At 43.4% G+C, this 144,179-nt stretch overlaps 3 protein-coding genes across 5 annotated transcripts in view; 2 read left to right on the top strand and 1 right to left on the bottom strand.

The window, feature by feature from the left end:
- Nucleotides 1-21,428: 21,428 nt before the first annotated feature.
- LOC311142658 (janus kinase and microtubule-interacting protein 2-like) lies at nt 21,429-45,665 on the top strand (the record flags this gene model as incomplete). Of its 2 annotated transcripts, XM_084178312.1 has the most annotated exons (20): nt 21,429-21,557; nt 22,368-22,865; nt 23,694-23,903; nt 28,347-28,445; nt 29,898-30,044; nt 30,437-30,583; nt 31,205-31,261; nt 31,375-31,497; nt 31,718-31,846; nt 32,648-32,731; nt 35,553-35,615; nt 35,873-35,971; nt 36,746-36,847; nt 37,145-37,198; nt 37,330-37,395; nt 37,526-37,594; nt 39,869-39,946; nt 40,189-40,392; nt 44,464-44,529; nt 45,615-45,665. In XM_084178312.1, the coding sequence occupies 20 exons, from the start codon at nt 21,429-21,431 to the stop codon at nt 45,663-45,665; spliced, it is 2,475 nt and encodes an 824-aa protein (XP_084034438.1). The 2 variants fall into 2 exon arrangements, with proteins under 2 accessions (XP_084034438.1, XP_084034439.1); XM_084178313.1 differs by lacking the exon at nt 35,553-35,615.
- A 34,192-nt stretch (nt 45,666-79,857) lies between these two features.
- On the top strand, nt 79,858-129,742 carry dpysl3 (dihydropyrimidinase like 3). Of its 2 annotated transcripts, none has more exons than XM_084178001.1 (14): nt 79,858-80,041; nt 88,387-88,475; nt 89,601-89,785; nt 91,873-92,037; nt 95,976-96,037; nt 96,608-96,688; nt 98,987-99,055; nt 112,337-112,457; nt 113,575-113,731; nt 115,487-115,628; nt 116,983-117,153; nt 123,709-123,888; nt 126,124-126,298; nt 128,063-129,742. In XM_084178001.1, the coding sequence occupies exons 1-14, from the start codon at nt 79,994-79,996 to the stop codon at nt 128,149-128,151; spliced, it is 1,734 nt and encodes a 577-aa protein (XP_084034127.1). In that variant the 5' UTR covers nt 79,858-79,993; the 3' UTR covers nt 128,152-129,742. The 2 variants fall into 2 exon arrangements, with proteins under 2 accessions (XP_084034127.1, XP_084034128.1); XM_084178002.1 differs by having other exon boundaries at nt 79,989-80,041; nt 126,124-126,280; nt 128,063-129,118.
- An 8,545-nt stretch (nt 129,743-138,287) lies between these two features.
- Nucleotides 138,288-144,179, bottom strand: part of LOC311142183 (serine/threonine-protein kinase 32A-like) — an 87,922-nt gene continuing 82,030 nt past the window's right edge. The window contains exons 11-12 of the mRNA XM_084177777.1: nt 139,959-140,023; nt 138,288-139,118 (exon numbers count right to left, since the gene is read on the bottom strand). Of these exons, the coding sequence (XP_084033903.1) occupies nt 139,001-139,118; nt 139,959-140,023 (183 nt within the window). The 3' untranslated portion in view covers nt 138,288-139,000. The remainder of the gene's footprint in view (nt 139,119-139,958; nt 140,024-144,179) is intronic.

Raw genomic sequence — 144,179 nt, 5'->3', positions numbered from 1 at the left:
TATCCAGAGCGACTTACAGGAGCAATTAGGGTTAAGTGCCTTGCTCAAGGGCACATTTACGTCATTTAGCAGACACTCTTATCCAGGGCGACTTACAAATTGGTGCAATCACCCTATAGCCAGTGGGATAACCACTTTACACTTTTTTTTTTTTGGGGGGGGGGGGGGTAGAAGGATTACTTTATCCTATCCCAGGTATTCCTTAAAGAGGTGGGGTTTCAAATGTCTCCGGAAGGTGGTGAGTGACTCCGCTGTCCTGGCGTCGTGAGGGAGCTTGTTCCACCATTGGGGTGCCAGAGCAGCGAACAGTTTTGACTGGGCTGAGCGGGAACTATGCTTCCGCAGAGGAAGGGGAGCCAGCAGGCCAGAGGTGGATGAACGCAATGCCCTCGTTTGGGTGTAGGGACTGATCAGAGCCCGAAGGTACGGAGGTGCCGTTCCCCTCACTGCTCCATAGGCAAGCACCATGGTCTTGTAACGGATGCGAGCTTCAACTGGAAGCCAGTGGAGTGTGCGGAGGAGGGGGGTGACGTGAGAGAACTTGGGAAGGTTGAACACCAGACGGGCTGCGGCATTCTGGATGAGTTGTAGGGGTTTAATGGCACAGGCAGGGAGGCCAGCCAACAGCGAGTTGCAGTAATCCAGACGGGAGATGACAAGTGCCTGGATTAGGACCTGTGCCGCTTCCTGTGTAAGGCAGGGTCGTACTCTCCGAATGTTGTAGAGCATGAACCTGCAGGATCGGGTCACCGCCTTGATGTTAGCGGAGAACGACAGGGTGTTGTCCAGGGTCACGCCAAGGCTCTTCGCACTCTGGGAGGAGGACACAACGGAGTTGTCAACCGTGATGGCGAGATCATGGAACGGGCAGTCCTTCCCCGGGAGGAAGAGCAGCTCCGTCTTGCCAGGGTTCAGCTTGAGGTGGTGATCCGTCATCCATACTGATATGTCTGCCAGACATGCAGAGATGCGATTCGCCACCTGGTTATCAGAAGGGGGAAAGGAGAAGATTAGTTGTGTATCGTCAGCGTAGCAATGATAGGAGAGGCCATGTGAGGATATGACAGAGCCAAGTGACTTGGTGTATAGGGAGAATAGGAGAGGGCCTAGAACTGAGCCCTGGGGGACACCAGTGGTGAGAGCACGTGGTGCGGAGACAGCTTCTCGCCACGCCACTTGGTAGGAGCGACCGGTCAGGTAGGACGCAATCCAGGAGTGAGCCGCGCCAGAGATGCCCAGCTCGGAGAGGGTGGAGAGGAGGATCTGATGGTTCACAGTATCAAAGGCAGCAGACAGGTCTAGAAGGACAAGAGCAGAGGAGAGAGAGTTAGCTTTAGCAGTGCGGAGAGCCTCCGTGACACAGAGAAGAGCAGTCTCAGTTGAATGACCAGTCCTGAAGCCTGACTGGTTTGGATCAAGAAGGTCATTCTGAGAGAGATAGCAAGAGAGTTGGCTAAAGACGGCACGCTCAATAGTTTTGGAAAGAAAAGAAAGAAGGGATACTGGTCTGTAGTTGTTGACATCAGTGGGATCGAGTGTTGGTTTTTTGAGAAGGGGTGCAACTCTCGCTCTCTTGAAGACGGAAGGGACATGGCCAGCGGTCAAGGATGAGTTGATCAGCGAGGTGAGGTAGGGGAGAAGGTCACCGGAGATGGTCTGGAGAAGAGAGGAGGGGATGGGGTCAAGCGGGCAGGTTGTTGGGTGGCCTGCAGTCACAAGTCGCAGGATTTTATCTGGAGAGAGAGGGGAGAAAGAAGTCAAAGCATAGGGTAGGGCAGTGTGAGTAGGACCAGCAGTGTCATTAGACTTAACAAACGAGGATCGGATGTCGTCAACCTTCTTTTCAAAGTGGTTGACGTAGTCATCCACAGAGAGAGAGGGGGGGGTGGGGGGGGGGGGGGGGGGGGGAGGATTCAGCAGGGAGGAAAATGTGGCAAAGAGCTTCCTAGGGTTAGAGGCAGATGCTTGGAATTTAGAGTGGTAGAAAGTGGCCTTAGCAGCAGAAACGGATGAAGAAAATGTAGAGAGGAGGGAGTGAAAAGATGCCAGGTCGGCAGGGAGTTTAGTTTTCTTCCATTTCCGCTCCGCTGCCCGGAGCTCTGTTCTGTGAGCTCGCAATGAGTCATCAAGCCACGGAGCTGGTGGGGAGGACCGAGCCGGCCGGGAGGATAGGGGACACAGAGAGTCAAAGGATGCAGAAAGGGAGGAGAGGAGGGTTGAGGAGGCAGAATCAGGAGATTGGAGGGAGAAGGATTGAGCAGAGGGAAGAGATGATAGGATGGAAGAGGAGAGAGTAGTGGGAGAGAGAAAGCGAAGGTTGCGGCGGCGCATTACCATCTGTGTAGGGGCAGAGTGAGTAGTGTTGGAGGAGAGCGAGAGAGAAAAGGAAACAAAGTAGTGGTCGGAGATATGGAGGGGAGTTGCAGTGAGATTAGTAGAAGAGCAGCATCTAGTAAAGATGAGGTCAAGCGTATTGCCTGCCTTGTGAGTAGGGGGGGACGGTGAGAGGGTGAGGTCAAAAGAGGAGAGGAGTGGAAAGAAGGAGGCAGAGAGAAATGAGTCAAATGTGGACGTAGGGAGGTTGAAATCCCCCAAAACTGTGAGGGGTGAGCCATCCTCAGGAAAGGAACTTATCAAGGCGTCAAGCTCATTGATGAACTCTCCAAGGGAACCTGGAGGGCGATAGATGACAAGGATATTAAGCTTAAATGGGCTAGTGACTGTGACAGCATGGAATTCAAATGAGGAGATAGACAGATGGGTTAGGGGAAAAATTGAGAATGTCCACTTGGGAGAGATGAGGATTCCTGTGCCACCACCCCTCTGACCAGATGCTCTCGGGGTATGCGAGAACACATGGTCAGACGAGGAGAGAGCAGTAGGAGTATCAGTGTTTTCAGTGGTAATCCATGTTTCCGTCAGCGCCAGGAAGTCGAGGGACTGGAGGTTAGCATAGGCTGGGATGAAGTCAGCTTTGTTGGCAGCAGAACGGCAGTTCCAGAGACTGCCTGAGACCTGGAACTCCAGGTGTGGGGTGCGTGCAGGGACCACCAGGTTAGAGAGGCAGCAGCCACGCGGTGTGAGGCGTTTGTGTAGCCTGTGCAGAGAGGAGAGAACAGGGATAGGCAGAGGCATAGTTGACAGGCTGTAGCAAATGGCTACAATAATGCAGAGGAGATCGGAATGAAATGAACTAAACATCTGGGAGAGGAGAGAGCAGGGCCTCCCTCACCAAAACTTCCACCTCAGAAACTATAATTGTTTCACTGAACCACCCGAACAAAAACTCTCCCAACTTCCACCTTTAGAAATCAGAATTGTTGTGAACCACAGCGGTTCAATGTTTCAAGGAATGGACTCAACCCACTTTATTCAGCTAGCTAACTATGACACCATAGCTAACTAGCATGCTAGCATCCAATAACACACAGTTTAGCACCAACACTTGGTCACAACAAACCACCAATAGTGTGTTAACACACTAAACGGATAATTCGTGTCCGTGTCTAGTTCCTTTCATAACGCAGCAATAATTAAACGTTGGCTAGCTAGCACAAATATATTGTATTTAGCTGCCACAGTACAGCACACAATGGCTACTGTGTTGGCTCTGTTCGAAAAACGGCTAGCTAGCTAGCTTCGTGCTACACCCAGCACCGCCGAAAACAATGCTAACCTACAATAACTACCCACAACAGCCCACGATGCCTAACTATGACACCATAGCTAACTAGCATGCTAGCATCCAATAACACACAGTTTAGCACCAATACTTGGTTACAACAAACTACCAATAGTGTGTTAACACACTAAACAGATAATTCGTGTCCGTGTCTAGTTCCTTTCATAACGCAGCAATAATTAAACGTTGGCTAGCTAGCACAAGTACATTGTATTTAGCTACTACAGTACAGTTAGCTGGTCGTGTTGGCTAGCTAGCAATGGCTACTGTGTTGACTTTGTTTGAAAAACGGCTAGCTAGCTAGCTTCGTGCTACACCCGGCACCGCCGAAAACAATGCTAACCTACAATAACTACCCACAACAGCCCACGATGCCTAACTATGACGCCATAGCTAACTAGCATGCTAGCATCCAATAACACACAGTTTAGCACCAATACTTGGGTACAACAAACTACCAATAGTGTGTTAACACACTAAACAGATAATTCGTGTCCGTGTCTAGTTCCTTTCATAACGCAGCAAAAATTCACCGGGCTAACTCGAATACAATACTTACCTACAATAATTACCTACAATAACTACCTAAATAAACTACCTACAATACCTAACTACAATCTAAATACATGGTTTAAGCTTTACTACAGTTGCTAAAAGTTACCAGTAGCTACCCGCTAGGTTAGCTAGCCTCGTGCTTCACCGGGCTCACTCGAATACAATACTTACCTACAATAATTACCTATAATTACCTACAATAACTACCTAAATAAACTACCTACAATACCTAACTACAATACCTACCTACAATCTAAATACATGGTTTAAGCTTTACTCAACACCATATAAGAAGCCAAGCTTACCTCCTGCTAGAGAAAACACAACCTCACCCGACGTGATCCATCATCAAACCAACCAGTAAGAATTCCGGCTCTCACAGACCTGTTCGTTTTTCTTTAAGAAGCCCTCCTGTTCTCCACTCATTACCTGTATTAACTGCACCTGTTTGAACTCATTACCTGTATAAAAGACACCTGTCCACACACTCAATCAAACAGACCCCAACCTCTCCACAATGGCCAAGACCAGAGAGCTGTGTAAGGACATCAGGGATAAAATTGTAGACCTGCACAAGGCTGGGATGGGCTACAGGACAATAGGCAAGCAGCTTGGTGAGAAGGCAACAACTGTTGGCGCAATTATTAGAAAATGGAAGAAGTTCAAGATGACGGTCAATCACCCTCGGTCTGGGGCTCCATGCAAGATCTCACCTCGTGGGGCATCAATGATCATGAGGAAGGTGAGGGATCAGCCCAGAACTACACGGCAGGACCTGGTCAATGACCTGAAGAGAGCTGGGACCACAGTCTCAAAGAAAACCATTAGTAACACCCTACGCCGTCATGGATTGAAATCCTGCAGCGCACGCAAGGTCCCCCTGCTCAAGCCAGCGCATGTCCAGGCCCATCTGAAGTTTGCCAATGACCATCTGGATGATCCAGAGGAGGAATGGGAGAAGGTAATGTGGTCTGATGGGACAAAAATAGAGCTTTTTGGTCTAAACTCCACTCGCCGTGTTTGGAGGAAGAAGAAGGATGAGTACAACCCCAAGAACACCATCCCAACCGTGAAGCATGGAGGTGGAAACATCATTCTTTGGTGATGCTTTTCTGCAAAGGGGACAGGACGACTGCACCGTATTGAGGGGAGGATGGATGGGGCCATGTATTGCGAGATCTTGGCCAACAACCTCCTTCCCTCAGTAAGAGCATTGAAGATGGGTCGTGGCTGGGTCTTCCAGCATGACAACGACCCGAAATACACAGCCAGGGCAACTAAGGAGTGGCTCCGTAAGAAGCATCTCAAGGTCCTGGAGTGGCCTAGCCAGTCTCCAGACCTGAACCCAATAGAAAATCTTTGGAGGGAGCTAAAAGTCTGTATTGCCCAGCGACAGCCCCGAAACCTGAAGGATCTGGAGAAGGTCTGTATGGAGGAGTGGGCCAAAATCCCTGCTGCAGTGTGTGCAAACCTGGTCACGACCAACAGGAAACGTATGATCTCTGTAATTGCAAACAAAGGTTTCTGTACCAAATATTAAGTTCTGCTTTTCTGATGTACCAAATACTTATGTCATGCAATAAAATGCATATTAATTACTTAAAAATCATACAATGTGATTTTCTGGATTTTTGTTTTAGATTCCGTCTCTCACAGTTGAAGTGTACCTATGCTAAAAATTACAGACCTCTACATGCTTTGTAAGTAGGAAAACCTGCAAAATCGGCAGTGTATCAAATACTTGTTCTCCCCACTGTATATACTTATTATGGACACAGTATGCTTACATTATTAGTTATCTTGTTATTATTTGTTGTTATTTGTTGTTAGTCCCATCCTTCAACTCCATTCAATACCTCCCATCTATCTCTTAACACCATCCATATAGGATTTCTATTTGCCATATATATTTCAACCGTACTGTGATGTTTTACAAAAGTTCTGAACTGTTCTATTCTCATTGCTTCTACTGATTGTGAATTAAAAATAAACATTTTTGCTAAAAGTATTATTATATTATTGATCGATTGACTATGACTTTTCAGATCACCCAGTAATGCTATCTGCAAGGTTAACTCCAGGTAAATATTGCAATCCTTTAGCCATTCCTGGACCTGTGTCCAAAAACAAGCTACAAATGGACAGAACCAAAACAAATGATCTAATGATTCTGTCTCTTCACAGCAAAATCTGCAGAGCTGGGAAGATTGTATCCCCCATATAAATAACATTATATTGGTAGCAAGAATTTTATATAATAATTTAAATTGAAAGATTCACATTTTTGAATCCGGTGTCGTTTTGCGTGTCAATTCATAAACACTATGCCATGGGATCGGTACGTCAAAAATCTCTTCCCAACTATTTTGCAATTTATATGGGACGGCTGTCAATCCTTTGGTCCTTAAGTGAAACTGATATACTTTTTTATTTATCACAGTTTTCCTTAACCAATTATGTTCTTTAATGCAAGGCCGACAGACAAGTTCCTTACTTTCTCCCCCTTCCACTTTCCTCTTCCACTTTTGCGGTAAGGCTGCAATTATTTGGTTGTAATTCTGGGTAGAGCAGACATTTCCATATGTTTTTGTTAGCTGCATGTGCGACATAACTCCACCAGTCCTACCGATGATATCATTTACGAAGATTATACTTTTTTAAAACATTCTGTCAAAAAATAAAGTTTTTTTGTCAATTAGTATATTTGAATTTAACCACAATATTTGGTGCATTATTTGTTCTGTCGTTTCTGGAGGATTAAATTGAAATTGCAACCAACTTTATATGGCTTGTTTTAGAAATAGTGATATTTTGGAGATTATTTCCTTTTCAAATAACTGAAAATGAGTGGTTGTAAGCTGAATAAAGGGGAAAAGGCCATTCTTGAACATTGGGTGAGACAATCTTACTAATTTGCTTGAGAACCAGTTCGGATTTAAGTATAACTTTTGTATGACTGAAGCTTTTAGTGATAGGTCTAATGCTTTAATATTTAATAATTTATGTCCTCCGAATTCATATTCATTATATAAATAGGCCCTTTTAATTTTGTCTGGCTTGCCGTTCCAAATAAAATTGAATATTTTTTACTCATATAATTTAAAAAACTGTTCGCTAGGCGTAGGCAAGACCATAAGCAAATAGGTAAACTGGGATAATACTAAAGAGTTAATCAGGGTGATTTTTCCACAAATTGACAGGTATTTACCTTTCCGTGGTAGCAAGATCTTATCTATTTTTGCTAACTTTCTATTAAAATGTATTGAAGTGAGATCATTTATTTCCTTTGGGATATGTATTCCGAGTATATCCACATCACCATCAGACCATTTAATTGGTAAACTACATGGTAATGTACATTTTTTATTTTTTAGTGATCCAATACGTAATATAGTACATTTGTCATAATTTGGTTGTAATCCAGAGAGGTTAGAAAATGTATCTAGATCCTCTATGAGGCTGTGGAGGGATTCTAGTTGTGGATTTAAAAGAATGAATCATGAATCATCAGCGTACAATGACACACTTGTATCCTGTTTCAGTAATAATGAGATCAGACCTTCTTCTTGAGTGCCAGATAATCTACCATTTACATAGCAGTGGTTAAAACATGCTAATGACGGTCCTCTTAGTATATCAAAAAAGGTTTGGTATACCTCGACTGGTATGCCATCCAACCCTGGAGTTTTCCCAGCCTTAAAGTCTTTAATTGCATGCAGAAGTTCCCCCTCTGTAATTTCACCTTCACATGAGTCTTTCTGTATGGCTGTTCATTTTACATTATCAATAGAAAGAAAATCTCTACAATTAGCTTCAGTTAGAGGAGATGGAGGCGACTGAAAATAAAACATATGCTTAAAGTACTTTGTTTCCTCCTTCAAAATATAATTTGGTGAATCATGGGTGACTCCGTCAATTGTAACCAGTTTCATTAAGTTCTTTTTGGTATGTTGAAGATTAAAAAATAATTTTGTGAATTTTTCCCCATATTCTTCAGCACGCCAGCCATTTTCCAATACCATAAAGGAAATCTTAGTACAATTGTATTTTGACACCTAAGGCAAAGTAGGGCGAAGGCCTTATTAACCTGTCTCATCCTCAGTTAATCCATAGTGAAGAGCGCTGCCACTGTGGCGTATTTAACAGTGGTACAGCTCACTGTTGTGTTGGTGAATAATGCATGTATGGTGTGCAGCAGAACAGGACAACTCTGATGCCATAATTCCTCCTTCCAGATTAATTATTAAGGCTATCCTCCACACAACTGGGTTTGTAAGGCAGGCAGGGAGGGAGGGAGGGAGGGAGGTAGGAGGACGGAGGCAGGGAGGGAGGGAGGGAGGGAGGTAGGTAGGAGGACGGAGGACGGAGGCAGGGAGGGAGGGAGGGAGGGAGGAGGACTGGGAGGCAGGGAAGAAGGGAGGTAGGAGGACTGGGAGGCAAGGAGGGATGGAGAAGCACTGAGAGGCAGGGAGAGGTAGGAGGACTGGGAGGTAAGGAGAGGTAGGAGGACTGGGAGGCAGGGAGAGGTAGGAGGACTGGGAGGCAGGGAGAGGTAGGAGGACTGGGAGGCAGGGAGAGGTAGGAGGACTGGGAGGCAGGGAGAGGTAGGAGGACTGGGAGGCAGGGAGGAAGGGAGAAGGACTGAGAGGCAGGGAGAGGTAGGAGGACTGGGAGGCAGGGAGGAAGGGAGAAGGACTGAGAGGCAGGGAGAGGTAGGAGGACTGGGAGGCAGGGAGGAAGGGAGAAGGACTGAGAGGCAGGGAGAGGTAGGAGGACTGGGAGGCAGGGAGAGGTAGGAGGACTGGGAGGTAAGGAGAGAAGGACATGTTGAGCAGCAGACAGGCTGAAGGATATACTGTACCTGCTCAGAGTGTACAGTATGTACTAAAAGTTAAAAACTCAGTGTTTTGACATAAGGGTTATTTTTTACCCAGGATTTTGGGCACATATGAGGGATGGTTTGCTGTTATGTTTGAGTTGGTTTGTTGAAGGTTTCTGTATTCCCTGACCTTCTGTAGACCTGTCATTACACAGTGCTGCCTGTTGAAACATAGCTCGGTATTGTTACCAAAGAGCCTGGATGTTATCCAAGCAAAACAACACAGCTAAACAAAACACTCTAATAACTAATGATGTTACACAAAACACTGTAATAACGAATGATGTTATTCAATACACTTTAATAACTAACGATGTTACACAAATCACTGTAATAATGAATGATGTTACACAAAACACTGTAATAACGAATGATGTTACACAAAACACTGTAATAACGAATGATGTTACACAAAACACTGTAATAACTCATGATGTTGCGCAAAACACTGTAATAACTAATGATGTCACGCAAAACACTGTAATAACGAATGATGTTACACAAAACACTGTAATAACTAATGATGTTACGCAAAACACTGTAATAACGAATGATGTTACACAAAACACTGTAATAACGAATGATGTTTCGCAAATACACAGTAGGTATTATCAGCTCTAGCTATATTTATATGGAAATAAAATGCTTTAACATTTGTGACACTACCAACGCCACAATGACATAATAGGAATTTATGTCACTTTGTTACCATCAATCTGCCAAGTAGGCCTAAACAAATTAGACTTTGGCACTGTACTGTATAACATTTAGGTCTGTCAAAAGATAAAAACGTGTTAATTGCAGGATTTGCCACGATTAATCACGATTAATCGCAAATTCAGAATTTGCTCAAATTGAGCTGTAATTTTTTTTTAAATACAAAAAGCAACAAGAATATTGACGTCTTGATTTTGTCCAAAGTAATGGATAGCAAAATCAGGTAAAGCAAACTTTCTTTAACCTCAATGTCAACTTGTTTTCACATGGCATTGTTGTTTTTATCTGTATAGATTATTTATTTTGAACGCTTTCAGACAATGCAATTAATCACGCATAAAACATTTTTTGCACAAACATTTTAAAAAGTTAACTTGAGTTAACTGATTAACTCTGACAGCCCTTACAAAATGATATTCCATTCTATTCTTCAAACCAGCGCTTATCAAATTGAATTGGTGCTTGATGTGTCTATTTGTAGTAAACACATTAGTGTTGATCCTTCTAGAGAGGTTCCAACCGAGGATACGGCAGACACCCAACATCTTTTAGTAAGGCCTGGTTGCCCTGTGCTACTGTGATCTGAGGGTCCTTTGAGTGGATTTAGCCCCTCTACCCTCCCGTCCAATCCTAATGAGCTTTCCTTATCAAAGACTGCCATGAAAGCACTCCCCCCACCCCCTGCATGGGTTAATTTGGCTATTTGAGGAAGGGCGAGGAGGACGAGGAGGAGGGTATTGGGATGGGGTGAAGGGGGGAGTGTCTGCCTGCGCCATGCTCCATGGCCTCCGGGCACTGCCTTAAAAGCCTGGCCCTTACATCTCAATTGGCGTGACGACACGAGGGGGTACTTGTGCAAGCGCCAGAGGAGTATTACAGGATTTAGAGCATTTAGAAACACCCATGATCAAACCTCATGCTACTCCCACCACCACTGTTCCCATGACCACTTCACCATATCACACACACGTGCAGGCGTACACGCGAACACAAGCACACAAACCATGACCACCATCACCATCATCACAACACATAACACCACAGGACCTGCTACACTGAAGGAATCTGTCAGATTCAGAGACGACGAGTCCCAAGAGTTGAGCAGGCCTTTGAATTGCGCAAAATACTGTCTCAAGGATTTATATCCTCTTTCCTTAGTTTTTAGTGTTTGATTGTTCATAGCCTGGTTCCTCTCTAGGTTTCTTCCTAGGTTTTCGCCTTTCTAGGGAGTTTTTCCTAGCCACCGTGCTTCTACACCTGCATTACTAGCTGTTTGGGGTTTTAGGCTGGGTTTCTGTACAGCACTTCGAGATATTAGCTGATGTAAGAAGGGCTATATAAAATAAAATTGATTGATTGATTGATTGTGGATTACCTTAGGCTAACATATTTTCACACATTGTTGTGATATTGATTGTTACTGTTGTGGAAAATAATCACTATACTTTATTAAAAATCAAAGTTCTTTCAGAGTTTTTGTAGAATCAAGAATGACTTTATTACAATTTCAACAAAGCCAGGCTAATCTGCAGATTAAGCCCCCCCTCTCTCTCTCTTCCCTAGCTATATAGTCTCCTTCACACACACCCTATCTTAAAATCCCTCCCTCTTCAGTTTCCCGCTCTTTATCGCTCCGCCCACTTCCTTTGTCTATGATGGCGGCTAAATTCAACTTTCAGTTCAGAATCAATAGTAATACAATCAATCAGTCCCTTATCTTTCAAAAACACTAATGTTTAGTTTAAACTCTGTTCAACCCCGGCTCTCCTGGGCTTGACCTGAAGACTGATTGTTGGACATGACAGGTCCATACTTAAATCTTTCAAACATACACAAAACCCCACCCCATCATGCTGTAATCAATCAAGAAGATAGCCAAGGAGAGACAAAGGTTTAGCCTGAACTCTGCTCAACCCTGGCCACTTATTCCACTCTGTTTGAGGAGAGAAGCAAAAGGCCACAGTCTGCTTTCAGTCACTGATAATGTAGGACAGCCATGGATTTAAGTAAGAGCGAGCAATTCGACCCTAGGTCAGATTCCCACTTTACCCACACACACACAGTGAAATGACCTAAATAAGTTCCTGGCCCAGCAACAAAGAATTCTAACTCGATGTTCGTGATTAACCCAGTTTTATCTCATAGTCCACTAAAAAATATCCATCATTACCTGAAAACATATAAATTGTTTTTCAATTCAGTAGTCAATGTGACCAAAACCATGTTATTTAATTATACAAAATGTTAATACCGTATTGGTCCGAATATAAGACGGCCTTTTTTCCCCTCGAAATAGGTCCAAAAAAGTCGGGTCGTCTTATATTCGGGGTCTAGTATTCAGAGCGCAGTTTCTCTTCTTCGGCGCTCCCTTTAAATGTCAATACACATTCGCGGGCACAGATGGCGCCAAAAATTCGTTCCGGACGGAGGGAAGAGGCGTCCTTAACAACCAGCCCGTTACCGGTGTTTAAAGATGGAAAGACAGGCTGACCATTTAGAGACAAGTGGCTCAAAAGTGGGCCAGGTCAATAAACAACAGCGGAGGAGCTATGATGCCAATTTCAAAATAATGGTTGTCAATAAGGCAGAGTCATCTAACAACTGCCAAGCTGCCAAGACATTCGGGGTCACTGAGTGTAATGTAAGAAGATGGCGAGCAGAAAAACAACGTCTAAAAGATGCTAACAGTCAGCGAAAATCCTTCCGTGGTCCTCAAAGTGGTCGTTTCATTGAGGTTGACCGGAGGGTTTTTGAATATGTCAGGGAAAAAAGAAGTGAGGGAATGCCCATTACCAGAGCTGTCATCCAGGTTAAGGCCCTGGAAATCGCCAGAGAGCTCAACATCACTGGATTTAAAGCCAGCCTCGGCTGGTGTCGTAGGATGATGCGGCGTAATGGACTGTCACTTAGACGGAGAACGAGTTTGGCCCAACGCCTGCCGTCAGACTTCGGAGAGAAGCTGCTTTCGTTTCAGCGCTTTGTTATCAACCTGAGGAAGAAGCACTCCTACCCGCTGGATCAGATCGGCAATGCTGATCAGACACCCGTTTATTTCGACATGCCAACATCGGTGACTGTCAATAGAAAGGGAGAAAAGTCTGTGTTGGTGAAATCAACGGGCAACGAGAAGAGCCGCGTCACTGTCATGTTGACATGTCTCGCTGGTGGCAGCAAACTCCCCCCGTATGTCATTCTTAAGCGTAAGACTGTGCCAAAGGACCCAATGCCAGCTGGCATTATTGTGCGCGCCCAGGAGAAGGGCTGGATGGAGTCGGGGCTTGTAGTGGACTGGCTAAAGGTTGTGTGGGGCGCACGCTACGGGGGACTGAGGAAGAGGAGGAACATGCTCGTTCTGGATGCGTTCCGCGGACATCTGACTGAGCCCGTGAAAAGTCAGGTGCGAGCAATGAACGGGGATCTTGTGATCATACCAGGGGGAATGACAAGCCAGCTACAGGTGTTGGACGTAGTTGTGAACAAGCCTTTCAAGGATAACCTGCGAAAAAAATACACAGAGTGGCTCCTGTCTGGCAACCACGCACTCACACCGACCGGGAAAATACAGAAGCCGTCAGTCCGTCTACTGTGTGAATGGATCCTGCATGCATGGGATGCTATTCCCTCACAGAGCATCATCGATGGCTTTAAAAAATGTTGCATCTCAAATGCATTGGACGGCAGCGAGGACGACGTGCTTTGGGAGGAGCCGGTGGAAGCGGAGCAGCTGGGGAGCGATGACAGCGAGAGCGAACACAGCGGGGCAGAGGACGTGTGTGAGGGATAGAGAGACATCGGAGGAGAAGTTTGGCGAATTTTTGTTAAGTTTAGTTAAATGTGTGGCCTGTATTTTCTCTGTTATTTAAAAATGTTGCTTTATTATTGCTTGATATTAATTTTGAATCATACTGTACATAGTTTGCCTTTGTGTTTAATTCACTGTGTTTTTAATATTGTTATTTTAAAATAAAATGAAGTTCTTTGTTCGGCAAATCTAGTCTGCAAATCTGTTTTTCTAAATGTTTGTGTTGAAAAACGGGGGGTCGTCTTATAATCAGGGTCGTCTTATATTCGGACCAATACGGTAATACAAATGTTAAAAATGTTCATTTAAATCTGGAGTTTGTATAAGAGTGTTGTTGATGGCATTGAAGCCAGACAGCCCTTCACAACAGTGTTGCCAACTCCTCAGTAAGGAAAGTAGCTATTGGCTGTCCTAAAAGTCGCTAGAAGTCGCTAAATGAAGTCATCGCCTAATTTGCATAATTGGCCATGTGCATGTAATTGTGATGGACGCTGTAGGAGAGAGGAATAACGTCGTGGGAGAGACAGAAAGTGAGTTAAAAGCTTTGGGACGTGGGTGGGGCCCAGGGGTGGGGGCAGCACCCGCTGCTCGTTGAGAAGAGTAACAATACGTGCTTTCACGTCAGAGTCTCCAATAACACCAGAAAAAGTCGCTAGATTTGTCGCTAGTCGCTTTTTTGAAAATGTGTTGCTAGAGGGGTCTGAATATTCGCTAAATATAGTGACAAAGTCGCTAAGTTGGCAACACTGCAGACAGACTGTCTGTATGTATTTATCCAGCCACAGTACAAGTGGACCTTGTAGTGTCTGTCAGCATTCATTTCAATACCATTTCGTTGAGCGTCATTGCATTAGTTTTGCATTTCAGTACTGAATGAGACCAGTTCTCTGTGATTTTCCACTATCATGAATTTGTTAGGTAGGAGAGGTCCGTTCAGTGTCACTACGCTCTGTGAGTAGCCTAGCACTAATGCTCATCACTCATGTCCATTGCTTTCCTGCCCTCATCCAGAAGTGCTTTGAAGAAACACAGTGCCCTTGAATCTATGGGTGCGTTCATAAATTCACTCTGGCTATCTACTCCGATTTCAGTATTCTCGTCTGAGTGTGCCAGAGCGCAGAATAACTGATGGATTTACAAACGGGCAACACCTGTTGAATATGACCGGTGTCTGTAAACGTCGGCAAAAAAACGTAATTAAATCGTTGCCAGCAGCACAGTTACAATCACCAACGCTCTAGACAACATGAAAACAGCCTAACCAGCTCTGCTAGGGCGAGTAAAATGGTCAGAGTGAGGTGTTCTCTCGTGTGCGTCTGGAAGTAGCTAGCAAGCTAGACAACTTTAGCCAGTTAGCTTGGGTGCTTGACTGCCATTGTGAGGTCAGAACGCTCGGATCAACCCTACTCGTCGGCCAGAGTGTCCAGTGTGCGCTCTAAACACTCCGAGAGCGAAACGATCTGAATTTACGAACGGACTATCTGACAGCGCTCTGAATGTACGAACAATGTATGTTTTTGCGCGATATTCCAAATGCCTGTATCGCAGAATCAAGGTTTTTTGTATTTTTCATTTTTATGAGCGTTGATGTCCGCTGGTTCTCATGTTGTCTTTTTGGTCTTGTCTCGTGCTCTCCTTCTGTGCTGTGCACCTTCCCATTTACACCAGAGATTTGTATTTAAAGACGAGATGCTCATGTCTCCGCTCTAACAATGGAAGTCGTTGTCCCAAAGGCGGGAAGGCAGGCGACAAGCTTAGGTTCAAAATAAGTGCATAGAAACGCATTGGGCTTATTTTGGATAGATTTTGGTGAGAGTGAAACCTCTCGCTTCGCTTCTTTGTCCCAAGCCCTTCCCCCTAACACTCACAACAACTAAGATGAGAGGTCACGTCTTCCTCTCTGACAAACGGTTTCAACTCGCTATTTGCATTTGAGGTTTGGTCTAACAGAATCGGTCATATAGACATCGAAACACATGGAGACATTATTTTACTGTAATAGAGGAGAAGTTAACCTTTCAAACCATACCCTGTTTATGTTTCAACTCCTCAAATTTATTGCAGAGCAGACACTACTAAAATGGATGTACCAATGAACATCAATTCTGGAAAGTTAATGCTCAGTTTGTCAAGCGCATTACGGTACCACGTATCGCTAGCAGCATTTTAGTCAAATACAGATTGTTATACTAGCTGTTTAGTCTGTGTTTTATAAATGTGCAATAAGCATAAAACAATTATATAAGAAATTGGCAAATCGTTCTCATTCTGCGAAATAAGGTAGGCCACTTGATTTCAGCATCTGAACAAAGTGGACAGGCTAGCATGCTCTTCAAACAGTTGTAGACAGACAGAAGGTTGTGTTCATAGCAATTCAACTGTTTTGCCTCGTTAGCTGAATTCAGAGCTTGTGAAATTATACCTAGATCCAAGTTGGCTAAACTTGAAATATAAATATTAGCTGCTACTCACCAGCACATGGCCTTGTGCTTGAGAGATTGTTTATGAGACCGGTGTTAATTTTCTGTTTCTGGTTAAATTTGTTACAGAAAGGACATTTTTATAGACAGACCTAAAAGCCAGATCAGTGATTATTGCAAAAAAAGCAGGTACAACTATTTTGATAAAATAATACATTATTAGTGAGTCTTATTGTTGTGGAAGACAAGTACAAGCTTGGCACACCTGTATTTGGGGAGTTTCTCCCATTCTTCTCTGCAGATCCTCTCAAGCTCTGTCAGGTTGGATGGGGAGCGTCGCTGCACAGCTATTTTCAGGTCTCTCCAGAGATGTTTGATTGGGTTCAAGTCCGGGCTCTGGCTGGGCCACTCAAGGACATTCAGAGACTTGTCCCGAAGCCACTTTTGCGTTGTCTTGGTTGTGTGCTTAGGGTTGTTGTCCTGTTGGAAGGTGAACCTTGTCAAATTGCGTCAATTCAAATCTGGTATAGGAACAAAAAGAGGTCAATACACGTCTTCTAAGATAGACTAGTATTTTAATTAATGCAAACACTTGAATGGTAAATATGATGTTCGTATATACGGGCCCACTGAAACACCACACAGGGCAGTCAGAGAACTGAGCTATTGTTATAAGTTCTTCTTTAAATACTCTGACAGAGATAGTTCCTGCTCCCTGCTGGGCCTGTCAGAATAGAGGCTGGGTTTGGTTTAAACTTACCCAACCTATCGTTGGCGCTCAGGCTGGTCCCAGCCCCTTGGCGCTTCACTGTTGCCGGGCATTAGTTGTTATCTTTACAACTTGTCTCGAGTCAGCAACCTCAGACACAGTTTGTTATTCTTCATTGTAGCAGTACACATGTCCTTGAGCAGTTTAACAAAGAGGCAGTGTGTGTGTGTGTGAGACACAAGTCTATCTCAGCCTACCCCCTAACGGTTCCTCACATTAATCACAGCTTGTTATGTTAAACAATCTATATCAGTACAGCACAAACCTATTATGTTTAATCATTAATGTATTCTTTCTAAGCTAGGCATCACATCTAGTTGTAAGAGAATAGATCCCAACAACCTTCACCCCAGTCTGAGGTCCTGAGCACTATGGAGCAGGCTTTCATCAAGGATCTCTCTGTACTTTGCTCCGTTCATCTTTCCCTCAATTCTGACTAGTCTCCCAGTCCCTGCCACTGAAAAACATCCCCACAGCATGATGCTGCAACCACAACGCTTCACTGTAGGGATGGTGCCAGGTTGCCTCCAGAAGTGACGCTTGGCATTCAGGCCAAAGAGTTAAATCTAGGTTTCATCAGACCAGAGAATCTTGTTTCTCATGGTCTGAGAGTCTTTAAGTGCCTTTTGGCAAACTCCAAGCGTGCTGTCATGTGCCTTTTACTGAGGAGTGGCTTCCATCTGGCCACTCTACCATAAAGGCCTGATTGGAGGAGTGCTGCAGAGATGGTTGTCTTTCTGGAAGGTTCTCCCATCTCCACAGAGGAACTCTAGAGCTCTGTCAGAGTGACCATCGGGTTCTTGGTCACCTCCCTGACCAGGGCCCTTCTGCCCCGATTGCTCAGTTTGGCCGGGCGGCCAGCTCTAGGAAGAGTCTTGGTGGTTCCAAACTTCTTCCATTTAAGAATGTGGAGGCCACTGTGTTCTTGGGGACCTTCAATGCTTCAGAAATTTTTTGGTACCCTTCCCCAGATCTGGGCCTCGACACAATCCTGTCTAGGAGCTCTACGGACAATTCCTTCGACCTCATGGCTTGGTTTTTGCTCTGACATGCACTGTCAACTGTGGGACCTTATATAGACAGATTTACCACAGGTGGACTCCAATCAAGTTGTAGATACATCTCAAGGATGATCAATGGAAACAGGATGCACCTGAGCTCAATTTCGAGTCTCATAGCAAAGGGTCTGAATACTTATGTAAATAAGGTATTTCTGTTTTTTTGCAAAAATTTAAACAAAACTGTTTTCGCTTTGTCATTATGGGGTATTGTGTGTAGATTGATGAGGAAAAAACATAATTTAATCAATTTTAGAATAAGGCTGTAACGTAACAAAATGTGGAAAAAGTCAATGGGTCTGAATACTTTCCGAATGCACTGTATATCGTGAATCGCCCATACATTTGAAAAAATCGAGATATGAGTTTTAGGCCATATCGCCCAGCCTACCACATTGTATTCAGAATTAAGATTTCATAATGTTTTCAGACACAACAGCTAGGATGACTTCCGTCATGTAATTAGGTTGCATTAGGCCTTTTGCCATTCTGATGTGGCATGGAACCCCAGTTATCCCAGCCATGTCTTCCTTTTTCTTTTAAATGGTCCAGACCAGAAAGAGCCATACCAGATTAACTTGCTATAAAAAGGTCATAAAGACTCCAGAGAATAGTTTAGATTGCTTTGATTTTGAATGGTGGATGAGACATATTCTCTTGCGGTTTCGTCTGCATATTCACACTCTGCGAAAACATGATATGAACAGTAGCCTATTTCAACAAAGCAGCCATGGTCCACAAGCAACACTTAACTGAGTGAAAGCACTTAAAAAGCCTAGCGACTGATAAGCACAGGTGGAAGGAACATGACGCTACAATCTTCATCTTCATCTTAAAGTGTAATGTTTTAATCATCGTTATATGTCACCCAGCCTCTGATAATGAGGATATTTTATTCAAGGGGGTTATTGCAGTGTGTGTGAACAGTGGCTGAAATGACAGCGCATGGGTTCAACAGTCTTCATAAGAGACTGCTGCTATGTGCCGAGCCTGGTCTAGTGGTAACACTTGCGACTCCCTCTTGGAGAGTGGGATTCAATCCCTGTGTCTCTTCACCTCTCTCCCACTATTTCTAATATGTCAAAAAAGTGTCAAAAAATATGAGAGTGATTCTCCACTTCCTTAAAAAAGAGAGACTGTTGCTAGTGAGTCAGACGCTAGTCTTTAATATTTCTCCTGACGTGGGGGAGGTTCGTCTGTCTCCTCTCCTTGGCTTTGATGTGCGTAGGAGATTGCTGTAGTTCACAAACATGTTGCTAGGTTACTCCTGGCCATTCTGTCAATGGATCGCCAGGACTGCCTCCAAACTCCAACATCTCCCTCCGTCACGGTCTTTAGCCTCAGCCAATCATATCAGACCACTGTCATATCTCCTTATGCAAACACACAGCAGCACCATGCTGTGCTCCACTGTATACTACCCCTCCCCCTATAACTGCGGGAAGATGTTTGGGGGTGGTGGTGCTGCGATTCTTTTGTTGTTGCCCGTGCTACAGACAGCTATATCGGTCCGCTAATACAGGACTAGTAAAGGCCCACTGCACTACTTTTGTGAAGAAAAAAACAACAACTTTATACTTTATTTTATTATATTTTGTCCGATTTTTCAGGGGATGCCGTGGCTATGTCTACTCTAATACACACCACCAACACGCTTTCTCTTCTACAACATGTATAGAGTAACATGTGCACAGTGTCATACTTCAAATTGGTCAAATTGGGATGAGTAGGACATTAGTACAGTTAGAAAAACAGTTTGTTTCAACAGTGATTGTTCATAACATTACCCTCTAAAGCTGATGAAACACTGTTCATTTTTTTACGCAATATTGCAGAGCAATTTTGTTGGCAACAGAGTGGGGTTTGAGACACTGGAGCAATGAGCAACATGGACATGAGTAATATATTTCATATGAAGCGAAGTGTGGGGGAGTACTGAGTTACATGTAGTTGAACTGGTAATTTAACTACATTTTGCAGTAGCTTTTTTGGTCGTGGTTAAACTAAATTCTAATCTACGTAGTGTTTTCAGTAGTTAATTACTTTCTTGCCATGTGGGGGTGTAGCTAACTACTGGAACTACACAAGTAGGCAATAATGTAATTATTTTTTCGACATCAGACCTGCCTAATTCTCACTTGAACCATCATTTTTGTGTTTAATAGTCTAAATAACACTTTCTGTTAATACATGACCCCAAAGTGTGATCTGTTCTTGCAATTAGTCGTCTATGATATTTCAGATTTACATATGATAATTTTTCACAAAGTAGTTAGGATGTATTGATCTACTTTTTCAAAGTGACTTGAGTTAAGTGAACAATATTTTTTTCTTAAAGGTAGCTTTAGTGTAGCTTAACTTCTTCCAATGTGAAGTTATTGGTAGCTTAGTAAACTATGTTTTCACAGCTTCCCCAACAATGATGAAGCATATATCAACTTAAAACTCAATTTTCCCACTGATTTACTCATCTCTTATAGCTTGTTGTTGCCTGTTGACTGCCACATCTGTAGACTACTAGAATTTATCAGCTAACAAACAATCAACAAAGAGATGTTGCCCCTGCCCTGGGCATACACTCAACCTTACTGCAAGTCAAGTCAATGCAGACATAAGGATAACTAGATTCAGCAAACTTTTCACTTCACAACTCTAAGCTAGGAAGTTTAAATCGTATTCATCCAGCTAGCCAGCTAATTAAGCATTCAAAAAACTATCTAAATCAAAAAAACGGAATGTAAAATATACATTGCTAGCTAGCGAATTAGCCTGTTTGTCCCATTTAACTCCAACATGGGAGTCGATTTTCTCTTGCTTCAGCTCAAAACGGTCGCCATGTTTTCCTAAATATTTTTGGAACAGCAGACTGATCACATGACCAATGTCGGTGCTCTGATTGGAGGATTCCCAAAAATTGTTGTTGCTCAAGATCCCCAAGATAATAAAAAGTTGCTCATTTTCAATGTAAAATAGTTGCAGCAACCATTGCTGGCAACATTGCCTCAAATAATTGCCTGTGTATCGTGGCCTTAAGACTGTATACTTCTTTGATATTGTGAATTTAATGGATATTTCATATCATGATGTTCAATGATGTGTCCACTGGTCTGCATCTGTGAAATGGGTTGTAACGTTTGGCATTTGGAAAACCACTGGCTTACGCTGTGTCCTGTCTGTAGTCAGCATCTGTGAGGATGAAAACCTGGTCAATTGAAAGACGGGTCAATTTGTACATTTAGGTTTACACACTATGCAGCTGCCTGACTTGTCTAACTCAATGAGCCACTCCTGAACCGTAGCTACTGTCAATACTGGCTCTGCTAGCACCATGCAATTATTTGCTTTACTATCAGACTTGAATAATCAATGTATGTAAACACTTAAGTTGAGATGATCTTCATGATCCTTCAATGACAGTTGTCTAAAATGTTTCCTATTCCTCCCCACACACAGCTCTTCTGTCTACTAAGATCATGAGGAAGAGGAAGAACTGGAAACCACGGAAACCTCAATGAAAGCATTGGAGGAGCTGTAATATTTGACTCAATGGCGAAGAAGGGGCGCACCAAGGGCGAGAAGCCCGAAGCGCTCATCTCTGCTTTACAGGCAGCTAATGAAGATCTCAGGTCCAAACTGACTGACATTCAAATAGAACTGCATCAAGAGAAATGCAAGGTAGGCCACGTTGGAACACTAGATTGCATGTAAATCTTCCCTTCTCAAATACACCTACACTGAGTGTACAAAACATTATGAACACCTGCTCTTTCCATGACATAAACTGACCAGGTGAATCCAGGTGAAAGATATGATCCCTTATTGATGTCACTTGTTAAATACACTTCAATCAGTGTAGATGAAGGGGAGGAGACAGGTTAAAGAAGGATTTTTAAGCCTTGAGACAATTGAGACATGGATTGTGTATGTGTGCCATTCAGAGGGTTAATGGGCAAGACAAAATATTTAAGTGCCTTTGAACGGGGGATGGTAGTAGGTGCCAGGCGCACCAGTTTGTGTCAAGAACTGCAACGCTGCTGGGTTTTTCACACTCAACAGTTTCCCCTGTATATCAGGAATGGTCCACCATCCAAAGAATATACAGCCAACTTGACGCAACTGTGGGAAGCATTAGAGTCAGCATGGGCCAGCATCCCTGTGGAATGCTTTCGACACCTTGTGCAATCAGTATTAATGTTTTGCACACTCAGTGTATAACAGTGTCTTTAACTGCAGATGGCAGGTGTTTTTATGTTGGTAATGAGTTGATTGACAAAGTCCTACAATTTCAGAAGGATCTCATTGAAATTATGACATTTCTTTACTCCTTGGGTCAAAATTGACCCCTGTTGGTGATTTTAGGGTCAATCACTTTATCTACTAAACAGGTGCTAGATCAAGAGATTCGCCTCCGGGCTATATGTAGTCCTCTCTCTGTAGTGTAACCCAGTTATTTTTGTCTCCTCTGCCTCAATCCCCGGGGGCTAGGTGAGTAAGTTGGAGCGTGAGAAGGTGCAGGAGTGCAAGCGCATCCGGGAGCAGGAGCAGCACCGGCACACGGCCACGCTGACAGAGCAGCGGGCCAAATGGCACGAGGAGAAGCAGAAGGAGCTCCAGGCGCTCAGGGAGAACCTGGTCCGCCAGCACGAGCAGGAGCAGGCCCGCACCGCCAAGATCAAGGACCAGGAGAACCAGCGGCTCAAGGCGGCGCTGAGCGCCATGCGGGACGGCAGCGGAGAGAAGGTGCGCACAGCGCTGACCCTGGAGGCCAAGGAGGAGGCGCGGCGCTTCTTCGACGTGGAGAGGGTCAAGCTGCTGCAGGAGATCTCCGAGCTCAAGCAGACCAAGAAACAGACGGACGAGGCGCTCAGCACCATGATCCAAGCGGATAAGATGAAGGCTGGGGACCTGCGCTCCGAGCACCAGATTCACCAGGAACAGATTTCCAAGATCAAGTGGGACAGCGAAAAGGACATCCGCAGACTGGTGAATACTAGCTGAGGGTCTGATTGCGGAATGCATGTCTCGCTAAACACTAGATTTGGCCATAGCTGTTCTTTCTCATTGCTCCATACCGGCAGTTGGGCCAGGAAACATATCTGTCAGAGAGGTTGTGAGCTTCATATAGAGTAGTTTAGTAGGTGTCCTCTGCATTGAAACAAGAGCACTAGGTCTACTGTGATGGAGTCATCTCCATGGATTACGTCATACGAATTATGCAAGTCTGCACATAATAGTGCAGAGCATTGACTCTTGCTAGGATTTTCATTTGAGACAGTTTGGTACAGCAGGAAAATAATCCTGCACTAAAAGGAAATGTGAATGATTATATGCATTATAATTAATGGACATTTTTGTAGGGGTTGATACATTTTTCGTAAGGAAAAGCTAAGTGTGAAATTTCAAAGTGGAAATTACAAACTTCAGAAGCCTTTTTAAATCTACACTACAAGTTTAAAATGTTCTGCGTTGCATGAAGATTCCCCTGCAACAGGGTGATCAAATGAAGATCCTACATTTGTAGCTAATTGTCATGATCCTTATCAAAGCTAGTTGGTATGACTTAGAAGCTTTGTTCCAAAGCAATTAATAAGCAAGGAGTGGCCCTTTTACTTTGGCAAAAGTCAGACTGTGTCACGTTCTTTCCAGGCAGACTTTCACATGATACAATTTTATATATACGGTACATCATACCTTCACATGATACTCTTTTGATTTGATTTTTGAATGGAACTGTGCGCATGTCTGTCATTCCGTCTGTCCCGTCCGTCTCTCTGTGTCTCTGAGTTTCCTGTTTCCTATTCCCTCCTTCAGGTGGATGAGATCAAGTCTAAGGAGCGCACCATCTTCTCTCTGGAGAAGGAGTTGGAGAATGCCATTGGCTTGCTGCAGAAGCTGCAGATGCAGAAGGATGCCCTGGACGACCAGCTGTTCCTGGTCAAGGAGGCAGAGTGTAATCTGGGCAGCCCCAAGAGAGAGATCCCCGGACGGGCTGGGGACGGGGCAGAGCACTGTGGCAGCCCGGTACGACATAGAAAGGCAGAGGGGAACTTGGAAATGGTACAAATGCAGCCTGTAGATTTATAGAAATGTAATAATGAAGCCAGTCCAAAATACATTTGAAATTAATCGGACAATTAACCCATAATGAGAGGTAAAATAGGCCTACACTAGTTTATGTATAGCCAATTGCCACACTCCAATTACCTATTGCCTACTGTATAGGCTATGTATAGAAACAGCCTATGTAGTTTATGCGGAAAAAGCCTGAGACAAATGACATAAACAGAAAAAATATTAAATAAGTCTGTAATTATAATACCATAACTCCTCTCCTCATCCACACGTAGAAACATATTCTTTGCACATTGCAGGACAATTATCAAACTGCTTTCACACAGTGTCAAAAAAACACAGTTTGGGTTTGGCCATTCTCTATACAGTATGAAGGTTTTATGAATCAGATAATACCACAATTTTAATACCAAAAAAGTCCAAACGTTTTTAAAGCCACACTCTATAGTGCCTCACCAACAAAACTTTATCAACAGGGCAAATGCATTCCATCATACAGAATCTTCATATGCAAATATCACCTTTTATGCTCAATGAATTACTTGAAATTATGGTACTATTACTTTTTAAAACATGACAAAAACAGTACTACTAGATATTATGTCAAATAAAATAAAAAATAAAAAAAGTATTTAGGTAAATACGCCTACCTGCTAAAAAGTGCCTGTCATTTTACTACACAATAAAACAAGCTCCTACCTGGTACTGAACTGAGAACTGAAGGGATCTGAAGGGCGTTTTATCTGAAGACGGCTGGTCAGTCAAGAAGACTGCTGGTCAGTCAAGACTGCTAGTCAGTCAAGAAGTCTGTGAGGTTTTAATGCAGTCTCACATTCTGGGTTAGTCATGGTCTGCTTGAAAATCACCTCATGACAGAAAACGATTTGTCTTTGGCTTCTTTTTCTAAAGAGATGTGTCAGTGATATACAGTGGGGAGAACAAGTATTTGATACACTGCCGATTTTGCAGGTTTTCCTACTTACAAAGCATGTAGAGGTCTGTAATTTTTATCATAGGTACACTTCAACTGTGAGAGACGGAATCTAAAACAAAAATCCAGAAAATCACATTGTATGATTTTTAAGTAATTAATATGCATTTTATTGCATGACATAAGTATTTGATCACCTACCAACCAGTAAGAATTCCGGCTCTCACAGACCTGTTTGTTTTTCTTTAAGAAGCCCTCCTGTTCTCCACTCATTACCTGTATTAACTGCACCTGTTTGAACTCGTTACCTGTATAAAAGACACCTGTCCACACACTCAATCAAACAGACTCCAACCTCTCCACAATGGCCAAGACCAGAGAGCTGTGTAAGGACATCAGGGATAAAATTGTAGACCTGCACAAGGCTGGGATGGGCTACAGGACAATAGGCAAGCAGCTTGGTGAGAAGGCAACAACTGTTGGTGCAATTATTAGAAAATGGAAGAAGTTCAAGATGACGGTCAATCACCCTCGGTCTGGGGCTCCATGCAAGATCTCACCTCGTGGGGCATCAATGATCATGAGGAAGGTGAGGGATCAGCCCAGAACTACACGGCAGGACCTGGTCAATGACCTGAAGAGAGCTGGGACCACAGTCTCAAAGAAAACCATTAGTAACACACTACGCCGTCATGGATTAAAATCCTGCAGCGCACGCAAGGTCCCCCTGCTCAAGCCAGCGCATGTCCAGGCCCGTCTGAAGTTTGCCAATGACCATCTGGATGATCCAGAGGAGGAATGGGAGAAGGTCATGTGGTCTGACAAAAATAGAGCTTTTTGGTCTAAACTCCACTCGCCGTGTTTGGAGGAAGAAGAAGGATGAGTACAACCCCAAGAACACCATCCCAACCGTGAAGCATGGAGGTGGAAACATCATTCTTTGGGGATGCTTTTCTACAAAGGGGACAGGACGACTGCACCGTATTGAGGGGAGGATGGATGGGGCCATGTATCGCGAGATCTTGGCCAACAACCTCCTTCCCTCAGTAAGAGCATTGAAGATGGGTCGTGGCTGGGTCTTCCAGCATGACAACGACCCGAAATACACAGCCAGGGCAACTAAGGAGTGGCTCCGTAAGAAGCATCTCAAGGTCCTGGAGTGGCCTAGCCAGTCTCCAGACCTGAACCCAATAGAAAATCTTTGGAGGGAGCTGAAAGTCCGTATTGCCCAGCGACAGCCCCGAAACCTGAAGGATCTGGAGAAGGTCTGTATGGAGGAGTGGGCCAAAATCCCTGCTGCAGTGTGTGCAAACCTGGTCAAGACCTACAGGAAACGTATGATCTCTGTAATTGCAAACAAAGGTTTCTGTACCAAATATTAAGTTCTGCTTTTCTGATGTATCAAATACTTATGTCATGCAATAAAATGCAAATGAATTACTTAAAAATCATACAATGTGATTTTCTGGATTTCTGTTTTAGATTCCGTCTCTCACAGTTGAAGTGTACCTATGATAAAAATTACAGACCTCTATATGCTTTGTAAGTAGGAAAACGTGCAAAATCGGCAGTGTTTCAAATACTTGTTCTCCCCACTGTATATAAATAACTCCAGAAATAAATGTCCTATAAATGTGTAAAATGATACAACTTTATTTTCCTGACAAATCTGTCCCCAACATATTATTTAATTTATAATGTACAGTGGGGAAAAAAAGTATTTGGTCAGCCACCAATTGTGCAAGTTCTCCCACTTAAAAAGATGAGAGAGGCCTGTAATTTTCATCATAGTTACACGTCAACTATGACAGACAAATTGAGAAAAAAAATCCAGAAAATCACATTGTAGGATTTTTAATGAATTTATTTGCAAATTATGGTGGAAAATAAGTATTTGGTCACCTACAAACAAGCAAGATTTCTGGCTCTCACAGACCTGTAACTTCTTCTTTAAGAGGCTCCTCTGTCCTCCACTCGTTACCTGTATTAATGGCACCTGTTTGAACTTGTTATCAGTATAAAAGACACCTGTCCACAACCTCAAACAGTCACACTCCAAACTCCACTATGGCCAAGACCAAAGAGCTGTCAAAGGACACCAGAAACAAAATTGTAGACCTGCACCAGGCTGGGAAGACTGAATCTGCAATAGGTAAGCAGCTTGGTTTGAAGAAATCAACTGTGGGAGCAATTATTAGGAAATGGAAGACATACAAGACCACTGATAATCTCCCTCGATCTGGGGCTCCATGCAAGATCTCACCCCGTGGGGTCAAAATGATCACAAGAACGGTGAGCAAAAATCCCAGAACCACACGGGGGGACCTAGTGAATGACCTGCAGAGAGCTGGGACCAAAGTAACAAAGCCTACCATCAGTAACACACTACGCCGCCAGGGACTCAAATCCTGCAGTGCCAGACGTGTCCCCCTGCTTAAGCCAGTACATGGCCAGGCCCGTCTGAAGTTTGCTAGAGTGCATTTGGATGATCCAGAAGAGGATTGGGAGAATGTCATATGGTCAGATGAAACCAAAATAGAACTTTTTGGTAAAAACTCAACTCGTCGTGTTTGGAGGACAAAGAATGCTGAGTTGCATCCAAAGAACACCATACCTACTGTGAAGCATGGGGGTGGAAACATCACGCTTTGGGGCTGTTTTTCTGCAAAGGGACCAGGTCGACTGATCCGTGTAAAGGAAAGAATGAATGGGGCCATGTATCGTGAAATTTTGAGTGAAAACCTCCTTCCATCAGCAAGGGCATTGAAGATGAAACGTGGCTGGGTCTTTCAGCATGACAATGATCCCAAACACACCGCCCGGGCAACGAAGGAGTGGCTTCGTAAGAAGCATTTCAAGGTCCTGGAGTGGCCTAGCCAGTCTCCAGATCTCAACCCCATAGAAAATCTTTGGAGGGAGTTGAAAGTCTGTGTTGCCCAGCGACAGCCCCAAAACATCACTGCTCTAGAGGAGATCTGCATGGAGGAATGGGCCAAAATACCAGCAACAGTGTGTGAAAACCTTGTGAAGACTTACAGAAAACGTTTGACCTGTGTCATTGCCAACAAAGGGTATATAACAAAGTATTGAGAAACTTTTGTTATTGACCAAATACATATTTTCCACCATAATTTGCAAATAAATTAATTAAAAATCCTACAATGTGATTTTCTGGATTTTTTTTTCTCATTTTGTCTGTCATAGTTGACGTGTACCTATGATGAAAATTACAGGCCTCTCTCATCTTTTTAAGTGGGAGAACTTGCACAATTGGTGGCTGACTAAATACTTTTTTTCCCCACTGTATGTCATTGAAATAATTGATATTATACAACTATTCACAATAATGCATTTGTGTATAATTCACAATAATCCATATAATTCACCCTAATGCATTTTTGTCTTATAGTAGTGAATGTAGTGTGTCGTAACACACCATGCGTTCTGTTTGAACAACCCAGGACATGCGCAGGAACCAGAGGCGCATGGCTGACCTGAACTCCACCATCCGCAAGCTGGAGGACCGAAACTCACTGCTGGTGGACGAGAGGAATGAACTGGTATGATCTGGTCACTCTGAACTCTCCCTACCTTGCAGAGAGCCTGCCAATGAATCACATATTGGGTGCGTCCCAAATGGCTCCCTATTTAGTTTTGACAAGGGCCCAGAGGTTGTAGGCAATAGGGTTCCATTTGGGATGTAACCTTGATCCTCTATCACTGAAGGATAACAATCCTCCTTAATCTGGATTCATTAAACATCCAATGAATGCACCCAGCAAAACACCTGCAAACAATTTACAATTACAGTACCTAGTCTAGACCCCTGCCAAGTTGACACACTGGACTGAGCTGAACTCTATATCCCTCCATCTCCCTCCATATCCCTCCATCTCCCTCCATATCCCTCCATATCCCTCCATCTCCCTCCATCTCCCTCCATATCCCTCCATCTCCCTCCATATCCCTCCATCTCCCTCCATCTCCCTCCATATCCCTCCATCTCCCTCCATATCACTCCATCTCCCTCCATATCCCTCCATCTCACTCCATCTCCCTCCATCTCACTCCATCTCACTCCATCTCCCTCCATATCCCTCCATCTCATTCCATCTCCCTCCATATCCCTCCATCTCCCTCCATCTCCCTACATCTCACTCCATCTCCCTCCATATCCCTCCATCTCCCTCCATCTCACTCCATCTCCCTCTATCTCCCTCCATATCCCTCCATCTCCCTCCATATCCCTCCATCTCCCTCCATATCCCTCCATATCCCTCCATCTCCCTCCATATCCCTCCATATCCCTCCATATCCCTCCATCTCCCTCCATCTCCCTCCATATCCCTCCATATCCCTCCATCTCCCTCCATATCCCTCCATCTCCCTCCATATCACTCCATCTCCCTCCATATCCCTCCATCTCACTCCATCTCCCTCCATCTCACTCCATCTCACTCCATCTCCCTCCATATCCCTCCATCTCACTCCATCTCACTCCATCTCCCTCCATCTCCCTCCATATCCCTCCATCTCACTCCATCTCCCTCCATATCCCGCCATCTCCCTCCATCTCCCTCCATATCCCTCCATCTCCCTCCATCTCACTCCATCTCACTCCATCTCCCTCCATCTCCCTCCATATCCCTCCATAATCCTCCATCTCCCTCCATCTCACTCCATCTCCCTCCATATCCCTCCATCTCCCTCCATCTCACTCCATCTCCCTCCATCTCACTCCATCTCACTCCATCTCACTCCATCTCCCTTTTCCCCCTTCTATTCTATCTTCATTGCCATCTATCGCTCCATGTCGCTATCTCACTCTGTCTCTCTCTCTGTATGTCCCTCCTCTCTCTCCCTCTCGCGCTCTCTTTTCTCTCTCTGTCTGTCTGTCTGTCTCTCTGTCTCCTCTCTCTCTCCCTCTCCCTCTCACTCTCTCTTTTCTCTCTCTCTTTTTCACTCTCTCTCTCTCTTTCTCTCTCTCTTTTCTCTCTCTCTCACCCTCTCAGCTGAAGCGTGTGCGGGAGTCGGAGAAGCAGTGCAAGCCCATGTTGGAAAAGAACAAGGTGCTGAATAAGAGGAACGATGACCTCAGCCAGACCCTGCAGCGCATGGAAGAGAAACTCAAAGGCCTGGCCAAGGAGAACCTGGAGATGGTGAGTGGCATAGAAATAGAACTACAGACCATTGATTTAAATGGAAAATTCCCATTCTAGTAATTATATTTCTATGGTGAGTGGCATCATTGCACAGATCTCAACACAATTAGGGCTCCAATAGTTTAGTACAATAACAATAATAATAATACAAGCATGCCTCAATAGCTCAGTGTTTATGAAGACTGTCTGCAACACATTGGCTACAATTACAGTCCTTATCAAAGTACAGTCTGCATTAGTCTTGTGGATTTAGAAGTCCACGATCTTGCAGCTTTGTCAACCACCACAAATCTACGTTATTAATGATGAGCCCATACTGAGCGATATAGAGGGTTGTTTAACTCCACTACAACTCGTTCCACTCACAAACGTCTTTTCTGTTTCTGTAGAAGGAGAAGATCAGCTCCCACCCGCCGCTGAAGAAAGCCAACTGTAAGTCTCTGAATGATCTGGACCAGGCGCATGATGACCAGGAGATTGAGTTCCTCAAGCTGCAGGTGCTGGAGCAACAAAGCATGATCGACGAGCTGACAAGAGTGAGTTCTCCTTTTACAAATTTGAATTCCCCACTTCTTTTTTTTAAACAAAGTTTATTTTGGGATATTCAAGGTATTATTTACAATGTAAAGAACATACAAATACATTTTGTAAAATAGTACATTTTACAAATAGACATTCACTTCTAAAATGAATCAAGGTGTTGATTTACTTACTAATCTCTGTGGAACCCACAACCAAATCTTGCGTACACTGACCATCTAGCATTTACTGTATGTTAACAGTCTGTCACAAGAGACAATTGATTTACTAACTAAACTTAACACAAGAGAACTGGTGGACACAGTATCTGACTCTTTTGCTCTTTGCCAGATACAATTGGCTGATCTCATGAAATGTATCCATTGTTGCTGAAGTTGTATGTTTGTTTGTTGGTAGTTCTTAAATGGAAAAGTCTTAACGGTATCTTTGGGATGTCCCAACTCTGACATCACCCCATTGAAGTTGAAATTTAAAAAGGTTAAGGTAAGGGTTAAGGTTAGGGTTAAGGTTAGTTAAGGGTTATGGTTAGGGTAGGGATTAAAGTTAGGGTTTATGGTAGGAACGTCCCAAGGATGCCGGATAGCACTAACCGTTCTTACATGCTCTATATATTTCAGGATAGGGAAAAACTCTTGCGGAAGAAGAGGCATAAACGAAGCAACAGACCAATAAAGGTAGAGTTTTTTCTTCCCATGACAACACAAAGAAAAGATCTGTACAATAATACAGTTATCTGCCTTGAGAAATATCTGATTTCCCAACAATCCTGTGATCTCTCCCTACACAGAGGCACATTGTAGTGGACACCTTCTTTGGATACGATGAGGAATCCATGGACTCAGAGACATCCTCCGTGGCTTCGTTTCGCATGGACCGCACTCCAGCCACCCCTGATGAAGACCTGGATGAGGTGAGACCTGTTCACATCACAGGAAATAGACACAGCCCCTGGGTGGGGAAGGAACTTTATTTACAATAAGTGATCAATAACCTTTGCACAAGCAACAGCAGCACATCAGCATCTACTTTCACTGAACCAATGAGTTTCTAATCTCTCTATCCATAATTCCTCTTCCTGGCTTTCCTCCCAATGTCTTCTCTCTAACCCTGGGGTCCGTTCATGGTCACAGGGACTGGCCAACGAGGAGTCGGAGCTGCGCTTCAGGCAGCTGACCAGAGAGTACCAGGCCTTACAGAGGGCATACGCCCTTCTACAGGAACATCAAGGGGGCCTTCTAGACGCTGAGATTGAAGCTAAGGTACAGTGCCACTGCCATTAATGTTAACTTAAATATGACTGCCATTAATGTTAACTTAAATATCACTGCCATTAATGTTAACTTAAATATCACTGCCATTAATGTTCAGTTAAATATCACTGCCATTAATGTTCAGTTACATATTACTGCCATTCATGTTCAGTTAAAAATCACTGCCATTAATATTAACTTAAATATCACTGCCATTAATGTTCAGTTAAATATCACTGCCATTAATGTTCAGTTAAATATCACTGCCATTAATGTTCAGTTAAATATCACTCCCATTAATGTTCAGTTAAATATCACTGCCATTAAAGGTGGAATCTGTACTTGGTGAAACTGCCTCATCCATTTGCAATATTACAACAACAAAGTATTTACTTCAAACAGCAAACACTGTTTTTTTCCCTCAGACATAATTGCACGAGCGACGGAACAGTAGAGTATGTACAGCGGATGCTCCTCTCCTCCGTTTCATCAACAAAGACAATAAAACATGCGCTGGGGCAAACAGTGGCACTGTTTCACCTCATGCTGATATACGCTTTAATGTTCAGTGAAATATCACCCACATAAGATTGTATTTTGCCATCATCTGGGGCAATAGGGATGGGGTCATACCAGATTGGTTTCTGTATTCAGTAAAATGTTGATACAACTGCATAAGCAGTCTAGACTGAGTGTACATATACCCCACTACAACTACAACACTGTTCATGCGTTCTAAAACAACACCACCCGTCACAATCAGCTGTATCCAGTGGTTGATGTTAATGTGGAAAATGTTGTGTGTCCCAGGCTCAGGAGCAGCTACATGCAGACATTCTCAGGTACAAGGCCAAGATAGAAGACCTGGAGAAGGAGCTCGCCCACAAAGGACAGGTAAATGACATTATCCCCAATACAGACAGACCAACACTAAGACATGGGCTGCATCCCAAATGGCACCGTGAGGGAAAAAAGTCTTTGATCCCCTGCTGATTTTGTACGTTTTCCCACTGACAAAGAAATGATCAGTCTATAATTTTAATGGTAGGTTTATTTGAACTGTGAGAGACAGAATAAAAACAAAAAAATCCAGAAAAACGCATGTCAAAAATGTTATAAATTGATTTGCATTTTAATGAGGGAAATAAGTATTTGACCCCCTCTCAATTAGAAAGATTTCTGGCTCCCAGGTGTCTTTTATACAGGTAACGAGCTGAGATTAGGAGCACACTCTTAAAGGGAGTGCTCCTAATCTCAGTCTGTAACCTGTATAAAAGACACCTGTCCACAGAAGCAATCAATCAATCAGATTCCAAACTCTCCACCATGGCAAAGACCAAAGAGCTCTCCAAGGATGTCAGGGACAAGATTGTAGACCTACACAAGGCTGGAATGGGCTACAAGACCATCGCCAAGCAGCTTGGTGAGAAGGTGACAACAGTTGGTGCGATTATTCGCAAATGGAAGAAACACAAAATAACTGTCAATCTCCCTCGGCCTGGGGCGCCATGCAAGATCTCACCTCGTGGAGTTGCAATGATCATGAGAACGGTGAGGAATCAGCCCAGAACTACACAGGAGGATCTTGTCAATGATCTCAAGGCAGCTGGGACCATAGTCACCAAGAAAACAATTGGTAACACACTACGCCGTGAAGGACTGAAATCCTGCAGCGCCCGCAAAGTCCCCCTGCTCAAGAAAGCACATATACAGGCCCGTCTGAAGTTTGCCAATGAACATCTGAATGATTCAGAGGAGAACTGGGTGAAAGTGTTGTGGTCAGATGAGACCAAAATGGAGCTCTTTGGCATCAACTCAACTCGCCGTGTTTGGAGGAGGAGGAATGCTGCCTATGACCCCAAGAACACCATCCCCACCGTCAAACATGGAGGTGGAAACATTACGCTTTGGGGGTGTTTTTCTGCTAAGGGGACAGGACAACTTCACCGCATCAAAGGGACGATGGACGGGGCCATGTACTGTCAAATCTTGGGTGAGAACCTCCTTCCCTCAGCCAGGGCATTGAAAATGGGTCGTGGATGGGTATTCTAGCATGACAATGACCCAAAACACATGGCCAAGGCAACAAAGGAGTGGTTCAAGAAGAAGCACATTAAGGCCCTGGAGTGGCCTAGCCAGTCTCCAGAACTTAATCCCATAGAAAATCTGTGGAGGGAGCTGAAGGTTTGAGTTGCCAAACGTCAGCCTAAAAACCTTAATGACTTGGAGAAGATCTGCAAAGAGGAGTGGGACAAAATCCCTCCTGAGATGTGTGCAAACCTGGTGGCCAACTACAAGAAACGTCTGACCTCTGTGATTGCCAACAAGGGTTTTGCCACCAAGTACTAAGTCATGTTTTGCAGAGGGGTCAAATACTTATTTCCCTCATTAAAATGCAAATCAATTTATAACATTTTTGACATGCGTTTTTCTGGATTTTTTTGTTGTTATTCTGTCTCTCACTGTTCAAATAAACCTACCATTAAAATTATAGACTGATCATGTCTTTGTCAGTGGGCAAACGTACAAAATCAGCAGGGGATCAAATACTTTTTTCCCTCACTGTATATAATGTACTACTTTTGACCAGGGTCCAGGGCTCTGTTTGGCGAAAGTAGTTCACTATAAAGGGAATGGGGTGCCATTTGAGATGGATCCTACGACATGTCCCAGTCGCATGGATGGCTTGTACTGTACGTGACCATAGTTATTATGCAATTATTTACGTACTAGGAGTACCAAATGAAACAGGGCTGTGAAAATGTAATTATAACTCCAAAGAGTGTTGGACTGTTAATAATGATTAGTCTTGGTGACCAAGAGGAAAAGTCAATTAATGGTATTGATTCGGTTGCCCCACAACAGAGAACAATTTTGAATAGGGTTCTGATTGACGCTAGTGTTTCATACACTGTGGGTCAGATCAGTTAACAAACTCAAATGCTATCCATAATGGAATAGCTACACTGAGTGGACAGAACATTAAGAACACCTGCTTTTCCCATGACATAGACTGACCAGGTGAATCCAGGTGAAGGCTATGATCCCTTATTGATGTCACTTGTTAACTCTTAAGATGAAGGGGAGGAGACGGGGAGGAGACATTTTTAAGCCTTGAGGCAATTGAGACATGGATTGTGTGTGTGTGCCATTCCGAGGGTAAATGGGCAAGACAAAAGTTTTAAGTGCCTTTGAACGGGGTATGGTAGTAGGTCCCAGGCGCACCGGTTTGTGTCAAGAACTGCAACGCTGCTGGGTTTTTCACGCTCAACAGTTTCCTGTGTGTATGAAGGATGGTCCATCACCCAAAGGACATCCAGCCAACTTGACACAACCGTGGGAAGCATTGGAGTCAACATTGGCCAGCATCCCTGTGGAACGCTTTCAACACCTTGTAGAGTCCATGCCCCGACAAATTGAGGCTGTTCTGAGGGCAAAACGGGGTGCAACTCAATAGTAGGAAGGTGTTCCTAATGTTTTGTACACTCAGTGTATGATATCGATCTACGGGAGCATATATATTATTATATTATATTATGTTATAATATATTGTTATTATATATAGATGTTAGATATTTCATAAGACAAGCCTCATCAGTATGGTGCAACCAGAGAAATAGACTGGTAAACTCATTGGTACACTCATTCTAATTCCATGGTTATAAGTAACAAAAGACAATGTTTCCCTCATTGAAACTGGTTTCCCCTCTCGCAGGACTCCAAGTGGGTAGGGGAGAAACAGCTGTTCTTCAGGAGGAATCAGGAGCTGCTGGAAAAGGTCTGTCCTGCTATGATATCATTTATATAATAATAATATTGCATTACACCATTCATCATCACATGGAAGCACTTTACTTTCTGCAGTAAAGTCAACTCACCTCGCCCTCCACTAACGTCCACTTCCGAGAAGGGTGATGCATGGTAGCCATTTTGGATCTGAACATTCACTATGCACCACTTGATATTGCAGAGGGTATGGAAGTCCATGCTACTGGCAGGCTCTGACCTTCATGCTATCCCTCTGGTCTTCTGCAGGTGGAGAAGTTAGATGCAAAATGTGGTCGACAGCAACAGGAGCTGCAAGATTCCAAGGACCAGAATGAGCTCCTAGAATTCAGAATACTGGAACTAGAGGTGGGCATGGTTTTGACATGTTAATGAAGCATACTGTACATTTGAATGGAATCACAGCTGTTTACTTAAATAAAAATGTTTAAGATCAGTGGTGGACTAGGTAAATATATAATGAGTTTGTAATATTCCCATCAATAGAACAGAGAGACACATGATGCACATTACTTCAGGCTTGTTTGGGGAACCTCTGTATTCAGTGTTACAGTTGCTCAGCTCAGTGTTTCTCAGCCCCAACAGACACACACACACACACACACAAACACTGTGTAGGCTATTTTCTCTGTCCCGAGCACATCTAGGCCCTGGCCGTGCGGAGCATGATAATTCCTGCCCCGAGACTTACAGCCCAGCACTGCTTGCTGCTTCTGCCAAAATGCTAATCAATTGCAGTTTTTTTCATGGCCAGGCTCAGACACAGGCCTTTGTACATTCTGTGCTGCAGTGCAGATACTGCAATAAGCCCCCAAAAGGATGGTGCTTCCATCTACTGGATGAAGAATAGAAAAGCAGAAAATACCCCTGCACTGAATCCCTCCAGTCTTTTTTGTCCAATCATTAAAAAATAATTATATATGTTTTATTGTCACATACAACGGATAGGTGCAGTGAAATGTATTGTTTTACAAGGTCAGCCATAGTAGTAAGGCACCCCTGGAGCAAATTAGGGTTAAGTGCCTTGCTCAAGGGCACATCGACAGATTTTTCACCTTGTCGGTTCCATCCTTTTAACCGATGCTTTTAACTGATTAAATAAATGTCCTTTTCGTCCTGTAGGAGCGTGAGCGGAAGTCCCCTCCGTTTAATCATCTCCGCATGCATCCGTTCTCCGAGGGTGTCAGCGCCCTACAGATCTACTGTATGAAGGAAGGAGTGAAGGTATAACCCATCTCAATAATATCTAATAGCGTTGTAACATTTTACATTTTAGTCATTTAGCAGACGCTCTTATTAGCGACTTACAATTAGTGCATTCATCTTAAGATAGCTAGGTGAGACAACAACACATCACAATCATATCAAGTACATTTTCCATCAACAAAGTATTTATCAGTAAAGTCAGTGCTTGTAGGAAAAGACAAGTGTTTTTTTCTTATAACATGTGATATTTTGTCTTCCTGCAAAACAATGTCAGGTGAAATATGATGCTGATTGTTTATTTCAATCCTTTCCCAGGATGTCTGTGTACCTGACCTGATCAAGCTCCTAGACATTCTGGGTGATAACGGGGTAAGTCTGTTTGAAAGGGCTCTATAATATGTTGTTGCTGATGTTTTGCTAATGTTTTCCAATCACTCCTCCTTTTCGCGAATGATTGAAAATCAAGATTCTTTAACCTTATTTTTATTAATTTTTTTCAGAACTTACGAAATGAGGAGCAAGTGGCCATTATTCAAGCTAGCACTGTCCTCTCTCTTGCTGAAAAGGTATGCCAATACAAAACAAATATTGTTGCTTAGTTCAAAGTAACTTGTAAGCAGTATCATAGCCATTCATGTAGCATTGTTATTTATCGAAGTCGTTGTTGTGCATTGTGGTGTCTTTGTCTTCCCCTAGTGGATACAACAGATCGAGGGAACAGAGGCAGCACTGCACCAGAAGATGATTGACCTGGAGCTAGAGATGGTGAGTCTCTTCAACATTCACATCCCTCACTCACTGTCACTTCACACTAGCTCGGCTTGACTTGAGAAGTTTTTACTGCGTTTCATGAAATTAAAATGTCATATTGCTGCTTATGTGGTTTATGGGTGGCAGGTAGACTAGCGGTTAAGAGCGTTGGGCCAGTAACTGAAAGGTCGCTGCTTTGAATCCCTCAGCCGACTAGGTGAAAAATCAGCCGATGTGCCCTTGGGCAAGGCACTTAACACTAATTGCTCCTGTATGTCGCTCTGGATAAGAGCCTCTGCTAAATGACGTAAATGAAGAGTGTATGTGCACAAGATATTTACTATCCTGTGTTCCTGGTTCCCTCCCAGTCTTGTCAATATCGCTGAGATGTTTCCACTATTCCAGGTTTGTAACTGTGACACAAGCAGGATGTTTGTTGTAATTTCGCAGAACCAGACGAGTGTGTCTCTGAATATTGCATACAGTATTACAAGTCTGGCACATGTTGTGTAATATGTAAATACAGTGGTGTGAAAAAGGGTTTGCCCCCTTCCTGATTTGTTATTTGTTTGCATGTTTGTCACACTTAAATGTTTCAGATCATCAAACAAATTTAAATATTAGTCAAAGATAACACAAGTAAACACAAAATGCAGTTTTGAAATGAAGGTTGTTATTATTAAGGGAAAACAAAATCCAAGTGATTGCCCCCTACAACCTAATAACTGGTTGGGCCACCCTTAGCAGCAACAACTGCAATCAAGCGTTTGCGATAACTTGCAATGAGTCTTTTACAGCGCTGTGGAGGAATTTTGGCCCACTCATCTTTGCAGAATTGTTGTAATTCAGCCACATTGGAGGGTTTGAGCATGAACTGCCTTTTTAAGGTCATGCCACAGCATCTCAATAGGATTCAGGTCAGGACTTTGACTAGGCCACTCCAAAGTCTTCATTTTGTTTTTCTTCAGCCATTCAGAGGTGGACTTGCTGGTGTGTTTTGGATAATTGTCCTGCTGCAGAACCCAAGTTCGCTTCAGCTTGAGGTCACAAACTGATGGCCGGACATTCTCCTTCAGGATTTTTTGGTAGACAGCAGAATTCATGGTTCCATTTATCACAGCAAGTCTTCCAGGTCCTGAAGCAGCAAAACAGGCCCAGACCATCACACTACCACCACCATATTTTACTGTTGGTATGATGTTCTTTTTCTGAAATGCGGTGTTACTTTTACGCCAGATGTAATGGGACACACACCTTCCAAAAAGTTCAACTTTTGTCTCGTCAGTCCACAGAGTATTTTCCCAAAGGTCTTGGGGATCATCAAGATGTTTTCTGGCAAAAATGAGACAAGCCTTAATGTTATTTTTGCTCAGCAGTGGTTTTCGTCTTGGAACTCTGCCATGCAGGCCATTTTTGCCCAGTCTCTTTTTTATGGTGGAGTCATGAACACTGACCTTAACTGAGGCAAGTGTGGCCTGCAGCTCTTTGGATGTTGTTGTGGGGTCTTTTGTGACCTCTTGGATGAGTCGTCGCTGCGCTCTTGGGGTAATTTTGGTCGGCCGGCCACTCCTGGGAAGGTTCACCACTGTTCCATGTTTTCGCCATTTGTGGATAATGGCTCTCACTATGGTTCGCTGGAGTCCCAAAGCTTTAGAAATGGCTTTATAACCTTTTCCAGACTGATGGATCTCAATTACTTTCTTTCTCATTTGTTCCTGAATTTCTTTGGATCTCGGCATGATGTCTAGCTTTTGAGGATCTTTTGGTCTACTTCACTTTGTCAGGCAGGTCCTATTTAAGTGATTCCTTGATTGAGAACAGGTGTGGCAGTAACCAGGCCTGGGTGTGGCTAGAGGAATTGAACTCAGGTGTGATAAACCACAGTTGAGTTGTGTTATAACAGGGGGGCAAACACTTTTTCACACAGGGCCATGTAGGTTTGGATTTTGTTTTCCCTTAATAATAACAACCTTCATTTCAAAACTGCATTTTGTGTTTACTTGTGTTATCTTTGACTAATATTTAAATTTGTTTGATGATCTGAAACATTTAAGTGTGACAAACATGCAAACAAATAACAAATCAGGAAGGGGGCAAACACTTTTTCACACCACTGTATTGTTTCATGTTTGTGTGGAAGAGATGCTCAAAGAACTATAAGGCGTATAGACAACACTACCTGTGTCACTACCTGTTGTTGTGATGTTAGGGATTGGTGACGATGGTACTGTCTTCTTCAGTCACAGTATTGAGATCAGAGCACTGACCAGAGAGCACTGTCCCCCACAGGAGATGTTCTGCAAGCAGAAAGGCTATCTGGAGGAGGAGCTGGACTACAGGAAGTCAGCCCTGGATCAGGCCTACACGGTAACTGTTGCATTCCCCCTCATTCAACCGCCTGCCTTTAAATACAGGATGACTTTTTTGTTGGCTGCAAACGTGTTACATTTCAAATGAACTTTGAACATACTCTAAGTGTAACATAGATTGTTGTGCGTGTGCAGTACAACCCCTCTCCCCTAGCCAGTACCGACTTGTAGATGATGGCTATCTACATACATAATATTATCGTCACTTTGGTTAACTACCCCCTCAACCTCCCCTAACAGCAAATCCAGGAGCTGGAGGCTACTCTGTACAACGCACTGCAGCAGGACAAGGTGATCGGGTACGGCGAGCCTCTGAGTGACATGCAGAAGGACGAGCTACGTACGTCCGTGGAGAAGCTACGCAGACAGATGCTGAGGAAGAGCAGAGAGTTTGACTGTCAGGTCCTAGCTGAGAGGATGGAGCTGCTCCACCAGGCCCATCAGGTACAATATACAGTCACACAATATATACCATTCAGCTGACGTTTTTGTCAGTGGGGAAAAAAAGTATTTAGTCAGCCACCAATTGTGCAAGTTCTCCCACTTAAAAAGATGAGAGAGGCCTGTAATTTTCATCATAGGTACACGTCAACTATGACAGACAAAATGAGGAAAAGAAATCCAGAAAATCACATTGTAGGATTTTTAATGAATTTATTTGCAAATTATGGAGAAAAATAAGTATTTGGTCAATAACAAAAGTTTCTCAATACTTTGTTATATACCCTATGTTGGCAATGACACTGGTCAAACGTTTTCTGTAAGTCTTCACAAGGTTTTCATACACTGTTGCTGGTATTTTGGCCCATTCCTCCATGCAGATCTCCTCTAGAGCAGTGATGTTTTGGGGCTGTCGCTGGGCAACACGGACTTTCAACTCCCCCAAAGATTTTCTATGGGGTTGAGATCTGGAGACTGGCTAGGCCACTCCAGGACCTTGAAATGCTTCTTACGAAGCCACTCCTTCGTTGCCCGGGCGGTGTGTTTGGGATCATTGTCATGCTGAAAGACCCAGCCACGTTTCATCTTCAATGCCCTTGCTGATGGAAGGAGGTTTTCACTCAAAATCTCACGATACATTGTCCCATTCATTCTTTCCTTTACACGGATCAGTTGTCCTGGTCCCTTTGCAGAAAAACAGCCCCAAAGCATGATGTTTCCACCCCCATGCTTCACAGTAGGTATGGTGTTCTTTGGATGCAACTCAGCATTCTTTGTCCTCCAAACACGACGAGTTGAGTTTTGACCAAAAAGTTCTATTTTGGTTTCATCTGACCATATGACATTCTCCCAATCCTCTTCTGGATCATCCAAATGCACTCTAGCAAACTTCAGACGGGCCTGGACATGTACTGGCTTAAGCAGGGGGACACGTCAGCACTGCAGGATTTGAGTCCCTGGCGGCGTAGTGTGTTACTGATGGTAGGCTTTGTTACTTTGGTCCCAGCTCTCTGCAGGTCATTCACTAGGTCCCCCCGTGTGGTTCTGGGATTTTTGCTCACCGTTCTTGTGATCATTTTGACCCCAAGGGGTGAGATCTTGCGTGGAGCCCCAGATCGAGGGAGATTATCAGTGGTCTTGTATGTCTTCCATTTCCTAATAATTGCTCCCACAGTTGATTCCTTCAAACCAAGCTGCTTACCTATTGCAGATTCAGTCTTCCCAGCCTGGTGCAGGTCTACAATTTTGTTTCTGGTGTCCTTTGACAGCTCTTTGGTCTTGGCCATAGTGGAGTTTGGAGTGTGACTGTTTGAGGTTGTGGACAGGTGTCTTTTATACTGATAACAAGTTCAAACAGGTGGCATTAATACAGGTAACGAGTGGAGGACAGAGGAGCCTCTTAAAGAAGAAGTTACAGGTCTGTGAGAGCCAGAAATCTTGGTTGTTTGTAGGTGACCAAATACTTATTTTCCACCATAATTTGCAAATAAATTCATAAAAAATCCTACAATGTGATTTTCTGGATTTTTTTTCCTCAATTTGTCTGTCATAGTTGACGTGTACCTATGATGAAAATTACAGGCCTCTCTCATCTTTTTAAGTGGGAACACTTGCACAATTGGTGGCTGACTAAATACTTTTTTCCCCCACTGTACATGTAACGTTACATTTTCATATGGGTGGCGCCAGTGGGAATCAAACCCACTATCCATTCAGACTACCAGAAATGTATTATGCGTCAACGAGTAAACTCCCTTTGATGACTCAACATGAGACATGACTCAACAGATGAGGACAGTCTGTTGGACTTGCAGCTGAAACTATGTTTTCTCTATGAGTAGCCTTGTCTGAGACTTTAGACCTGAAGCTTTGTGTTAGTGGACACACATTTCTTAGTCACAGAGGCAACCCATGGTCGTTACCTGTTGGTTACACCAAGGTATTCTCATTCCTAATCCTATGGTGGTTACACCAAGGTATTCTCATTCCTAATCCTATGGTGGTTACACCAAGGTATTCTCATTCCTAATCCTATGGTGGTTACACCAAGGTATTCTCATTCCTAATCCTATGGTGGTTACACCAAGGTATTCTCATTTCTAATCCTATGGTGGTTACACCAAGGTATTCTCATTCCTAATCCTATGGTGGTTACACCAAGGTATTCTCATTCCTAATCCTATGGTGGTTACACCAAGGTATTCTCATTCTTAACCCTATGGTGGTTACACCAAGGTATTCTCATTTCTAATCCTATGGTGGTTACACCAAGGTATTCTCATTCCTAATCCTATGGTGGTTACACCAAGATATTCTCATTCCTAATCCTATGGTGGTTACACCAAGGTATTCTCATTCCTAATCCTATGGTGGTTACACCAAGGTATTCTCATTCCTAATCCTATGGTGGTTACACCAAGGTATTCTCATTCCTAATCCTATGGTGGTTACACCAAGGTATTCTAATTCCTAATCCTATGGTGGTTACACCAAGGTATTCTCATTTCTAATCCTATGGTGGTTACACCAAGGTATTCTCATTCCTAATCCTATGGTGGTTACACCAAGGTATTCTCATTCCTAATCCTATGGTGGTTACACCAAGGTATTCTAATTTCTAATTATATGGTGGTTACACCAAGGTATTCTCATTCCTAATCATATGGTGGTTACACCAAGGTATTCTCATTCTTAACCCTATGGTGGTTACACCAAGGTATTCTCATTTATAATCCTATGGTGGTTACACCAAGGTATTCTCATTCCTAATCCTATGGTGGTTACACCAAGGTATTCTCATTCCTAATCCTATGGTGGTTACACCAAGGTATTCTCATTCCTAATCCTATGGTGGTTACACCAAGGTATTCTCATTCCTAATCCTATGGTGGTTACACCAAGGTATTCTCATTCCTAATCCTATGGTGGTTACACCAAGGTATTCTCATTCCTAATCCTATGGTGGTTACACCAAGGTATTCTCATTCCTAATTCTATGGTGGTTACACCAAGGTATTCTAATTTCTAATTATATGGTGGTTACACCAAGGTATTCTCATTCCTAATCCTATGGTGGTTACACCAAGGTATTCTCATTCCTAATCCTATGGTGGTTACACCAAGGTATTCTCATTCCTAATCCTATGGTGGTTACACCAAGGTATTCTCATTCCTAACCCTATGGTGGTTACACCAAGGCCAAGGCAGACAGTCACACCAGTAGAACCCTGATGCACCTGCATAGGAGTCAACATATGGCATACACTTAACTTGAGGGATTCACACCTGCACCCGCTTTGATGAAAGAAAGGTCAATAAAGTACAGTATGTCCATAAAGAACAGAAGGATGACAGGACTTTCACAGCTTCTCAGTCCTAACATCTGTTCAAGACTTAGTATGCAACACTCACACCTGACATTGACTTGATATTGTTACTCTAAGCAGTTACAACATTTAACAGAATACAGCATATGTTTACTGGAATGAACATGAGGTTGTTCAACCCTAAATTGTAATTTACTGTAACATGGAAGAAAGAAGATGCAGCTGCTTCAGTTCCTAAATGCTACTGTAGAGGGCGATGTTCCATTGATTTACAGTTTACACTGGCTGAGTCACTCCAGGGGGTAGCAGAATCATGTGCCAGCCTCTCACACACACCCAGCTGGTGAACCCCTTACCAGGCTACTCCAAGGGCAGATCTATCAGCATACCTGTCTCACCCATAGTTTTACACAAAGCATTTATTGTTTCAATAAACCATGCCACAGGCAGATGCTCCAATGAAACCCCAAATGTATCTAAATAATTTTCACTGATTCACCAAAACTGTAATACTGAAAATACATGTGTACCTGACTGTACAATACATATATGTTTTCCTAACGTTTGTTGTAACGTTTATTTATATTTCCAGCAGTGATTCAAAAGTGTATGTAAAATATACATTTATGGAGCATATTTGTGTTGGCTTGGCATACAGTTATTTCAGCTATAGCATGCAGTGTTACTGTTGAATAGATGTAATATACTCACTAAGGGAACAACAATATTTACTTTACAATATTTTCAGAGAATCCGGGACCTGGAGGATAAGACAGACATTCAGAGGAGACAAATTAAGGATCTGGAGGAGAAGGTAAGATGGCCGTCAGAGTTATTTACTGTCACACAGGTTTTGCTCTCTCCTCTCCCCTGTCGGCTATAAACTGGCTATAACTGAGTGTGTCCCAAATGCCATCCTATTTCCTATCTAGTCCTATGGACCCTAGTTAAAAGTAGTGCACGATATAGGAAATAGTTTACGATTTTTGGAACTCAGCCCCTATGATGCTTCTCTGACCTGAAGGGGCCTGTTAAAAGATTAAATATAATGTGTTGTTATCCCTAAGGCTTTCCCCCTGACTGACATTCAGTCTGCCTTCTCCTTATAGTATCCTTACAGTCAAGCATCAGTCAGACCTATGTCCCGCTGAACCCCACATCACTGACTAGTTCATGAACCAAACATAATAAGGCGTGGCCAGTAGTTCTGCTTCCATTGTTGCACGATACAGAGGGGAATGTGCGGTTTGGTCAGGTCAGCACGTATAGTCAGGACCTCGGCCCTGTCAGAGTTAAAGTTGTATATGAACCAAGTTGTACATGACTCAGAGACTCAGAATGTATTTTACTGTAGTTCTGTTATGGCTATGCTCTGTTTGACACCATAGTGGCTAGCCATATCAGGACTAGTTTTCTCTGTAAGAAATTTGCTATTTAAATAAAGTTCAATTGATTGATTAATTGATAGTTCCCCTACCTGGTAGGACAGTTTCTTTGTAACTTTCTTAAGCGTCCTCTGTTTCTGCTTGTAACTAACATGTCTTCTGTTTTTCTGACTCTCTCCTCTCTCTCTCTCTCTCTCTCTCACGCTCTCTCTGTCTCTTCTCTCTCTCCTCTCTCTCTCTTTCTCTCTCTCTCTCTCTTTCTCTCTTTCTCTCTTTCTCTCTCTCTCCTCTCTCTCTGTCTCTCTGTCGCTCTCTCTCTTTCACTCTCTCTCCTCTATCTCTCTCTCCTCTCTCTCTCTCTCTCTCTCCTCTCTCTCTCTCTGTCTGTCACTGTCTCTCTCTCTCCTCTCTCTCTCCTCTCTCTCTCTCCGCTATATCTCTCCTCTATCTCTCTCTCTCCTCTCTCTCTCTCCTCTCTCTCTCTCCTCTCTCTCCTCTCTCTCTCTCTCTGTAGTTTTTGTTTCTGTTCTTGTTCTTTTCTCTTGCCTTTATCCTTTGGCCTTGATGTCTGTGACATCTCCTGCAGCAGAGGTGAGTCTGGCCTGGTAAATAAACTCAAGAGAATCTTCTCATCTTCCTCTCTGCACTCATCTGTTTCCCCTGTTGTTCTTCATCTCCCTAGTGACCATCAGGACCTGTGATAATCATGAGTGAAGTCGTCTTTGTAGTGTAGCCAACGTGTCTTTCCACAGTTGTGATTCATTAAGTTCCATTGTTTAGGGAATCATGCTATATGTAACTAATACTTTTCCTTTCCATTGTAGCCAACCCATTTTTCCTTCACAGTTATAAAGAACAGCATTATTTAGTGCTAACCTTTGTCAGACTGGGACATTGTGTTCTTGGCATGCAAGCTTTGTTTGGTCTGCCGGCTGCTCGGCCGCTTCTTAGTTCTCCCTATGGATAACGCTATAATGTACACACAACCATTGTTAGATTGATCTTATACTCTTCTTTCGTTTTCTCTTTCTGTTTGCAGACAGACTGGCAGCCTGGAGATTGTGTTTGTGACTGCAGTGGTTTTTATTTTGGGGAGAAGTCGACTTTGTGGCTCATGTTGTAACAGTGAGTGGAAATGGAACTGTTGTGTGTCGGACATGGCTGGGAATTCACCCCTGTTTGATTTGGGACCTCACTCTGGGGATATACATGATGTATGCTGCATTGCACTGGACGGATCCTTGGACCATGGAACTTTTCTCAACTCAGTGGGATAACTGGAACCCTCCGTCGGAAAACACACACACACACGTGTAAACACTCATATACACTGTACACACTGATACAAACATACTGGAAACACACACACACATGCACACACACACACACACACACACACACACACACACCAACCCACTTTTAAAGACATAAAGGAAACCAAAGTCTGGGAGATCTTATCTCTGCCATGCAGGGGGACGCTACACCATCCATCTACTCCAAGACTACACCCCGACTACATACCGACTACCCCCAGACTACCCTCCGACTAGCTCAGACTACCCCCAGACTACCCCCAGGAGATGACAGTAAAGGCTGGTGTAGGCTTCATCAATAGACCTCACCAGACCACAGTCCTTCTCACTCTCTCCCTCTCCTCTCTCTCTTATAAACCTGAACGGACGCTCTTATGTGTGCATGCACCCCTTCACAGGAGTGACGAGAAATGATCAGGGCCTGTGACTGTGGTGACTGACTGATCTGATGGTGACTGACTGATCTGATGGTGACTGACTGATCTGATGGTGACTGACTGACTGATCTGATGGTGACTGACTGTTTTGAAGCCCCGTGTAGCTCAGTTGGTAGATCATGGCGCTTGCAACGCCAGGGTTATGGGTTCGTTTCCCACGGGGGGCCAGTATGAAAATGTATGCACTCACTAACTGTAAGTCGCTCTGGATAAGAGCGTCTGCTAAAATGACAAAGAAAAAAAGATGAATGACTGATCTGATGGTGACTGACTGACTGTTCTGATGGTGACTGACTGACTGTTCTGATGGTGACTGACTGATCTGATGGTGATTGACTGACTGTTCTGATGGTGACTGACTGACTGTTCTGATGGTGATTGACTGACTGTTCTGATGGTGACTGACTGATCTGATGGTGACTGACTGACTGTTCTGATGGTGACTGTCTGATCTGATGGTGACAGACTGAATGTTCTGATGGTGATTGACTGTTCTGATGGTGACTGACTGTTCTGATGGTGACTGACTGATCTGATGGTGACTGACTGATCTGATGGTGACTGACTGATCTGATGGTGACTGACTGAATGTTCTGTGACCAGGAGACACAGGACATGGGACACCCAGGATAATGTGTCTCCTCTGGTCTCAGACCAGCTGAAACAGATCAGGTGATGGCAGAGAGAGAGAGAGAAGGATGGGAGAGAGAGGATCGACTATGTGCTCACACACTGACCCACCAGATCTCATTTTCAACAGAAGACCAAGGTTTCTGTTTGGAGACCTTCACTTTAACTGTATTTTTTTAAACCAGCGGACAGAATGGAATTAGGTCTCTGGTTCTACTTTCTTTCCTTTTTTAATAAACCAAACGTCCCAGTCGATCCCCATGTACCAAGATTTCCACAGAGAAAAAAAAGACCCTCTCTATATGGCTGTGTAATATATACATTTGTTGATATGTACATGTGTCTTGATGATTTCCTGTAGTCTCTTTCCTTCTTTCTGTGAATATGACCTCTTTCTCCTTTGCAGCTTGAACAGTAGAACTACTCAGCGGTTTTTAAATACCCCAACGTATGAAATGCTCTGTTTATTGTGGTGACAGCTGCAAATTAACTTGATTTCCTCAATTGTACTGAACTTAAAGGAATTGGAATATCGATATTCTCCTCCACCGTTTTTCCTTTCACATTCCCTCTCTTTTGTACTCTTTCAAGATGATCAATTGTAGCCTACCAGCAGGAGTTTCATGGTTTATAGTGAATGATGATTACCACTCCCTTTAAAAGAACAGTACTATCTACAGCTACCTGTAAATACTATGCCCTGGTTAATAACCTGCATCTTAAACAGTTTGGGCTGATTCTGGCCATTGTCTTCTCAGCAAAGCGATCAGGAATACTGTAAAGCGATCAGGAATACTGTAAAGCAATCAGGAATACTGTAAAGCGAAAAGGAATACTGTAAAGCGATCAGGAATACTGTGAAGCGATCAGGAATACTGTAAAGTGATCAGGAATACTGTAAAGCGAAAAGGAATACTGTAAAGCGATCAGAAATACTGTAAAGCGAAAAGGAATACTGTACATCTTTCAGCAATGACATGCCGTTTGCTCTACTGTATTTTACTAACGCCTCTTTCAGCACCATGGATACCACAAGGGTTGGTTCTAACCCTCCTAACCCCTCACCCCCTGACGTAATGTCTACCTGCTGGTTCTGCTTCTCTCCTTTCACCCTGACTATGTTCTGGTTCTGCAATATTAACTACATGCCCCTGTCCAACCCGTTACACACCTGTAGCTCAGTTGGTAGAGCATGGCGCTTGCAACGCCAGGGTTGTGGGTTCGATTCCCACGGGGGGCCAGTATGAAAAATGTATGCACTCACTAACTGTAAGTTGCTCTGGATAAGAGCGTCTGCTAAATGACGTAAATGTACATGTCCCACTTCTCTTACATTACACTGTAGGAGAATGATTGACACTATATTGGAGCCAACTAGCGATTGCCTTAAATGCGCTATCCCCATCAATTTGTATGTTCTTTTAAATGATTATGTTTTTGGTCAGTTAATATGATTATGTAACGTTGTACATTTCTGTTCACCGAGGACATTGATTTGTAAATCTTTACCCTCCTGTCTTCCAATGAGAATTTAACCCCCTCCTCTTCTTTCAAGTATATTAAATAAACAAAAAAGGGATAATTATGAAAATAAAAGTTAATGGCTTGCAGTTTTAAGTGTCTGTATTTTTGTGACATCTTGTTTCCAAATCTAATTTGTGGTGGTGACTGACCTTTCCATAACCTGTTTTTACAGTGTGTCTCAGTTTCTCCAGCTCCACTAATGGAACTAATGGAATCATATGGTGCTCTGCTGACTGAGGTGGGGAAGGGAAATAGGGTCTGGTCATGGTTGTTAAGGGATATTACTGTGTGAGGTGGGGAAGGGAAATAGGGTCTGGTCATGGTTGTTACGGGATATTACTGTGTGAGGTGGGGAAGGGAAATAAGGTCTGGTCATGGTTGTTAAGGGATATTACTGTGTGAGCTGGGGAAGGGAAATAGGGTCTGTTCATGGTTGTTAAGGGATATTACTGTGTGAGGTGGGGAAGGGAAATAGGGTCTGGTCGTGGTTGTTAAGGGATATTACTGTGTGTGATGTGCCCTGCATATGTTCTACTTGGCCATCAGTTGGAAACGATATCCAAAACAGTTCTCATACTGTAGCCATTACCTACAGATGTAGGATCTTAATTTGATCACTCTTTTGTTGCTGAGAATTTTCCTGAACTGCTGGAAATGCAAACATGTAGTGTATTTGAGTTTTAAAAAGGCTTCTAAAGTTTGTAATTTCCACTTTGAAAATTCAGACTTGATTTGCCAACAGAAAATGTATCAACCCTCACAAACATGTCCATTAATTATAATCCACATAATAATTTAAATGTCCTGTTGCTGCAGGATTATTTTCCTGCTGTAACAAACTGGCTCAAATTAAGATCCTACATCTGTACCAGCAAGTTAGGGACATGATTTATGTTTTATTTTTAGCTGTACATTATCAACCTCTCATACACTGGTTCGAATGATGTTCTTTTTGTATTCTGACCCTTTTCTTTATACCTTTGCCAACTCAACCCAGAACAAAGTCAATCCAGGCTAAGAGTCTGTCTTGTCACTTATCCTCTCTGTCCCAAGCTCTTCCAGAATAGAATGGACCCATTGAGAGCTCTGTGCTACACCTCTGCCAGTGGAGATCTGCCATGAGTAGGCTTTCATCTCTCAATCCATCCACCTTTCACCATGTACTCTAAATGACAGAGAGGTCATTCCCAAAGAGACAGAGCTGGTACAGTTAAACAATCTGTTTTTCTAAAACATAATGCCTGTCTACAAATGTACATTATCTTCGAGACAAAATGAAGAGTGACAGAAGAGAAAGTAGCATGGCTTAATTCTGCAGTGTTGTTGTCCAGTATGACCTCTGAGCTACAGCTCATGCTAGGACTGAACAAGGATGTGTTTAATAGAAAGGCCATCTCCAGACCAGACTGTACTCCTGGTTTTCTACCAGAACAGTGACAGTGTCTGGGAGTCTCTTATGTCATTACCATCACTAACTGGATTTCTGTTCCAGCAGCTGGGCAGGCTCTCCCATTACAAACGGATGCAGCTGGGAAGCTGGCCTGATCTAACTGCAGCATCACTATGAATCAATGGCCTCTGTATTTGTTGTTCTCCACCCAGGTTATGATGGTGTGTCAGCACATCGATCAGTCATCCCCACCCCAGCCAATCCATCAGGTTAGGGAGGAGCTGTGGGTTAGATAGGATGGAAGAAGCTGATGGATAGGCACTTTGATAGACTGCTGTAAAGTGGGGGCCCTATTTTAATGGATTTGTTCGAGAAAAATAATCACCCATTTTATCCTGCGGGAATTATTATTTGTTACTTGTATGTTTTCTAAGTGTGAAGGTTTCTGAGGCCTTATGTACCAAGAGGCATGAAGAGGATAGACTGTGTATTGTGTCTAGGCATTATCAGGGATCGTTGTACCATGCCTGACTGAGACATGAGACCTGTTGTCTTTTTAGGGGCATTCATTTCAAAGCCCTCCATCCATTTTTTATAGTATGATGTCTGATAATCCTCCCTGTGCTCCGATGTGGGTCAGTGTTCATGCTTAAAAGCAAAATGAAGTACAGAATAGCATCCTATAGTCATCATCACCGTGTCCTTGAATACAAATGGAATTCTGCTTGTCACAAGGTTGTGTTGGCTTAAAAGTACAATATAAAGGTCAGATACTAGAAGTCCGAGCGACAGAGTAATCTCATGATTCATGTGGGAAAATCTGAATATATCAGAGGGATGGTTGTTATTAGTCTTACACATATCCATTGCAATGGGCCTTCAGCATCCTATATGCTTCAAGGTTATGTATACTGTGCATAATCAGAACCATTCTTGTGATTCATTGTGACGTGTCTGTAATGTCCAGTACCATTTATATAGATCTGTTTGCACTGCAGCCATGACATCACACTAACTACTATAACTAACATCATACTATAACTCCCAGAAACAGAATGACCTAATAGCTTATACTTAGTGTACCAGTCAGGCCCAGAAAGCAGTCTCTTGGGCAGTACGAGAGAAGAGTGCAATCAGAATAGGAGGATAATTGTCTTTTTGGCATCTCTATAAGCTTCATTCCTCAATCACATGCATGTGAGAGAAATACACTGTTACTTTTACACGTCGGTGTGCTAAATGTCATCTTTTAGCTAGACTTACTGTGACAGCCAGGGGATTTTGTAATTTTCCTTGAAGAATGTTTGAAAATACACTTCCAACAATTGTGGGCAAATTTGCAACTGAGCTGAGGAACATACTGTGGTGCATTTGCAAGATGAATAAGAAGAAACACGTCACATTGAGTTTAAAGGATGGAAATGATCCAAGGCTGTGAAGCAACTCATCTGTTGTCTTGTGTTGTTTAGCATTCTCATGTCATGAGTGTGGTTGGTGACTGCATGCCTAAGCAACACAACATGTCGGTGGTCAGATTGCTTGCTACTCGGTAGTCAGATAACTTGATATGCCAAGGGAATCACTCAACTGGGCTTCATTCAGTGGATCATCCTTTGATCCTAAAATCCAAGTGTGTTTATGCTTTAACTATTAGGACATGAGAGAGTGGTGCGTCCCTTGAAGTGCAGCCAAGCCTTATTCGTTTGATGACTGCTTATTGTCAGATAATATCCTTGATGAGGTTGGACATTAAACCAGGGAGGGACTGTTTGACCTGACCGTGCTGGGGGCAGGGTGACCAAGGATGTATCCCAAATGGAACCCTATTAATACTTTTGACCAGAGCCTTATGGGCCCACTATGTAGGGAATGGGCCCTGGTCAAACGTAGTGCACTATGTAGGGAATAGGGTGCCATTTTAGATGCAGACCTCACACACCCCTGTTTTTGGCACTCCCTCTGCACAGCCACGTGTCATTTCTAATAGGACTGAGGAGAACCTCTACTGAACATAACATTTATGTCTCATGTGCTTTGTGTTGTACCCAAGGCCAAGTTCATCAACTAAACTCAATGGTTGGTTGCCAAGTGTAGGTTTAGCAACACTCTGATGTATGTGTACAGATCTTAATTTGTTTAAAAAGACCTGTAAAGTTAGTAATTTTCACTTTAAAATGTCAGACTTGATTTGCCCTAACAAAACATGTATCAACCTCTAAAAACAAATTAAAATGATTCATTATAGTCCACATAATAATTCACATTTCCTGTTGCTGCAGGATTATTTTCCTGCGGAAGAAAACTGGCTCAAATTAAGATCCTACATCTATACAGCATTGTGCTGTGATTCTCATTGTACCAAATGTCTGTGTTTCAATCCATGCACCTCACTTGAGGATGCAGGTATACAGGCAAAGCATGGCATGGCTGTATCCAGTGTTTATCTGTCTGTGAAGTAAGTTTATTTCTAAGTAGGTCAATTCCAATTGAAGGCACCCAAACAGATTTTATGAGAAAGTGCTGTGTGGCCACTGGCAGGGGAGAGTGTCAGGGAATATTACTGTTTGTTTGTTAAAGGCCCAGTGCAATCAAAATCGTTTTTTGCCTGTGTTTTATATCATACTGTACAACAGCTGATGAAACTAACAATGTACATTTGTATTTAATTTTTTATATGTGTTATTTCCTGAGAGTTGCTGGATGAAAATACAATCTACACAGGACCATCTAATCAGCAGGTTTGCATGGGCGGGAGTTTCGGCTTTCCATGGTCACATCACGATGCGGTAAAATGGTTAATAGACCAATAACAAAGAGAGTTCCAAACCTCTCTGCCAATAACAGGAAGTTTTCCGTTTTTCCCTCCCCATTTAGACCACTCCCTGATAGTCCTAGCAAAATTATTGAGAACTATCCAGCTGCAGATTATGCTCGGTGACGCCGCCTGGTCTGCGAATCGCAAAGCGCATGCTGTACATCGCAGATGGTATTTTTGTATCTCAGTTGGTATGTGCGCACGCAACCTGAACTCGCAACGTGATCCAGGGCGTCAGTGTGCTACGCACATACCAGTCGGCGCATTAGATCGGGTCCAGGGTGTTATATTAGTGTGTTAGTGTCGTAGTGGTCGAAGTTGGGAGAGCAATGACTGTATATATATATATGAAGTGGGAGAGCTAGCTAGCAATGTGTTCAGGATGAATTTGATCATTTCTGGATACAATGTATTGGGGATTTATTATTCTCCTAAATTGATGGGATGACTAACTTAGAAAAAATGCATTCTTGACTGGGCTAATGTAGGCTGTGACACCTGGCAAGGCTGTGATTGATGTGAAGAGCTGTTTTAGGGGGTAAAATGAGATAAGGATTGTGTCTTCAAATGCTAGACTATACTAGTTCTTTGATCTGTGAGCCTTCCTTGGACGTAGGAATGATGTCTAAGGGAGCTGGCTCTTCTCACTATGATAGGTTGTTATGATAATCTTGTGCCTGGCTGAAGTGTGCAACAAATGGCGCCGAGGAGATGAGACCAGCCCCTGAACCAGCGGATTGGCTGAGTAAAGTTTAAACCACACTCAGTTCTTTACTCTAATTGGCCAGCAGAGAAGTGGGAAATTCCCTCTGTCAGAGTATTTGAGTATTGGATCTGAAAATATGTTTTTAGTTCTCTGTCTGCCCTGCGAGGTTTTTCAGTGAGCCCGTATACGAACCAACATACTTATCATACATACATTTTGCATATAATAAATTTAGCTTGGATTGAAGATCTCTTGAATCTTATTTCAATACCAGATTTGAATTACGCAATTTCTAACAAATGTTAATACCAAAAATCACTACAACGAAGCAACCACTGTTGTTTGTGCTTTAGCTGTCACCTGGATAAATTGGCTATATTTGCTAGCTAGCTAATGGCCAGCAGCGCTAGCTAGTACGTATTTTCACCAGGTAGCCTATTGTTCTAGCAAAGATACCTCTACTAGCTAGCTAGTAGTTTAGGAGCTAGCTAGTAGCGCTAGCGGCAGGGCCGCTCAACAACAACAACAAAAAACCCCGCAAACGTGCTCACAGACTGTTGCACTTAGTAACAATGACCAACACAATTCCAGTCAAAATAGAAGATTATAAGAAATACTGTAATCTACCGTTACTATATACAACCTAATGCAATGCCATTTGTTGTCACTATCATGTATCCCAGTGGATTTGAAAATGTTTGACTCGTAACCCCCAAAAAGGAGTGGTACAAAACTTGCGACCCCCCGCGCACGCACATGGACGTGTGCACGTACAATCGCTGCGCAAATCATTACAGCCATAAACAATGATGCATTTTGAAAACGCAAAATAGGCTACAGAAATAAACTGCGTTTTACACCTGCATTTGGAGCTGAAGTCATGTTAGTAGCCAATATCAACTAGGGATATATCATCTCACTTCTTTCAACCTACTTGTATCAGAGGTTGCCGGATCGGATGGAAAGTTCTGTCTGCACCATGTCATCACTTTGGAGGACAGCCTGCCTTCAGAGTGCTAGTTGCCAGCCGGGTAGCCCTGTTCTTCCTCACAAATATTGTAATACATTTGCCAGAATATGTTACATCTTCATCCCATAATATTGAAGGCGGTGCGACGTTACAGCTGCTTATCTTTAGACATACTGTATAGCCAGTAGCCATCCAAACTAGGCCTATCTGAAATATGAAAATTATTTAAAAGTATTAATCAAATGACCAGGTAGCCTATTGTTCTGGCAAAGATAAGTCAGTAGTTTGATTGATTGAGGTAATACTTACATGTGTAATTACACTCTAACAAGTGTTGTAGTTAATTGTAACAACTCATAGTTACAGTGTAATAACATGTAACTGGTAGTAATTGCAGTCTGTAATTACAGAAGTGTAACAATGAATGCTTGTTACTATGCTTGTTTCAAATGGGCAGGTTTCCACTAAATTCATCAACTTATTTTTTTGTTACTTCTCAGCTGTATCCGATTCATTAACTGTGACAAAGGTTGGGATCCCTTGCGGATGCGCTGGGTGTCTGAGAGATTATAGCCTATGCTTAATAGGCTTGAATTACTTAACCATGAACGTGCACTGTTCAAAATATATCTCCAACCAATGTTGTTGCTAGCACTTGCCCCCAAAATAAAGCTACCATCTGGGTTAACTTGGTTGAGTTTACAAAAACAGATCTAATACGAGTGTCATCCCAGATGAGGAATAAGCCACTATTTTAAAGCATAGTACATGTACTGTTTCCCTACGTACAATGTAATTACTAGTTGTTACACAGGATTTAGCTAGTTAAAATGAAGAGTATCTTGAGGAGTACTTACTTGTAACGAATATGTACTTGTACAGTACATTACCAATCCTGACAACCTGGCCCTAATTTTTTATGTTTCTGGAAGCACCATCCAAGTGGGAGAATAAACACACTAGAACACTATAGAGTACATGTAACATTCACATAAGTACAATGCAATTACTAGTTACACAGGATTTAGCTAATTAAAATGAAGTGTACCTTGAGAGGTACTTACTTGTAATTATAGTGTAGCTATAAAATATGTGTACCCATCATGACAATCTATTCGTCAGATTCTGAAAGCGCCATCCAAGTGAGAAATAAACACACAAGTACACCACAGAGTACATGTAATATCTGCATAAATACAATGTAGTTACTAGGTGTTACACAGGACTTAGCCATTTCTATATAATTACTTAGGCATACTACTCATTACCATACTTTTCCTCCACTAGGGTTCTCAAGAAAATAATGTACTTTTTACTCAATACATGTTCCCTGACATCCAAAAGTACTCATTACATTTTGAATGCTTAGCAGGACAGGAAAATGGTCCAATTCACACACTTATCAAGAGAACATCCCTGGTCATCCCTCACTTCCACAAGCTTTAAATTGAAGGCCAGGTTGTCAGGATGGGTAATGTACCGTATAAGCACACATTAATTACAAGTAAGTACTCCTCAGGATACACATAATTGTAATTAGCTAAAACCTGTGTAACAACTAGTAATTACATTGTACTTATTCGAATATTACATGTACTCTATGGACTACTAGTGTGTTTATTCTCTCCCTTGGATCGCACTTCCAGAAGCTTTAAAATGAGGACCAGGTTGTCAGGATGGGTAATGTACTGTATAAGCACACATTAGTTACAAGTAAGTACCCCTCAGGATACACTTCATTTTAATTAGCTAAGTCCCGTGTAACAACTAGTAATGACATTGTACTTAGGCAAACATTACATGTGCTTTGAAATAGTGTCTTATTCCTCATCTGGGATGACACTTGTATTAAATCTGTTTTCGTAAGCTCAACCAAGTTAACCCAGATTGTTATTTTTGGGTCAAGTGCTAGCAACAATGTTGACTGGAGATATATTTTGAGCAGTGCACATTCATGGTTAAGTAATTAAAGCCTATTAAGCATAGGCTATAATCTCTCAGACACCCAGCGCATCCACAAGGGATCCCAACCTTTGTCACAGTTGTTAATGAATCGGATGCAGCTGAGAAGAAGCGAAACACTAAAATGGTGAATTTAGTGGAAACCTGCCCATTTGTAACAAGCATGGCAACAAGTATTTGTTGTTACACTTCTGTAATTACAGACCACAATTACTACCAGGTACATGTTGTTATTACATTGTAGCTATGAGTCATTATAGTTAAATACAATACTTGTTACAGTGTAATTTCACATGTAATTACACTGTAATTGGAACCTCTTCAAAGAAAGTGCTACCTAGATTGCTAAATTGTATTTTATATGGATAATATAAATGTAGGCCTACTTTGTTTTTGCCAGGCAAAACTGGAGGAAATGAAACAAGTTATTTCTGGTCACTAATCTGGATTTGCGGTTAGTGGGTTCAGAACAACGTCCAAAAATGTATTTTAAAAAATACCTTTTTGGGGAAATCATACCTCCACCGAAAAGGGCACTTTGGAGACTGGAAGGGCAAAGGGTCTTGTGCTCTGCACAGGTAGAACCCTATTTGTGCACGTGCCTGGCTACCAGCCAGCTAGTAGCGGTAGCTAGCTCGCAAGCAAAGATACTGATAACTAACCCCTTTTGTCTGTGCTACTAGCTAAACTCAGCAAAAAAAGAAACGTCCCTTTCTCAGGACCCTGTCTTTTAAAGATAATTCGTAAAATTCCAAATAACTTCACAGATCTTCATTGTAAAGGGTTTAAACACTGTTTCCCATGCTTGTTCAATGAACCATAAACTATTAATGAACATGCACCTGTGGAACGGTCGTTAAGACACTAACAGCTTACAGACGGTAGGCAATTAAGGTCACAGTTATGAAAACTTAGGACACTAAAGAGGCCTTTCTACTGACTCTGAACAACACCAAAAGAAAGATGCCCAGGGTCCCTGCTCATCTGCATGAATGTGCTTTAGGCATGCTGCAAGGAGGCATGATGACTGCAGATGTGGCCAATAAATTGCAATGTCCGTACTGTGAGACGCCTAAGACAGCGCTACAGGGAGACAGGACGGACAGCTGATCGTCCTCGCAGTGGCAGACCACGTGTAACAACACCTGCACAGGATCGGTACATCCGAACATCAAACCTGTGGGACAGGTACAGGATGGCAACAACAACTGCCCGAGTTACACCAGGAATGCACAATCCCTCCATCAGTGCTCAGACTGTCCGCAATAAGCTGAGAGAGGCTGGACTGAGGGCTTGTAGATCTGTTGTAAGGCAGGGCCTCACCAGACATCACCGGCAACAACGTCGCCTATGGGCACAAACCCACCGTCGCTGGACCAGACAGGACTGGCAAAAAGTGCTCTTCAATGACAAGTCGCGGTTTTGTCTCACCAGGGGTGATGGTCGGATTCGCATTTATCGTCGAAGGAATGAGCGTTACACCGAGGCCTGTACTCTGGAGCGGGATCGATTTGGAGGTGGAGGGTCCGTCATGGTCTGGGGCGGTGTGTCACAGCATCATCGGACTGAGCTTGTTGTCATTGCAGGCAATCTCAACGCTGTGCGTTTCAGGGAAGACATCCTCCTCCCTCATGTGGTACCCTTCCTGCAGGCTCATCCTGACATGACCCTCCAGCATGACAATGCCACCAGCCATACTGCTCGTTCTGTGCGAGATTTCCTGCAAGACAGGAATGTCAGTGTTCTGCCATGGCCAGCGAAGAGCCCGGATCTTAATCCCATTGAGCACGTCTGGGAACTGTTGGATCGGAGAGTGAGGGCTAGGGCCATAGCAGTGCGGTCGTGTATTCTGTAGTGTCCTTGTGTAAATAGCCAGTTTTTTATGTTTCTTTGTCTTTTTCATATATATTTCTCAATCTCACTTTCCATCCTTTAACTAAATATACTTTCCTGCAACCCGCCTCACCCAATGTGGAACGGATTCTATTATTTCTTTATATCTTTTTATCTAGAACCTCCGGCTGAAACTAGCCAGCTAGCCAGCTAACTAGCTACTTGTTATTAGCCACCGTTAGCGGTCTTCACCATTGTCCGTGGCCTGTACTACCTACCAGCCAGCTTTAGCCTGGACAATTATCGGCCAGTCTGTCCAGTCTGCACAGCGCGCTATTGACCCAGAGCATATCGGATTTTCTGCTGGAATCACTGAATCACTGGACCTTAACACCGGATCATCGCAACTAGCTAGCTGCAACCGAATGGCTGTTGTTGTTGTTGGCTAATCACCACTGTCCCGAAGCAAGCACCAGTTAGCCTTGAGCTAGCCTCAAGCCAGGCCCATCTCCTGGCTATTTACCTCTCTGTCAACCGGACGGGACCTCCTAGTGTTGACACGGAGTCCCGCCGATCCATCACAACTGGTCTGCCGACGTAATCGTCTGATGTGGTTTAAAAGGGCTTCCCGTTGCGACGACCACGAGGATCCATCTGCTAGCCCCGGCACGCTAGCATACGCAGTCAACAGCCGTGCCTCCTGCTCGCCTGTGCGGTAGCAGCCACCGAAATGCTCCTGGACTCACCTATTGCTGTTCACTGGACCTTATGATTACTCAGCTACACAGATGATGCCTGCTGGACTGTTGCTTTATACGCGGAGACCGGCTCAATCGGTGCCTCCAGTGATGCTATCTCTTTCATCGTTACCCAACGCTTAGGTTTACCTCCACTGTACTCATATCCTTCCATATCCTTGTCTGTACATAATGCCCTGAATCTATTCTACAACGCCCGGAAATCTGCCCCTTTTATTCTCTGTACCCAACGCACTAGAATACCTATTCTTAAAGCCTTTAGCCGTATGTTTATACTATTCCTCCTCTGTTCCTCTGGTGATGTAGAGGTTAACCCAGGCCCTGTAGCCCCCAGTATCACTCCTACTCCCCAGGCACTATCATTTGTTGACTTCTGTAATCGTAAAAGCCTTGGTTTCTTGCATGTTAACATCAGAAGCCTCCTCCCTAAATTTGAGTTATTCCCTGCGTTAGCACACTCTGCCAACCCTGATGTTCTAGCAGTGTCTGAATCTTGGCTTAGGAAGGCAACCAAAAATTCAGAAATGTCCATCCCCAACTACAACATTTTCCGTCTAGATAGAACTGCCAAAGGGGGCGGAGTTGCAATCTACTGTAGAGATAGCCTGAAGAGCTCTATCATACTATCCAGGTCTGTGCCCAAACAGTTTGAGCTTCTACTTCTAAAACTCCACCTTTCCAGAAATAAGTCTCTCACTGTTGCCGCTTGCTACAGACCCCCCTCAGCCCCCAGCTGTACCCTTTCACCATATGTGAATTGATTGCCCCCCATCTATCCTCAGAGTTCGTACTGCTTGGTGACCTAAACTGGGATATGCTTAACACCCAGGCCGTCTTACAAATCTAAACTAGATGCCATCAATCTCAAACAAATTATCAAGGAACCTACCAGGTACAACCCTAAATCTGTAAACATGGGCACCCTCATAGATATCATCCTGACTAATTTACCCTCTAAATACACCTCCGCTGTCTTCAACCAGGATCTCAGCAATCACTGCCTCATTGCCTGCGTCCGTAATGGGTCCGCGGTCAAACGACCACGCCTCATCATTGTCAAACGCTCCCTAAAACACTTCAGCGAGAAGGCCTTTCTAATTGGATGGATATTGACCTCATTCCGTCAGTAGAGGATGCCTGATTGTTCTTTAAAAGTGCTTTCCTCTCCATCTTAAATAAGCATGCCCCATTCAAGAAATTCAGAACTAAGAACAGATATAGCCCCTGGTTCACCCCAGACTTGACTGCCCTTGACCAGCACAAAAACATCCTGTGACGTACTGCATTAGCATCGAACAGCCCCTGCGATATGCAACTTTTCAGGGAAGTCTGGAACAAATATACACAATCAGTTAGGAAAGCAAAGGCTAGCTTTTTCAAACAGAAATGTGCATCCTGTAGCACTAACTACAAAACGTTTGGGACACTGTAAAGTCCATGGAGAATAAGAGCACCTCCTCCCAGCTGCCCACTGCACTGAGGCTAGGAAACACTGTCAACACCAATAAATCTACGATAATCGAGAATTTCAACAAGCATTTTTCTTTCCACCTGGCTACCCCTACCCCGGCCACCAGCTCTGCACCCTCCGCTGCAACTTGCCCATGCCCCCCCCGCTTCTCCTTCACCCAAATTCAGATAGCTGATGTTCTGAAAGAGCTGCAAAATCTGGACCCCTACAAATCAGCTGGGCTAGACAATCTGGACCCTTTCCTTCTAAAATTAGCCGCAACCCATATTCTAGCCTGTTCAACCTCTTTTTCGTATCGTCTGAGATCCCCAGAGATTGGAAAGCTGCCACGGTCATCCCCCTCTTCAAAGGGGGTGACACTCTAGATCAGGGGTGTCAAACGTCCGGCCCGCGGGCCGGATCAGGCCCGCAAACGGGTTTAATCCGGCCCGCGAGATGATTTAAATAAATAAATAAATAAATAAATTTAGTAAAGTATAAAAATGCGCTGCAATTTTTCAAAAAAATAAACTGCTGTTCCAATTGCGTCCACTGGATGGCGCAATAGCAATTGTGTTAAGCAAGCAAACTGTTTATACCGGGGCAGAGCAAGTAGGTCAAGCACGTGCAGCCAATGAGCTACTTTGTTTTGCCCGCGATATTTATTACGGCTTCTACTTTTAACATTATGTGCTTTGGCACCCTCATTGTCCCAATATGTCTCTGTCAAAAAAGAGAAAAGTGGACGCAGAGTGCAGAGTGTTCCAAGAAAAATTGTCATCCTATTTATTCACGGAATTGAATGGGAAAGCTGTATGTTTGGTGTGTTCAGAGCATGTTGCAGTGCTGAAACAATATAACCTTCGTCGCCACTATGTGAGTCTTCATGCCGACAAATATGACAACTTTCAAGGACAGCGGAGATGAGAGAAGGTGAATGAACTGTTGGCGGGTCTGAAGAAACAGCAGTCTGTGTTTACTCACAGCCGAGACATCAGTGACGCTGCAGTGAAAGCTAGCTACCTCATTGCTAATGAAATCGCAGTGGCTTCAAAACCATTTAGTGAGGGTGAATTTGTAAAAACATGCATGATGAAGGCAGCGGAGATTGTGTGCCCTGAAAAGCGGCAGGCTTTTGCAAATATCAGCCTGACAAGAAACACAGTTGCAGACAGGATTTCCGATCTTTCAGTGGATTTGGACAGCCAGTTGAAGCAAAAAGTAAAGTCATTTATTGCGTTTTCGGTTGCAATTGATGAAAGCACGGACATTACAGATGTTGCACAACTGGCCATTTTCATCCGCGGAGTTGATGACACATTGACCGTCACCGAGGAGTTCGTGGAGTTGGTGCCGATGACAGATACAACGACAGCAGCTGATATTTTTACCGCACTCGTCGGCGCGCTGGACAGGGTCGGAGTGGACTGGTCCCGCGCTGTCAGCCTGGCTACAGATGGTGCGCCCTCAATGATCGGGAAAAAAGCAGGCGTTGTGACAAAGTTCAGAGAGAAAGTGCAATCTGCAAATGGAGGACGTGATTTTTTGACTTTTCACTGTATTTTGCACCAGGAGGCTTTGTGTTGCAAGTCATTAAAGATGGATAACGTCATGAAGGTGGTCATCCAAACTGTTAATTTCATCCGATCCAGAAGCCTGAATCACCATCAGTTTGACAGCCTTCTCAGAGAGAAAGACCACATATATGGCCTGCCATACCACACTGAGGTAAGATGGTTAAGCCGAGGTGCTGTGCTGAGGCGTTTCTTTGATTTACGAGAAGAAATTGAACAGTTCATGGAAGAAAAGGGCAAACCAGTGTTAGAATTTCATTCCGCAGAATGGATGCAGGACCTTGCATTTATGGTGGATGTTACAGAGCACCTGAATAACTTGAACAAACAGCTGCAAGGGCGCAACAAAGTTGTCACGCAGTATTATGACAGCATACGTTCTTTCAAGTTGAAGCTGTCATTGTGGGAGACGCAACTTGCCGGTGGTGATGCAGCTCACTTCCCCTGTCTGAAAAATGTGTGCGTGACCCAACATGTGGCAGACATGAAGCGGTTCAAATATAAAATAACGGGACTGTTACGGGAGTTTGAGCAACGCTTTCAGATGTATGTTTATATGTTTTTTTTATGTTGATGTGCTATTGTTTTTAATTGATTTTATTTTATTTGTATATTTAACCTATTCCTGACTCTGTGGTTCTTGCACTTGTTTGGGGAACAGGATTTCATTATTTTTATCTACATTTCTGCCTGAGAAATGACACCCTGATATAGTTCTGTGATATACTTCTGTGAATCACTGAGGCATTGTGTGTTTGTGTGTTCTTTGTCCTCAGAACTTTCAAATAACTTGAGGTGTTTTATGATTAATAGTGATGTTGTGCTTTTGGACACTGTCCTCAGGCTCCAGCTTTATGTTTATATGTTTTTATGTTGATGTGCTATTGTTTTTAATTGATTTTATTTTATTTGTATATTTAACCTATTCTTGACTCTGTGGTTCTTGCACTTGTTTGGGGAACAGGATTTCATTCTTTTTATCTACATTTCTGCCTGAGAAATTACACCCTGAAATAGTTCTGTGATCTGTGAAACAGTTCTGTTAATCACTGAGGCATTGTGTGTTTGTGTGTTCTTTTTCTTTAGAATTTTCAAATAAACTTGACGTGTTTTATGATTAATAGTGATGTTGTGCTTGTACTATTTTGGACACACTGTCCTCAGGCTCCAGCTTTATGTTGTATGTTGATCGTATTAAAACAAAGAAAACAATCTGAAGTTGTTGTTTTTAAGTTATATATACCATGATTTTTCCGGTCCGGCCCACTTGGGAATAGATTTTCCTCCATGTGGCCCCTGAGCTAAAATGAGTTTGACACCCCTGCTCTAGATCCAAACTGTTACAGACCTATATCTATCCTGCCCTGCCTTTCGAAAGTATTTGAAAGCCAAGTTAACAAACAGATCACCGACCATTTCGAATCCCACCGTACCTTCTCCGCTATGCAATCTGGTTTCCGAGCTGGTAATGGGTGCACCTCAGCCACGCTCAAGGTCCTAAATGATATAATAACCGCGATCGATAAAAGACAGTACTGTGCAGCCGTCTTCATCGACCTGGCCAAGGCTTTTGACTCTGTCAATCACCGCATTCTTATTGGCAGACTAAATAGCCTTGGTTTCTCAAATGACTGACTCGCCTGGTTCACCAACTACTTCTCAGATAGAGTTCAATGTGTCAAATCAGAGGGCCTGTTGTCTGGACCTCTGGCAGTCTCTATGGGGGTGCCACAGGGTTCAATTCTCGGGCCGACTCTATTTTCTGCGTATATCTATGATGTCGCTCGCTCTTGCTGCTGGTGACTCTCAGATCCACCTCTACGCAGACGACCCCATTTTGTATACATCTGGCCCTACATTGGACACTGTGTTAACAAACCTCCAAACGAGCTTCAATGCCATACAACACTCCTTCCATAGCCTCCAATTGCACTTAAACGCTAGTAAAACTAAATGCATGCTCTTCAATCGAACGCTGCTTTCACCCGCCCGCCCGACTAGAATCACTACTCTCGGCGGGTGTGACTTAGAATATGTGGACAACTACAAATACCTAGGTGTCTGGTTAGACCGTAAACTCTCCTTCCAGACTCACATTAAGCATTTCCAATCCAAAGTTAAATCTAGAATCGGCTTCTTATTTCGCAACAAAGCCTCCTTCACTCATGCTGCCAAACATGCCCTCGTAAAACGGACTATTCTACCGATCCTTGACTTCGGCGATGTCATTTACAAAATAGCCTCCAACACTCTACTCAGCAAATTGGATGTAGTCTATCACAGTGTCATCCGTTTTGTCACCAAAGCCTCATATACTACCCACCATTGTGACCTGTACGCTCTCGTTGGCTGGCCCTCACTACATATTCGTCGCCAAACCCACTGGCTCCAGGTCATCTATAAATCACTGCTAGGCAAATCCCCGCCTTATCTTAGCTCATTGGTCACCATAGCAGTATGAAAAATGTATGCACTCACTAACTGTAAGTCGCTCTGGATAAGAGCGTCTGCTAAATGACTAAAATGTAAATGTAATAGCAACACCCACCCGTAGTATGCGCTCCAGCAGGTATATCTCACTGGTCATCCCCAAAGCCAACACCTCCTTTGCCGCCATTCCTTCCAGTTCTCTGCTGCCAATGACTGGAACGAACTGCAAAAATATCTGAAGCTGGAGACTCTTATCTCCCTCACTAACTTTAAGCATCAGTTGTCAGAGCAGCTCACCGACCACTGCACCTGTACACAGCCCATCTGTAATTAGCCCACCCAACTACCTCATCCCCATATTGTTATTTATTTTGCTCATTTGCACCCCAGTATCTCTATTTGCACATCATCTTCTGCACATCTATCACTCCAGTGTTAATACTAAATTGTAATTATTTTGCACTATGGCCTATTTATTGCCTTACCTCCATAACTTACTACATTTGCACACACTGTATATAGATTTGATATTTTTCTATTGTGTTATGGACTGTACGTTTTTGTTTATCCCATATGTAACTCTGTGTTGTTGTTGTTTTTATCGCACTGCTTTGCTTTATCTTGGCCAGGTCGCAGTTGTAAATGAGAACTTGTTCTCAACTGGCCTACCTGGTTAAATAAAGGTGAAATAAAAATAAAATAAATAAACAATTCCACCCAGAAATGTCCGGGAACTTGCAGGTGCCTTGGTAGAAGAGTGGGGTAACATCTCACAGCAAGAACTGGCAAATCCGGTGCAGTCCATGAGGAAGAGATGCACTGCAGTACTTAATGCAGCTGGTGTCCACACTAGATACTGACTGTTACTTTTAATTTTGACCCCCCCTTTGTTCAGGGACACATTATTCCATTTCTGTTAGTCACATGTCTGTGGAACTTGTTCAGTTTATGTCTCAGTTGTAGAATCTTGTTATGTCCATACAAATATTTACACATGTTAAGTTTGCTGAAAATAAACGCAGTTGACAGTGAGAGGACGTTTCTTTTTTTGCTGAGTTTAGCTAGCGCTATTAGCTAGCCGCTAGCTAGTAGCTTCGAATTCTAAATGTAATTTCACCACCCGTGCTGTTGGTGGCAGTAATGCACCATCCTCTCTGGCACCATTCCAAATCCTGACGTCCTGTCTCATCTCGTATTTCTCACAGTGTCTGTGGTGTGAGAAGGTATCTGCTAGAGGCAGACCCTATTGAAATTCTTGTTTGAGATGTAGTTTTTTACTGAAAAGCTACACTACCATTCAAAAGTTTGGGGTCACTTAGAACTTTCCTTGTTTTCGAAAGAAAAGCAATTTTTTTGTCCATTAAAATAATATCAAATTGATCAGAAACACAGTGTAGACACTGTTAATGTTGTAAATGGCTATTGTAGCTGGAAATGGCTGATTTTTAATGGAATATCTACATAGCCATACAGAGGCCATTATCAGCAACCATCAGTCCTGTGTTCCAATGGCACGTTGTGTTTGCTAATCCAAGTTTATCATTTTAAAAGGCTAGTTGATCATTAGAAAACCCTTTTGCAATTATGTTACCACAGCTGAAAACTGTTGTGCTGATTAAAGAAGCAATAAAACTGGCCTTCTTGAGACTGGTTGAGTATCTGGAGCATCAGCAATTGTGGGTTCGATTACAGGCTCAAAATGTCTAGAAACAAAGTACTTTCTTCTGAAAATTGCCAAGAAACTGAAGATCTTGTACAACGGCGTGTACTACTCCCTTCACAGAACAGCGCAAACTGGCTCTAACCAGAATAGAAAGAGGAGTGGAAGGCCCCGGTGCACAACTGAGCAAGAGGACAAATACATTAGAGTGTCTAGTTTGAGAAACAGACGCCTCACAGGTCCTCAACTGGCAGCTTCATTAAATAGTACCCGCAAAACACCAGTCTCAACGTCAACAGTGAAGATGCGACTCCGGGATGCTGACCTTCTAGGCAGAGTTGCAAAGAAAAAGCCATATCTCAGACTGCCCATCTTAATCTTTTATTTTTATTGGCCAGTCTGATATATGGCTTTTTCTTTGCAACTCTGCCTAGAAGTTCAGCATCCCGGAGTCGCCTCTTCACTGTTGACGTTGGACTGGTGTTTTGCAGGTACTATTTAATGAAGCTGCCAGTTGAGGACTTGTGAGGCGTCTGTTTCTCAAACTAGACAGTCTAATGTATTTGTCCTCTTGCTCAGTTGTGTACCGGGGCCTCCCACTCCTCTTTCTATTCTGGTTAGAGACAGTTTGTGCTGTTCTGTGAAGGGAGTAGTACACAGCGTTGTACGAGATCTTCAGTTTCTTGTCAATTTTTCGCATGGAATAGCCTTCATTTCTCAGAAGAAGAATAGACTGACGAGTTTCAGAAGAAAGTTCTTTGTTTCAGGCCATTTTGAGCCTGTAATCGAACCCACAATTGCTGATGCACCAGATACTCAACTAGTCTCAAGAAGGCTAGTTTTATGTATTCTTTAGTCAGCACAACAGTTTTCAGCTGTGCTAACATAATTGCAAAAGGGTTTTCTAATGATCAATTAGCCTTTTAAATTGATAAACTTGGATTAGCAAACACAACGTGCCATTGGAACACAGGACTGATGGTTGCTGATAATGGGCCTCTGTACGCTTATGTAGATATTCCAATAAAAATTAGCTGTTTCCAGCTACAATAGCCATTTACAACATTAACAATGTCTACACTGTATTTCTGATCAATTTGATGTTATTTTAATGGACAACAAAATAGCTTTTCTTTCGAAAACAAGGACATTTCTAAGTGACCCCAAACTTTAGAACAGTAGTGTTTGTTTGCCCATTTCAATGGAAATCTATTACAGTAAGGTACTTAATTGTTACCCAGAAATGATTTGATATTGATATAACAACGGCTGCATTGGGCCTTTAAAACCTTGGCATGGTTGTGTTTTTCCATCTCCTTAGCCAGTTGAATCCTTCAGTTGGTGACTGTGCTTGTCTCAGCACTCTGTCACTTTTAGACGTCCTAGAATCTTTCTTCCTGCGGACTGGACCCCTGTCTGTCTAATTTCTGCTTAATCAGGCCAGTGTCAGAGAACAGTGATGCTGTCCTCTGCAGGCTCAGCTAAGTGCTTAAATATATAGCTATTTTCTGGGTGATGGAGGTAAATTGTGTGTTTGAAGTTTGAACAGCCATTTCCACTGTCCAGTAGATATGAGCGACAAGGCCCTAACAACAGGTACTTTCATAAGGTGTGGCACTGAAAGGACAGCGCCGAAGATGGGCGTGGCCGAAACACGTGCATAGAGAGCAACAACCCAGAATAAGTTTACCTGAATAAATGAGTTTATCTTAGGCTACTCCCTTACAAAACAATAATACGTTTTAGGCCTATTCAGATGATATGACAGTTAGCCTCTAACACCATAATTTGAGGTGCAGTTTTTTAATCATTGAAACATTCAAGGTGGTCGGTGCATTGGTGTTAAACCATGTTTTACAATGACGTTTTATGCTGTGTAATGATGAAAATCTAAAACTTGTGACTGAACAGCTGGATTGGGTAAAAAGAGCTCGTGCTGCGTAGGTATCACTTTGTTGTCATCGGACCCAGGGCAGCACTGCCACCTCTGGTCTGGAAACCTACTTCCTCTGCTTTCTCCTGCCCTGTGAACAGCGCAGCTACACACTAGAACAGTTTCAGGACTACTTTCGCCCTCTTTCCTCTCACTACTACCACAATGGCTGAGCGTAAGCGGAATTGGGACAAGGAGGAGAATGATGACTTACCGGTGTATCTCGCCATTCCCGGAACTGAAGACCAGGTACCCCGGCAAAAATACGGAGGTATGTTCTGCAACGTCGAGGGAGCATACGAGCGCAAAACAATTGATTTTGATGCTCTGAGTGTCGGTCAGAGGGGGAACCGAACCCCTAGGACTGCTAAACGGGAGACCGCGCAGGAGGCGAGAAGCCCTACAAGTGAGAGCTCTCCATTTAAAGAAAGTGTCACTTGGCACGACATGAAAGACTCCGGCAGAGATAAAAACTACCAGAGGCAAGGAAGTCATACAAAATCTGGTGATGAGAAGGTACGTTTTCCTCTTGTTTGCATGCTACAGATGTCTGCAGTAATCAACTGCACGTCACAGTACCTGACAATTTTAATAATGGTGATCTGAATACAATATTACCACAAAACATGCACAGCTGACTCTCAGAAAGGACTCTCACAACTGATATGCAGAGGGACATACAGATAAAAGTGTGTCATGGCAACATCAATTTGACAAATCATCATTCTGTATATATTAAAGGGGTCCTTGAGAAACTTGCCTCCCAGAGAGGCTTGGGTTTATGCCAACTACATGGTAAGTGCATCCAGATAATGAATGATGTAAGAGAGAGTCAGAGTTGATCAAGTGAAGCTGCAGTCTGACACCCTAAACACCTCAATACAGCACAATAGGCAATCCACTTAATTACAAAATAATCTATCAAATGTTCCTCCCTCTTGTTAGGGCTTGACTATTAATTGCCTGTCTAATAATCTTTCTTCAATGATTTGTTGTCATCCAGTTAAATGAAGAAAGCTTAAACTGTACATCACATCATGTAAACAATCTTTCATTTCTCATCCATAAGTTGCATGATGGTAATGTTGTACTGTTACAATTGTGTGTGTGTGTGTGTGTTGCCTCTCAACAGGCTTGTGGAAAATTATCAAAAAAGTGGAACTTATACAGTATCCACCTGTACTTTATAAAACAACAAATATGTGCAAAAACTTTCAGGAGTAAAATCCACTTTTCGACCAATGAAACTGGTTTGGTATGCAGAGGTATCTGAATGACAAAGATAGGCTATGAATGCTGCATTTTGATGCAGGCAGCAGTATACATTTGATTTGATTTGATTAGATTGGACTGTGGCTCTGGATCACCTGCTGGAGACATTAGAACCCTTTCATCCTTTAGCTGCCACAGACACAGAGCATCGGTCATGTGAAATGCTTTACTCAATTAACTACTTTCATGTTGTCAACACATCAAGCCTGGAGTTACATTCTCTTTAATCTCATGAAATGTGACTTTCTATCATAATTCCTCTCTCTTTTTCTCATCCTTATGATTTGTAGCCAACTTAGGCCATGCCAGTCAAAACCCATAAACCCATTTAGCCAAGTTCTATCATTCTTGTATCAGCCACATTATGTTATAATTGTTAATCTCAAATAAAAACAAATGTATTTCAATGATGATATTTCCACCTGTCATGTCATAAGAAACATATTCATATTAAAGGGATACAGTAGGCTATTTTAGAGAAATTATTCTGGCACTGGAATTCTTACATCATAACCACAACTCTCTCAGAACGTGTCAGTCTAGAGTTTCTTTAAGGTTTGAGCAATGAATACAACTTCTTAAGCATTCAAACATTTCAAATATTTTTCACTATTATGTTTGGAATATATGCACATATTCTTATAATGGATATAATGGATGTTGGATTAGAGGGATTTCAGGACAATTCTGCAACTGATTATGTTATATCTACCATATAAGGAAATAAACAAAAAATAAAGCATAACATTTATATATTTAGTAGATGCTCTTATCCAGAGCGACTTACAGGAGAAATTAGAGTTTAGTGCCTTTCTCAAGGGCACATCAACAGGTTTTTCACCTGGGAGATTCAAGCCAGTGACCTTTCAGTTACTGGCCCAATGCTCTTAACCGCTAGGCTACCTGCCGTCCCAACCAATAACAGACTTCAAAAGTTCTTGAATGTCATCGACAGTGTCTATTTTGTGTTCTGCTCTGAATACTTACATAATACGTTTGGCTTCTAGCTAGCTGTGGTCAATTTCGTCACAGGACACTTCCTGGTCACTTTAATAATGTTTACATAATGTTTACATATCCTGCACTACTCATCTCATATGTATATACTGCATTCTATTCTATAATACATTTTTACATTTTACATTTTAGTCATTTAGCAGACGCTCTTATCCAGAACGACTTACAGTTAGTATATTCTACTGTATCTTAGTCCATGCTGCTCTGTCATTGCTTGTCCATATATGTATATATTCTTAAATCCCATTCCTTACTAGTTTTGTGTGTATTAGGTAGATGTTGTGAAATTATTAGATATTACTGCACTGTCGGAGCTAGAAGCACAAGCATTTCGCTAGACCCGCTATAACATCTGCTGATTTTAGGATACTACAGGGGTCTCTTTTACAGCTTAAACTTGTTTTAAACGCTAAGAAAACAAATGTCATGTTTTTTTCTAGGTCTAAACTCTCAATTAGAAACACTTTTGTAATCACTAGCTTGGATGGTACTCAAATCAAACAGGTCTCTGCATATAAATACTTAGGGGTATGGTTAGATGATAGGCTTTCTTTTAAAAAACATGTTACTGAATTGGGAAAAAAGCTCAAATTCAAAATAGGGTTCCTTTACAGAAACAGGCTTGTCTGTCCTCCGTAAATAGAAAACAAATTGTGCAGGCTACTTTTATGTCCGTTTTAGATTATGGTGATATTATCTATATGCATGCATCGGCAAACACATTAAAACCACTGGATGCTATTTACCATTGTGCACTCAGGTTTATCACGGGTGATAGTTACAAAACTCATCACTGTATCCTATATCAACATGTGGGTTGGGCCTCTCTATCTGTGAGGCGAGAGCAACATGCTCTCTTGTTTATTTATAAAGCACTTATTTTAAAACTACCTCCATATATATCATAATTAATTTCCACTAGATATACTAATTTTAAAACCAGATCACATATGTGGATTACATTAGAGACTCCTGTGGTCTCCACAGAGTTGGGTAGGACTGCCTTCAGTTCCTTTGCACCTTATTTATGGAACAAACTGCAGATCCAACTTAAGTTAGACACTCTGGTGTCCCTTGCCCATTTTTTTTATTTTTATGGAGGATCAATATGATGTTGTTTGTGATTGTTTCTGTTGAATTGTGTTTTTGTTTTGTATGTTTGAAATGTTTTTGTCTGTATGTCTAAAACTGTACATGTCAACATGTTTACACAGGGCACAGCCGTAAAAGAGATCCAGGTCTCAGTCTGTTTTTTCCCTGTTAAAATAAAGATAAAAAAATAAAAATAAATAACACGTGTATGTGACAAATACATTTTGATTTGATTTGACAGAGCGGCCCCGTGTAGCTCAGTTGGTAGAGCATGGTACTTGCAACGCCAGGGTTGTGGGTTCGTTTCCCACGGGGGGCCAGTATGAAAAAATGTATGCACTCACTAACTGTAAGTCGCTCTGGACAAGAGCGTCTGCTAAATGACTAAATTGTAAAATGTAAATTTGGTGCCGCGACAGCCTCTATTTTGTCTCAAGCTGAGAGAGGAAGCTGAGGTGGTTCATAAAGAGAGACATTCATCTGGTGATGTGAGTTGTGATTGAATCCATCCTGTCTCTGAAATCATATTTATTCCCATTATGATATACAGTGAGGGAAATAAGTATTTGACTCCTCTGCAAAACATGACTTAGTACTTGGTGGCAAAACCCTTGTTGGCAATCACAGAGGTCAGACATTTGTTATAGTTGGCCACCAGGTTTGCACACATCTCAGGAGGGATTTTGTTACCACTCCTCTTTGCAGATCTTCTCCAAGTCATTTAAGGTTTCGAGGCTGACGTTTGGCAACTCGAACCTTCAGCTCCCTCCACAGATTTTCTATGGGATTAAGGTCTGGAGACTGGCTAGGCCACTCCAGGACCTTAATGTGCTTCTTCTTGAGCCACTCCTTTGTTGCCTTGGCCGTGTGTTTCGGAGCATTGTCATGCTGGAATACCCATCCACAACCCATTTTCAATGCCCTGGCTGAGGGAAGGAGGTTCTCACCCAAGATTTGATGGTACATGATACCGTCCATCGTCCCTTTGATGCGGTGAAGTTGTCCTGTCCCCTTAGCAGAAAAACACCCCCAAAGCATAATGTTTCCACCTCCATGTTTGACGGTGGGGATGGTGTTCTTGGGGTCATAGGCAGCATTCCTCCTCCTCCAAAAACTGTGAGTTGAGTTGATGCCAAAGAGCTCGATTTTGGTCTCATCTGACCACAACACTTTCACCCAGTTCTCCTCTGAATCATTCAGATGTTCATTGGCAAACTTCAGACGGCCCTGTATATGTGCTTTCTTGAGCAGGGGGACCTTGCGGGCGCTGCAGGATTTCAGTCCTTCACGGCGAAGTATGTTACCAATTGTTTTCTTGGTGACTATGGTCCCAGCTGCCTTGAGATCATTGACAATATCCTCCTGTGTAGTTCTGGGCTGATTCCTCACCGTTCTCATGATCATTGCAACTCCACGAGGTGAGATCTTGCATGGCGCCCCAGGCCGAGGGAGATTGACAGTTATTTTGTGTTTCTTCCATTTGCGAATAATCGCACCAACTGTTGTCACCTTCTCACCAAGCTGCTTGGCGATGGTCTTGTAGCCCATTCCAGCCTTGTGTAGGTCTACAATCTTGTCCCTGACATCCTTGGAGAGCTCTCTGGTCTTGGCCATGGTGGAGAGTTTGGAATCTGATTGATTGATTGCTTCTGTGGACAGGTGTCTTTTATACAGGTAACAAACTGAGATTAACCTGTATAAAAGACACATGGGAGCCAGAAATCTTTCTGATTGAGAGGGAGTCAAATACTTATTTCCCTCATTAAAATGCAAATCAATTTATAAAATTTTTGACATGCGTTTTTCTGGATTTTTTTGTTTTTATTCTGTCTCTCACTGTTCAAATAAACCTACCATTAAAATTAAGACTGATCATTTCTTTGTCAGTGGGCAAACGTACAAAATCAGCAGGTGATCAAATAGTTTTTTCCCTCACTGTAATTGGTGAGAAATTAGATTTTAACATGTCTTGTCCTTTAAACCATCATAATGTGGTTGAATTGAGGTTTGTGGGTTCTGTCATATATAGCTGCTGCTGAATGTCTCAATTTGGAACTGACCTCAGCTGAGCTTGTGGGCAACACAAAGTGATGATTCACTGTTTGTGTTCCAAATGGCAACCTATTCCCTATGTAGTACACTACTTTTGACCAGGGGCCATCCCCTTTGTAGTGCACTAATTTTGACCAGAGCCTATAGGGCTCAAAAAGTAGTGCACTACAAAGGGAATAAGGTGCCATTTGAGACAGAGTCACTGTCTCCTGCCCTGCTATTCTGTTCTGGCTCAGACATGAGAAAGTCCATTGGGTTGAGTGAGGATGATTACTGTTTAGTCATAGCTGCCCCGGTCAGTCCCAGATACACACCCAAACTAAGCACAGTCTGGAAGGTACACAAGTAAAGAGACAGACCAAGCAAAAAAGAGGTCACTACACTCCACGACACAAGGATTCGCCGCAGTGAAGAGTCCTCGCTCTCTGTCAGTTTGTGCTGTGAGGGCAGATTGTCTCTTGATGCGTAATAAATAAAGGGGACATTTCCATCCAGGCATCACAGTGAGGAACCTGTTGTGTGACATCATGGGTTGATGTACTATAGCTCTTGTGGCAGCCAGGGTCCCCATGTGGACAGATGTGGAACTGCAGTGCTGCAGCCCTGATCTGACTGTCTGATCTGACTCAGCGAAACATGGAAGGAGTCTGTTGTTGTGTTCTCTGTGTTGCTCCAATCTTGTGGTGGTGACATATCAGACGGACACCTAATGTCAGCCTAATTATGCCCGGGAGCATCCCTCTGTTGTGTCCTCTTATGCAAGCTAATGCCAAACGGAACTTCGATTGAAACATCTAGCTAATGCAAGTTCTGTTTCACACAAATGTGCACTTCTATCAGCACTGTATATAGTCAGTGTTTGATGAGAAGGTTATAATCATGCCCTTGAAAAATAAAAGGAGAGTCTCATTCTAGGTGCAATAATTTAATAACCAACGTGTGGACGGACAAGCTGTCTACATCAGGGTATAATGACAAACACTGCAGGTCACTAGTTTAATCATGCCCTACCACAAGGCCAGAAGCCTCACAATACAATATTTATGAAGATAGCTTGTGAAACCATGTGCTCCCATCTTCATTCAAATTCATGTTTTCGGCAGTCTCCTGTTACACGCCTAAGCTTTACATTAGCATACTGGGAATTAATCCCCTCTCTCTACTCCATTAAAAGCATTGATTTGTGCAGCAACACCAACACCACTAAGCTTGTGCCTCAGTGATACGGTATATACTTCTCCATAGAAACAACCAGAAATTGAGAGTAGCCCTGCTCTACCCTGCCTTAGATTGAGGGAGGTGGCCAGACCAGGGGAGGGTCTTTCTCTCTTTGTCCTCTGCCTGTCTGGGTATGCCCCAGCTGGGAAGGACTTTCTCTCCACATGCCCCCTGCATCCATGGAATTCCTGTCTGGTGGTAATGGGGTAGGGGCTATAAGGGGTAGGGGGGTTAATCCCCTTTGGCCCACAGGGTGGAAGGTGTCTGTCAGACCCCTCTGTGTCTGGCCTGTACAGTGGCTTGCGAAAGTATTCACCCCCCTTGGCATTTTTCCTATTTTGTTGCCTTACAACCTGGAATTAAAATTGATTTTTTGGGGGGTTTGTATCATTTGATTTACACAACATGCCTACCACTTTGAAGATGCAAAAAAACAGAAAACATGAGCATGCATAACTATTCATACTTTGTAGAGCCACCTTTTTCAGCAATTACAGCTGCAAGTCTCTTGGGGTATTTCTCTATAAGCTTGGCACATATAGCCACTGGGATTTTTGCCCATTCTTCAAGGCAAAATTGCTCCAGCTCCTTCAAGTTGGAAGGGTTCCGCTGGTGTACAGCAATCTTTAAGTCATACCACAAATTCTCAATTGGATTGAGGTCTGGGCTTTGACTAGGCCATTCCAAGACATTTAAATGTTTCCCCTTAAACCACTCAAGTGTTGCTTTAGCAGTATGCTTAGGGTCATTGTCCTGCTGGAAGGTGAACCTCCGTCCCAGTCTTAAATCTCTGGAAGACTGAAACAGGTTTCCCTCAAGTATTTATCTGTATTTAGCGCCATCCATTGTTCCTTCAATTCTGACCAGTTTCCCATTCCCTGCCGATGGGGAAAACATCCCCACAGCATGATGCTGCCACCACCATGCTTCACTGTGGGGATGGTGTTCTCGGGGTGATGAGAGGTGTTGGGTTTGCGCCAGACATAGCGTTTTCCATGATGGCCAAAAAGCTCAGTTTTTGTCTCATCTGACCAGAGTACCTTCTTCCATATGTTTGGGGAGTCTCCCACATGCCTTTTGGCAAACACCAAACGTTTGTTTGCTTATTTTTTTCTTTAAGCAATGGCTTTTTTCTGGCCACTCTTCCGTAAAGCCCAGCTCTGTGGAGTGTACGGCTTAAAGTGGTCCTATGGACAGATACTCCAATCTCCGCTGTGGAGATTTGCAGCTCCTTCAGGGTTATCTTTGGTCTCTTTGTTGCCTCTCTGATTAATGCCCTCCTTGCCTGGGCCGTGAGTTTTGGTGGGCGGCCCTCTCTTGGCAGGTTTGTTGTGGTGCCATATTCTTTCCATTTTTTAATAATGGATTTAATGGTGCTCCGTGGGATGTTCAAAGTTTCTGATTTTTTAAAATAACCCTGATCTGTACTTCTCCACAACTTTGTCCCTGACCTGTTTGGAGAGCTCCTTGGTCTTCATGGTGCCGCTTGCTTGGTGGTGCCCCTTGCTTAGTGGTGTTGCAGACTCTGGGGCCTTTCAGAACAGGCGTATATATACTGAGATCATGTGACACTTAGATTTCACACAGGTGGACTTTATTTAACTAATTATGTGACTTCTGAAGGTAATTGGTTGCACCAGATCTTATTAAGGGGCTTCATAGCAAAGGGGGTGAATACATATGCACGCACCACTTTTCCATTATTTATTTTTTTGAAATTTTGGAAACAAGTTATTTTTTTAATTTCACTTTACCAATTTGGACTATTTTGTGTATGTCCATTACATGAAATCCAAATAAAAATCAATTTAAATTAGAGGTGGTAGGTAATGCAACAAAATTGGAAAAATGCCAAGGGGGATGAATACTTTTGCAAGGCACTGTACATGATACCCAGCTTCCTGTACATGATACCCAGCTTCCTCTACCTGATACCCAGCTTCCTGTACATGATACCCAGCTTCCTGTACATGATACCCAGCTTCCTCTACCTGATACCCAGCTTCCTGTACATGGTACCCAGCTTCCTTTACATGATACCCAGCTTCCTGTACATGAATCCCAGCTTCCTCTACCTGATACCCAGCTTCCTGTACATGATACCCAGCTTCCTGTACATGATACCCAGCTTCCTCTACCTGATACCCAGCTTCCTGTACATGATACCCAGCTTCCTGTACATGATACCCAGCTGTGAGCGTATGCTCTAGTCTAGTGCATAACTTTCAGAATATCAAAGACTATCATTGTCCTCTGTATTATGTATTAGGATTTTATTAGGATTTTAGTGGGAATATGAAATACATTTCTATCTGCATGGTTCAGTGTGCCCTCTGTCTGTCTGTGTTCAGCTACTGTAGCTTATTCAGCCAACTTTAAGTGCTTTGTTGATGCATTCTCCAGGAATAGAAAATGCTGAAGTAATACCTTGTCTGCCCACATGTCAGCAGTGTGCTGTTAGGAAGCCCATTATCATTCCTTACTAAATTACATTTACATTTTACATTTTAGTCATTTAGCAGACGCTCTTATCCAGAGCGACTTACAGTTAGTGAATACATATTTTGTTTATACTGGCCCCCCGTGGGAATCGAACACACAACCCTGGTGTTGCAAACGCCATGCTCTATCAACTGAGCTACATCCCTGCCGGCCATTCCCTCCCCTACCCTGGACGACACATAACGTCATTATGGGTGCATTAGGGCAGGGGGTGGGTGGGTTAGAGGAGTGGTATGGGAGGGGAGGGGGCTCTGCTCTGCTGAGACCCAGACAATAGGGACTCATGGCAGGGTGGGGACAAGGAAAGGCTCTGACAGCTGTTACTCACCAGCAAGCTCCACCCTCTTTGTTCATAATAATACCAGGCAGACCAGTCTAGCCCAATAATTACCATCATCATGAACACAGATTTCAGCTTTCCCAGGAATACGGGATCTCAATATTTTGTAGCCATTAAAAAATGGGAACGGGGGAAATGCTAGAGATGTTGTGCTGTACAGCCCAATCATGCTTCCTAGTTATCACATGATACTGAAGAAACACAATAGCCAAGTCATGCATGGAGGTTACAATCAATTATACTTGATTGGTGGATTGTGGATACACTCAGGAAGTATTCTATTATGTATGAATAATGATTTGCATTGTGTCTGAAGGCTAGACCACTCCCAGTAAAATAATATTTTTTACATTTTAGTAATTTAGCAGACGCTCTTATCCAGAGCGACTTACAGTTAGTGAGTGCATTCATGTTTTTTGTTTTTTTTCATACTGGTCCCCCGAGGGAAACGAACCCACAACCCTGGCGTTGCAAACGCCATGCTCTACCAACTGAGCTACACGGGAATGGTAGGCCTATTTGAGAGCCTTTCAACTGTATTTTAGCTGGAAAAAAATATCCCTTGACATTCACTGAGTGTACAAAACATTCAGAACACCTGCTCTTTCCATGACATAGACCAGGGGTGTCCAACCCTGTTCCTGGAGAGCTACCTTCCTGTATGTTTTCGCTCCAACCCCAGTTGTAACTAACCTGGTTCAGTTTATCAACCACCTAATTATTAGAATCAGGTGCGCTAGATTAGGGTTGGAGGGAAAACCTACAGGATGGTAGCTCTCCAGGAACAGGGTTGGGAAGCCCGGACATAGACTGACCAGGTGAATCCAGGTGAAAGCTATAATCCCTTATTGATGTCACTTGTTGAATCCACTTCGTCACTTGCTGAAGACAGGTTAAAGAAGGATTTTTAAGCCTTGAGACAATTGAGACATGGATTGTGTATGTGTGCCATTCAGAGGGTAAATGGGCAAGACAAAAGATTTAAGTGCCTTTGAACGGGGTATGGTAGTAGGTGCCAGGCATACCGGTTAGTGTCAAGAACTGCAACGCTGCTGGGTTTTTCACGCTTGACACAACTGTGGGAAGCATTGGGGACAACATGGGCCAGCATCCCTGTGGAATGCTTTCGACCCCTTGCTCTACAAGGTCCATGCCCCGACAAATTGAGGCTTATCTGAGGGAAAAAGGAGGGGGAGAGGGGGTTGCAACTCAATATTAGGAAAGTGTTCTTAATGATTTGTACACTCAGTAAAAATATCACCCTACTAGAAAATATGTAGGGTTTGTCACTTGCTGATCTTAGAAATAGGACTAGCCTACACAGGTGAAGTGGATTGGACCACCTGTTCCATCCTTGGCTACAGTAGTATCCTCCTCTAGCTCATCTGGAACAATGCAGCTGCAGCCAAAACAGTCAGGGCCACGCCCCTCTTGTTAGCGTCACCGTATATAGGCCTAGTCTACCACGTGGTAGACTACCTACTACTCCTCTTACCATTGGCTATCCATGGCCACACGTGTTCTTATGATCAATTCATCCATGAATTAACTCTTGCATTGATGTGTAGGGCCTATGCCTGCTGGGATCTAATAGTGCTGCATGCGTAGCATGTTGAACACACCAGTGAGTCTACACAAGACTGCTACAAAGTAGCCAGCTAACTGTCAGAAGCAACAAATGTTGCAGTCATTACACTGATTCTATTTCAGTGCAATTCTGTACAGTACACTGTAGTAGTCGCCTACACCTGCTGTTGAGCGTCCTCCTGTGGGAGGATTTGAGCATTGCAGCTGTAACCTACCAATGAGACTATTGAGGGAGGAGTCCGTCGGCGGACCAGAGTAGACGCTCAAGCTCACTGCGAAGCACTTCACATTGCACAGAGTTCACATTGCACAGAGGGAGGCGACCATTCCCTAATTTTCCCATCCAGCTAGTAGCCGCAGAAGCACCCAGAGGGGACTATTTCAAAGCTTTGTTCAGAGGTGGAATCTGTTTTCGACCAGTCGCAGTTATGTCTGGGCATTCTTATCAAGGCAAAAAGAATATTCCAAAGATCACAGTAAGTAGAAATAATAATATCTGCCTTAGTGGCTCTTGAAACGTGCATGCCTGATTGTCTCAAATCAATGCATTGGTTTTGTCTTGCCTAATTCCTATTTTATGTAACGGCTATTCAAGGCTGTGCCAATAGCAATTAATTAATGCATACAGGCATTTGTCATCAGTGTGGGGGTATTTTCCTTTCCATTAATGATAGTCAATTGAACACAGAAATAAATATAGTAGCGCAGAATGAGGTGGCATGATTGGCTACCATAGTGACAGTCCGAGAAACAGAACGGGGCGTTTTCTTAAAGGTAACTTGCATCTTCTTTGTTGAGGATGGCATGATACCCGTGCGCAGTGCATGTGGCTCATGTGCAATATATATAATAGAATAAATACAATAATCTTCACAATGAACTGTTATAATGTAGTTATAACTGTATTTGTTACTAAATTGTGTCAACTTGAATGCTTGGGGAAAGATAGATGAAATGCTGTAGATGAGATACACAGCCTACATTACCGCGTTTTGGATTCGTTTTTGTAGAAATTCAGCCTTCTATGATAAGAAAAAACAAAGAAATACAAAGGAATAAATCAGTTATAGCTGTGTGAATTGAGGAAATATATGGCCTATTCGTTTTCATTATTCAACATCCTGTGGTTTAATTATGTATCATAATAAACCACGTTGTACACACCCATTCTGTTAAAGAGAGATGTATTTGGCCAGCTATAGGCTATCTGAGCGTCTGGACTGGTGGTGCAGGGAGAGAGAAAAAACCTCCCACGCCCATGTGTGTGATCAGATGTGAAAGCACGCCCGTAAAAAAGAGCATTTCGAATTCAGCATCACTAGAACGCAATGTAATAGAATTCGCCGGTGCGGTGCTTTGCCTCAAGGGGTTGGAGTTGAAATCGGGGCAAGCAGCGTGGTGGCGGGGATGGTTGCTGCTGCTGCAGCACAGCTCTGGGTCTGTCTGAAATGGCTGCGTGTTCATTGTTGCGGCTCAGTGTGGTGATATATTCCAGGAGAGACGCCCTTTGTCTCGTCTGATATCACTGACGGATTGGGGGTGGATGCAGGCTGGCCTGCAAGGGTCCTCTCATAAAACATCAGCTATGCACTACAATGTTTTAGGGAAAGTTATGTGTAAATATTTTTTTACACATTTTATTTTTGTGTAGGCTTTGAACAACTTTGTGTGGCCTGTACAGGGAATACACCTGCTGCTCAGTCTAGGGACCTCTCAGGCTGCTGGCCCTGAGGGGCAATATTTTATGCTTCATCATCAATTCTACATATCAGCCTTCTTGTAGGTCTATTACTCTACTGTACTGTGCAACTTGACATAATGGAGATTCTAATATATTTTAAACAAGTATTAATAGACAGTTTATTACAATGTAATTACATGTACAAAACATGCTGGGTTGTTTGGTTGATCCAACTGGATTGCAGGCGTTGGGTCACTTAGTTGGGTTGTTTTCTTTCAAAACTGCTGGGTTATTGATGTTGGGTGCTGGCTTATTGGTGCTGGGTTATTGAGATACTGTATGACCCAGTGGGCCAGATCAGAAGACTGGAGGAGTGAATTTCATATAGATATTTTTAGACACCCATGAGTGTAAATGTCATTCCTGTTCATCTATTCTGTTGTATAGTTATCATGTTAAGGTCGAATATTTACATTTTAGTAGCTTTAATGAGGCTCACAGAAGTGTATACGTTCCTTAAAAGCCAATGTAAATCCCAATGTTGGGATACAATAAGGTGGTATACCTTATTATAATATGTAATAAATAATCATAATATTATAGAAGAATTAAGGAAAATTTGAATTTGCCGTATGGAAACTTAATATGATGAACAATAATGACATTTACTCTCACGGGTGGCCAATAAGATCTAGCTGAAAGCCATGCACCTAATAAGCCACGCCTCCTGAAAATAACCTAAGGACTACATTCATAAAGACCCTGCTGCTAGGTCAACCCAGCATGGGAGTAGAAAATACCCAACTGATGATTAAATTAACCTATGTTTGGGTAATCCCAACAACCCAATTTGTTGGGTTATTCACACAACCCAACTGGCTGGGTCAGAACAACCCAACGTGTGTTCTGTCCAGTATTTACCCAGCGCTGGGTTAACAAATAACCCATTTTTTTTTGTGTGTAGGCTATTGCCTGACAATCTGAGAAATGAATTGTATTGGGAATGATTTTCCTAGTTTATTTCTACCCCCTATATTCCAGCTGTTTCCCTATGTCTGTCTGGGAGCAGGAGAGCAGTAAGGCTATGTCAGATTTCTAGGTGTGGCTGTGCTTTTTCCATGTTCTCACAGTATCCTACTGAAGTGCCATGCATGTCATCATTAATCCCCTCCAGCTGGAACCTGCATATGTGGGCAGGACTGACAGGCCTTACCCAGAAAAGAAACCTTTCCCCCCAACGGCACCACAAAACAGGGCCTCACCGTCCCCACACTGTCTTCAAAGTGAGCCTAACTGCAAGCAAAGTTTGTGGTCATACACACATCCTTAAAAACTTAGGTGCTGGGCTAATAAACAATACCTGTAAAGAACAGGAAGGCTGGCACACTGTTTATGCTCCCAATTCACCACTTTATTTACTAAGTTTCAGACCTTCCTAACTGCAAAACATGCTGCTGTGACCACCTAGCTATTGCCATCCACTCTCCATGGCGACCAGCATACTATTGAGAAGTTGAAAATACCACCTCGGTTACCCTTGTCTCCCTGCCTCTAGCCTCTGACATGAGGCCATTTTACCACCCTGGATGGAGATTACGGTCAGGCCCAATCAGAACCAGATTTGAGTGTTGGGCTGCCTTGGAAACGGTGCTGCTTTGGCCTATCACAAGATCACGCTGCTTGAGACCGGCCTCTATGATGTGGCGGCTCGGCAACTTATTTAGATTGATAAGGCCTATTGTTTTTACTTTTCGACAGAAAAAAACATGTAATGTGCTTTTTAGCGAATAGTAAATATTTTTGTCACTAGGCAACAGCAGAGGCCCCTGGCTCCCATGCAGCAGGATGATTTTCCCCTTCCATTGGTCTCGGCCTGCCCGCCCGCCCGCCTGCCTCACACATAAGGGTCTCACAGTTAATAGACTCCTCTGGAATATCGTCTTGGCTCGGTGTGTTTTGGCTGCTGTGTTTTCCCTGTTAGCAACAACACACAGAGGCCCTGTTCCCAGTCAAACTCTCTGCAGATGTCCTCAAGAACTGCCTGTTGCAAATGCTTCTGTTACTATAATGTGTGCTCTTATCAATTTGGTCTGTGTGGAAAAAACCTTCACAAACCTTCCCAATACAGCATGTAGTACTTCCTTTAGACTATCTTTAGTCTTTTCTGGCTTGTATAATAATAGTGAAAGAGACAGTTTCCTGTAGGAAGATCTCTAGTTGTATTAATGTTCTGTGTTCTAGCATGACAATGACATGAATGTCATCACAGAGTCGTGTTTAGAGAACTTTCATCCTCATACTGGCTTCCGGTTTGCCTTTAGTAGGCTGACAAGAGAAAACAGACCTTGCTACGTTAAGATACAGTTTGGAATATATCGTCAAGAGGATGACGCGATACATATTCATCCCTTTTGACCTTCTCATCATTTCTGAAGTTCGATCATCATTTCTAAAGTCAATTCTTGTAATACATAGACTTATTTTGTTACTTCCAATGTCAAATTGCTGCAAATCACTGTTACTGTAGGCCTTTCTGACCTTTTATCACAAGCATGTCTCAAAATCTTAACCCTTAAATTGTTCAATTTTGTATAAACTTAAAACTATAAACCAAATCCTGTGATCTGTAACATGGCAACAACAAATCTCCCCACCCCAGTATCTGTCTGTGTGCCACGCCAGGCCAGTGCTGTGGAAGGGCTCCACGTAGAGTCAGTGTCCCAAATCATACCCTATTCCCTATTTAGTAACATGGGCCCTGGTCAAAGTAGTGCAATACACTCTTGGAATCTTCACCTGTCCCCATAGAAGAACCCTTTTTGGTTCCAGGTAGAACCCTTTTTGGTTCCAGGGAGAACCCTTTTTGGTTCCAGGGAAAACCCTTTTTGGTTCCAGGTAGAACCCTTTTTGGTTCCAGGGAGAACCCTTTTTGGTTCCAGGGAGAACCCTTTTTGGTTCCAGGGAGAACCCTTTTTGGTTCCAGGGAGAACCCTTTTTGGTTCCAGGTAGAACACTTTTTGGTTCCAGGGAGAATCCTTTTTGGTTCCAGGGAGAACCCTTTTTGGTTCCAGGTAGAACACTTTTTGGTTCCAGGGAGAATCCTTTTTGGTTCCAGGGAGAACCCTTTTTGGTTCCAGGTAGAACCCTTTTGGTTTCCATGGAGAACCCTCTGTGGAAAGGGTTCTAAATGGAACCGAAAAAGGATCCACCTGGAACCAAAAAGGGTTCTTCAAAGGGTTCTCCTATGGGGACTGCCGAAGAACCCTTTTAGGTTCTAGATAGCACTTTTTTTTTTCTTCTAAGAGTGTATATAGGCTATAGGGTGCCATTTGGGATGCCATATACACTACCCATTAAGCTCTTTTTGTTCTGTTTTACTGTAACTGGCTGTAGCCTGATTGATTGACAGGCGGGGGTAGGCTATATGGCACATGACTTAGTCGAGGTCAGCATAAGTGATCAGGGCGGGGCTTTGATGTCAACCAAAGTGGACAGCAGCACTAAACCAAGCACACAACACACACTCCTCTCAATTACTGTGGAAGGCAAAAGGAGACATTTTAAATGACGCGCAGTAGACTACTACTGTAAGTTAGCATTTTAATTGGAATAAAATGGTATTGGACAAAGAGTCAGTGAGGAAGACACTGTTATGCCAGAAATGTCCTTAGATATGGTATGGCTATAGTTTTCTCTCTGTGGGGTTTCCATGACAATTTCTTTTCATGGAATGGGATTTTAGCAGTACTGTAATGGTACAGTAAGTATACATATTTAGAGGATATTCATTTCAGCTGGTTCCATCCCTATCCTCAAGCGCTGCATGTCTTGTGGTTGCACCGATGGGACAGTCTGACTTGTTTATGAGTGAGTTTAACCGTGAACAATATTTTACAATCCCTGTCATGACCCATCGGCAAATCCACCAACATGGACCAATGCTGTGCAGTCACACCTCAAGGATTGTGGCTGGTCTCATATCAACACTACTGCAACCACTGGATTCTGTCAAAAGTGTTTAACCACCGAACATTTTGGGAATGCTAAGCCAAAGCCACATTATTGATTTGTGTGTGCATGTGCAGGGTGTGTGCGGGCATGCGTGTGTTGCAACAGAATTCAAACTGCAGATTGCCGTATCGTTTTACTCTTTTAAGTTCTGTCCTATTTATGTTGTAACAAAGGGTGAGGAATTTATCTCTTCCTCGTTCGTTTTAGTGGGATTTCTCCAGATTTATTCATCTGAGAGTCATATTTCCATACTGATTCCAGGGAAATCCCTGGGTTCTCTGATAATTATAATCACTTTGGAGATAATAATAATATAATATGCCATTTAGCAGACGCTTTTATCCAAAGCGACTTACAGTCATGCGTGCATACATGTTTGTGTATGGGTGGTCCCGGGTATCGAACCCACTACCTTGGCGTTACAAGCGCCGTGCTCTACCAGCTGAGCTACAGAGGACCACCATTGTTTACACAGCGGAGACCACTGCTCTATGATAATAACAGTGCATTCAGTCAAAATTACCTCCAGAACTATTTGCCTTCTCTCATTTTCATTTATTGAGGAATTTATTCTGCTGTATTAATCCACGGAATAATTTTGATTGTGGGCAGAAGCCTAGCTGGTGAAATCTGACATGATGCATATTGCTTGGCGCCTACTGCTGTGAGTGGCCAGGGCTGAGCTAAGGGTACAGATGTAGGAACTTAATTTGATCACCCTGTTGCAGGAGAACTTTCCTGCAATGCAGGACATTTTAAACTTGTAGTGTATTTGAGGTATAAAAAGGCTTCTTAAATATGTATTTGCCATTTGGAAATTTCAGATTAATTATAATCCACATTAAATTTGCTAATAATGCTGCAAGATTATTTTCCTGCTGTAACAAACTGGCTCAAATTAAGATCCTACATCTGTAAGGGAAACAGAGGTTTTGCGACAGAGTCCAATACAAAAACCACACTGTATGATTACAGCAGGATCTTGAATAATGATGTATTATTGAGAATTAATAAAGAAAGTCATATATCTTTATAATATTTTGGAGTGTGTGCAGTGTCTGCTAGTGAGTCAAGCAGTAGAGTACAAGGAAGTTAGTCAGATATGATGACAGCCTACAGTAGTGATCCTGGGTATGATTGGTGATGACAGCCTACAGTAGTGATCCTGGGTATGATTGGTGATGACAGCCTACAGTAGTGATCCTGGGTGTGATTGGTGCTGACAGTCTAGGATTGCAAAGGGAGGGTTTATTACTGGAAACGTTCTAAATTTACCAGTAAACTACCAGAATTTTGGTATCTTTCAAGGATTTTATGTAATCTATCACAAAATAATAATAATAATATGCCATTTAGCAGACGCTTTTATCCAAAGTGACTTACAGTCATGCGTGCATACATTTTTACGTATGGGTGGTCCCGGGGATCGAACCCACTACCTTGGCGTTACAAGCGCCGTGCTCTACCAGCTGAGCTACAGAGGACCACAAGACATCTAGTGTTCCTTTTGGGAACTTTAGATTATCAGAGGTCTCTGTAATTATCTCTGGCCCTCTGTGTGGCCTTATCACATGTGAAATATAAGAAATAATTAAATAAGATGATTTTAAAATTGTAGAAAAATATGACAAAGCTGTAAAACATTATCCTAAATATAAACCATCAACTTAGTGAATACCATTGGTGTTTAATATGAGGGTTTCAGCATTAAATATATAAAAATAAAATGTACACACTTTTATTTATTTTACTATGTCAATAGGTATTTGTTGTCAATGTTTTGGCGTCAAACTGGTGGCAGTTGTGAACAAAGTCTATAGTTGGACAAGTTGCAGAGTTACAGTCATTGAAAATAATGCCATTGACTAGATGTTTTTTTCATGTACAGTATATGCTCTCTCTCTGTCACTCTTTCTTTCTCTCTCTCTCTGTCACTCTTTCTCTCTCTCTCTCTCTCTCTCTCTCTCTCTCTCTCTCTCTCTCTCTCTCTCTCTCTCTCTCTCTCTCTCTCTCTCTCTCTCTCTCTCTCTCTCTCTCTCTCTCTCTCATTTCAGTATGGCTTAATTTAAACCAGTAGAGAGGGGTGGGGTTCGTACTGACAAAGCGCCAGCCGGGCTCCACAACCAAGACAGTAGATCACTAATCACACCACACCATGTGCTGATGGGAAACTACGGAACGCTCGCATTCTGTTTCCTTACAGGGCAGTGAACTGAACCTAGGCATTTTACACAGTGTGATAATGGATACCTATCACACATATATTATTCATACGGTAAAATGTAAAAGAGCCATTTGCCTTTGGTTGAGGTCACTCCATCTCCTGGTGTTGTTGTAGAATCTAGTGGTCTGTCCGGTCAAGGAGAAGAGAAGAGACCTTGCCCAGGCAATGTACTGAGACACTAATGTCAACGTTCCCCTCATTCCCTCCCTCCTCCAGACTTTCTCTCTCTCTCTTTCTATGCCAGGGAGCAGTCATGGGCCATTCCCTGTTGCTCAGTGTTATGCCCTGTACCCTGTGAGGCGTGTCCTTAACAGGCATGCCAGCCCGCCGCTCCAGCCTCTCTGAGTGCTCCTAGCAAAGCGTTACCATGGAAATGGCTCGCTAGTGGCCAAGTGGCTGTCTCTGTCGCAGTAGCTGAGTAGCTAGACGACAACGCCCTGCTTACAGGCTACGTTATCTAGTTCAAGCTCATCTATGTGACTGCTAGGACCATCCATCCATCCAGCAGGGTGTAAAATGTAGGTTACTGTGTACAGTAGTTACTGTGTAATCTTTGTGAGTGGCAGGCCATTCTCATTAGCCCTCTCTTGTGTAGATGAGAGTGTCAGACATTCCAAACAAATGGCTCTTGTTTCACCCCAGCTGTTGAAATCGAGATTGCGCAAGAACAAGAACACATTACATTACATTTACGTCATTTAGCAGACGCTCTTATCCAGAGCGACTTACAAATTCCCACATCCTGAAAAAAATAAGCACAAAACAGAATGTCCGCCGGAATACTGATGAGATTGCTTTGGACTTTCTAACATTCTCTCCCTCCCTCCCTCCCTCCCATCCCCACCCCTCTCTTTTTCTATCTTCTCTTTCCTTCTCCCTCTCCTTCTTTCGTTCTCTCGCTCCAGAGCGACAGGCTTCTGGTCAAAGGCGGGAGGATCGTTAATGATGACCAGTCCTTTTATGCCGACATCTACATGGAGGATGGCGTCATTAAGTAAGAGAATGTTTGACCCATGCATTGAAATTTACATTGACATTGACGTTGACATTTTGATCATTTAGCAGACACTCTTATCCAGAGCGACTTACAATCAGTGCATTCAACTAAGGTAGGCAAGACAACCACATAACACAGTCATTTCAAGTGCCAGACAGATCCAGACAGATCCAGTCATATCCAGACAGATCCAGTCAGATCCAGACAGATCCAGTCATATCCAGACAGATCCAGACAGATCCAGACAGATCCAGTCAGATCCAGTCAGATCCAGTCAGATCCAGACAGATCCAGTCATATCCAGACAGATCCAGACAGATACAGACAGATCCAGTCAGATCCAGTCAGATCCAGTCAGATCCAGACAGATCCAGTCAGATCCAGTCAGATCCAGACAGATCCACACAGATCCAGTCATATCCAGACAGATCCAGTCATATCCAGACAGATCCAGTCAGATCCAGACAGATCCAGTCATATCCAGACAGATCCAGACAGATCCACTGTCAGAGTCTACTCCAGTGCACAGTAGTTCATATGGTGTGCAGGGCCAGACGAGAGGCAATGTGGGTGCATTCCTGCCTGCTCTTGGAGGGGCACTCTTTTTCCCAGTTCCTGTTCCCACTCGATCAGCCTATTAGGCCCTTTGTCCTGTGTGCTCCCATAGAGGAGCTCTGATAGGAAAAGCACCCGCAGGAAGGTTAGAGCTGCATACCAATTAAACAGGCTAGGCCAGGCCAGCCTAGCATCGACCGCGCTGCTGCTGGCACAGGAATACAGACGCTGGCTGGCTGGCTGGCTGGCTGGCTGGCTGGCTGGCTGGCTGGCTGTCTGTCTGTCTGTAACCCTCCAAGCTGCTATTTGACATGCTCTGATGACTTTCATCCAATGTGGAAGGATTACAAATGATGCTGGGTCACCGCTAACTTTCTAGTTTGATTAACTTTACTGTACACCAGTCAGTCATCAGCAAAACTACATTTCTTATGATATGATCATATATTCATTTCGGTTTATTCATTAGCTATTTAGCTATTAATGGCATGAATTTACAGTATGTGAATTTACATGTGTCAAGTCGATGATACCCCCTGACATGGCTCTTCCTGTCTAAACCTCCAGGCAGATTGGAGACAACCTGATCGTCCCAGGTGGGATCAAGACCGTCGAGGCCAACGGCAAGATGGTGATCCCTGGTGGCATTGATATCCACACCCACTTCCAGATGCCCTACCGGGGTACCACCACCGTGGATGACTTCTCCCAGGGCACCAAGGCTGCCCTGGCTGGGGGAACCACCATGATTGGTGAGGGGAGCCAGAAAGAGAGAGAGAGTGTCAAGGGCACCACACAAAGGGAGGGTGGGGGGCGCGGAGTGGCAAGGGGAGCCTACACAGTGAAACATTTACATTACATTTAAGTCATTTAGCAGAAACTCTTATCCAGAGCGACTTACACTTAGTGCATACATTACTTTTTTTATTTATTTTTTCATACCCCCCGTGGGAATCGAACCCACAACCCTGGCGTTGCAAACGCCATGCTCTACGAACTGAGCTACATCCCCTGCCGGCCATTCCCTCCCCTACCCTAGACGACGCTGGGTCAATTGTGCGCCGCCCCATGGGTCTACGGGAAACAATTGTCTACGGGTCCAAACGTTGTACCTGTTTTGAAATGGACCTGAGGCTTTCCCACCTGGACCCAATATACATAAATACATTTAAAAAATATAGAGACCCGTTCCGAATGGACCCGAAGACAACTAGACCCGTTCCGAATAGACCTGGTCGGATCCAAACCCAGTCCGATCCGAGTGAGGGAAGCGGGAGAAAAGTTTTTGAAGCTACTTTATTAACCGAAGCTGATAAAGCGCGAGAGGAGGGAGAGGTGCCGCTCTAGCAGGCCAGGGAGGGGCTGTACTGTGAGAGCGTGACATGGGGATCAGGGAGGAGGGAGTGACATGGGGAGCAGGGAGGAGGCAGGGAGAGATGAGAGACAGCAACCAACCAAGCCGACTTGCGCTATAGTAGACTAATAGCTGCTATAGCTAGGTTATTTATCATTAAATATGATTACGTAATACCTGTCGTGACTGCATCAAACCAGGAGAAGCTAGTTAAGCTAGCTAACGTTAGCTAGCTAGGCTAACTGAGGCTGCAGTGCACGCGCATTCTCATTCTACTGTTACAAACAACAACAACTCCATTCAGAATATTAAGTAGCAGCCTACCTGTTGACTCTTGGTCGTTGTAGCCTGTTCTTCTCCTTTAACTTTTAATTCCATCATTTTAATTCCATCTTCCATTGATTAGATATCTCCTAACTTTTGCCCCAAACGGAGCGAGGCTCTATGACTGTAGCCTATTGCCGCTTTGATGACCTATGACTGGCCATCAACAAGCTACACTCCGCTCTTGTGAAAAGCAAGAGCAGCAGCATAAATGAAAACATTTCTCTCTCTCTCTGTACTGCCACAGTCACGTTCGGATCTGGACGGGCGCTTCCGGACAAGTCAGTTAAAATTACACATACCCAAGACCCATGACAATCATATCAGATCCGACCCAGACCCGTTACATTGTTTAGAATTCTGGATCCGGACTCACTCGTGTCCCAGACCAGGCCTCGGGTATTCGGGTACAGGTCGATCTGTGAAGACCTGTAGTGTGTGATGCACCCCGGACTGGGCCCAACACACAGATGAGCCCAAAGACTGGGCCCAACACACAGATGAAACAACTGGTAGATAGTAACTCTTCATTATGATCAACTGGTACTAAACTGTGTGGTGTCTGTTGCCCTGTGAAGGAAGAACTGCCTCCAGCACACTTGTGTACTATAGTAGCCTATTCATCCTCCCATTCATGTCTATGACACAGAGTTACAAGCGACAGCCTCGGTCAGAGAGTCAACTTAGTAAACAACAGAGCTTTTCTTGGCTGCTGTTGACTCAAGATCGCATTAACATGCACAGAGGGATCTGAGGAGATTGGGCGGCCTTTAATTGGATCAGGAAGTGGTCAGCTGTTCGGGACAGCAGGTGGACATATTACATCAGAGACTAGGACCACTATAGACATTGGAGGGGGTGGGGGTTCTCTTTATCTCTTATTACTGTGAGTTTATTTTCGATTAGCCTCACACTGACATGAACTGTGAGTTCGATGTAACCCAAACACACACTCAGACATACAGACATTTCCAATGATAGGTGACATTGTATTGAAAGCCGCTGGCAAAGGACACAGAGACACAGGCATTGTGAGTTATATAACACAAACAGAGTACAAGCAGCACTAGTAACATCCTCCCTCTCTCTCTCCCTCTCTCTCTTCCTAATCCCTATCTCTCTATGTCCACCCTCTTCACTCCCCTCCCTCCCTCCCTGCAGTGGACCATGTGATCCCGGAGCCAGGCAGCAGTCTGATCGAGGCCTTTGAGCAGTGGAGGAGCTGGGCCGATGAGAAGACCTGCTGTGACTACTCCCTCCATGTGGACATCACCCACTGGAGCGACAGTGTCAAGCAGGAGGTGGACACACTGCTCAAGGAAAAAGGTAACGGCCAACTTCACAACAACAAGGGGAAGGTCTGACAGACAGTAAATGGAAATTCAAATGGATTTTATTTCTATAGCACTTTTCCACATGCTCAGATCATATATTATGGGAGGAAACACATCGACTACCAAAGGGTTAGGCAGGGTTCTGTTCACCACAAATATCTGTCAGTCTGTATATCAACTGGATTGAGAGGACCATGCTTTTAAGTTTAGAGGTGAGGATCCACCTTGGATCAAGACAAAGTCCATAGTACTGGATCAAGCAGACAGACACACAGGCATGCAGACAGACAGACAGACAGACAGATAGACACGCATGCAGACAGAGAGACAAACAGACACACAGGCATGCAGACAGACAGACAGACAGATACACACGCATGCAGACAGACAGACACGCAGGCAGGCATACAGACAGACAGACAGATAGACAGGCAGACAGACACACAGACAAGCGTGCAGACAGACAGGCAGACAGACAGACAGACACACACAGAAAGGCAGGCAGACAGACAGACACACACAGGCAGGCAGACAGTGCTATTATACCTAATCCTCTGGCCAAAGGCAGAGATAATGAGCAGGGTTACTGCTGGCAGCAGCTAGGAAACTCAATCAGCGGTGGTGGCTTCTTCCGCCTCCTTATCTCTGGCCCATAATCTGTCTGACCCCCAACCACAGCCACAGGCGTCCTGGTCCTGGCGTCCAGTACACTCACAGGACCTGTGGTCCATACCTGGCCCTGGCCCAAACACCCTGACCACCACTGTCCATCTGCAGGAGGGTGTGGTGCCCTGACGGGACCCCCCGTGGTTTCACACCCAGTTAGATAGCTCAGACACTGGACAGAGTGGACAGGTCCGTTTGGCCACCCCAGCATAGCCACAGAATGTCCAGAGAGCAGAAGACAGGCCTCCTGGGTAATGATAGTTAGGCCCTAAATTCCAGTCACGTTCAATGAAGGGAAACTGGTCTGATGAGGGATCATCTGTTTGCTTCCAATCTAGAACCAGACTCTTTGAGAACTGTCCCTCTTTGATGTCACCAGAGTGACGTCATCAGAGTGCGCAGCTGAACACTGTATGCTGGAAACACTCAGTTTCTTATTTTTATCCATCGGATGTAGTGATCACAATATAGTAGCCATATCTAGGAAAACCAAAGTTCCAAAGGCTGGGCCTAATATAGTGTATAAGAGGTTATACAATACATTTTGTAGTGATTCCTATGTTGTTGATGTAAAGAATATTTGTTGGTCCGTGGTGTGTAATGAGGAGCAAACAGACGTTGCTGCACTTGACACATTTATGAAATTGCTTTTCCCAGTTACTATTAAGCATGCACCCATTAAGAAAATGACTGTAAAAACTATTAAATCCCAGTGGATTGATGAGGAATTTAAAAATGGTATGGTTGAGAGGGATGAGGCAATAGGAATGGCAAATAAAGTCTGGCTGCACTACCCATTGGCAAACGTACTGCAAATTGAGAAATCATGTGACTAAACTGAATTAAAAAGAAGAAACTACACTATGAAACAATGATAAATTACAAAAAGAATTACAGTAAAAAACTTTGGAGCACCTTCAATTAAAATTTGGGAAAAAAGGCAAACTCAGCTCCATCATTCATTGAATCTGATGGCTCATTCATCACAAAACGGACTGATATTGCCAACTACTTTAATGATTTTTTTCATTCATTGGCAAGATTAGCAAACTTAGGCATGACATGCCAGCAACAAACGCTGACACTACACATCCAAGTATATCTGACCAAATTATGAAAGACAGGAATTGTAATTTTGAATTCCGTAAAATGAGTGTGGAAGTGGTGAAAACATTATTGTTGTCTATCAACAATGACAAGCCACAGGGGTCTGACAACTTGGATGGAAAATTACTGAGGATAATAGCGGACGATATTGCCACTCTTATTTGCCATATCTTCAATTTAAGCTTACTAGAAAGTGTGTGCCCTCAGGCATGGAGGGAAGCAAAAGTCATTCTGCTACCTAAGAATAGTAAAGCCCCCTTTACTGGCTCAAATAGCCAACCAATCAGCCTGTTACCAACCCTTAGTAAAGTTTTGGAAAAAATTGTATTTGACCAGATACAATGCTATTTTACAGTAAACAAATTGACAACAGACTTTCAGCACGCTTATAGGGAAGGACATTCAACAAGCACAGCACTTACACAAATCACTGATGATTGGCTGAGAGAAATTGATGATAAAAACATTGTGGGGGCTGTTTTGTTAGACTTCAGTGCAGCTTTTGACATTATCGATCATAATCTGCTGCTGGAAAAACATATGTGTTATGGCTTTACATCCCCTGCTATATTGTGGATAAAGAGTTACCTGTCTAACAGAATACAGAGGGTGTTCTTTAATGGAAGCCTCTCCAACATAATCTAGGTAGAATCAGGAATTCCCCAGGGTAGCTGTCTAGGCCCCTTACTTTTTTCAATCTTTACTAACTATATGCCACTGGCTTTGAGTAAAGCCAGTGTGTCTATGTATGCGGATGACTCAACACTATACACGTCAGCTACTACAGCGACTGAAATGACTGCAACACTTAACAAAGAGCTGCAGTTAGTTTCAGAATGGGTGGCAAGGAATAAGTTAGTCCTAAATATTTCAAAAAGCATTGTATTTGGGACAAATCATTCACTAAACCCTAAACCTCAACTAAATCCTGTAATAAATAATGTGGAAATTGAGCAAGTTGAGGTGACTAAACTGCTTGGAGTAACCCTGGATTGTAAACTGTCATGGTCAAAACATATTGATACAACAGTAGCTAAGATGGGGAGAAGTCTGTCCATAATAAAGCGCTACTCTACCTTCTTAACAGAACTATCAACAAGGCAGGTCTTACAGGCTCTAGTTTTGTTGCACCTGGACTACTGTTCAGTCGTGTGGTCAGGTGCCACAAAGAGGGACTTAGGAAAATTGCAATTGGCTCAGAACAGCGCAGCACGGCTGGCCCTTGGATGTATACAGAGAGCAAACATTAATAATATGCATGTCAATCTCTCCTGGCTCAAAGTGTGGAGAGATTGACTTCATCACTACTTGTATTTGTGAGAGGTATTGACATGTTGAAAGCACCGAGCTGTCTGTTTAAACGACTAGCACACAGCTCAGACACCCATGTATACCCCACAAGACATGCCACCAGAGGTCTCTTCACAGTCCCCAAGTCCAGAACAGACTATGGGAAGTGCACAGTACTACATAGAGCCATGACTACATGGAACTCTATTCCACATCAGGTAACTGATGCAAGCAGTAGAATCCGATTTAAAGAAATACATAAAAATACACCTTATGGAACAGCGGGACTGTGAAGACACACACACATAGGCACAGACACATGCATACACACACATGATAACATATGCTCTATACACACACGTACACATGGATTTTGTGTTGTAGATATGTGGTAATGGAGTAGGGGCCTGAGTGCACACACTTAGTGTGTTGTGAAATCTGTTATGAATGTATTGTAATGTTATGAAAAATTGTATAACTGCCTTAATTTTGCCGGACCCCAGGAAGAGTATCTGCCTTGGCAGCAGCTAATGGGGATCCATAATAAATAAAAATACAAATACAAATCTGTTTGGCTCAATGAATAAACTGGAATTATCACAGAACTCTTCTCTGTTTGGGGTTTGGCTCATATGCTACTTCTCTCGCTTTCTGTCTGTCTCTCTCTGTCTCTCTCTGTCTGTCTGTCTGTCTGTCTCTCTCTCTCTCTCTCTCTCTCTCTCTCTCTCTCTCTCTCTCTTTCTCTCTCTCTCTCTCTCTCCCCCTCTCTCTCTCTCTCTCTCTCTCTCTCTCTCTCTCTCTCTCTCTCTCTCTCTCTCTCTCTCTCTCTCTCTCTCTCTCTCTCTCTTCTCTCTCTCTCTCTCTCAGGTGTGAACTCCTTCCAGGTCTACATGGCCTATAAGGACTTCTACCAGATGAGCAACAGTGAGGTACAGTATGCTAGCTAGCCTACAGCAACACACCATGTTGGTGAGCCCTACTCGGCTCTGCTTGGCAAGCACGTGAAACACAGTCCCGCCAAACTGTAATCAATGGAAAAAATGACCATGTCTGCAAATCATGTGGCCTATATGGAGGCATTGTGGTAATGATAGACTCGTTTAAACTGAAGCAGCCCATGCAAGCCTAGTTTAGCCGTGTTTTATAATAGCATACATTGTGTGGTTTCTATTTGTAGTCTGATGTGTGTGGACTGCGACCATTCACCTTACTGTGTTCTATTCATGTTTGTACTATGTTCTATTCATGTTTGTACTATGTTCTATTCATGTTTGTTCTATGTTCTATTCATGTTTGTACTATGTTCTATTCATGTTTGTACTATGTTCTATTCATGTTTGTACTATGTTCTATTCATGTTTGTACTATGTTCTATTCATGTTTATACTATGTTCTATTCATGTTTGTACTATGTTCTATTCATGTTTGTTCTATGTTCTATTCATGTTTGTACTATGTTCTATTCATGTTTGTACTATGTTCTATTGATGTTTCTACAGCTGTATGAGATCTTTACCTTCCTGGGAGAGATGGGTGGCATTGTGCAGGTCCATGCTGAGAACGGCGAGATCATCGCCGAGGTAACCCACCTGTCACAACAACCACCCACCCCCTCCTTTCTCCTCCCTGTTTTAACCTTTGACCTTTATCACAGTGCTGCCCCATACATTGTCATACATTGTCCGGTTCCCCCAGACTTATCTGACTCCCATATAGTCTGTATCAGAAGGAAAGGGTGAGTGGTGAGAGTGGCTAGTGCAGGAGTCACACTGACAGTAATGTGTGGATGCAGTTTATGTTAGACTGTGTTAGGACTGACTGTAGAGTCCTGGGAGGGAGCTGGGTGGGCCTTAATAGCTGGTCTGGATTCCCTCAGATACTTAGGGTGTCTGGGATCTGTCTGTCCGGACTGTAAAGAGGCTTCCTCGCTGTCTGGGCCCCAGCTTTTAACCCACAGCATAGTATCATGTCCCAAAGATACCCCAAAGCTGTCCAGGGTGAATATGAGGGTGAATAGCACTAACTACACCTCTATATCAGCACTACAACAGTTAACCACTCATCACTCTCTCCATGCAATGTGTTATTGATGCAGGGTTCAATACTTTCTGCCATCTTTCTGTTTGGGGTGCTGGTGTGTGTGTATGTGTGTATGTGTGTACAGTGAGGGAAAAAAGTATTTGATCCCCTGCTGATTTTGTACTTTTGCCCACTGACAAAGACATGCTCAATCTGTAATTTTAATGGTAGGTTTATTTGAACAGTGAGAGACAGGAAAATCCAGAAAAATGCATGTCAAAAATGTTAAAAATTGATTTGCATTTTAATGAGGGAAATAAGTATTTGACCCCTCTGCAAAACATGACTTAGTACTTGGTGGCAAAACCCTTGTTGGCAATCACTGAGGTCAGACGTTTGTTGTAGTTGGCCACCAGGTTTGCACACATCTCAGGAGGGATTTTGTCTCACTCCTCTTTGCAGATCTTCTCCAAGTCATTAAGGTTTCGAGCCTGACGTTTGGCAACTCGAACCTTCAGCTCCCTCCACAGATTTTCTATGGGATTAAGGTCTGGAGACTGGCTAGGCCACTCCAGGACCTTAATGTGCTTCTTCTTGAGCCACACCTTTGTTGCCTTGGCCCTGTGTGTTTTGGGTCATTGTCATGCTGGAATACCCATCTACGACCCATTTTCAATGCCCTGGCTGAGGGAAGGAGGATCTCACCCAAGATTTGACAGTACATGGCCCCGTCCATCGTCCCTTTGATGTGGTGAAGTTGTCCTGTCCCCTTAGCAGAAAAACACCCCCAAAGCATAATGTTTCCACCTCCATGTTTGACGGTGGGGATGGTGTTCTTGGGGTCATAGGCAGCATTCCTCCTCCTCCAAAAACTGTGAGTTGAGTTGATGCCAAAGAGCTCGATTTTGGTCTCATCTGACCACAACACTTTCACCCAGTTCTCCTCTGAATCATTCAGATGTTCATTGGCAAACTTCAGACGGCCCTGTATATGTGCTTTCTTGAGCAGGGGGACCTTGCGGGCGCTGCAGGATTTCAGTCCTTCACGGCGAAGTATGTTACCAATTGTTTTCTTGGTGACTATGGTCCCAGCTGCCTTGAGATCATTGACAAGATCCTCCTGTGTAGTTCTGGGCTGATTCCTCACCGTTCTCATGATCATTGCAACTCCACGAGGTGAGATCTTGCATGGAGCCCCAGGCCGAGGGAGATTGACAGTTATTTTGTGTTTCTTCCATTTGCGAATAATCGCACCAACTGTTGTCACCTTCTCACCAAGCTGCTTGGCGATGGTCTTGTAGCCCATTCCAGCCTTGTGTAGGTCTACAATCTTGTCCCTGACATCCTTGGAGAGCTCTCTGGTCTTGGCCATGGTGGAGAGTTTGGAATCTGATTGATTGATTGCTTCTGTGGACAGGTGTCTTTTATACAGGTAACAAGCTGAGATTAGGAGCACTCCCTTTAAGAGTGTGCTCCTAATCTCAGCTCGTTACCTGTATAAAAGACACCTGGGAGCCAGAAATCTTTCTGATTGAGAGGGGGTCAAATACTTATTTCCCTCATTAAAATGCAAATCAATTTATAAAAATTTTAACATGCGTTTTTCTGGATTTTTTTGTTGTTATTCTGTCTCTCACTGTTCATATAAACCTACCATTAAAATTATAGACTGATCATTTCTTTGTCAGTGGGCAAACGTACAAAATCAGCAGGGGATCAAATACTTTTTTTCCCCTCACTGTATGTGTGTGTGTGTGTGTGTGTGTGTGTGTGTGTGTGTGTGTGTGTGTGTGTGGGTGTGTCAGAGCCTGGGGTGAATTGGTGTGAACATGGTCCCTCTGTCTGTCTGTCTGTCACAGGAGCAGGCACGCATGCTGGAGATGGGCATCACTGGACCAGAGGGACACGTGCTGAGCAGGCCAGAGGAGGTGAGGCTCTATACATAATAAGGTTGTGTGTGTTTGTGTGTGTGTGTGCGCGTGCGTGTGCCTCTGTCTCTGTGTGTGTGTGTCTACTTAATAAGGTTGTGTGTTTGTGCATGTGCATGTGTCTCTCTCTCTCTGTGTGTGTGTGCGTGTGTCTCTCTCACTCTGTGTGTGTGCGTCTCTCTCTCTCTCTCTCTCTCTCTCTCTCTCTCTCTCTCTCTCTCTCTCTATCTCTCTCTCTCTGTGTGTGCGTGTGTGTCTCAGCTGAATTTTGTGGAATCCGTTAAATAACTATGTACACACGTTTGTTATTACACACGTCTGTTTTCTGACAAATACAGACCAACAGTAAAAATACACAGCACTCTGGTAATTATCTCAATTGTAGTTGTTTATTGGAACTGTAATGTAGTAGCCGCCTGCGCCCGATTTGAGAACTCGGGACGCTCGGGGTGCACGTGGGTTGTATTGTATGGCAGTCATGGACTAAATCAAGCTCAAGTGCAGCGCTCTCTCTCTCTAGTAGTTATTTACTAGATATGCATAGCCAAAAGTCATAGCCATTAGTCATAGCCATAAGTCATAGCCATAACCTTACCAAGAGTACACCACAGGATATTACATTGGCGACGAGAAGGGTTGATGTGAACCCAGCGAGGTATAAATACTTTTTTCTCAGTTTAACCAACTACGAATGTCTTCGGTAAACAGCTAGCCTAACATCATCATGGCGCTCATTGGACACATGTCTGTCGATATAAAGGAGGATTTTGATTCTTACCTTGAGAGACTGGAACTCTGGATGACAGCTATTGATATCACCGAGGACAGTCAGTCATTGGTAGCAGGGCCTATGGATTGTTGAAAAGCTTGGTAGCCCCTAACAAACCAAGCGATAAAGACTATGATGAGGTTACCGAGGCACTGAGCACTCACTACAGGCCGCGGCCTTTGATAATAGAGGAAAGATTATGTTTACACCAACGTGATCAGAATGAGAGGGAAAGCATTGCTGATTATGTCCCCCTTTTGCAAAAGGGGGAAGGAGAAATTGGCATAGAGCCAAAATGCTACTGTTGTGGATAGAAACACAATTCTCAGAACTGTAGATACGAGTGCTCAAAAGTGTGCAGGAAAGCTAAAAATAGCAACAAAGCAATGCTAATCACAGAAAGCAATGAGACAGGAGAAAATGCAGATGATGACATGAAACAGTTTTCAGTGTTCAGAGCGACTGACACTACTCAAGGAATTGTTGTTGAAGTGAAACTGAACGACACACCAGTTGTAATGCAAGTAGACACAGGAGCTGCAGTCACCGTCATCTCAGAGAGCATTTAGGCTTTAGCACACATCTCACTGGAGAAAAAACTAATGCAATACCACTGCTGGGCAGACTCACAGTACCAGTGCAGTACGAGACGCAATGCGCAAAGGCAACAAACGAGCGGTACTGGGGAGAAACCGGTTAAAACACATCCGGTTAGACAGGGAGCGCATTTGCCAAGTGAATGACAATAAAGCCACTGTTCCTCAACAAAGTGTTGGAGAAACAAAAAGAGGATTTCAAAGAGGGTTTAGGCCTGATCTTGGAGTTCAAAGCGGACATCAAGATGAAACCAGAGGCCAACCCAAAGTTTCACAAGCCACGCCCTGTTCATTACGCCTTTACGAGAAAAGGTAGAAAAAGAACTGACAAGACTGGAGGGGGAGAACATAATCACCAAGGTACATCGTGGAGTACCTAGGCCACCGGGTGGATACAGATGGGCTTCATCCCACAGAAAAGAAACTCACAGCCATTGTACTGAAGCCCCTCCACAAGCTGCTACAAAGCAACAAATAGCGGCAATGGAAAAAACTGTGCGAATATGTCTTCCACAAAAGTAAGCAGATGTTACTGGACAGTCAGTGGTTGGTGCACTACGACACCAAGAGACCCTTACGCTTGGCTTGTGATGCCTCGTTGTAGGGGTTTGGAGCAGTGATTTCACATGTTTTTGAGAATGGGGGCGAAAGACCCATAGCATTTACCTCCCGAACCCTCAGTGCCAGTGAGAAAAACTATGCGCAGATGGAGAAATAAAGGTTGGCTCTCTGATCTTTGGAGTTAAGACATTTCACAAGTATCTTTATGGCCGCAGATTTACTGTAGTCACAGATCACAAACCACTCCTGTTCATCTTCGGACCGAAGACAGCCTACTCTGTCAAGCTCAAGAATGCCACCATTCTATCAGCCTACCGGTATGACATCGAATACCACCTCTCAACCGAACACTTTAATGCTGACACATTATCCCGGGTACCACTGGATGGAATGGAGGCACCAGAAACGACTGGTAATGTCTTCTACTTTGCAGCGTGGGACGACATACTACTACAAGCCACAGACATTGCCATGGGGACAAAGAGAGACGCGGTGTTGTTCAAAGTGTTGGACTTCACAATGCATGGCTGGCCGAGCTATGTAGAAAGATAGGAGCTACAGGGATACTTCACCAGAAGACTGCAGCTATCAACTGACAAAGGCTGTCTACTCTGGGGTTGCCGAGTAATCATACCCACAGAAATGCAAGTGAGTTTACTCACCGACCTGCATGAGGGGCACCCTGGAATGTGCCGCATGAAGGCACTGGGAGAAAACCATGTGTGTCTGCCAGCGCTAGTTAAAGACCTTGAAAACAAAGTGAAACAATGTGACATTTGTATGTCAGTGAGGAACCTGCCAAACCCTGCAACGCTACACTGCTGGAAATGGCCAAATTGAGTGTGGCAGCTTTTACACATTAGAATTAGCAGAGAAGGATCAACAGAATTTCCTTGTGCTGATTGACAGCCATTCAAAATGGATTGAAGTGGAAGCCATGACATCGACTACAGTGACTTGCGAAAGTATTCACCCCCATGGCATTTTTCCTATTTTGTTGCTTTACAACGTGGAATTAAAATGGATTTTTGGGGGGTTTGTATCATTTGATTTACACAACATGTCTACCACTTTGAAGATGCAAAATATTATTTAACATTTAAATGTTTCCCCTTAAACCACTCAAGTGTTGCTTTAGCAGTATGCTTAGGGTCATTGTCCTTCTGGAAGGTGAACCTCTGTCCCAGTCTCAAATCTCTGGAAGACTGAAACAGGTTTCCCTTAAGAATTTCCCTGTATTTAGCGCCATCCATCATTCCTTCAATTCTGACCAGTTTCCCAGTCCCTGCCGATGAAAAACATCCCCACAGCATGATGCTGCCACCACCATGCTTCACTGTGGGGATGGTGTTCTCGGGGTGATGAGAGGTGTTGGGTTTGCACAAGACATTTTCCTTGATGGCCAAAAAGCTCAATTTTTGTCTCATCTGACCAGAGTACCTTCTTCCATATGTTTGGGGAGTCTCCCACATGCCTTTTGGCAAACACCAAACATGTTTGCTTATTTCTTTCTTTAAGCAATGGCTTTTTTTCTGGCCACTCTTCCGTAAAGCCCAGTTCTGTGGAGTGTACGGCTTAAAGTGGTCCTATGGACAGATACTCCAATCTCCGCTGTGGAGCTTTGCAGCTCCTTGAGGGTTATCTTTGGTCTCTTTGTTGCCTCTCTGATTAATGCCCTCCTTGCCTGGTCTGTGAGTTTTGGTGGGCGGCCCTCTCTTGGCAGGTTTGTTGTGGTGCCATATTCTTTCCATTTTTTAATAATGGATTTAATGGTGCTCCGTGGGATGTTCAAAGTTTCTGATATTTTTTTATAACCCAACCCTGATCTGTACTTCTCCACAACTTTGTCCCTGACCTGTTTGGAGAGCTCCTTGGTCTTCATGGTGCTTGCTTGGTGGTGCGCCTTGTTTAGTGGTGTTGCAGACTCTGGGGACTTTCAGAATGGGTGTATATATACTGAGATCATGTGACAGATCATGTGACACTTAGATTGCACACAGGTGGACTTTATTTAACTAATTATGTGACTTCTGAAGGTAATTGGTTGCACCAGATCTTATTAAGGGCTTCATAGCAAAGGGGTTGAATACATATGCACGCACCATTTTTCCGTTATTTATTTTATATACTTTTTTGAAACAATTAATTTTTTCATTTCACTTCACCAATTTTGACTATTTTGTGTATGTCCATTACATGAAATCCAAATAAAAATCAATTTAAATTACAGGTTGTAATGCAACAAAATAGGAAAAACGCCAAGGGGGATGAATACTTTTGCAATCCACCAATACGATCGACTATATGAGGAGGATCTTTGCAGCCTATGGGATTCCTGAGGAGGTGGTCTCGGATAATGGCCCCCAGTTCCGGTCTACAGAGTGGGCCCAGTGGACCAGAGCAAACGGCATTAAACACACCCTGACCCCACCGTACCACCCAGCCACGAATTGCGTAGCAGAACGCTCAGTGCAGATACTGAAGCAAGCTTTGGTTAAGGTTGTTCCTCAGGAGCACATAACACAGACCCACCTGTCTGAAACACCACAGGAGCACAACCCACTCGCTGACTGGGAGGACGCCTGCGGAACTGTTCCTCAAGCGGGAGATCCACACACAACTGACTTTGTGTCATGTGAATTTCTATCTCTAATTCAACCTAAGCTTGAATCATTACCAGAGGTTGTAAAGCTCTGGTTTTAATCATCAATGATTCAAGGTCCACAATCCACAAGTAATTATCGGTAAATTTTATTCAAGGAGAGCTCTGCTCAAAAACACAAATATCCTGTTTTTTATACCCCTTGACAAACAAAGACACTATGCTCCTCCCACCTTTAGGTGGCTTTCTTAAACAGTTCCCGCCTTCCCCCTTGAATGGTTAGTAACGCCCCCTCTGTTAGTGGGTTGACACTACATGATAATTCTAACATTTATACTGTGTTTGGGGTGAAATTCTTTAGTCATTATTCTTAAAATCCAAATTAATCTAACAATCCACCCCTTTGACTAAATATTCCCACATTCAGGATAAATGTATTTTACAAGCATGATTAATCTCAGAGATCACATCAGAACTAATAAACATTTAATCCAATTGCGGTCTTTCAGGGTCCAAATCCTCGTCATCCACCAAGCCTGGAGGATTGTTTTTCACATTCCCCTGGTCAGAGTCCGGAGTCAGTCCATCTCTCATTGTTTAGATACTGCATTTCATCAACGCCTGACTCACCAATCCTCGGACACAGGGAACAAGACAACAACCACATAATACAAGAATACCCATACAAACACTGATCGCTCCTAAGATGGTGGCTGCTAGGGTTTTCCATTTACCAAATATTTAATCAAACCACCCTATCCACAATGTACTAACTTCTGAGTTCAGTTCATCCTTCACTTAGTGCAGTTAATTCTGTAAGAGCTCTGGTGACTGTCCCATCCGGTGTGGTGTTGTTAGGGATAAATATGCAACAATGGCTTATCTTTCTATAGACACCGGCCCTTTCTGCCTGATCTAGAACCAACCTCTACTAAGTTATGAGCGGGATGGCGGATAATCGCTCAGAGATCCCCTTTACTGCATCACTAGTCTTGTCAATAAATCGTTGTTGGTTGTAATAGATATAACTTATCCAATCCATATTTTTGTTTGTCACCCACCAGAAATTCTTTGTGGTAAAACTCTCCCATATTTGATTTATAGCTTTGTATTCGTCTGGAACACCCCTGGGGATGCCTATACCATCTATCCAAATTGGGCTATTTCCTTCCTGACTTATTTATTTTTCTCCTAATTATTCTTCCTGTCACTGGTCTTTGATTACCAATTCTTACAGGTTGGACCAAAAATACTGGTGCACAAGTACCCACCCATCCCTCTGGTAATGCCTGCCGAATGCTCCCTTTTTTAGTGTACGCCCACCACACATCAGTCAGAGGGATGGTTAGGTTCCTAATTTTTTTCCCCCTTCCTTCCTTATCTAAATCAGTCACATTAATTATCTCCTTACAGCCATCAAAATCACCCAAGTTACGGGTGCCATTTCTATGTCTGTAACACTGGTATTCGCCAGGAGTTAAAGTGAATCTAGGTGGGCTGGCCGAGTATGTCAATTTTGCCAGCCCAATCCCTGTGCAATTTGGCTCTTTTTGATTGGACCCCAGGTCTAATACACAGGGAAACATTGCCTTTGGCATTGGGGCGGTCAACATTGTTGGTCGCCCAATGGAGCATGCATAACAATTGGTCTCCCCCAAGGCCCTAGCGGTGTATTTCATCCACTTTAACCAGAGATTCTCATCAGGGACCCCCTCCACTTCCCCATTGTTCCATTCTTGGAGGAGAAAATCTTTCATAGTGGACGGGTTAGTTGAATTGACTCCGTCATCCCTTGACTGATTTACTCGGTCTTTTGCTGTTAGTGGATTAATGACAGTACCTGCTCCCTCTATATCTTTTGACTCCATCAAATATAATCTTAGACAAGTATCCCGTCCGTATTCGTCCGCGCAAGCCCAGTAAGTTCTTCTCATGTCCTCTTTAGTGACTTTTACTATTGTTACTACCATTTCCGTGGGGATGTCGTTATACCTTCTTATCCTCCATCTTGACGTCCAGCCCCCCCCCCGTCTCATATCTCCATCCCCCAGTATATCTAAATACCTGAGCCCAGGAACAATCTGCCGAGGGAGCTGAACATAAATACAACGGGATCTTATAATCCCCTGTTGCTTGCTTATCCGCTCTGATAAGATCCCTAATCCTAATTTTGAATCTTACTCCCCACCCCTCTCTGACTCCTATTTTGTAGATCACTCGCCCTTGACGGTCAGTATGTCGGGTCGCTTCCCTTTATTTCTTAAAAATGTTGTAAGGCCATAGCGTAATTGGTGCGAGGTGGTGGTGGATTTTGACCTACCACGACTATCGCCGAGACTATGATGCAGCTCAGGGTCACCCATATTCCCAAAAACCGCCAACCCTCTCCTGTCTTGAGTCCTTCTGCTCGGTACCACCCCATACTCACACCCTAGGAACACACTACAGTGATGATAGGTCTGGGTAGGAGATCTTCGTTGACAGAGATGACCCCCGCACCCTGTGGCGCAGTTCCGCTCGTCAACTCTGCGTGTGCTAAGCGGTGCTTGTATGTGGTCCTACCTTCTTGCAGTGGGTAACATGGACCCAGGTTCCTCTCTCTGCTATTCTAATGGCCAAGGTGGTTACCAACATAACCTGATAGGGCCCTTCCCAACAGGCCTGCTTCCAGTTTTCCTTCTAGTGACTGGATGCTCACCAGTCACCTGGTTAGATAGTGGGTCACCTTCTCCTTTAGTTCACCTGTGGGGCACAAAACCTCTGACATACGGGTGTGGTTAATAAACTATCTTCACACATGTTCAGATTAATGTAACAATTTCTGACTGCATTCTCTTTTTAGACTATCTAAAAAATGTTTTTTTTTTTTTTGTATTTTGTCCTCTCCTTCGTATATTATCTAATACAATTAGCCTCTTCCCCCCTCTTGACACATAGTTCTGCTTATGTGTCAATTTTTTCCACCTTCCTAAACATTCCCTTAGGTTATTTATCAACCAATTGCCATGCCTTTCATTTTTGAGATTGTCTTTTGCTTCTTTATTGCTCCTCCCACTTCCTTTGTCTTTATGGCGGCTAAATTCGACTTTCATTCAGTTCAGAATCAATTAGTAATCCAATCAAACAATCTCTTATCTTGTAAAAACTGCAATAATTATCAATAATAATTATAATAACTATTACGGATTATATTGTCCTTTTTCTGATGTTCCAATTGTAGTCTATTCATTTTAGTTTAAAATATAAAGTTATTTATAACAAATCTAGAACCCACCACAGGCTGGCGCTATTCCCCCAGCACAACAGCCAATGCCACTTGCTTCCTTGTAACGAAAATAAATTATAGTTTTAAAATTTTCCAATTATTTGTATTCCATGCCTTTCATTTTCAGTTCGCTATTCAATATATTTAACAGTTTTCTCTGATTCGGCCCCAATCAATAAAACAAATGCTTGATATTATTTATCAGCATACACTTAATGACATTCCTACCATTTGAACGATGTCCTGTCTCTCATTCCCCCCCTCTCCTGCTCCTTCCTACATTATGGGGGAGGCGCGGGAAACTTCCCTACAATCTATCTTCTTAGGAAATAATGTCATTCGTACTTGTAACATATTTTCATAGATTATTTAGAATACTACTAAAGTTATCTTATGCAACTTTTAATACACGTAAAAACTCTCTCTCCACCCATTCTCTATTGAATAAGTGCGTCTTCCTAGTTACCCCATAACCACGCCTCAAATCTTTTATTTAGCATTTAACCAACCAAATACTAAGTAGTATCCGGTTATCATTCATACCCGCCGTTGAATTTCCTCATACACACATATTTCACCTTATGCCATTCAAATGCCCAACACAACAGAATAGTTCAATTCAACTCTCTATTGGTTTTTCAAGTCGCTCCGGACCAGAGCGTCTGCCAACTGACCAAAAACGCAAATATTCTCCACCTTCTCACCCATTACGTACGTCTACGTTTGAGTGCGAAAGTTCAGACACATGCATAATAATATGCCATCTAGCAGACGCTTCTATCCAAAGCGACTTACAGTCATGCGTGCATACATTTTTTATTATGTGTGGTCCCGGGGATCGAACCCACTACCTTGGCGTTACAAGCGCCGTGCTCTACCAGCTGAGCTACAGAGGACCACATCGTTGGACTTTATAGGTACAGTGGGGAAAAAAAGTATTTAGTCAGCCACCAATTGTGCAAGTTCTCCCACTTAAAAAGATGAGAGAGGCCTGTTATTTTCATCATAGGTACACGTCAACTATGACAGACAAAATGAGGAAAAAAAATCCAGAAAATCACATTGTAGGATTTTTTATGAATTTATTTGCAAATCATGGTGGAAAATAAGTATTTGGTCAATAACAAAAGTTTCTCAATACTTTGTTATATACCCTTTGTTGGCAATGACACAGGTCAAACGTTTTCTGTAAGTCTTCACAAGGTTTTCACACACTGATGCTGGTATTTTGGCCCATTCCTCCATGCAGATCTCCTCTAGAGCAGTGATGTTTTGGGGCTGTCGCTGGGCAACACGGACTTTCAACTCCCTCCAAAGATTTTCTATGGGGTTGAGATCTGGAGACTGGCTAAGCCACTCCAGGACCTTGAAATGCTTCTTACGAAGCCACTCCTTCGTTGCCCGGGCGGTGTGTTTGGGATCATTGTCATGCTGAAAGACCCAGCCATATTTAATCTTCAATGCCCTTGCTGATGGAAGGAGGTTTTCACTCAAAATCTCACGATACATGGCCCCATTCATTCTTTCCTTTACACGGATCAGTCGTCCTGGTCCCTTTGCAGAAAAACAGCCCCAAAGCATGTTGTTTCCACCCCCATGCTTCACAGTAGGTATGGTGTTCTTTGGATGCAACTCAGCATTCTTTGTCCTCCAAACAAGACGAGTTGAGTTTTTACCAAAAAGTTATATTTTGACCATATGACATTCTCCCAATCCTCTTCTGGATCATCCAAATGCACTCTAGCAAACTTCAGACGGGCCTGGACATGTACTGGCTTAAGCAGGGGGACACATCTGGCAATGCAGGATTTGAGTCCCTGGCGGCGTAGTGTGTTACTGATGGTAGGCTTTGTTACTTTGGTCCCAGCTCTCTGCAGGTCATTCACTAGGTCCCCCCGTGTGGTTCTGGGATTTTTGCTCACCGTTCTTGTGATCATTTTGACCCCACGGGGTGAGATCTTGCGTGGAGCCCCAGATCGAGGGAGATTATCAGTGGTCTTGTATGTCTTCCATTTCCTAATTATTGCTCCCACAGTTGATTTCTTCAAACCAAGCTGCTTACCTATTGCAGATTCAGTCTTCCCAGCCTGGTGCAGGTCTACAATTTTGTTTCTGGTGTCCTTTGACAGCTCTTTGGTCTTGGCCATAGTGGAGTTTGGAGTGTGACTGTTTGAGGTTGTGGACAGGTGTCTTTTATACTGATAACAAGTTCAAACAGGTGCCATTAATACAGGTAATGAGTGGAGGACAGAGGAGCCTCTTAAATAAGAAGTTACAGGTCTGTGAGAGCCAGAAATCTTGCTTGTTTGTAGGTGACCAAATACTTATTTTCCACCATAATTTGCAAATAAATTCATTAAAAGTCCTACAATGTGATTTTCTGGATTTTTTTTCTCTCAATTTGTCTGTCATAGTTGACGTGTACCTATGATGAAAATTACAGGCCTCTCTCATCTTTTTAAGTGGGAGAACTTGCACAATTGGTGGCTGACTAAATACTTTTTTCCCCCACTGTACCTCTCAAATAATCGCTTTGTGGTGTTTTTAGCCAATTCTTAATTGACACGAATCATTTTTTCAAACATTTTACCCGTTGAACCAAATATATTGACTGCCATCCTCCTTTTCCCCTGCAGTCACGATGGTTAAATATTCCTTTGTCCCCGTTAAAGCATTTTCGCGCTTAAAAAAAACACACTCGCTGTCTCTAGCCCCTCCTTCCGCTGTTCTTTCAACTTAGTTCCAGTCTACATGCATCTGTTTGATCATAACTTCTAATTTTTCTACTTCGAGATGCCCAATAAATTCATACCTCTTCTCCCAAATGGATCCATAAAACATATTTCTTTCATCTCCCGTTAATTCTCGGACTTGTTTAGAAGATGTCTTTCCCATGGCGGAACAATAAGAAATCCCTCCCCCCTTTTTGTTTTTTAAATAATTCACTCCCGAATTATTTTCGTAGGAGCTAATCTCTTAGTGCGCCTCTTGCTTTTGTAATTAACCCTTTAAAATTATTTAACCCCTAACCCAGAGTTTCTATTTAAAACTCCGGTTTCATGAAAAGAGTAAGTTACCCAATTTTCCTCACGCAACTTATTTTTTCCTCCACCCCTGAAATAATGATCACGTCTCCCGAGGGATTAAGTCTCACACATATACGACCTTATCATCTGTCAAACTTGTTTGCAAAGTTCTAGCAAATGCCCAGTCGTATATAGAACTCCTGACACATCCCTCTCACACGATGATAATTATTTCCCTGTTTATACTGTCATACTGCAATTCGTACAATGACAATATTAACTAGTTTACATTTGTGATTGCAATTCACTTTCATGTCATTTCGGACTATTTTTTTTTTTGTAATAGCTATTTACCTCTAGGATCAATTGCGGACCCTTCCTGTCGTAATAATTATTACCTTCTTTGACTTTGGTAACTAAGTTCAACTCATTTTACCAAAAGCCATGAATAAAAATTACTGACCTTTTCCTCGCAGTCTGGATTAAAATGCTTTTTCAAACTTGTTAACGTCTTTATCGTTCATAAAGAGTAATCACCGGCCTGTTTATTAACCTTAACGTCGAAGGCCAGGACTATTCTTCACGGATGCGATCACCCGGCCGTGCACGGATTTCGGTGTCTCTAGAACGATAAAGATGTATTAAGCTCCGCTCGAAGGACCAATCTGTCATGTGAATTTCTATCTCTAATTCAACCTAAGCTTGAATCATTACCAGAGGTTGTAAAGCTCTGGTTTTAATCATCAATGATTCAACGTCCACAATCCACAAGTAATTATCGGTAAATTTTATTCGAGGAGAGCTCTGCTCAAAAACACAAATATCCTGTTTTTTATACCCCTTGACAAACAAAGACACTATGCTCCTCCCACCTTTAGGTGGCTTTCTTAAACAGTTCCCGCCTTCCCCCTTGAATGGTTAGTAACGCCCCCTCTGTTAGTGGGTTGACACTACATGATAATTCTAACATTTATACTGTGTTTGGGGTGAAATTCTTTAGTCATTATTCTTAAAATCCAAATTAATCTAACACTTTGTTAAAACCACAATTGGAAAAAGCTGTAGATGCACAGCGGGACAGACAAAAAGCATCCCATGATGTGACACATCACACAGTACATCAGATTGTGGAAGGTGAAAAACCGGAGAGGGGGGTGGGTGTAAATGGGTGAAAGCAGTTGTAGAGCAAAAGAGGGGACCTCGATCATTTGTGGTCAGAATCGGTGAGGATCTGAGGCTCCAGCACCTGAATCATCTGTGGAAGGTAACTTGGGAAGACATGGTGGATGAAGGGGTGTCTCAACCGCATGGCCTGGAGGCCCTACCACCACTAAGGGGAGCACCGGCAGTGACTCCTCTGCCACATCTGCCAAACCCAGTGGCAGTCAAACAGTCAGAGACAGAAATAGAGCAAGGGGAACAAGGGCAGATGCCCACCACAAGCCCCACATCAAGCCCACCTGAAGACAGGCGATAGCCTGTCCACCAAAGGAAAGCCCTTATGAAACTTACCCTTAACAAAAAACAGGGGGAAAAAAGGGTGAGACCCAAAGACAGTAAAAAAAAGACATTGTTCTAAAGAGAATGCTTTGAGTGTTTAAACCATGGACTTTGAGAAGAAAAAAAGACTTAACTTGTTGTGTCATGAATGTTTAGAGCTCAGTAGCCGCCTGTGCGCGGTTGAGGTGATCGGGGACACGCGGGGTGCGCATGTGTTGTATTGTATGGCAGTCATGGAATAAACTATTAAACACTCTGAATCTGAATCTGAAAAAAAATCTAAGTTCAGTAGTTATTTTCTAGTTATGTATAGCCAGAAGTCATAGTATAACCTTCTCAAGGGTACACCACAGGATATTACAGGAACAAACAAAACAATGTAAGGCATACAGAATTTGTCTTAATCTGCATTTACTGTAGTTAATTTAGACAACACCACTAACAGAGTGGAGCTTGGTCCCATATCAAGGCTGGCATTGCTCCATCAGTGATCATTTGCAGACTGGGTTACTGCAGAACACATTGGGTGCATCCCAATAATATCTCCTTTCTAAAGTGTGTACTTGTTCACTTCCCTTTGTAGATTTGAAAGGAAATTGTTGGTATATGGAAACTCCGTCTAGCCCATGCCTACGCCAATCCAATGCTTTGAAACATTTGTGGGGAGGAGTGAACGAGTGCACACTTTAGGAGGAAAGATAGATTATTGGGATGCACCCCCAGGATATGTTATTCCACCCTCCAGACAGTCAGACAACGCATGGTTCTCTCACACTGTATCTTCTCCACGTATCTTTCATTATTTCATCGTCAATGAGTGTGTCCAAGTGCACTGGCAGTAGTGGACATTACCAGTCCAGGGTTAGTTTAATCTGTTCAGAGACTAATTGATTGTTCTGTCTGCCTGTCTGTCTGTCTGCGCGTGTGTGTGTCGCGGTCTATCTGTCGATTCCCCCATCTAGCTGGAGGCAGAGGCTGTGTTCCGCGCCATCACCATTGCCAGCCAGACCAACTGCCCCCTGTATGTGACCAAGGTCATGAGCAAGAGTGCTGCCGACATCATCTCACAGGCCAGGAAAAAAGGTACACAGATTTCCAGTGTGGCTGTGATTGTGCTTTAATTACTGTGTCAAGTAGGCAGCTAACTTAGATATTTGTTAGTCACAATGAATGCATAGAAACAAGATAATCTATCTTTCATATCAGAACACGAGAGCTATGTCTTTACCTGCATGTCCCTTGAAGGTAGTTCAAGGTTGTCCTCACCTCTTAGTGCAACTTCACTGTTGCCTCCTAAACTCTCCTATTCTGTCAGATGATAGGAATGCACCTATGCCCTTATATGCTGATTCTGGTGTCTTGGTTCACACTCTAGATTTACACTATAGGTCTGGTCTGGTAGACACACCGGATACAAGATGAATCCCTAACTTATCACCCGGAGCTCACCGTAGCGAACTGTCAGAAACCTGTCTCTGCCATTCATCAGGAGCCCACGGCGGAGCAGGGAGAGAGAGTAGGCTTCTTGTACACGGTGGAGAGAAAGATATACACTTTTTGAAATGAGAGGAAAAAGAGAGGAAGGGAAAAATGCTGTTTGCATGTCCTCATGTAGGAAACATGTGAGGGGCGCTTGGTGCAGAGATGTGCTCCCAGGAGGCCTTGCTTTCATCACTGGCTGGCCCCGTTCCTCAGCGCTGACATACGATTCGTCATGTCAGAGCCCAAAGAGGGAATGAGACTTGCAAATAGCAGCAGGAAAGATAAACATGAGGCAAGGCTAGGAGACCATCAGATCTTTCCTACAAGCTGCTTTAGCTGGATTTCAGACCTTTTAGTTCCGTTAGATTCTCCCTTAAGTTCTTATGTTTCAAGCTTTACTTGTCACATGCACAAGTACAGTGAAATGCTTAACTTGCAAGCCCTTCCCAACAGTGCAGTATTCAATATCAAAATAGGATTTAAAAAAACTGGAGAAATGAGAAAGGAAGAAAAAAACTGGAGAATTGAAGCTATACATCTTTACAGGGTCAGTGCCAGTACCACATTTAAAATGTGCAAGGATACTGGACATTGTAAATTTGCTACTGGCACTGACCTGGGATAAACCTAGCAAGTTAACGAGTGAGTACATTTTTAGGAACATAAGGTGAGTTGATTTAATGTAGTCTCACCCTGGGTGATAACATCTTGTTCCCAGGTAACGTTGTGTTTGGCGAGCCAATCACGGCCAGCCTTGGGACTGACGGGACACACTATTGGAGCAAGAACTGGGCCAAGGCCGCCTCCTTTGTGACATCACCCCCCCTCAGCCCGGACCCAACCACCCCAGACTACCTGAACACATTACTGGCCAGGTAAAGAGCGCCCCCTGTTGACTGTATGTCACTCCACTGACCTATCATGTCCTCGCTGCATCTTTCCTCTCTGTGTTCTATGTCAATTGAAGGGTGCAAACATATTAGACTGAAAGGGTTCTGGAGGCGCTTCTAACCTCATGATGGATTTATTATTTATTGAACCTTTATTTTGACAGGGAGTCATGCTGAGACCAAGGTCTCTTTTACAGATCAATACACATCAATATACACTATACACATCAATAGACATCAAAATACACATCCAAATACACATCAATATACACATTAATATACACATCAATATACACTATACACATCAATAGACATCTAAATACACATTAATATACACAAAAATATACACTATACACATCAATATACACACTGATATACACTATACACATCAATAGACATCAAAATACACATCAATATACACCTTGATATACACTATACACATCAATATACACATTGATATACACTATACACATCAATTAACATCAAAATACACATCAATATACACCTCGAAATACACTATACACATCAATATACACATCATTATACACATCAATATACACTATACACATCAATATACACATCAATATACACTATACACCTCAATATACACATCAATATACACTATACACATCAATATACACCATACACATCAATATACACCTCAATATACACTATACACATCAATATACACTATACACATCAATATACACACCAATATACACATCAATATACACATATGGTTGCACAAGTTGGTCTGTTTGTCTGTTAGGAATGTAAGAGTGCTGTGTAAGAAAGGGAAGACATCTATAGCTGGAAAGAGGAGACCTTGGCACTTGACTCAGAGTAATCTATCTACTTTAGTCCCAGCTCTGCTGTGTTGTCTCAGCTATTCCAGCTGGATGTGAGCTTTTCCAGCTTTTCTGTATGGAATAAACTTTTTCCAGTTTGACATTTACATTTAAGTCATTTAGCAGACACTCTTATCCAGAGCGGCTTACAAATTGGTGCATTCAACTTAGGATAGCCAGTGGGACAACCACCCTTTCCCCCCTAGAAGGATTGCTGTTATACTATTCCAGGTATTCCTTAAAGAGGTAGGGTTTCAAGTGTCTCCGGAAGGTGGTCAGTGACTCCTTAAGGCAGGGGTGTTAAACTAATTCCACAGAGGGCTGAGCGTCTGCAGGTTTTAGTTTTTTCCTTTCAATTAAGCCCTAGACAACCAGGTGAGGGTTCCTTACTAATCAGTGACCTTAATTCATCAATCAAGTACAAGGGTGGAGTGAAAACCTGCAGGCACTCGGCCCTCCGTGGAATGAGTTTGACACATGTGCCTTAAGGGATCGTAGATAACAGCTATGAAGTAAAGCAATTATTTCAGGTCTGAAGCAGTACCTGTCAGAGTTTTACTCTGGAAGAGTGTTTTAATAATTGAATCTGCTGCTGAAAGCCACTGTTGTGTGCGATGTACAACATACTGCATCTCAACACATTTCTTACTACTGTTATCTGCTAAATGACTAAAATGTAATGTAATGTAAATAGCATGTTTCAGCTGCACAGCCATGGCTAAGTTTTCTCTCTCTCTCTCTCTCTCTCTCTCTCTCTCTCTCTCTCTCTCTCTCTCTCTCTCTCTCTCTCTCTCTCTCTCTCTCTCTCTCTCTCTCTCTCTCTCTCTCTCTCTCTCTCTCTCTCTCTCTCTCTCTCTCTCTCTCTCTCTCTCTCTCTCTCCCTCCCTCCCAGTGGTGACCTGAACGTGACTGGCAGTGCCCACTGCACCTTCAGCGTGGCCCAGAAGGCCATAGGGAAGGATGACTTCACTCAGATCCCTGAGGGTGTGAACGGAGTGGAGGAGAGGATGTCCCTCATCTGGGAGAAGGCTGTGGTGAGGATGGATGGATCGATGGACACCTGTCTGCATTGCATATGTCTCTCTCTCTTTCTTTGCATGCGTCCAAAAAAGCACCCTATTCCCTTTATAGTGCACTACTTTTGACTTGGGCCCATATGGCTCTGGTCAAAAGTGTACTATATAGGGAATAGGGTGCTATTTCGAATGCATACTCCGAGTCGGTATTCATGTCATAATAAGGAATTCCCATCGACCATGCCCACAAATTGGGGAAAGCAAACATTATTTTCCATTGACCCCCAGTGTGATTTTTTTAAATACTTAAATTGTGGGGACCTGTTGTCCAAGTAGGCTACACATAGCTATGTGTGTGGAAAACATTTCATTACAGGTAAGATATTTAACTTGTTTAGTATAGTCCGTGTGTAACTCCACTCACTACTTGTAGCTGTATAGTCCGTTTGTTTGTGTTGTTGGTCTTGGTTAGCTTAATGTTCTGGTTGGTAGCTAGCTAGCACTCACTCACGGTGCTCATGAAAAGGGGCATGAGGGAAGCCCTACAATATTTAGTTTTTCTAAGTAGTGAAAACACTTGGGAGCAGACAATGTTGAAAGTAATCTTTCCTTACAAATAGTTTTGTAATTGACTTAAACAAGCAGACAACAAGAACATTATTAAAAAATTGTCAAGTTTTTGCTGTGAGCCAATGGGGTATATTTTGCTGTGAGACATGGGTTGTTTTCCCCCAAGGTGGGCGGGGCCACAACGTTCTATTTAATCCCGACTGGGACCATCCTGTCTCTTTGTTTCATGTCCTTGTTTTCTCAGCTTCGCTATCCCTCACTAACCCTCTCTTTACATTGTTCCCTCTGAACCATTTTAGCTACTCTGAGTACTTCCTCCAGTTAATGCTGCACATTCTCCACAGTTCACTGCAGCTCCTCCTCTGTCCTCTTCCCTAATGCCTCTGGTAGTGTGGTTTAGTGTTTCTATGACTACTCTTGTTTTCGCTCTCTATCTCTGGATCTGTCCCCCCACAATATAACAGTATAGATCTATTTTTTTTTCTCCTAATTGTTGTTCTTGCTCATTCATGTGCAAACAGACTTGGGTTTGTATTTTCTTGACAGCTGTGTTATGAATGAAGAGTTGTGGTGCAGCTTTGCCTCAGAATTATGGCAAAAAACACATGGTCTCAGCTCTAGCATTGACAGGGTGTGTGTGTGTGTGCGTGCGTGTGTGTGTGTGTGTGTTCTTGCGTGCAACTACAAGAGTACCACCACCCACCAGTCAGCTTGAAAAGCGTCTTTATTTAACTTCTTTGTTTAGGTAGCACTTCACCATTATAACATTTTGACAAGTCAGCATTTTTTCCTGCTCACTCAGACCACTGGCAAGATGGACGAGAACATGTTTGTTGCTGTGACGAGCACCAACGCCGCCAAGATCCTAAACCTGTACCCCCGTAAGGGCCGGATAGCTGTGGGCTCCGATGCTGACCTGGTCATTTGGGACTCAGATGCTGTCCGCACCATCACCGCCAAGACACACAACTCGGTAAGAGGTCAAAGGCTAGGGGAGAAGAAAGTTCACATGTATTTATTTTTTAGGGAAAGTGGTTTTGCCTCTGGAAGCAACGTCAGCACAAGAACTGTTCGTCGGGAGCTTCATGAAATGGGTTTCCATGGTCAAACATAAAAGACTTAAAAACATGAAACATACATGAACTATTGACAGCGACTACAAATCAAATCAAATCAAATTTTATTGGTCACATACACGTGTTTAGCAGATGTTATTGCGGGTGTACCGAAATGCTTGTGCTTCTAGTAATATCTAACAATTTCACAACATATACCCAATACACAAAAATCTAAATAAGGAATGAATTAAGAATATATACAGTGAGGGAAAAAGTATTTGATCCCCTGCTGATTTTGTACGTTTGCCCACTGACAAAGAAATGATCAGTCTATAATTTTAATGGTAGGTTTATTTGAACAGTGAGAGACAGAATAACAACAGAAAAATCCAGAAAAACGCATGTCAAAAATGTTATAAATTGATTTGCATTTTAATGAGGGAAATAAGTATTTGACCCCTCTGCAAAACATGACTTAGTACTTGGTGGCAAAACCCTTGTTGGCAATCACAGACGTCAGACGTTTCTTGTAGTTGGCCACCAGGTTTGCACACATCTCAGGAGGGATTTTGTCTCACTCCTCTTTGCAGATCTTCTCCAAGTCATTAAGGTTTCGAGGCTGACGTTTGGCAACTCGAACCTTCAGCTCCCTCCACAGATTTTCTATGGGATTAAGGTCTGGAGACTGGCTAGGCCACTCCAGGATCTTAATGTGCTTCTTCTTGAGCCACTCCTTTGTTGCCTTGGCCCTGTGTGTTTTGGGTCATTGTCATGCTGGAATACCCATCAACGACCCATTTTCAATGCCCTGGCTGAGGGAAGGAGGTTCTCACCCAAGATTTGATGGTACATGGCCCCGTCCATCGTCCCTTTGATGCGGTGAAGTTGTCCTGTCCCCTTAGCAGAAAAACACCCCCACAGCATAATGTTTCCACCTCTATGTTTGACGGTGGGGATGGTGTTCTTGGGGTCATAGGCAGCATTCCTCCTCCTCCAAACACGGCGAGTTGAGTTGATGCCAAAGAGCTCGATTTTGGTCTCATCTGACCACAACACTTTCACCCAGTTCTCCTCTGAATCATTCAGATGTTCATTGGCAAACTTCAGACGGGCCTGTATATGTGCTTTCTTGAGCAGGGGGACCTTGCGGGCGCTGCAGGATTTCAGTCCTTCACGGTGTAGTGTGTTACCAATTGTTTTCTTGGTGACTATGGTCCCAGCTGCCTTGAGATCATTGACAAGATCGTCCCGTGTAGTTCTGGGCTGATTCCTCACCGTTCTCATGATCATTGCAACTCTACGAGGTGAGATCTTGCATGGAGCCCCAGGTCGAGGGAGATTGACAGTTCTTTTGTGTTTCTTCCATTTGCGAATAATCGCACCAACTGTTGTCACCTTCTCACCAAGCTGCTTGGCGATGGTCTTGTAGCCCATTCCAGCCTTTTGTAGGTCTACAATCTTGTCCGTGACATCCTTGGAGAGCTCTTTGGCCTTGGCCATGGTGGAGAGTTTGGAATCTGATTGATTGATTGCTTCTGTGGACAGGTGTCTTTTATACATGTAAAAAGCTGAGATTAGTGTGCTCCTAATCTCAGCTCGTTACCTGTATAAAAGACACCTGGGAGCCAGAAATCTTTCTGATTGAGAGGGGGTCAAATACTTATTTCCCTCATTAAAATGCAAATCAATTTATAACATTTTTGACATGCGTTTTTCTTGATTTTTTTGTTGTTATTCTGTCTCTCACTGTTCAAATAAACCTACCATTAAAATTATAGTCTGGTCATTTCTTTGTCAGTGGGCAAACGTACAAAATCAGCAGGGGATCAAATACTTTTTTCCCTCACTGTACATAGATGGACGATGTAATGACACAAAACATTTCCTGAGCTAATAATGTAAAAAATAATACATAAAAAAACAAAATACCGCAACGTTTCCTAAGAGCCAGTCGCATAGGGGGATACAATGAATGCAAGAGACTGAATACACCAAAGTCGAGGAGTCCTCACATGATAGTCAGCATCTCAATGACCTTATAGTGCATTTTACATTTAAGCCATCAATGTGCCAGGGTCCGTCAGGTCACTGTGGTTTAACAGGACAAGGAGGAGTGTCTGTTAAACCACATATGTGCTGACAGTCACATCATAGCAGGCTTGGTGAAATCTGTCTGCTGGTTATTGTGGACATTCCGTTTTTGTCAGAGATCTGCGCCGCTGCAAGGGAAACATGGTTTTCCAACGCTGGCGTGCTTCCAGTGACCTTTCAGTTTCTCCGAATGGAAATGAACTCCCTGTAGACTCCCTGCACACAGGAGCCCAGAGCGTACACTACAGTGCTGGGTTAAACACAGGAAGTGTCCACTCAGGAAATCAAGCTCTTCCTGCTGCAGACACAGCGAACGAGGGAGTGAGCGAGAGAGAAAGAGACAGAGAGAGCTAAGAGAAAAGCTGAATAGTACAATGAAGAGGTGTGGAAAGACAGAAACACGGAGAGAGTTAGAGAACGACAAAGAGAGGAGGAGAAAGAAAGAGTTGGAAAAAGATGGGACAAGTTTTCAATGGCTTTTCCATACATGGTAAAGATCCAGCGAGACCCAAGGTTCTTGCATAATGATGTCAGCTTGTCATTTCCTGCTTGTAGCCCCTCCAGACAACAGAACAAGCACATAAGAACACAGAACAAGGGCTCCTGTCCATGTTAATGATGGCTACGGTGATCTAAGGTGCACGGTAGTTAAGTGCTTTACAACCTATCTGTGTATCCCTCCCTCTGTAGTAAATGCAAGTATCTGAAATGTTTTGATCTGGTTAGCTTTGTTTATGTTGTTGCACATAGAACACAGCCGTGACATCATACTTGGTAGACATGGAGCCTTATGTCCAGTCTAGAGGAGGCTGGTGGGAGGAGCTATAGGAGGACGGGCTCATTGTAATGGCTGGAATGGAATCAATGGAACAGAGTCAAACATGTGGTTTCCATATGTTTGCTGTGTTTGATACGGTTCCATTAATTCCATTCCAGTCTTTAAAATGAGCCCGTCTTCCTATAGCTCTTCCCACCAGCCTCCTCTGGTCCTGTCCTGGCCTGAATCTGTAACACACTAAACAGCAGGGCCGTGTGCACAGGAACACACAGACCATAGAAGAGAAGGGGGCAACAGATTGCAAAAAACGATGTTGAGAGAGACAGAATGATAGACGGAACAAGAGAGTTTAGTGGCAGGAGAATAGAAAGAGGGGGAATGGATCAGAGAGGACCAGCGAGAGTGAAGGAGAGTAGGAAGAAAGTGGGAGAGAAAGTGGTAGAGAGAGAGAGAGGGAGCGAGAGAGTAGAGAGAGTAGAGAGAGTAGAGAGAGTAGAGAGAGTAGAGAGAGAGAGAGAGCGAGAGAGTAGAGAGAGTAGAGAGAGTAGAGAGAGAGAGAGAGAGTAGAGAGAGAGAGAGAGAGAGAGAGAGAGAGAGAGAGAGAGAGAGAGAGAGAGAGAGAGAGAGAGAGAGAGAGAGAGAGAGAGAGAGAGAGAGAGAGAGAGAGAGAGAGAGAGAGAGAGAGAGAGAGAGAGAGAGAGAGAGAGAGAGAGAGAGAGAGAGAGAGAGAGAGAGAGAGAGAGAGAGAGAGAGAGAGAGAGAGAGAGAGAGAGAGAGAGAGAGAGTGTAGAGAGAGTGATGCTTGGAGTCATAAGCCCCAGCTGTGCGATGGCAGCTGTTTGTCTTTATATGCCAAATGGAGGTGTATGAGAAACAGGCCGACTGGATGATGAGGAATTAAGAGGAGGTGGAGGAGGAGGAGGAGGAGGAGGGTTATTTCTCTCTCTTCTCCAACACATTGTTAATAAAGGCAGAACCATCGTCTTATCTCTACAGAGACGGCCTGCCTGCCTACCCAGCCGCCCGACAACCCGCCTCCTCTTTTCCTCTGTCCCCACAGCCAAACTGGGTCTGTATCTCCATGACTCTACTTCCCTCAATACGTTCTCTGTCTTACTACAACACATAGAATGGCCTCTCATCAGACCAGTTTAAAGAGCGATATGTCCAAATCTGATTTACTTCAGTGGAATTAGCCGGCTCTTCATCTGAATTAGTGTTTCGGCTCATAATGTAAATCACAGACAGTCTTTGGTGCGTGAGGGCATGCGTTTCAGAGTCCCTTTATTGTTAATTTTTTCCATACATGTAAACTCTCCGGCTCCATTTGTGTCAGACGAGTGACTGTCAGACTGCAGAAAACTGGAAATAGTTGCGTTTACGTGGGAGCCGGTTGCTTCTGCATTGCTGTATTGTCATTTCCTCTGCTTGAAAGAGCGTTATGAGCACTTGAAAGGTAATGCAGCTGCTCATCGTTTGTTGAACTGGGTTGTGCTTGTGAATCGCTACAGTAAGGAACAGCAGCATAACAGAATGTACTGGGGTGCAACAGAGGGAAAAGTAGGCTAGAGTTTTTGTTTTTGTCATTTTGTCATTTGTCATTCTCCTCTCTTTAGTTGGCCTAACACCACTGACCAAGACATACAATATCCAGTTAAAGATGCACTATGGTTGCTAAAATTGCACTATTTCCTGGTTGCTAAAATTGTAATAGTTCGCCTAATTTCAGTTTATGTGACAAAAAAAGCAAGTATAGTGTAGAAAATCATTGTACTGCTGTGAAATATATTTTCCATAACCAAAAATATTGTATTTTCAGCTGTTTGAAGCTGGTGTACAAAACCGAAACACATAGAACAGATACATCTCATTCCAAAATCATGGGCATTAATATGGAGTTGGTCCCCCTTTTGCTGCTATAACAGCTTCCACTCTTCTGGGAAGGCTTTCCACTAGATGTTGGAACATTGCTGCGGGGACTTGCTTCCATTCAGCCACAAGAGCATTAGTGAGGTCGGGCACTGATGTTGGGTGATTAGGCCTGGCTCGCAGTCGGCATTCCAATTAATCCCAAAGGTGTTCGATGGGGTTGAGGTCAGGGCTCTGTGCAGGCCAGTCAAGTTCTTCCACACCGATCTCGACAAACCATTTCTGTATGGACCTCGCTTTGTGCACAGGGGCATTGACATGCTGAAACAGAAAAGGGCCTTCCCCAAACTGTTACCACAAAGTTGGAAGCACAGAATCATCTAGAATGTCATTGTATACTGTAGATTTAAGATTTCCCTTCACTGGAACTAAAGGGCCTAGCCCGAACCATGAAAAACAGCCCCAGACCATTATTCCTCCTCCACCAAACTTTACAGTTGGCACTATGCATTCGGGCAGGTAGCATTCTCCTGGCATACGCCAAACCCATATTTGTCCATTGGACTGCCAGATGGTGAAGAGTGATTCATCACTCCAGAGTCCAATGGCGGTGAGCTTTAAACCACTCCAACCAAACGCTTGGCGTTGCACATGGTGATCTTAGGCTTGTTTGCGGCTGCTCGGCCATGGAAACCCATTTCATGAAGCTCCCGACGAACAGTTCTTGTGCTGACGTTGCTTCCAGAGGCAGTTTGTACCTCGGTAGTGAGTGTTGCAACTGAGAACAGACTATTTTTACACGCTACGCGCTTCAGCACTTGCCGGTCCTGTTCTGTGAGCTTGTGTGGCCTAACACTTTGCGGCTGAGCCGTTGTTGCTCCTAGACGTTTCCACTTCACAATAACAGCACTTACAGATGACTGGGGCAGCTCTAGCAGGGCAGAAATTTGACCAACTGACTATGACGATGCCACGTTGAAAGTCACTGAGCTCATCAGTAAGGCCATTCTACTGTTAATGTTTGTCTATCATTTTACATTTACATTTTTGTCATTTAGCAGACGCTCTTATCCAGAGCGACTTACAGTTAGTGAGTGCATACATTATTTATTCATATTTTTTTCATACTGGCCCCCCGTGGGAATTGAACCCACAACCCTGGCGTTGCAAACGCCATGCTCTACCAACTGAGCTACATGCCAGCCATACCCTCCCCTACCCTGGACGACGCTGGGTCAATTGTGCGCCGCCCCATGGGTCTCCCGGTAGCGGCCGGCTACGACAGAGCCTGGATTCGAACCAGGATCTCTAGTGGCACAGCTAGCACTGCGATGCAGTGCCTTAGACCACTGCGCCACTCGGGAGGAGATTGCCTGGCTGTGTGCTCGATTTTATACACCTGTCAGCAACGGGTGTGGCTGAAATAGTCGAATCCACTAAATTGAAGGGGTGTCCACATACCTTTGGATATATAGTGTGTACTGCTTCTTAGACTTGCTTTCTTTCAATGAGAATGGCAGATCTATAACTCACATTTTTGTGTGAATATGGTCGGGTCGCACAAAAAGTTATATATTGCAGCTTTAATGTATAACGTGTGTGTTTGTCTGTGTGTGTTTGACTGTGTGTTTGTTTGTGTGTGTTTGACTCAGTGTGTATTTGACTCTGTGTGTGTTTGACTCTGTGTGTGCACATGTGCCTGCGGTCATGTCTCTGCTTGTGTGTTTTCAAGGCTGCTGAGTACAATGTGTTTGAGGGCATGGAGCTCCGTGGTGCCCCCTCGGTGGTGATCTGCCAGGGGAAGCTGGTGCTGGAGGATGGGAACCTGCACGCCACCTCCGGGGTCGGCCGCTTTATCCCCTGCATCCCCTTCCCGGACTTCGCCTACAAGCGCGTCAAGGCCAGGAAGCAGGTAAAAGATGCTCACCTCTCTCCTTACTTTCTAGTCAACATCTGAGTAACTGTCTCTGGACTCTGAGTAACTGTCTCCATTTTATACAATTATTGAACAATATAAAAGTATTTCCAATGAACATATTCCCAACGCTTCAGTTCTGTCTTAGAATACGTTTTATATGGATTGTTTTGTCACGGGACAGTGTTAGTATGTGACACTGAGCCAAGGTAAAGGACTGTGAGGTCTGTGAGGCGGCATGTAGCCTAGCGGTTAAGAGCGTTGGGCCCGTAAACGAAAGGTTGCTGGTTTGAATCCTTGAGCCAACCAGGTGAAAAATCAGTCAATGTGGATAACAGTTGCTTAATGACTAATAAAAAAGGTCAGTGAGTTGGGGACATCTGTGAGTGTTTTCTCAGTGGTTAGGGATTAATCAGCACTAATCTGATGCAGAGCTGAGATGAGCCATCCAGCACCGACAAACATGGAAGATGGCACTACAGCTTTCCATTAAAGACAGCTTAGCTTTACGCAAATGCACAATGCTGCTGTGGCTCAGCCCATGCCACACATCATCAGACTTACCATCAATCTCAATGTACTTTACATACCTGAATGGTAATCCAAAGTGTGTTCAATGGAGTCAGATTGTAATCAGATTGCTTAGCTGTTTATCACACCAACCCGAACTGTACACAAAGGGCATCTGTCCTCTCTGGCGGCAGTGGCACTGTCTGTCATGGAAAGCACAAGATAAAAATAGCTAACAGAGTGTGTAATGCAGATGGGAATTGCCAGAAACTGCAGTAATGGTGTCCTAACTACCTCTATGGGTGATCTCATTATATCCAGGAGGAAGACAGACATTTGATGTAGGTGATGGAGAATGGGGGGATGGAAGGAGGGTAAGGGGAATGGGGGGATGGAAGGAGGGTAAGGGGAATGGGGGGATGGAAGGAGGGTAAGGGGAATGGGGAGATGGAAGGAGGGTAAGGGGAATGGGGGGATGGAAGGAGGGTAAGGGGAATGGGGGGATGGAAGGAGGGTAAGGGGAATGGGGAGATGGAAGGAGGGTAAGGGGAATGGGGAGATGGAAGGAGGGTAAGGGGAATGGGGAGATGGAAGGAGGGTAAGGGGAATGGGGGGGATGGAAGGAGGGTAAGGGGAATGGGGGGATGGAAGGATGGAAGGAGGGTAAGGGGAATGGGGGGATGGAAGGATGGAAGGAGGGTAAGGGGAATGGGGGGATGGAAGGAGGGTAAGGGGAATGGGGGGGATGGAAGGAGGGTAAGGGAAATGTGGGGATGTAATGAAGGTAAGATAAATTGGGGGCATGGAAGGAGGGTAAGGGGAATGGGGGGATGGAAGGAGGGTAAGGGGAATGTGGGGATGGAATGAGGGTAAGGGGAATGGGGGCATGGAAGGAGGGTAAGGGGAATGGGGGGATGGAAGGAGGGTATGGGGAATGGGGGGATGTAAACAGGTGATGGGGGATGGGAGGATGGGGTGGTATGTGTGGGAGATAAGTGTTATCTCAGACTTGAGGATTCATCTCAGGGGCGTTGGCTGTTGGCTGTGGGTTGCATACTGTAACAACTGACTGCCAGGGAGTGCCTGTTGTAGCAATGTGTAATGGTTTTGAAGGGATACGATGTGTCCATGGGGTTGCTCATATTACTGGTGTTGGTGGATACTCAACAGGAAGTGTGCTATTTTAGGTGGATATTTCAACACAGTGGGTTATATTATATGAGTTGTGTTCTACTTGAATGGGCTACCCTCCAATTCTGGCATCATTCTCTTTTTCCCTAGACTATAGAGATGTTTCTTTGGTGAGACCTATGTATTAATGCAATTTTGATCTTGGTTTCGGTAAGTGTTTTCTGATGCTCCTAGCTCAGCTTCCAGGGATTCCTTAGTCACATGACCCTAGGACAGAGGACAGCTGCTGGCATGTTCAATAAGAAGTGAGTCTGTCAGTAAATCTGGAAGTGCTTTCCTTTGGAAAACACTGGGTGAAATATGCATTTGCACAAAGCATTCTACAAACAACCCCAAGAATCTAATTCCAAACAGGTATTGTCATGGAGAACTGTTATAAAGTTACCAACATAAATTATTATCTCTCTCTCTCTTTATCTCTCTCTCTCGTCTATCTCCCTCTCTTTGTCCATCTCTCTCCTTCTCTCTCCCTCGATCTACCCACTCTCTCTCTCTTTATCTCTCCCCCCCCCCCCACCCCCCCCCTCTCAGTTGGCAGTTCTGCGGGCAGTGCCCAGGGGCATGTATGATGGTCCTGTGTCTGACTTCTCGCCCATGTCCCGTGGCGGTACCCCCTCAGCGTCTGCCCGTAACTCCCCCACCAAGCAGCCTGTGAGGAACCTGCACCACTCCGGCTTTAGCTTAGCAGGTAACCCTGCACAGCGTGGTGAGCTTCAGCAACCTTTTCATTTACCCATCTGTCTTCCCATCCCTGGCTGTCATAGGAAGTGCCAGGAACCTGACCCACACACACACATACACAAGCAAGCAAGCACACACACATACACACAAGCAAGCACGCCCACACACACACACACACACACACACACACACACACACACACACACACTCAACAGTCAGCATTGACATATTACAATGCACTTCACACATCATACAGTAGGTCAACTTTGCCATTTGTCTGTGAAAGTTACAATAACTTTCAGGTGAAATCTGACATTTTACCATAATCACATTTTAAGCCTTAATTTCATAATTTGTTTGTGGTAAGTAATGCACACAGCACAATACTTTTGTCCCTCAGCCGTCCTGGTGCTTCCAGACAGTGCTCTTTATGTCCTTCAGCTGTCCTGGTGCTTCCAGACAGTGCTCTTTATGTCCTTCAGCTGTCCTGGTGCTTCCAGACAGTGCTCTTTATGTCCTTCAGCTGTCCTGGTGCTTCCAGACAGTGCTCTTTATGTCCTTCAGCTGTCCTGGTGCTTCCAGACAGTGCTCTTTATGTCCCTCAGCTGTCCTGGTGCTTCCAGACAGTGCTCTTTATGTCCTTCAGCTGTCCTGGTGCTTCCAGACAAGTGCTCTTTATGTTTCTCAAGTCATTTTGTTATTTCTTTACTTTCTGTCACAACATTGATTTGATTGATTTCAGCTTCACACAGATTTATCTTGGTTCTCTCTCTCTCTCTCTCTTCTCTCTCTCTCTCTCTCTCTCTCTCTCTCTCTCTCTCTCTCTCTCTCTCTCTCTCTCTCTCTCTCTCTCTCTCTCGCTCTCTCATAATATCTTTATGCATCTTAATTAAATATACAGTATGTTCTAAGATCTTGCATCTCACTTTCTTAGTCATTGCCTGCCTAATGAAGCTTGTCTAATGAGTGGGTTGAATGAGGCTGATGATAATTTATTTAGCTAAAGTTACATTATTCACATAACCAATAGCAGAGACTAGTTGAGTGTTGAGTGACAGGGCGATTGTATACATCTGCAACCTCGTATCACTAGGTACAACCTTTCAGGGAGGAGCCAAGTAAACAATAGTTTAACTGGAACAATTGATGTGTGATGTACTGATGCAGGAGGTGGAGGGTGACCAGCATTGGAAAGTATTTAGTGAGGGTTATTACCATCCCTTCCAGAGAACCAGAGAGCCTGCTTTCTTTCCCCAGCCTGTGTGTTTATAATACAGGCCTGGCCTATTCACTCCCTCTGGCTTCCCACTGTTAGGCTACTAGCTACTCATTCTGGGAATAGACATCCTTCTCACCCACCTCCAGTACACAAAAGAACACACACACACACTTACACCTACGTGCACACAAACCTACAGGGTTGATATACTGGATATATTTCTCTGTCTTCAGATGTGAAGTAACCTTGTCTGTGTTTTGTCATGCAGAGAGAGTGAATTCTGCCTAGCATTCTACAGTTCTACAGTATACTAGACCCTGGCCTGGAGTGAGTTTAAGATTTAAGACAGTAGGCGTAAATCTCTCCTTGTCCAATATGTCAATTTAATCCAGGGCTAATCCCAATCCCGTTGGCCTTTATTCCAGAGGTCTCCAAGGAGGGCCAAGGTCAGGTCACCTAGTTGGTTTGTCGTGTGATGAACGATAGTCGCTAGTGGAGGAAACTGGCTGGAGCTGGCTTTGTTAATGGGAAGCTTAAAGAGACTGTGCTATAATCCTGTTTGTCTGTTAGGTCCCCCCACCACAGAGGATGTCCGGCCAGCGGGACGCCGCATCGTAGTTCCCCCTGGTGGTCGCTCCAACATCACATCCCTCAGCTAAGAGGTTGAACCAGGAGAGAGACCAGTCAGAAGATGGCAACAGCCATTGGGAGAAGATGGAGACATGATTAGTTTAAACAAGTTAAGTTGAGTAAAACACTGAATCCTCATGCCTTACCAACCACAATGCTACCTGCTTAAGCTTCTAAAAGCACAGTACTCCTCCTCCTAGGGAATTGCAGGTCAGTCACTAGAACAAAATATTAATACATTTGTTTACAAAAAGATTGGGTTTGCATGCTCTGGAATAACAGGAGCATGTTCATAACCAGAATATAGGTGATCAATTTGTATTACTGTCCCTCACTGTCTACATTAGTAATTGTGTCAACTGTGTATTGACAGTTTAGGCTGTACTCTGAATCCATAATATAGTTAAATAAACCTCATGATACCAATTTCCACAGTGTTCTGATGCTTGTTACCTAGGAAAAGTAATACTGCCTTTTTCTTCCACCATGTTTGGCTTTCAATATCACCCTTTTTGAGTACTAGTCTGCAGATATAGTTCCCTAGCAATGTAATAATAACATGCAGTAACGTCCATTACTGCTAGGTGGCATTGTGAGTACGTATGGTAGCTGTAACGTAGCTTTGTGAATGATGTTGTCGCTGCCTCCCTGGGTTGTTGAACCAGGAGTGACAGTCATTAAATATTGTCTTGTTTCTTATTCTTTTTCTTGAAGATTAAAACTAATCTGGTAATACAATAGCATGTTATAAGGTAGAAATGGTTGTCATGTTTAATTTCCCCCTGCGCTCCGTTCCATCCTGGCTATAGATTACATTGCGAGAAACCGTCCTTTGCATTTGCTTCAAGCTTAATGCCTTTTCCTATTCATACCGTTTAGCAAGTCAACTGGGTGGTAAAAAGGAAAATGTAACCCTTGCACAAGAAGTAAAACCAAGCTTAACTTCCAAGGCCTGGGTCGTGAAATTGTAATTATGAGCTTTGTGAACATTAATACATTAAAAAAAAAAAATATGATAAAAGTAACAAACCTTTGAAATAACAGTAATTTACCTCTGGTTTTATTTCTATTTTCCTGACAATGCGGGCTCTCGTTTTGAAGCAACAGACCGTCATACCCTGCATTCAACAACAAAACATTGAAACATAATGTTGTGCTGGTTTAAATCGCAATACTCCGAAGGTCTCCACATTGCTGTACACTTTAGCTGACTGACAGCCCTTGGTTTGGTAACTAACTAACACCAAGGGGAGTACAGACAGGCGTAACCCTGGGTCTTTTCTATGCTTCTGGTCTGTCTACCTGTCCCAGACAAAGCAGGGGATTGTAGTATGTTTTTAGAATGAGGCGAGGAGGAGGAGGATGAGAGCTTTATTTTTGCCATCCCAATCAGCTGAGGAAGAGGTCGTGAGGAGGTCGTTGTGTTTTATTGAGTGATGATGTGGAATTCCAAGCAATCCAAGTGGTGATTATATTTATGTTAGTTTGACTTGATCTTTTTTATAGTTTTTATGTTATTTTTTTACTGTTGTATCAAAACCCAGAGAAGGCAGGTCAAAACAACATTGAGGTGTGATGTGGTGGTATGAACTGTTCCTGAATAAACATGAGTTGCAACTGACTGGTTGTCACTGTTTGATTTCTCAATATACAGTATAGTAGATATAAAAATATACCTTTTAATGTACTCTGAACATGACCGGTCCAGGATGAATCACATTCTTACCAGAGCACATTGTTAACATCTCTCATAGAAATGTGATGTGTAGATCTGACAGTTAGTTGCCATTTATTAGATAGAATATGTAATATAACAGCAATCTATCTGCACCATTCTGGGTTAATAGCTCTATTGTGTTGGGAATTTCCAATTTTCAGACCCATTGTTAAGCCTGGCAGTATTCTTGTCACCACTCTGTTATAATTGTTATGTTTTATAGCCAGTTAAAGTCTCATGACATCACTTTTGATGGGTGTAATAATGACAGGCTGAGAAGATTTCGGCTATAAAACACCATCTCAGTCTGCAGTGGGAGATAGAGTATAAACAGAGCCAGTTCACAAGAAGAACTTATGTAAACCCTCCCAAGATAATGTAGCTGTCAGTGGCCAGTTATTTTATATGCCCATTTACAACAGATGAGCTTGTATGGGGGGAGAGAGATCCGTTGAGGAGATATCCCATTAAGACAACTGTTATTCTTATCATAGGTGATCCTCCAGCTTGACTTTAACTTGGCTCTATGAGGAGCATACACTGAGCGTACAAAACATTAGGAACACCTGCTCTTTCCATGACATAGACTGACCAGGTGAATCCAGGTGAAAGCTATGATCCCTTATTGATGTCAATTGTTAAATCCACTTCAATCAGTATAGATGAAGGGGAGGAGACAGGTTAAAGAATGATTTGTAAGCCTTGAGACATGGATTGTATATGTGTGCCATTCAGAGGGTGAACGGGCAAGACAAAATATTTAAGTGCCTATGGTAGTAGGTGCCAGGTGCACCAGTTTGAGTGTGTCAAGAACTGCAACGCTGCTGGTTTTTCATGCTCAACAGTTTCCTGTGTGTATCAAGAATGGTCCACCATCCAAAGGACATCCAGCCAACTTGGCACAACTCTTGGAAGCATTGAAGTCAACATGGACCAGCATCCCTGTGGAATGCTTTCGACACCTTGTAGAGTACATGGCCCGACGAATTGAGGCTGTTCTGATGGCAAAAGGGGTTGCAAGTAAATATTGGGAAGATGTTCCTAATGTTGTGTACACTCAGTGTATCTCATTCAAGGACACACACAGATTACCCTGTGAATGTAGGAAAGTGCTTGATCAGTTCAGATCTTAGAGCCCACCGTGGAAAAGTGATTGGGGTTTGTCTTGAAGGGGATCTGGGGAGAAGCTGGCCACAGTCAGAGCTGCAGTGAATGGGAAAACCACATTAAGTGTGTAACTTGCTGTATTAACAGGTAATGTCTCCTGCTTCATCTGTTGAGGAACACGACTGAAGGTGAGAGAGCGAGAGAGAGGTCACATAATGAAGTCTGGGTTCGCGACTCGAGGACTATAGCTTTGACTTCATATCTGACAAGATCAACAACACAAAAATACAGCCTTTAGTATCCGGGCCGAGGTAGAACCAAAAACTAGATTACAATACCTGTTTTTCCTTCAGTATCGGACAGATAATAATCATATATAGGCAGCATGACTTTGGCTGTAGTCCACAATGACCTCAGCAGCTCTGAACATAACCTCTGTTTTTCTAAGGGGTGTAGGAGCTCAGATATAATGAGAGGTGCATAGAAGTGTGATAAACAGCATAGGCTACATAAAGCCCTGAAAGTACCCTATGACACAACCTCAGCTCATGCACAGCTTTGAAGAATACAGTGTGATTCACTAAGGAAACAGTGGCTAAAATGGTTCACCCCAAATTACTTGGTGAGCTCACCATTCTTTCTACAGATGTAGGATCTTAATGTGAGCCAGTTTGCTACAACAGGAAAAAAAATCCTGCAGCAACGGGAAATGTGAATCATTATGTGGATTATAATGAATGGTGTTTTTTGTAGGGGTTGATTCTTCATCAGGGAAAATCAAGTCTGACATTTGTGGAAATTACAAACTTTAGAAGCCTTTTTAAACACTACAAGTTTTACATTTCCTGCATTGTAGGAAAGTTATCCTACAACAGGGTGATCAAATTAAGATCTTATATCTGTAACAACAAATACTGGAGCCAAATCTGGAGGAGGAAGTGCACCCAAGCCCTCTCATAAAAACACAGCAGGCAAACAAATCAAACCTAAACTATACTTCCTGTTTCCACCGGACTACACTTGATTGTATGGGTAGTCTGGGGAATGTTATACTTAGCCTATTCTCTTTGGTGCCATTCTCCAGTGTGTCTCTGTCCCACCCAGTGCTGTGTATGGGTCTGATGTATCACTGTTTTCATCGGTTTGCCCTTTTGACTCATAGTGATAAGGTCCCTAATGTGTTAGAGCCCTGTCACTCATCCAGATAGCTACCTGTTAAGGCTACTGAGGGATTTACACATAACATAAGAGTGTTCCAGAGAGACAGAGAGCACACAGCTCTCTATCTCTAGATTATTCTTATTTTGGGTGTCCTGTGGTTCCCCCGTGCAAATTCAGGCATAAAAGGAAAAATCAATACATTCTCAGTAGTGCTTACCTCGGTTCCAACATATCAGTGACATCATTAACACAGACTCAGTCAATGTACACAACGCTTTCATCCCCATATTTATTTGAAATAGATTACTGGATTAGCACAGAGACAGAAATAAAGGTGAAAGGATTAAATATGGTAAACACCATATTTCATTTCATGTCTTTGACACTTGAGTACAACAAAATTCTGTTTTCTCAGCCTACTGTCTGCAGGGACTAAATAACCTGCCCGTGATGCCAAGGTAAAATGTTTAACTACACATGAGCACTACCACTCACAAACACGAGGTGGCAGTGTTTCATTGTAGTATATCATAGAAAATTGACCACACACCAAGCATAGAGATGGAGAAAAGGCTTGTTTGAAAACAATTTGAAATGCATTTGTTTATCTATCTGCCATCAGTAATTCTATAGTCTTCCCTCTAGTTTCCTGTTGCTGCTAATAAGAAAACCAACACCACACATGATCAACGACAGATCTAGCATTGAACCCTCAACGACAGGTCTATCATTTAACCCTCTGAGCTATTTCTCTGGCTAACTCATCATCTTGTTTTTCGCAGGTTATGTACACAACTCTCCTTCTCCCTCTCTCTCCCATCCCTCTGACTCCCTCTCTCTCAACATCTCCTCTCTCTCCTTTCTCCACCATTTCTCTCTCCCATCTACTCTCTCTTCCTCTCTGTCACTCTCTCTCTCTCCCCCATATCAATTCAATTTTAATTTATTGGCATGGGAAACACATGTTTACATTGCCAAAGCAAGTGAAATAGATGACAAACAAAAGTGAATTAAACAGTAAAAATTTTACAGTAAACATTACACTCACAAAAGTAAAAAAATTATAAAGACATTTCAAGTGTCATACTATGTCTATATCCAGTGTTGTAATGATGTGCAAAAAGTTAAAGTACAAAAAGGAAAATAAATAAACATAAATATTTGTTGTATTTAAAATGGTGTTTGTTCTTCATTGGTTGCCCCTTTCTTGTGGCAACAGGTCACAAATCTTGCTGATGTGATTGCACACTGTGGTATTCCACCAAATATATATGGGAGTTTATCCAAATTGTATATGTTTTCGAATTTTTTGTGGGTCTGTGTAATCTGCGGGAAGTATGCGTCTCTAATATGGCCATACATTTGGCAGGAAGTTAGGAAGTGCAGCTCAGTTTCCACCTCATTTTGTGGGTAGTGTGCACATAGCCTGTCTTCTCTTGAGAGCCAGGTCTGCCTACGGCGGCCTTTCTCAATAGCAAGGCCATGCTCACTGAGTCTGTACATAGTCAAAGACTTTTGGGTTAGTCACAGTGGTCAGGTATTCTGCCACTGTGTACTCTCTGTTTAGGGCCAAATAGCATTCTAGTTTGCTCAGATGTTGGTAAATTCTTTCCAATGTGTCAAGTAATTATCTTTTTGTTTTCTCATGATTTGGTTCGGTCTAATTGTGTTGCTGTCCTGGGGCTCTGTGGGGTCTGTTTGTGTTTGTGAACAGAGCACCAGGACCAGCTTGCTTAGGGGACTCTTCTCCAGGTTCATCTCTCTGTAGGTGATGGCTTTGTTATGGAAGGTTTGGGAATCACTTCCTTTTAGGTGGTTATATAATTTAATGGCTCTTTTCTGGATTATGATAATTAGCGGGTTTCGGCCTAATTCGGCTCTGCATGCATTATTTGGTGTTTTACGTTGTACACAGGATATTTTTGCAGAATTCTGCATGCAGAGTCTCAATTTGGTGTTTGTCCCATTTTGTGAATTCTTGGTTGGTGAGCGGATCCCAGACCTCACAACCTTAAAGGGCAATGGGTTCTATAACTGATTCAATTATTTTTAGCCAGATCCTAATTGGTATGTCGAATTTTATGTTCCTTTTGATGGCATAGAAGGCCCTTCTTGCCTTGTCTCTCAGATTGTTCACAGCTTTGTGGAAGTTACCTGTGGTGGTGATGTTTAGGCCGAGATATGTATAGTTTTTTGTGTGCTCTAGGGCAGCGGTGTCTAGATGGAATTTGTATTTGTGGTCCTGGCAACTGGACCAACTGGACCAACTGAACACCATTATTTTTGTCTTACGAGATTTACTGTCAGGGCCCAGGTCTGACAGAATCTGTGCAAAAGATCTAGGTGCTGCTGTAGGCCCTCCTTGGTTGGGGACAGAAGCACCAGATCATCAGCAAACAGTAGACATTTTACTTCAGATTTTAGTAGGGTGAGGCCGGGTGCTGCAGACTGTTCTAGTGCCCTCGCCAATTCGTTGATATATATATACATATACATATTACATATATTAGTCATTTAGCAGACGCTCTTATCCAGAGCGACTTACAGGAGCAATTAGGGTTAAGTGCCTTGCTCAAGGGCACATCGACAGATTTTTCACCTAGTCGGCTCGGGGATTAGAACCAGCGACCTTTCGGTTACTGGCACAACGCTCTTAACCACTAAGCTACCTATATGTTGAAGAGGGTGGGGCTTAAGCTGCATCCCTGTCTCACCCCACGGCCCTGTGGAAAGAAATGAGTGTGTTTTTTGCACATTTTTGCCACACACTTGTTGTTTGTGTACATGGATTTTATAATGTTGTGTGTTTTTCCCGGAACACCACTTTCCATCAATTTGTATAGCAGACCCTCATGCCAAATTGTGAACGTTCTGAGAGACTCTGGGTTGAGGTCATTGATAAAGTAGTCTACAGTACTACTGCCAAGAGATGAGCTATAGGTGTACCTACCATAGGAGTCCCCTCGAAGCCTACCATTGACTATGTACATACCCAGTGTGCGACAGAGCTGCAGGAGTTGTGCCTAGGGGGTCATATGGGGGAGGGAATGCTGTCACCTTCAGGTATGTGTTTGTCCCCCTTTGTGCTGAGGGTGTCAGGTTCTTGTCCAGTTCTGGCATTTATGTCGCCACAGACTAGTACATGTCCCTGGGCCTGGAAATTATTGATTTCCCCCTCCAGAATGTAGAAGCTGTCTTCATTAAAGTATGGGGATTCTAGTGGGGGGATATAGGTAGCAACCAGAGGGGAAAAAACTCTAGACCACCTTTACTCCACACACAGAGACGTGTACAAAGCTCCCCTTCGCCCTCCATTCGGAAAATCTGACCATAATTCTATCCTCCTGATTCCTGATTACAAGCTAAAACTAAAGCAGGAAGCACCAGTGACTCGGTCAATAAAAAAGTGGTCAGATGAAGCAGATGCTAAGCTACGGGACTGTTTTGCTAGCACAGACTGGAATATGTTCTGGGATTCTTCCGATGGCATTGAGGAGTACACCACATCAGTCACTGGCTTCATCAATAAGTGCATCGATGACGTCGTCCCCACAGTGACTGTACGTACATACCCCAACCAGAAGCCATGGATTACAGGCAACATCCGCACTGAGCTAAAGGGTAGAGCTGCCGCTTTCAAGGACTTATAAGAAATCCCGCTATGCCCTCTGACGAACCATCAAACAGGCCAAGTGTCAATACAGGACTAAGATCGAATCGTACCACACTGGCGCCGACGCTCGTCAGATGTGGCAGGGCTTGCAAACTATTACAGACTACAAAGGGAAGCACAGCCGCGAGCTGCCCAGTGACACGAGCCTACCAGACAAGCTAAATTACTTCTATGCTAGTTTCGAGGCAAGTAACCCTGAAACATGCATGAGAGCATCAGTTGTTCCGGATGACTGTGTGATCACGCTCTCCGTAGCCGATGTGAGTAAGACCTTTAAACAGGTCAACATTCACAAGGCCGCAGGGCCAGACGGATTACCAGGACGTGTACTCTGACATCACTGACATTTTCAACCTCTCCCTGTCTGAGTCTGTAATACAAACATCTTTCAAGCAGACCACCATAGTCCCTGTGCCCAAGAACACTAATGTAACCTGCCTAAATGACTACCGACCCGTAGCACTCACGTCTGTAGCCATGAAGTGCTTTGAAAGGCTGGTCATGGCTCACATCAACACCATTATCCCAGAAACCCTAGACCCACTCCAATTTGCATATCGCCTCAACTGATCCACAGATTATGCAATCTCTATTGCGCTCCACACTGCCCTTTCACACCTGGACAAAAGGAACACCTATGTGAGAATGCTATTCATTGACTACAGCTCAGCATTCAACACCATAGTGCCCTCAAAGCTCATCACTAAGTTATGGACCCTGGGACTAAACACTTCCCTCTGCAACTGGATCCTGGACTTCTTGACTGGCCACCCCCAGGTGGTAAGGGTAGGTAACAACACATCTGCCACACTGATCCTCAACACGGGGGCCCCTCAGGGGTGCATACTCAGTTCCCTCCTGTACTCCCTGTTCACTCATGACTGCATGGCCAGGCACAACTCCAACACCATCATTAAGTTTGCAGATGACACAACAGTGGTAGGCCTGATCACTGACAACGACGAGACATCCTATAGGGATGAGGTCAGAGACCTGGCCATGTGGTGCCAGGACAACAACCTCTCCCTCAACGTGATCAAGACAAAGGAGATGATCGTGGACTACAGGAAAAAGAAGAGCACGCCCCAATTCTCATCGACGGGGCTGTAGTGGAGCAGGTTGAGAGCTTCAAGTTCCTTGGTGTCCACATCACCAACAAACTAACATGGTCCAAGCACACCAAGACAGTCGTGAAGAGGGTACGACAAAACCTATTCCCCCTAAGGAGACTGAAAAGATTTGGCATGGGTCATCAGATCCTCAAAAGGTTCTACAGCTGCACCATCGAGAGCATCCTGACTGGTTGCATCACTGTTGGTATCTCTCTCTCATCCCCCCCACCCCTCCCTTTCTATTTATCTCTCTCTCTGTCTCTCATTCTCTCTCTAGGTCCTACAGGGCAGGCCGGTGCTCCAGGAGATTATGATTCCCACTCTGTCAGTAGTGTGATTGGTTGCTCTTGACTTCCCCCCCTAGGAAGAGCCAGATAGCTCTACAACTACAGGATTCCTCCCCACCATAACCACTATACCCCATATAGAGGAGTGGGAAATATATACCGCCTCTACCTGAAGTGTTGTGGTATGACCCAAGGCAGTATGCATAGGAGGAAACGAGTACAATCCTTTTTTCTCTTTTACAACTATGTTTTTCAGTCTTTTTAACCAATGCCTCCAACTGTTGCTAAATCCACACAAGGCCACAGTTCTTATCTAGCTATTTATTAAATAGAAACAAATGAGCAGTTAGTTAGGTAACCCCTAAAGCACTTTATTACTGTGAACTTTTCAATAGCAAAAAACACCGGTGAACTTTTTCTTTTGAATTCCCATGTGTTACATAACTGCTCATTGTGTGTATTTAATAAAATAATAAGGCTGGGGTCTCAAAGAAAAATAATAAATTAAGACACACCTTTTATAATCACTGCTTGACCACATTTACAGGTAGTAGTCCACACAGTGACAACAAAATAGAGTACTCATTTTACAACTCTGCTTTCATTGGGCCCTTGAATGGCATACATTTCTCGAAAACCTAAAGATAATTTGAATATCTGTACCAATAATGGTTGTTATAAAGGTGCCAATAGTAGATCTGATAACCAGGGACAGGTAAAGCCTTGGATAATATTTAATTGTAATGCAGAAAGGGTCAAAAGAATGGCAAAGGTATTTTCCAAAGCACATATCGAACAACAAGATGGTGACTTAAATTAGACTACATATATGATTATAATTGTCTGCATGGGGAAACCCAGTATGTACCATATAGTAGTTCTAAGGCACCCCTATATAAAACAGAAGAGAATGAAGATTCATTCACTACACTTTGACCGCTACAATTAATGGAGAAGCGTGTGCAAAGCAATTTTCTGTGCAGAACAGACAATAAATATCTATTTATCTATAAATATTTATATCCAAATGTCCATGTCGAGTACCCGTCATCTTGGTTTGCTTGAGTGGCACAAGTGATGCCTAACGTTATCACAGAGACATTAAATAAACTGCTGAAGTCAGTGGTTCTCTTTGTCTTCCAAAAGGAATCTGTGGTTGGTGTCTTGAAAACAAAGGCCTCATATCTCATCTCTAATCTTAATTAATTTTGTGTGAGGCAACTCACAACCCCTATCTCTGCCAAAAGCAAGCCTGCACTGTTTTCATGTACTGCAACCGTAGTCTCCTATTTGTCAACATCAGGCTTCATTTTCTTCCTGGCCTGAGCCTCAACTAAGCAGGCATGGTGGCTGTATCCTGTCTGTCTCTGTTTCCTGCTGGGTTGGTAGGCAAGTCACTTCCTGGGCCTGGCTGACTTGGTGGAGGGAGGGGAGCTCCAGGGGATCATGGTGCATCAGGCCAAGTCAGACCAGGTCAGGGCAGCTCAGGCCAGGTCAGACCAGGTCAGGGTAGGGCAGAGTGTAAGAAGGGGTGCCCACTGAGAGGCCACATCCCTGGGCTAGGAAAAGAGGAAAGAGCCAGGGTCTGTCTGTCTGTCTGTCTGCTCCAGGTCAGGTGCCACACACTCTGTAAAGTAGTCGTCTATGTGAGCTCCAACAGTCTGGGCATAGAGGCCGACTGTTGGGGAATGTGTCAGGGTTAAAGGTCGATTTGAGTGCCTGCACCGGCCGGGGGCAGAGGAAGAGTGGGGGATTAGGTAGTGCTGATCTACAAGTTGCGGCCAGGTACGTGTAGCGACTTGGGGCTAAAGCCGTAGTCCGCTATCCTAATATGTAGGCTGCCGGGTCCACGTTGTTGTTCTGTCCGTCTTCGATGGCCTTGATCTTCTCTGTCGTGGTGAGGTCTGTTGCTTCTGTTCCCACTACAGCCTTCTTTGACCTATCAGGTGAAACCCACAAAAGCTATATGTTTTGCTATCTGTTAATGATATGTAAATAAAAAAGGGTTTTCATGAGATTCTATCATGATACATACATTTAATGAGTTATGCTACTCAGCAGTAGGGGACACATTCAGGAATCATAATCACAACCGTTGCTGTAAATATGTAATGTTGCCTGTGGCCCAGTACTTTTGCCTTCAGTATTTAATTTATGCCTAACTGCTCTGCTGATTTTATTAGAAGGATGTAACAGTTCTTTGGCAACCCACATTGAAACTCATAAGCAGAGGACATCAAATCTGGGCGATTTTAGAAAAAGAATCGGGGCGACAGCAGGTGCCACATTTTGGTGTTAATGTAGGCCACCAGACTATATATCTCTGTAGGACATATCATGATTGTTCTCAGTAGACTATATATCTCTGTAGGACATATAATGATTGTTCTCAGTAGACTATATATCTCTGTAGGACATATCATGATTGTTCTCAGTAGACTATATATCTCTGTAGGACATATCATGATTGTTCTCAGTAGACTATATATCTCTGTAGGACATATCATGATTGTTCTCAGTAGACTATATATCTCTGTAGGACATATCATGATTGTTCTCAGTAGACTATATATCTCTGTAGGACATATCATGATTGTTCTCAGTAGACTATATATCTCTGTTAGGACATATAATGAGTGTTCTCAGTAGACTATATATATATATATATATATATATATATCTGTAGGACATATATAGTGAGTGTTCTCAGTAGACTATACAATGTATTTCTCTGTTAGGACATAGAATGAGTTTTCTCAGTAGAAACTGAGTGTCCTACCTTTCTCTGTTGAAGATGAGGAAGTCCCTCTCCACATTGTCCAGGCGCTGCTTGAGCTGACCGTTCTGGGAAATTTAAAAGAGGTTTAAGAACAGGTTTAAGAACACACACAACACACTCACTGTAAACTTTTTTAAGACAGTAAAGATTCTCCTGACCCAGATAATTGTTGTTGATACTTGGGACAAGAAGAAGGGGGAGAACAAGCACTGTAGTTAATTTTAAAGGACTCTCTCAGAGCCCCACTTTCCCTTCACTGAAACAGTGTCACACATTTAGTCATGTTAATCACGTGAGAACAACAACATCTCCGTGACGACCTGTCCTGGCAGCCTTGTGGTGTTATGACAGGTTCTCGCCCTCTCTGGGCAGTGGGTTAGTGTTAGGCAGACTGATTGGGCCAGATTGGGCCTCAGATGACTCCCACTGTAAGTTTGTTGACCCGCTGTACAGGCCTGGCAATCAGCCTGGAGAGCTAGTACAGGTGCTTTCACATTGGGGCGCCAGACCCTGTCAGACAGCCAAGAGAAGTAGAGCACGGAGAGAGAGAGAGAGAGAGAGAGAGAGAGAGAGAGAGAGAGAGAGAGAGAGAGAGAGAGAGAGAGAGACAGGGTGACATTCACACAGAAGCTTTGTTTATACCTGCGTCCTTTGTCTTGATCTTATCCACATTCTGATTGTGGTCACATTTTCAGAAGTATCAAAATGTGTCTCTTATCCGTCCACTGTGTCCGCATTGTGACCACATTTCCTGGTCCCTCCCTGTGTGCAATTTATTTGACAGCTATTCTATCAAAATAATATTTATTTATTTAAGACAATGATTTTAAAAGGTGGGATAATGAAGATTTAAATGGTTTCACTGTCCAGATCCATCTACACTTGTAAGATATCCAGACACAATGTGTGCCTGACTACCTCCGAAGGTGGTCAGGAAGATCTCATCTCAATCAGAACACAATGTGTCTTTTAATCGTCTACACCTGTCTGGAAATGTGGGCACAATCAGAATGTGGACAAGATCAGGACAACGGATGCATGTTAGAACCAGGTGTAGAGAGAGACACAGAGTGAGATGTACAAACAAAGAGAGGGAAGAGAGATAGAGAGAGATAGTAAGAGAGAGAGAGATAGAGAGAGATAGTAAGAGAGAGAGATATAGAGAGATAGTAAGAGAGAGAGAGAGATAGAGAGAGATAGTAAGAGAGAGAGAGATAGAGAGAGTGAGAGAGACAGACAGACAGAGATAATAGATAGGTAGTGGGAGATATATAAAAAGATTGAGACAGAAAGAGAAGGAGATATATCTGATCAGGTACTACTACCTACTGTATCTCTGAGGTGTTGACAGAATGAAAGCTCCTAAAAACAGGTATGTTTGACAGAGCCTGATAACAAGCAGAGTTTCTTCAGACACATCACTCTACTGTGTGACTGAACTCTCTTTTATTTTATTTATTTATTTAACCTTTATTTAACCAGGTAAGCCAGTTGAGAACAAGTTCTCATTTACAACTGCGACCTGGCCAAGATAAAGCAAAGCAGTGCGATAAAAACAACAACACATTTACATATGGGGTAAAACAAAACAAAGTCAAAAATACAACAGAAAATATATATACAGTGTGTACAAATGTAGCAAGTTATGGAGGTAAGGCAATAAATAGGCCATAGTGCAAAATAATTACAATTAGTATTAACACTGGAATGATAGATGTGCAAGAGATTATGTGCAAATAGAGATACTGGGGTGCAAATGAGCAAAATAAATAACAATATGGGGATGAGGTAGTTGGGTGGGCTAATTTCAGATGGGCTGTGTACAGGTGCAGTGATCAGTAAGGTGCTCTGACAACTGATGCTTAAAGTGAGTGAGGGAGATAAGAGTCTCCAGCTTCAGAGATTTTTGCAGTTCGTTCCAGTCATTGGCAGCAACTGGAAGGAATGGCGGCCAAAGGAGGTGTTGGCTTTGGGGATGACCAGTGAGATATACCTGCTGGAGCGCATACTACGGGTGGGTGTTGCTATGGTGACCAATGAGCTAAGATTAGGAGGGGATTTGCCTAGCAGTGATTTATTGATGGCCTGGAGCCAGTGGGTTGGCGATGAATATGTAGTGAGGACCAGCCAACAAGAGCGTACAGGTCACAGTGGTGGGTAGTATATGGGGCTTTAGTGACAAAATGGATGGCACTGTGATAGACTACATCCAATTTGCTGAGTAGAGTGTTGGAGGCTATTTTGTAAATGACATCGCCGAAGTAAAGGATCGGTAGAATAGTCAGTTTTACGAGGGCATGTTTGGCAGCATGAGTGAAGGAGGCTTTGTTGCGAAATAGGAAGCCGGTTCTAGATTTTTACTTTGGATTGGAGATGCTTAATGTGAGTCTGGAAGGAGAGTTTACAGTCTAACCAGACACCTAGGTATTTGTAGTTGTCCACATACTCTAGGTCAGACCCGTTGAGAGTAGTGATTCTAGTCGGGTGGGCGGGTGCCAGCAGCGTTCGATTGAAGAGCATGCATTTAGTTTTACTTGTGTTTAAGAGCAGTTGGAGGCTACGGAAGGAGTGTTGTATGGCATTGAAGCTCGTTTGGAGGTTTGTTAACACAGTGTCCAATGAAGGGCCAGATGTATACAAAATGGTGTTGTCTGCGTAGAGGTGGATCTGAGAATCACCGGCAGCAAGAGCGACATCATTGATATACACAGAGAAAAGAGTCGGCCCAAGAATTGAACCCTGTGGCACCCCCATAGAGATTGCCATAGGTCCAGAAAACAGGCCCTCCGATTTGACACATTGAACTCTATCTGAGAAGTAGTTGGTGAACCAGGCGAGGCAGTCATTTGAGAAACCAAGGCTATTTAGTCTGCCAATAAGAATGCGGTGGTTGACAGAGTCGAAAGCCTTGGCCAGGTCGATGAAGAGGGCTGCACAGTACTGTCTATTATTGATCGCGGTTATAATATCGTTTAGGACCTTGAGCGTGGCTGAGGTGCACCCATGACCAGCTCGGAAACCGGACTGCATAGCGGAGAAGGTACGGTGTGATTCGAAATGGTCGGTGATCTGTTTGTTAACTTGACTTTCAAAAACTTTCGAAAGGCAGGGCAGGATGGATATAGGTCTGTAACAGTTTGGATCTAGAGTGTCACCCCCTTTGAAGAGGGGGATGACCGCGGCAGCTTTCCAATCTTTGGGATCTCAGACGTTAAGAAAGAGAGGTTGAACAGGCTAGTAATAGGGGTTGCGACAATTTCGGCGGCTAATTTTAGAAAGAAACAGTCCAGATTGTCTAGCCCAGCTGATTTGTAGGGGTCCAGATTTTGCAGCTCTTTCAGAACATCAGCTGTCTGAATTTGTGTGAAGGAGAAGCAGGGGGGGGGGGGGGGGGGGTTATGGGCAAGTTGCAGCGGAGGGTGCAGAGCTGGTGACTGGGGTAGTGGTAGCCAGGTGGAAAGAATGGCCAGCCGTAGCAAAATGCTTGTTGAAATTCTCGATTATTGTAGATTTATCAGTGGTGATAGTTTTTCCTAGCCTCAGTGCAGTGGGAAGCTGGGAGGAGGTGCTCTTATTCTCCATGGACTTTACAGTGTCCCAAAACTTTTTGCAGTTAGTGCTACAGGATGCAAATTTCTGTTTGAAAAAGCTAGCCTTTGCTTTCCTAACTGCTTGTGTATATTGGTTCCTAACTTCCCTGAAAAGTTGCATATCGCGGGTGCTGTTCGATGCTAATGCAGTACGCCACAGGATGTTTTTGTGCTGGTAAAGGGCAGTCAAGTCTGAGGAGAACCAGGGGCTATATCTGTTCTTAGTTCTGAATTTTTTTAATGGGGCATGCTTATTTATGATTGAGAGGAAAGCACTTTTAAAGAACAACCAGGCATCCTCTACTGATGGAATGTGATCAATATCCATCCAGGATACCTGGGCCAGGTCAATTAGGAAGGCCTGCTCGCTAAAGTATTTTAGGGAGCATTTGACAGTGTTGAGGGGTGGTCGTTTGACCGCAGACCCGTTACGGACGCAGGCAATAAGGCAGTGATCGCTGAGATCCTGGTTGAAGACAGCGGAGGTGTATTTAGAGGGTAAGTTAGTCAGGATGATATCTATAAGGGTGCCCATGCCCATGTTTACGGATTTAGGGTTGTACCTGGTAGGTTCCTTGATAATTTGTGTGAGATTGAGGGCATCTAGTTTGGATTGTAGGATGGCCGGGGT

The sequence above is a fragment of the Coregonus lavaretus genome (genome assembly GCF_964263955.1).
Source record: "Coregonus lavaretus genome assembly, chromosome: 15".
In the NCBI taxonomy this organism is placed as follows: Eukaryota; Metazoa; Chordata; class Actinopteri; order Salmoniformes; family Salmonidae; genus Coregonus; species Coregonus lavaretus.
This window is presented reverse-complemented; position numbering and strand designations above follow the sequence as displayed.

Coding starts and splice junctions, on each gene's coding strand:
- dpysl3 (XM_084178001.1), top strand. CDS start 79,994: ATGTCTGGGCATTCTTATCAAGGCAAAAAGAATATTCCAAAGATCACA. Junction 96,038..96,607: donor ACCAGATGAGCAACAGTGAG/GTACAGTATGCT, acceptor ATGTTTCTACAG/CTGTATGAGATCTTTACCTT. Junction 126,299..128,062: donor AGGTAACCCTGCACAGCGTG/GTGAGCTTCAGC, acceptor TTTGTCTGTTAG/GTCCCCCCACCACAGAGGAT.